The sequence below is a fragment of the Asterias rubens genome, chromosome 22, assembly GCF_902459465.1.
Source record: "Asterias rubens chromosome 22, eAstRub1.3, whole genome shotgun sequence".
NCBI classification, from domain to species: Eukaryota; Metazoa; Echinodermata; class Asteroidea; order Forcipulatida; family Asteriidae; genus Asterias; species Asterias rubens.
Window position 1 is genome coordinate 6154625 of NC_047083.1, and position 114360 is coordinate 6268984.

The 114360-nt window shown below is 37.8% G+C and overlaps 1 protein-coding gene across 10 annotated transcripts; it reads right to left on the bottom strand.

Moving 5' to 3' along the window:
* Window positions 1-18830: 18830 nt before the first annotated feature.
* LOC117305120 (MAP kinase-activating death domain protein-like) lies at window positions 18831-109672 on the bottom strand. Of its 10 annotated transcripts, none has more exons than XM_033789881.1 (32): window positions 109405-109671; window positions 103022-103792; window positions 101943-102234; window positions 100727-100858; window positions 99830-99943; window positions 99310-99390; window positions 96916-97248; window positions 95745-95885; window positions 94358-94547; window positions 93901-94064; window positions 93340-93381; window positions 87908-88241; window positions 80818-80970; window positions 79940-80048; window positions 78528-78557; window positions 73215-73395; window positions 71095-71428; window positions 69690-69692; window positions 65178-65243; window positions 62391-62528; window positions 60899-61338; window positions 59014-59176; window positions 58057-58177; window positions 46373-46437; window positions 45048-45199; window positions 44288-44395; window positions 41720-41884; window positions 39431-39506; window positions 38568-38674; window positions 36984-36992; window positions 21090-21159; window positions 18831-19487 (listed from the first exon to the last, which is right to left on the bottom strand). In XM_033789881.1, the coding sequence occupies exons 2-32, from the start codon at window positions 103651-103653 to the stop codon at window positions 19306-19308; spliced, it is 5127 nt and encodes a 1708-aa protein (XP_033645772.1). In that variant the 5' UTR covers window positions 103654-103792; window positions 109405-109671; the 3' UTR covers window positions 18831-19305. The 10 variants fall into 10 exon arrangements, with proteins under 10 accessions (XP_033645772.1, XP_033645770.1, XP_033645768.1 ...); XM_033789879.1 differs by having other exon boundaries at window positions 59020-59176; window positions 60899-61347; XM_033789877.1 differs by having other exon boundaries at window positions 60899-61347.
* Window positions 109673-114360: the final 4688 nt, after the last annotated feature.

Genomic DNA, 114360 nt, shown 5'->3' on the forward strand with positions numbered 1-114360 from the left:
TTGAATTGCAGCATGATGTGAGAAGAATTTTTTTTAAATTGTTCAGATCGAGCTTAGATTAGTTTTGTACGAAGAAACATGGGAGTCCTGAAGCGCATGGCTGAATCGCATCATGGTCTGAGATGAGTTTTAAATTGTTCAGATCGAGCTTAGATTAGTTTTGTACGAAGAAACATGGGTGTGCTGAAGCGACTGGTTGAATTGCAGCATGATCTGAGAAGAATTTTTTTTAAATTTGCTCAGTTCGTGCTTAGATTAGTTTTGTACGAAGAAACAGGGGTGTGCTGAAGCGACTTGTTGAATTGCAGCATGATCTGAGAAGAATTTTTTTTAAAATTGTTCAGATCGAGCTTAGAGTAGTTTGTACCAAGAAACATGGATATTTTGAAGCAAATGGCTGATTCTCAGCGTGATTGGAGAACAAATATTTCAAAATTGCTCAGATCGAGCTTAGATTAATTTTCTACCAAGAAACATGGGTGTGCTGAAGCGACTTGTTGAATTGCAGCATGATCTGAGAAGAACTATTTTTAAATTGCTCTGATCGAGCTGAGATTAGTTTTTTACCAAAAAACATAGGTGTGCTGAAGCGACTAGTTGAATTGCAGCATGATCTGAGAAGATTTTTTTGAAATTGTTCAGATCGAGCTTAGATTAGTTTTCTACCAAGAAACATAGGTGTGCTGAAGTGACTGGTTGAATTGCAGCATGATCTGAGAAGAATTTTTGTTTAAATTGTTCAGATCGAGCTTAGATTAGTTTTGTACGAAGAAACATGGGTGTGCTGAAGCGACTGGTTGAATCGCAGCATGATCTGAGAAGAATTTTTTTTAAATTGTTCAGATCGAGCTTAGATTAGTTTTGTACGAAGAAACATGGGTGTGCTGAAGCGACTGGTTGAATCGCATCATGGTCTGAGAAGAATTTTTTTTAAATTGTTCAGATCGAGCTTAGATTAGTTTTCTACCAAGAAACATAGGTGTGCTGAAGCGACTTGTTGAATTGCAGCATTATCCGAGAAGAAATATTTTTAAATTCCTCAGATCGAGCTGAGATTAGTTTTTTACCAAGAAACATAGGTGTGCTGAAGCGACTTGTTGAATTGCAGCATGATGTGAGAAGAATTTTTTTTAAATTGATCAGATCGAGCTTAGATTAGTTTTGTACGAAGAAACATGGGAGTCCTGAAGCGCATGGTTGAATCGCATCATGGTCTGAGATGAGTTTTAAATTGTTCAGATCGAGCTTAGATTAGTTTTCTACCAAGAAACATAGGTGTGCTGAAGCGACTTGTTGAATTGCAGCATGATCTGAGAAGATTTTTGTTTAAATTGTTCAGATCGAGCTGAGATTAGTTTTTTACCAAGAAACATAGGTGTGCTGAAGCGACTTGTTGAATTGCAGCATGATGTGAGAAGAATTTTTTTTAAATTGTTCAGATCGAGCTTAGATTAGTTTTGTACGAAGAAACATGGGAGTCCTGAAGCGCATGGCTGAATCGCATCATGGTCTGAGATGAGTTTTAAATTGTTCAGATCGAGCTTAGATTAGTTTTGTACGAAGAAACATGGGTGTGCTGAAGCGACTGGTTGAATTGCAGCATGATCTGAGAAGAATTTTTTTTAAATTTGCTCAGTTCGTGCTTAGATTAGTTTTGTACGAAGAAACAGGGGTGTGCTGAAGCGACTTGTTGAATTGCAGCATGATCTGAGAAGAATTTTTTTTAAAATTGTTCAGATCGAGCTTAGAGTAGTTTGTACCAAGAAACATGGATATTTTGAAGCAAATGGCTGATTCTCAGCGTGATTGGAGAACAAATATTTCAAAATTGCTCAGATCGAGCTTAGATTAATTTTCTACCAAGAAACATGGGTGTGCTGAAGCGACTTGTTGAATTGCAGCATGATCTGAGAAGAACTATTTTTAAATTGCTCTGATCGAGCTGAGATTAGTTTTTTACCAAAAAACATAGGTGTGCTGAAGCGACTAGTTGAATTGCAGCATGATCTGAGAAGATTTTTTTAAATTGTTCAGATCGAGCTTAGATTAGTTTTCTACCAAGAAACATAGGTGTGCTGAAGTGACTTGTTGAATTGCAGCATGATCTGAGAAGAATTTTTGTTTAAATTGTTCAGATCGAGCTTAGATTAGTTTTGTACGAAGAAACATGGGTGTGCTGAAGCGACTGGTTGAATCGCAGCATGATCTGAGAAGAATTTTTTTTAAATTGTTCAGATCGAGCTTAGATTAGTTTTGTACGAAGAAACATGGGTGTGCTGAAGCGACTGGTTGAATCGCATCATGGTCTGAGAAGAATTTTTTTTAAATTGTTCAGATCGAGCTTAGATTAGTTTTCTACCAAGAAACATAGGTGTGCTGAAGCGACTTGTTGAATTGCAGCATTATCCGAGAAGAAATATTTTTAAATTCCTCAGATCGAGCTGAGATTAGTTTTTTACCAAGAAACATAGGTGTGCTGAAGCGACTTGTTGAATTGCAGCATGATGTGAGAAGAATTTTTTTTAAATTGGATCAGATCGAGCTTAGATTAGTTTTGTACGAAGAAACATGGGAGTCCTGAAGCGCATGGTTGAATCGCATCATGGTCTGAGATGAGTTTTAAATTGTTCAGATCGAGCTTAGATTAGTTTTCTACCAAGAAACATAGGTGTGCTGAAGCGACTTGTTGAATTGCAGCATGATCTGAGAAGATTTTTGTTTAAATTGTTCAGATCGAGCTGAGATTAGTTTTTTACCAAGAAACATAGGTGTGCTGAAGCGACTTGTTGAATTGCAGCATGATGTGAGAAGATTTTTTTTTAAATTGTTCAGATCGAGCTTAGATTAGTTTTGTACGAAGAAACATGGGAGTCCTGAAGCGCATGGCTGAATCGCATCATGGTCTGAGATGAGTTTTAAATTGTTCAGATCGAGCTTAGATTAGTTTTGTACGAAGAAACATGGGTGTGCTGAAGCGACTGGTTGAATTGCAGCATGATCTGAGAAGAATTTTTTTTAAATTTGCTCAGTTCGTGCTTAGATTAGTTTTGTACGAAGAAACATGGGTGTGCTGAAGCGACTTGTTGAATTGCAGCATGATCTGAGAAGAATTTTTTTTAAAATTGTTCAGATCGAGCTTAGAGTAGTTTGTACCAAGAAACATGGATATTTTGAAGCAAATGGCTGATTCTCAGCGTGATTGGAGAACAAATATTTCAAAATTGCTCAGATCGAGCTTAGATTAATTTTCTACCAAGAAACATGGGTGTGCTGAAGCGACTTGTTGAATTGCAGCATGATCTGAGAAGAACTATTTTTAAATTGTTCAGATCGAGCTTAGATTAGTTTTGTACGAAGAAACATGGGAGTCCTGAAGCGCATGGCTGAATCGCATCATGGTCTGAGATGAGTTTTAAATTGTTCAGATCGAGCTTAGATTAGTTTTGTACGAAGAAACATGGGTGTGCTGAAGCGACTGGTTGAATTGCAGCATGATCTGAGAAGAATTTTTTTTAAATTTGCTCAGTTCGTGCTTAGATTAGTTTTGTACGAAGAAACATGGGTGTGCTGAAGCGACTTGTTGAATTGCAGCATGATCTGAGAAGAATTTTTTTTAAAATTGTTCAGATCGAGCTTAGAGTAGTTTGTACCAAGAAACATGGATATTTTGAAGCAAATGGCTGATTCTCAGCGTGATTGGAGAACAAATATTTCAAAATTGCTCAGATCGAGCTTAGATTAATTTTCTACCAAGAAACATGGGTGTGCTGAAGCGACTTGTTGAATTGCAGCATGATCTGAGAAGAACTATTTTTAAATTGCTCTGATCGAGCTGAGATTAGTTTTTTACCAAAAAACATAGGTGTGCTGAAGCGACTAGTTGAATTGCAGCATGATCTGAGAAGATTTTTTTGAAATTGTTCAGATCGAGCTTAGATTAGTTTTCTACCAAGAAACATAGGTGTGCTGAAGTGACTGGTTGAATTGCAGCATGATCTGAGAAGAATTTTTGTTTAAATTGTTCAGATCGAGCTTAGATTAGTTTTGTACGAAGAAACATGGGTGTGCTGAAGCGACTGGTTGAATCGCAGCATGATCTGAGAAGAATTTTTTTTAAATTGTTCAGATCGAGCTTAGATTAGTTTTGTACGAAGAAACATGGGTGTGCTGAAGCGACTGGTTGAATCGCATCATGGTCTGAGAAGAATTTTTTTTAAATTGTTCAGATCGAGCTTAGATTAGTTTTCTACCAAGAAACATAGGTGTGCTGAAGTGACTGGTTGAATTGCAGCATGATCTGAGAAGAATTTTTTTTTGCTCAGTTCGTGCTTAGATTAGTTTTGTACGAAGAAACATGGGTGTGCTGAAGCGACTTGTTGAATTGCAGCATGATCTGAGAAGAATTTTTTTTAAAATTGTTCAGATCGAGCTTAGAGTAGTTTGTACCAAGAAACATGGATATTTTGAAGCAAATGGCTGATTCTCAGCGTGATTGGAGAACAAATATTTCAAAATTGCTCAGATCGAGCTTAGATTAATTTTCTACCAAGAAACATGGGTGTGCTGAAGCGACTTGTTGAATTGCAGCATGATCTGAGAAGAACTATTTTTAAATTGTTCAGATCGAGCTTAGATTAGTTTTGTACGAAGAAACATGGGAGTCCTGAAGCGCATGGCTGAATCGCATCATGGTCTGAGATGAGTTTTAAATTGTTCAGATCGAGCTTAGATTAGTTTTGTACGAAGAAACATGGGTGTGCTGAAGCGACTGGTTGAATTGCAGCATGATCTGAGAAGAATTTTTTTTAAATTTGCTCAGTTCGTGCTTAGATTAGTTTTGTACGAAGAAACATGGGTGTGCTGAAGCGACTTGTTGAATTGCAGCATGATCTGAGAAGAATTTTTTTTTAAATTGTTCAGATCGAGCTTAGAGTAGTTTTGTACCAAGAAACATGGATATTTTGAAGCAAATGGCTGATTCTCAGCGTGATTGGAGAAGAAATATTTCAAAATTGCTCAGATCGAGCTTAGATTAATTTTCTACCAAGAAACATGGGTGTGCTGAAGCGACTTGTTGAATTGCAGCATGATCTGAGAAGAACTATTTTTAAATTGCTCTGATCGAGCTGAGATTAGTTTTTTACCAAAAAACATAGGTGTGCTGAAGCGACTAGTTGAATTGCAGCATGATCTGAGAAGATTTTTTTGAAATTGTTCAGATCGAGCTTAGATTAGTTTTCTACCAAGAAACATAGGTGTGCTGAAGTGACTGGTTGAATTGCAGCATGATCTGAGAAGAATTTTTGTTTAAATTGTTCAGATCGAGCTTAGATTAGTTTTGTACGAAGAAACATGGGTGTGCTGAAGCGACTGGTTGAATCGCAGCATGATCTGAGAAGAATTTTTTTTAAATTGTTCAGATCGAGCTTAGATTAGTTTTGTACGAAGAAACATGGGTGTGCTGAAGCGACTGGTTGAATCGCATCATGGTCTGAGAAGAATTTTTTTTAAATTGTTCAGATCGAGCTTAGATTAGTTTTCTACCAAGAAACATAGGTGTGCTGAAGTGACTGGTTGAATTGCAGCATGATCTGAGAAGAATTTTTTTTTGCTCAGTTCGTGCTTAGATTAGTTTTGTACGAAGAAACATGGGTGTGCTGAAGCGACTTGTTGAATTGCAGCATGATCTGAGAAGAATTTTTTTTTTAAATTGTTCAGATCGAGCTTAGAGTAGTTTTGTACCAAGAAACATGGATATTTTGAAGCAAATGGCTGATTCTCAGCGTGATCGGAGAACAAATATTTCAAAATTGCTCAGATCGAGCTTAGATTAATTTTCTACCAAGAAACATGGGTGTGCTGAAGCGACTTGTTGAATTGCAGCATGATCTGAGAAGAACTATTTTTAAATTGCTCTGATCGAGCTGAGATTAGTTTTTTACCAAAAAACATAGGTGTGCTGAAGCGACTAGTTGAATTGCAGCATGATCTGAGAAGATTTTTTTGAAATTGTTCAGATCGAGCTTAGATTAGTTTTCTACCAAGAAACATTGGTGTTCTGAAACGACTGGTTGAATCGCAGCGTGATCTGTGAAGAAATATTTTAAATTTGCTCAGTTCGTGCTTAGATTAGTTTTGTACCAAGAATTATGGAGATTTTGAAGCAAATGGCTGATTCTCAGCGTGATCGGAGAAGAAATATTTCAAAATTGCTCAGATCGAGCTTAAGTTAGTTTTCTACAAAGAAACATTGGTGTTCTGAAGCGACTGGTTGAATCGCAGCGTGATCTGAGAAGAAATATTTTAAATTTGCTCAGTTCGTGCTTAGATTAGTTTTGTACCAAGAAACATGGATATTTTGAAGCAAATGGCTGATTCTCAGCGTGATCGGAGAAGAAATATTTCAAAATTGCTCAGATCGAGCTGAGATTAGTTTTTTACCAAGAAACATAGGTGTGCTGAAGTGACTGGTTGAATTGCAGCAGTATCTGAGAAGAATTTTTTTTTAAATTGTTCAGATCGAGCTTAGAGTAGTTTTGTACCAAGAAACATGGATATTTTGAAGCAAATGCCTGATTCTCAGCGTGATCGGAGAATAAATATTTCAAAATTGCTCAGATCGAGCTTAGATTAACTTCTACCAAGAAACATGGGTGTGCTGAAGCGACTGGTTGAATCGCATCGTGGTCTGAGAAGAATTCTTTTTAAATTGTTCAGATCGAGATTAGATTAATTTTCTACCAAGAAACATGGGTGTGCTGAAGCGACTGGTTGAATCGCAGCGTGATCTGTGAAGAAATATTTTAAATTTGCTCAGTTCGTGCTTAGATTAGTTTTGTACCAAGAAACATGGGTGTCCTGAAGCGACTGGTTGAATCGCATCATGGTCTGAGAAGATTTATTTTTAAATTGTTCAGATCGAGCTTAGATTAGTTTTCTACCAAGAAACATTGGTGTTCTGAAGCGAATGGTTGCATCGCAGCGTGATCGGAGAAGAAATATTTCAAAATTGCTCAGATCGAGCTGAGATTAGTTTTCTACCAAGAAACATAGGTGTGCTGAAGCGACTTGTTGAATTGCAGCATGATCTGAGAAGAATTTTTTTTATATTGTTCAGATCGAAGCGACTGGTTGAATCGCAGCGTGATCTGTGAAGAAATAGTTCAAATTTGCTCAGTTCGTGCTTAGATTAGTTTTGTACGAAGAAACATGGGTGTGCTTGAAGCGACTGGTTGAATCGCATCATGGTCTGAGAAGAATTTTTTTTAAATTGTTCAGATCGAGCTTAGATTAGTTTTGTACGAAGAAACATGGGTGTCCTGAAGCGAGTGGTTGAATCGCATCATGGTCTGAGAAGATTTTTTTTAAAATTGTTCAGATCGAGCTTAGATTAGTTTTCTACCAAGAAACATGGGTGTTCTGAAGCGACTGGTTGAATCGCAGCGTGATCTGAGAAGAAATATTTTAAATTTGCTCAGTTCGTGCTTAGATTAGTTTTGTACCAAGAAACATGGATATTTTGAAGCAAATGGCTGATTCTCAGCGTGATCGGAGAAGAAATATTTCAAAATTGCTCAGATCGAGCTGAGATTAGTTTTTTACCAAGAAACATAGGTGTGCTGAAGTGACTGGTTGAATTGCAGCATGATCTGAGAAGGTCAAACTCTGCCTTTGTGTTTTGTGTGTTTTTTTGTAAAAAAAGACAATTTGTTGTCATAACTCAAGATTGATATGGAATTTAACATTGAAACTCATCAGACAATTGAACCTTAATAATAAGACCACACAAACGTAATGATGTCATGATGACGTCATCAGGTTTTGAATTACAACAAATCAAAGTTAAATATTATAAAGAAATCATAACTCCTGAACCACATGGTGGATTTTGACAATCTACATATCATCGGACAGGTCGATCAAACTTCAAAAAACGCTACACACAAAATGACCCCATTTGACCTTGACTTCCGGTTCAAACCAAAAGTTGAACAATTTTTCAAATTTTGATCTCTAAAACTACGTAACATTTCAACATAAATTTTGCATCCCGTTATAGATGAGTGATCCTGCTCAAACTTTCCCACAAAGATGATACCAATTTGACCTGAAACTCTGGTCGAAATCGGACGATAAAGCCCACGGATGTGTTGACCCGCGTGATAACTGCGTACACTGCAAAAGCGCTTTGGCTGGCCGTTCCGCTCCATTGATCACACCTTTATCAGTCCACGAGGCCTGTGTGTTCTGCTCGGAATAGTGCATCGTTTGACTGTACGCGTGATTTCCATTCATGTTTTGACAAGTCTCTGGTCATTGTACTTACAGCGTAGTGCTAGTTTAATGGTGTACCAACATTTTACAATTGAAGTCCGCTCATATTCGGCGTCAAATTGTTCCCCTGTTCGCCCTTCTCATGGCTTAATTATCAAAACGGAATTAAAGACGAAGCTTCGCTGAGATGGCCACCTACTTCAGTGATTCGTATGACTTTTAATTATGTGAGAAAATGAAACCAGAAAAAGACGAACATTGGTTATGTTTGATCAAACACCGGGAAGTGGATTCGTGACATCGACTCGTGAAGGGTGTTTCTAACCGGCACTCACGGCAGTGTTTAGCGCGCTACACGGTAAAGCTTTGTGTGAAAATCATTGCTTTTCAAAATAAGTGTTTATTTAATGCCTAACAAAATCTAACGTGCATCCCAGTTATCGTAGTTGTATCTGTACCCGTGTCGTACACTTGCGAAACCTCTGTAATACTTAATAAATAAGTCTTTTACAGTTATTTACTTCACAAGTCTAAAATTAGTAAACTGTTGTTTCGTATAAAGTTTCCCCAAATCCAGTTAACCTTTTAAGAAGTTTACTCTTGAGTTAAACATCACAAGGATCACAAAACCTTCAAACTTTGCACATAGTTAGCTCTTTACTAATAAAATACATCGCTTTAATAAGTATTAACCTTAGCATTTATTTTCTCTGCAAAGAAAGGTATAAATGTAATAGATTTACACTTTTACTTTCTGTGAAAATTAAAAAGCTATCAACAATCTGTTCATAGATTTAATTTTCCTCGTGTTCTTCTTTCCCTCTGAACCTTCCCAAGCAATTTTAAACAAAAGTAAACCTTGTACAAACTTAAAACTTACTGTGTACATAGGCAATAGTGAGTAGATGAAACCGCCACTTTTTTGGAATGATGACGTCATTAATGACGTCATGACAAGGTTTTTAATGTTGAAAAAATACCATTTGCTTGTTGCTGTATCTCAACGAATATAAAAGCTATGATGTTCATACTTAGGCATCGAATAGATAAAGACTTGGACAACATTTGAACAAAAGTAAAGCTTGTACAAAATTAAAACTTACTATGTTCATAGGCAATAGTGAGTGGAATAAACCGCCACTTTTTTGGAATGATGACGTCATTGATGACGTCATGACAGGGTTTTTAATTTTGAAAAATGACCATTTGCTTGTTGCTGTATCTCAACGAATAGAAAAGCTATGATGTTCATATTTCAGCATCGGATAGATAAAGACTTGGACAATATTTGAAAAGTTAACGCCAAAATCGTACGACCTTAACTTCCGGGTCGTTACCCTGGGTCAAATTTCGCCTTCGTGTATTTTACATTAAAAAAAACAACTTTTGAGCTTTTAAACAAAAGTAAAGCTTGTACAAACTTAAAACTTACTATGTTCATAGGCAATAGTGAGTGGAAGAAACCGCCATATTTTGGGAATGATGGCGTCATTGATGACGTCATGACAGGGTTTTTAATTTTGAAAAATGACCATTTGCTTATTGCTGTATCTCAACGAATAAAAAAGCTATGATGTTCATATTTCAGCATCGGATAGATAAAGACTTGGACAATATTTGAAAAGTTAACGCCAAAATCGTACGACCTTAACTTCCGGGTCGTTACCCTGGGTCAAAGTTCGCCTTCGTGTATTTTACATGAAAAAAACAACTTTTGAGCTTTTAAACAAAAGTAAAGCTTGTACAAAACTAAAAACAACTTTTGAGCTTAACTACGGCATAACTCAAGATTGAACCTTGAAACTCAACAGATAGTTGTACCTTCAAAATGACGTTATCGGGTATTAAATAACAATAAAACAACGTTTAAAATTTGTAAAAATCATATGGCGCGAAAGTTTTTGGGGGAATTCCCAACAGCGCTCTCTTTTTGCACACCAAAGAGGGCGCTGTTGATTATCAAATCTGTGTACAGCATCAAGTGCAGGGGTGAGCTAGATTTTTAAAGGGCTTTCATAAGTTGCAAACAAAAAAACTGATGCCAATCTCACACAAACATATTGCATTTGTGAAGAAACAAGGCGTTCAAAAGTGTGATACAACTTTAACTATAAAATAACGACACATTGTATAAAAAACATCTTTATGGTTCAATGTTTTTGAACTACGTCATCACGTAACGTCCAACCGAACACCGTGTTTTTGTAATTAACAAAAAAACACTATGTCTAGCTCTTCTCCATCTTCTTCTTCTTCTTCACCATCAACTCTTATCTACAGCATAACTCAAGATTCAAGCCAAACTGAACCTTGAAACTCACCAGACGATTGAACCTCAATACGAAGACGGCACAGTTTTCAAATTGCAAGGTTTTTAAAGTTGAAAAGGGACCATTTTCGTTTTGCTGTATCTCAACGAATATGAAAGCTATGATGTTCAAAGTTTTCGCATCTGATAGACCTAGACTGGGGCAACATTTGAAAAGTTAACGCCAAAATCGTACGACCTTAGCATCCGGGTCGTTACCCTGGGTCGAAGTTCACCTTCGGGTTTTTTTCGTCAAAAAACAACTTTCGAGCTTTTCTACGGAATAACTCAAGATTGAGATTGAATGGAATATTGAAACTCAACAGATAGTTGAACCTCAGTATCAAGACAACACATACTTAATTACGTCATTATGACGTCATCGGGAATTGAATTACGTTAGATCAAAGTTTAATATTTATAAAAATCATAACTCAAAAACTATGATTCGGATTTTGACAATCTACACATCATCGGATAGATCATTAAAAGTTGGACAAATGCTTCACAGAACACGTAAAATAGTTTTAATACTTCAAGTGCAAAACAAAATTTGAAAATTTCATAAAATCTTATCGTATTCATGTTTTTAAAACTACTGATCATTTCAACGTAATTTTTATTTCAGATTGTAAAACAGCAATCCCGCTCAATCTTTTGCACAGAAATAACAAAATTTTGACCTTTACATCAGTCGAAAAGGGACGTCAAAGCACCTGTTGACCCACGCGTTTACCCCATTTTGATCAACAACGCACGCTATGTACGCTATCCAGTGCAAGCGCGGGAATTCCCAAAAGTGCTCTCTTTAGTCCAGCGAAAGAGGGCGCTGTAACGTTTTTAGTAACATCGAGCGCTGAGTGAATCGCGGTGAATCGCAATAGTTGAGTAATAATGAACAACGTCTCGCACCAAAACTACAAGTAGGAATACATTTGCATTGATGTTATAAGATACATTATACACCTTCAGATAGTCCATCACATAATTATAAAATGTTTACAAGTCATACATCAGCTGAAAGGTTTTAATGAACTAGTCAGGATGTACACAAATGAAATCAGTTTAAACTTGGCTTCTTGTTCAAACAAGAGGTTGAAAATAATTGGTCAAAGAAAAATAATTTCACAACCACACATTTGATTTTTTATATGTTTATACGTCATTGGGTAGGTATGTAACAACTTAAGAAACGATACACAACATTGACTATTAAACCTTGACCTCCAGTTAAACAGGAAGATGCAGTTAATCATTTGAAAAAATATTACTCCAGAACCAGAAATTAGTTGTTTATTATCTGAACGTCGTCAGATAAGGCTTTGAAAAACATTACTAACGCTATAATTTGTGACCTGACAAAATTGTCTTCCGGTTAAAACCGGATGTTTAATATTTGAAAAAAATCATAACATCTGAACCATACATTGGATTTTTTCAATCTATGCATCATCTGAAAGGTCTTAATAGACTTATCACGTGCTATACAATATGCGACCCTGTTTGACCTTGACCTCCAGTTAAAGTTGGAAACTGATATATAATGTTTGAAAAATAAAAAAATCCTAAACCACATGATTTGATTTTTATCATCTATACGTCAAAAGAAAAAACTCAAAAGACATCACCAACGCTACCAAGTGTGACCTCATTTGACAGTACCTTCCGGTTCAAAACGGAAGTTGAAACTTTATATTTGAAAAAATCATAACTTCTAAACCAAATATTGGATTTTTACAACCCATCCATCATTTAAAAGGTCTTAATAAACTTATCACGCACTACATAAAAAGTAACCCCTATTTGACCTTTTATCCGATGCAAACCGGAAGTTGGTGTTTAATTTGTAAACAAATCATAACTCCTTAACCAGTCATTGGATTGATGAGGTAAATGTTGTCACCATTTCATTCACTCACTCACCACGAACACCTTGTTTTTGTAGTAAACAAAAACTGTACATGTACCTCTAGTTTTACTTAAAAATCATTGATAAACGCCAAAATATAACAGTTGCTGAGTTAAATTTTGCAAAGACACACTGGGGTGGGGTATCCGCAAGAAGTTATTACGCAAATTCGGCTTTTAGGGGTGGCTCAACAATTTAAAAGTTTATTCCCTGGGCAGGGAAAAGGGAAGAGCGGCCTTCTTGTTTTTCTAATAGTCCAATCTGGAAATTGCGTTTTGACGGTGCAAATTGACCAAGTTGAGCATCTTGAATAACTTTTCTGTGTGGAGGCATGCAAAATATGCAAAACCTTGGAAATTACAACTTTTTGGTGCAAAAGTGACATCATAATTAGATCAAAATTCGTTGATAAATGCTAAAATATAACAGTGGTGAAGTTTATTTTTGCACCGGCACACTCGGGTTGGTTATCCGCAAGAAGTAATCACGCTAATTCGGCTTTTCAGGGTGGCGCGAAAATGAAAAAGTTGATTCCCCTTGCAGGGAAAAGGGAAGAGCTGCCATCTTGTTTTTCAAAAGTCAACTCTAGAAATCACATATTGACAGTGCAAATCGACCAAGTTGAGCATCCTGAACAACTTTCCTGTGTGGAGGCATGCAAAATTCGCAAAACCATGGAAATTACAACTTTTTGGTGCAAAAGTGACATCATAATTTTACTTAAAAATCATTGATAAACGCCAAAATATAACAGTTGCTGAGTTAAATTTTGCAAAGGCACACTGGGGTGGGGTAACCGCAAGAAGTTATCACGCAAATTCGGCTTTTAGGGGTGGCTCAACAGTTTAAATGTTTATTCCCTAGGCAGGGAAAAGGGAAGAGCGGCCTTCTTGTTTTTCTAATAGTCCAATCTGGAAATTGCGTTTTGACGGTGCAAATTGACCAAGTTGAGCATCCTGAACAACTTTCCTGTGTGGAGGCATGCAAACTTCGCAAAACCTTGGGAACTACAACTTTTTGGTGCAAAAGTGACGTCATAATTTTACCATAATCGTTGATTACTGCCAAGTGTTACAGTGGCGGAGTTCAAATTTGCACCAGCACACTCGCGTGGGGTATTTGCAAGAAGTAATCACGCTCATTCGGCTTTTCGGGGTGGCTCGAAAATTAAAAAGTTTATTACCCGGGCAGGGAACATGGACGAGCGGCCATCTTGTTTTTCAAAAAGTCAACTCTGGAAATCGCATTTTGACGGTGCAAATCGACCAAGTTGAGCATCCTGAACAACTTTCCTGTGTGGAGGCATGCAAACTTCGCAAAACCTTGGGAATTACAACTTTTTGGTGCAAAAGAGACGTCAAAAGCTCAAAATCAAGTTCGTCGAAAATTACTTCTTTCTCGAAAACTACGTCACTTCAGAGGGAGCTGTTTCTCACATTTGTTTATGCTACCAACCTCTCCCCATTACCTGCAATCAAGAAAAGTTTTAAGATATTAATTATTTTGAGTAATTACCAATAGTGTCCACTGCCTTTAAAGGAACACGTTGCCTTGCATCGGACCAGTTGGTCTATAAAAAGCGTTTATAACCGTTTGTTATAAAATGCATATGGTTGGAAAGATGTTTTAAAAGTAGAATACAAGGATCCACACAAATTTGCCTCGAAAAGGTTTTCCTTTTACTTTGGGAACTAACACGGCTGGGCATTTATCCACAAATGGCCGACCGTGTTAGTCGACGAGGTAAAAGGACAACGGTGCAATTTCAAGGCATATCTGTGTGGATCTTTGTATTCTACTTTTACAACATCTTTTTACCCATATGCAATAAAAACGGTTACAAACGCTTTTCAAAGACCAACTCGACCGATCCAAGGCAACGTGTTCCTTTAAATGAAATCCAGCAAAGGTCACGACTTGACATTTTCGTTCAAGCAGGGGCCAATTTCATAGAGCTGCTTAAGCAGAAAATTTGCTTAAGCACGAAAATAGCTCGCTTATTTTCCACATGCTACTGGCAAAAATGTCATGCCATATACATTGCTTGTGACTGGTATTTATTAGCATAACAATTGAGTGGAGTCTTGGCTGGTAATCTGATTTTACTAAGCAAGGATTTTGTTGCGTAAGCAAAATTTTATGCTTAAGCAGCTTTATGAAATTGGGCCCACAGGTCTATTCATAAATGTATATTTGGTTAAAAGGCATATTTAAAGGCAGTGGACACTATTGGTAATTACTCAAACTATTTATTAGCAAAAACCTTTCTTGGTGACAGGTAACGGGGAGAGGTTGATGGTATAAAACATTGTGAGAAACGGCTCCTCTGAAGTGCCATAGTTTTCGAGAAAGAAGTAATTTTCCACGAATTTGATTTTGAGACCTCAGGTTTAGAACTTGAGGTCTCGAAATCAACCATACAACTTCGTGTGACAAAGGTGTTTTTTCCTTTCATTATTATCTCGCAACTTTGATGATCGATTGAGCTCAAATTTTCACAGGTTTGTTATTTTATGCACATGTTGAGATACACCAACTGTGAAGGCTAGTCTTTGACAATTACCAATAGTGTCCACTGCCTTTAAGTATGAAACTCTGTTAAACCATGGCTAGTTTATTGCTCCATGGTTAAACCATGGTGGAAGGAAGAGAAGGAGCTCAATCGAAGGGACTTCAAAAGTCGAACCCGTGGTACCGCGGTCGTTTAGCAACACCTCGTAATCACCCACATACCTTATACAGACAATGGGCGACCTGGCGTATGTGAGTTTGCGCGTGCGCACTTGGTTCTTCACTCAACTAAGGTGTTGTATGTCGTATGGATATAATACAGAAAAACAACAGAATTGAATACCAACCACCCTCGTGTGCTACTACCCACATTTTGAACCACTGCTAGTGACAGGAAAGTCACATAAAATGTAAAAATATGCCATGATATTTCCGTGAAACACCACAAACGGTAAATAAGAACGTGTTTAGTCACAATTCTTGTCTCCAGTAATTCAACTTTACACGTAGGCAACGGCGCTGACTGGCGGTACCACACCTTCTGTACAAAGAGATCTAATCCTGCTTGTTAATCGGCCGTCCAGCTGGAGTTCTCCTATCTTTGTCCACTGGTCAGACAGGGGCATTGTCAGAGTATTCTTTTATTACTCTGCGGTTTTGCGGATCGTTTGAGCTCCTTCTCTTCCATGGTTAAACTTATTAGTTTTCCGAAGTAATTGAGCTTTGTTTCAATGTTTCAATGACTGGTACAGTTTTTGGATATGTACTCTAGGCTAAAACGGCATGGCGAGATCGATCACCGCTGGGAGCGAGGTTGTTGGCTAACAAAAAACAAACCTAAACCAAAAGCAAGTCTGCACACTGTTCTCACATTAAATCATCTTGTTTTGACGTTTTTATTACATAAACTAGAACAATTTTAAACCCAGGACAAAGGAATTTCTTAGTACTATTTTTATACACGAATATGTTAATACTGATTACATTGCACATATGTAAACAACGAACTTGCTTCATGTTAAATAAAAAGTTAACTGCCCTGCAGCCCCTCCCGACCAGACACTGTGAATACAAAAAGTAGTTGGCTTGCTTATTATATTATTGCAAGTGCTTAAGTTTAGTGCTTTTCTAAAGGGAAATTAGGGGGAAATGCATCTACTTCTTGACTACAAATTGTTGATAGTTATGTCAACAATTGAATAATTCCCTGAAACAGTTTCGTTTATCGAAGGACAAATATAGGCCATTAGATACATATCAAGTTTGATGTACATGCACAACATCATTTACTAGTTGTCTAGTTGTGGGTGCAAAACTCAACAGATGAATACAACCGTATGGTTAAATAAAGATGGTTTCGTGAATGATTAATAAACAGTGATCACAAAACTACATATAATATGAATGTCGTTTTACAACAGAGAACATAGAATCAGCTGTTGCTAACTGGATCTATGGTATAAATGCAAAAACAAAGGTTAATAGCCTGAGGTTTCGACCCTAGCAGAGTCTTTCTCAAATACTAATACAGGGAAATCATTACCCACATTACACATTAACAATGAAAACTACCTTAAAAACTGTCCCAATACATCCAGGTACTCCTAGAACTATCTCGGTTTGGTCTCCCGCTACGGGAGACGATGTAACGGGAGATGATAGCGGAAAACTAAACCGTAATAGTTCTAGGTGATAACATCCAGGAAGCTTTTATTGAGTCAACGGGACATGGAATACATGAAGCGATCTGCTGCACTGCATGATTTCACGAAATTGAATTACACCTGTGTAATATATTTAGTATTTGAGTCGTTATATCTAACCATAAAACAAAAGCAAAATTTGTTTGAAATGTTTAGATTATCTGAAGGGACCTACATAATACACTAATCCACTACAGCACTTAAAGTTATGGTACAATTAATTGGATAATTACACCTGCTATTATAAGAAAACATAACAGAATCCAGAACTTTGATAACAATACTCGTTGTTGCCACAAAGAAAGGAATGCTTTTAGTCTAAATAATCTTTTTTAACATTGGGATACAAAAAGCCTTGGGGCCTGTATAGAGGTTTATTAAAGAAACAAAGCATGATTGGGAACAGTATAATCTTCAATTAGTATAAAAGAAAAATAATTTATAACTAGATCCTAGAAAGTTGTCCCAATAAGAGCATTCCAACATTGTTAACTAAATTTATATATGGTGAAGTAAAGATTCAACATAATAATAATAATAATAATATCAAAGTCTTATCTAGCGCACGTACATTGTATCTACCAAACAAGGTACTCAAGGCGCATATATAAACTTTCAGAAAGATAGGTAATTGCAGTGATGAATTGTGAGACCCAATTATTTAGCACCTTATAAGGGTTTACAAGGTGCTACGGCGCATACAACAACCACAGCCAGGAACCCCGGGGCGAACCCCTTCTCTTTTTGAAAAGTGCACTGGGTTCTTTTACATGCATTACACAACACATGGGACCAACGGCTTTACGTCCCATCCGAAGGACGAAGCAATGGTCAAGTGTCTTGCTTAAGGACACAAATGTCACAGCTAGGGATTCGAACCCACACTCTACTCAGAAACAATAGAGTTTGAATTTGGTGCTCTTAACCACTCGACCACGACACTTTAAAAGCCTTCAATGACAAGACTCTATTTGCAGGTCCAGAAGGTCAGAAAGTCAGAAAGTCGTGGTGGGAAATAAAATAGCTTTACTAATAAATCTTATATATCCTACACATTTAAATTAATTTCAACTACTGTTATCTTTTAGCATTAACACCATTTGAAGATGACTCCTACCATGCTATAGCATACCATCATTTGTTAAACTTGGCATTGTAGGTGTAGTTGATGTACGTGTATCAACAATTCTAACAATAAAAGGATGGTATAAGAAAACGGGTTTGTTTGAATTCATCAATGGATCTATGACAACATCATCCAACGAACACTTGAGCTTTCCTAACAGGCATTAGACGCAGGAAAAGTTTGGGTTTAAAATATCCAAGTTGAAAAAAATTAACTCTACCTTGATTCATGTGCAAAATGAAAAACTACAACCTTCAATATCATGTGAAGGGTCTTTCAGTACAAACCACTATTTGTTGAATAGAAATAAATGATCCATTAATAAACTGCATGGGAAAATCACTGCAGCCTCTGAATCAATGTGCTGGTGTCGCATGCAATTATATCATCTATGCAATACATATCCAAGGACGTTATTGCGTGCATATGCAAAACCGTCCGCCGGCTGGTTTTGAATAAGGGAATAAAAGGGTAGCGCAATTTCTTAAACTGTTGTTTAAAACTGCCAGAGCCGTGGCTTTGCGTTAAGGCCCGAGCTGACAGCCACGACCCTGCAAGGTTTTAACCGACAGTTTAAGAATGTGTCACTATTTTTTTGACAGCCGTGAAATCAAGCAAAGAATTTTGCAATGTGAATCTCCATGCTGCATGTGCACACATCAGTCAGTGCATGCAGGTTCGGTAGCTTATGCACACACATGTACATTGACACACATACATGTATACAGGTACGTCCTACGGTTTTGCATAGCCACGGACACGATTGCATACTATGCAAAAGTGTCTGGAGCGGACAGCATCGCCTGGTGGACACGATTGCATCTGACACCAGCGCTCTACCAACTTATTAGCAGATCTTTGTTCGGGTGGTGTTTTCATGCAGTGTGTTTTAAAGTGCAATTATCAAGTTCCAAATGCTGGAGTCATCATAGTCTTGAAGTCAAGACGGTAATTGTTAAGCGCGGTGTGTAGTAACGACTGTTGCATGTGTAACATCGCACTGTGACTGTTGCATGAACGGCAGACAAATAGGCAGTGCCTAACTACTTGTAGGCAGCGCCTAACGACTTGTCATCCAGTTTAGAGTCATCATAGCTTATATTGTAAACATCTTTAGAGCAAGCCTTGTGTGAGTGTTGGCTTAAACACCAATCCAGGATGCGTCGTAATAAAAACTGCTTAGATACAAAGACAAAATTGGGCAACAATATGTAATGACCACTAGCGATGAAAAGACATTGATTCTGCCACCCTCCTTCCATGCTCCTACTCACTGACCTATCAGTACTATTCACATTAATAGATATACAATACAGGCAGGAGTAATGCTATAATGGGCTCATGTATTCTACACAATGTCACCAATGCACAGTTTGGAAACATACAAGGGCTTATCAAACGAAAACAAACAAAGTTTTTGTTTTTCTAAAGATATTGATCTATTTGTAGATTCTCCAATATTGTGTTTTCTTTCTTAAGGAGAGTGGAGAAATTGGCGCCTTCTGCCAGCCATTCTTGCTTCTAACTCTTTGCGTGTGTAGCTGTCGGCACTCTTGGCAGCTGCTATGTAGGAAAACACACACAGCATAGCGTAACCAATGTCATGCGCCATGTTAGACTGGAACTTGTGGCGAACAGTGCTCTTCTGCTTTGGGTCTGTGATACAAAACAAAAAGGGAGAGAATTAAACACAAACCTCAGAATTTATTAACCAACAAAAATTAATAAACCAACACATCAGTGAGCGCTAACTGCTTACATCAATGTAAAGCGCATTGATACGATTATTGTAAAATGGGCTATATAAGAATTGGTTATTATTATTATTATTATTATTATTATTATTATTATTATTATTATTATTATTATGATGCAGAATCAAACCCAATGTTTTACTCCAAGACAATCATGCCTTTATTTCTTCACTTAAAGGATTGGGGTACTTGTTGTATCCCAAACACAATGTCCACAGATTTACATTAAACTTACACAGTATGAAGATAATGATAGTCGAAAGCTTCCCTGAAAAAATTAGTTGCTGAAGTGCTGTAGTTTTTGAGAAATGAGTAAAACAATGTCATGCAAATATGTTTTTACATGCTAAAATAAATTTTTCGTCTCATGATCACTGAGACGAAAATTATATTCATGACATTGTTTAACTCATTTATCAAAAACTACAGCACCTCAGCAACTAATATTATCAGGGAAGTTTTCTACTATCATTATCTTCAAACTGTGTAAGTTGAGTGTAAATCTGTAGACATTGTGTTTTTTGTCACAAAAAGTACAGAGACCCTTTAACATCCACAATGAAAACAAGAATTCTCCCCAACTCTACACAGACCTTTTATTCTATTCAAAAGAAAATCATTGTACAGCTTTTTCTCCTAACCAGGTAAGATAATTGCAAATGGATGTGAACTTCATGTGACACTCCTAACCAGGTAAGATAATTGCAAATGGATGTGAACTTCATGTGACACTCCTAACCAGGTAAGATAATTGCAAATGGATGTGAACTTCATGTGACACTCCTAACCAGGTAAGATAGTTGCAAATGGATGTGAACTTCATGTGACACTCCTAACCAGGTAAGATAATTGCAAATGGATGTGAACTTCATGTGACACTCCTAACCAGGTAAGATAATTGCAAATGGATGTGAACTTCATGTGACAGTAAAGATTTGTTGACAAGAATAACAAAAATGTGACCCGCTCTGTAATAATTGGGTGTATCGCGTTGCTGAGTTACTCCCGTTTGAAATTAGCCAATAACGATTTTTTTGTTTAACAAATTAAAAGTAAGTGCTGTTTTAAACTACCATTTCGCAACAAAGGGATACAAATAAGACATACATGTAAGTATGATCACAAAACTACTGTATTCATAGCTTTATTGCCTTAAAATAAGTGTTCTGAAAGTTTACCATGCAAACAAGTGGGGGGGGGGAATAATTATATTTTCCACATTGAACTGTCCCTTAATCTCGGACTCATTTTCACAGAGTGGGTCACAATACGGAAAGGTTTTCCGATAATAGTATGCTCTGATTACTTCTGGAGACAAAAGTTACAAAGATATCAAAGCCTGATCAGAGCATTATGATGCTGTCTTCAGGTGGACATCTTCTTTTGACTGCCGAGGATGAAATGTCCTAAGATGAAACAAAATCCAACACGAGGCTGACAAGAACGGATAAGGTTATCATATCCGTATCTTTATCTGCGAAACCTCTCTATTGCCTGTACTTACCATATTCAGCCAACATGAAGATATCTTTCTTCGTCTTGTACTCTTTGATATCCTTCAGCTCAATAAACCACTAAAGAGAATCAAAGAAAAACAACAACTTAGTTTTCCATCAGTAAGACCACATGGTATGATTCCATGAGAACTTGCGCTCAGTGAAAGAGTTGGTTTCAGGGTTTGCCTGGCAGCAAAAGATGTGTTGTTTATGATAACTTGCATCTTTCTATATCAATATAAGGCGTATTGCAAGGGGTTTATGGAGTAGATCAGTCCCATCATTAGCATTGTACAAACAACTGGAAATTAAAAAAGCTGCTTTGGATGAACTTGTGTTGAATTTATTTCCTAAACAATCATGTTTACATTGATAATGGACTAGACTTGCTGGCCCACTCATTTGCTACTAAAAGCTAATAAGATTGGAAAGGTATCATGCTCTTTAGCATCGTTTATCTGCAAGAGAGATAGAAGATACAAAAATAGCTGAGGACCACTTGCTTTAGAAACTTCTTCCCTGGCAAAATCTCGTGAAGCATTTTAGCATAAAATCTATTGCAAACACAACTACATTTGGCAAACCAAATATGTATCCTAAGTAAACAAGGTAATTGCATTGTTTCACCCGTCTGCTAGCAAGAACATGTTGCAAGTTAGCATATGCCCTTTGCAAAATGCGCTGTAAGCTGCAACTAGAAATATAGACCTGCTGCTACTGGGAGCTACCTATGTACAACTTTCTGTTCATCTTGGATCATAAATTCACAATCTAGAAATGATGAGCCAAATGGTATCCAAGTAAAAGAGACTAACAAGAGCACCCTGTGTGAATCGATCAGAAAATGACACCAGCATTTAAAGTAAGAATAGTGGGTAAACTACAAGGTATTCATGCATAACCTCATACACTGGTCAGTATTCCTTCACAACCAACAGACTGACCTAATACAGTGGTCAGTATTCCTTTGCAACAACCAACAGACTGACCTAATACAGTGGTCAGTATTCCTTTGCAACAACCAACAGACTGACCTAATACAGTGGTCAGTATTCCTTTGCAACAACCAACAGACTGACCTAATACATTGGTCAGTATTCCTTTACATCAACCTACAGACTGACCTAATACAGTGGTCAGTATTCCTTTGCAACAACCAACAGACTGACCTGATACAGTGGTCAGTATTCCTTCACAACAACCAACAGACTGACCTAATACAGTGGTCAGTATTCCTTCACAACAACCAACAGACTGACCTAATACAGTGGTCAGTATTCCTTTGCAACAACCAACAGACTGACCTAATACACTGGTCAGTATTCCTTCACAACCAACAGACTGACCTAATACAGTGGTCAGTATTCCTTTGCAACAACCAACAGACTGACCTAATACAGTGGTCAGTATTCCTTTGCAACAACCAACAGACTGACCTAATACAGTGGTCAGTATTCCTTTGCAACAACCAACAGACTGACCTAATACATTGGTCAGTATTCCTTTACATCAACCTACAGACTGACCTAATACAGTGGTCAGTATTCCTTTGCAACAACCAACAGACTGACCTGATACAGTGGTCAGTATTCCTTCACAACAACCAACAGACTGACCTAATACAGTGGTCAGTATTCCTTTGCAACAACCAACAGACTGACCTAATACAGTGATCAGTATTCCTTTGCAACAACCAACATACTGACCTAATACAGTGGTCAGTATTCCTTTGCAACACCACTACAGACTGACCAAATACAGTGGTCAGTATTCCTTCACAACACCACTACAGACTGACCTAATACAGTGGTCAGTATTCCTTCACAACAACCTACAGACTGACTTAATACAGTGGTCAGTATTCCTTCACAACAACCAACCGACTAACCTAACACAGTGATCAGTATTCCTTCACAACAACCTACAGACTGACCTAAACAGTGGTCAGTATTCCTTTGCAACAACCAACAGACTGACCTAATACAGTGGTCAGTATTCCTTCACAACAACCAACAGACTGACCTAATACAGTGGTCAGTAGTCCTTTGCAACAACCAACAGACTGACCTAATAGAGTGGTCAGTATTCCTTTGCAACAACCAACAGACTGACCCAATACAGTGGTCAGTATTCCTTTGCAACAACCAACAAACTGACCTAATACAGTGGTCAGTATTCCTTTGCAACAACCAACAGACTGACCTAATACAGTGGTCAGTATTCCTTTGCAACAACCAACAGACTGACCTAATACAGTGGTCAGTATTCCTTTGCAACAACCAACAGACTGACCTAATACAGTGGTCAGTATTCCTTTGCAACAACCAACAGACTGACCTAATACAGTGATCAGTATTCCTTTGCAACAACCACCAGACTGACCTAATACAGTGGTCAGTATTCCTTAACAACAACATACAGACTGACCTAAAACAGTGGTCAGTATTCCTTTACATCAACCTACAGACTGACCTAATACAGTGGTCAGTATTCCTTCACAACAACCTACAGACTGACCTAATACAGTGGTCAGTATTCCTTCACATCAACCTACAGACTGACCTAATACAGTGGTCAGTATTCCTTCACAACACCACTACAGACTTTCCTTGTTGTTAATTCACTCAGTATTGGCACCCTTTGGGTTCATACAAGTGTTCAGGACTTCTCTGTCATGTAACAGTGGTCAGTATTCCTTTGCAACACCACTACAGACTGACCAAATACAGTGGTCAGTATTCCTTCACAAAACCACTACAGACTGACCTAATACAGTGGTCAGTATTCCTTCACAACAACCTACAGACTGACCTAATACAGTGGTCAGTATTCCTTTGCAACAACCAACAGACTGACCTAATACAGTGGTCAGTATGCCTTCACAACAACATACAGACTGACCTAATACAGTGGTCAGTATTCCTTCACAACAACATACAGACTGACCTAATACAGTGGTAAGTATTTCTTTGCAACAACCTACAGACTGACCAAATACAGTGGTCGGTATTCCTTCACAACAACATACAGACTGACCTAATACAGTGGTCAGTATTCCTTTGCAACAACCAACAGACTGACCTAATACAGTGGTCAGTATTCCTTAACAACAACATACAGACTGACCTAAAACAGTGGTCAGTATTCCTTTACATCAACCTACAGACTGACCTAATACAGTGGTCAGTATTCCTTCACAACAACCTACAGACTGACCAAATACAGTGGTCAGTATTCCTTCGCAACAACCTACAGACTGACCTAATACAGTGGTCAGTATTCCTTCACATCAACCTACAGACTGACCTAATACAGTGGTCAGTATTCCTTCACAACACCACTACAGACTTTCCTTGTTGTTAATTCACTCAGTATTGGCACCCTTTGGGTTCATACAAGTGTTCAGGACTTCTCTGTCTGTAAGTGGAGCTATGTTTTGAATAGTGAGACCCATTTCTTCGGCACCTTTTAACGGTTTACAATGTGCTGTGGCGGATTCAACAAACACTGCAAGGAAACCTATCCCTTGTGCATTAACTCCATATTATGGCTTACATCTGAAGGACAAAACAATAATGGAAGTGTCTTGCTTAATTTCATAGAGCTCCAGTCAATTTGTGTTAAACGGGGGATAGCAATTTTTTTTATTTCATAGCCTTTGCTTGCTTAAGCAAGGTTTTTTGCTTAAGGCCATTGGACACTTTCGGTACAGAAAAAAAAGTTCACAGATTAGAAGGTAATGGTGAAAGACTTCTCTAAAAATATTCTTCCATGAAATGCTTTACTTTTTGAGAAAACATTAAAACAATATAAATTCTCTATATCAAGAATTCCGGATTTACATGTATTCTAAACACATGTCATGACACAGCGAAACGTGCGGAAACAAGGGTGGGTTTTCTCAGTATTTTCTCCAGACTTAGATGACCGATTGAGCCTAAATTTTCACAGGTTTGTTTCTTAATTATAGAAGTTGTGAATTACGAAGTGTGGGCCTTGGACAATACTGTTTACCCAAAGTGTCCAATGGCTTTAAAGCGGTAAGCAAGCAAAGCCTCTATTTTCTGCTGAACACCCTGTTTAAGCACAGCGCATAGTGCAATACGTTGTTTGTGTGGCGGAGCAGCTGCATGTATTTTACGTATGTGTCTCGGTAGGTGCAACAGAGTAAATAGTGTCTCAAATGTTTCAGAAATGCTGTACAATGTGTATTCTGCTTGTTTACTCTCAAGTTAGTGTGAAATTTCACTATATTCTTTGTACATTATTTGAAGTTCAAAATCTAAAAAAACAACTTCTGATGACAAAGATGTGTGACGAGTCACACTTTATCAATATGTTATCAATTTGTATACAGATAAATCTATCTTAAATAACAGAGCATTAATGTGGTGAGCAGCAGTAAAAATTATAAAAAATGTTTCGAAGGTTGGGTTATACATCTGTTTTGTCAATATTACTAAGGGAATAACAGTGCGAGTACCCGGTCTTCACTGCGTGGTAATGACCAGGTCCTCGCCTCCGGCTCGGTCTGTTAACAGCGCCAGCCACCAACCAAGGTCATTACCACGCAGTGAAGACCGGGTACGAACACTGTTATTCCCATTAATAAATACCTTTTTAGCGAATTAAACGGCTAAAATTGTCCAAATTTTGAGAATTTTCTCTCGGCGGTACTTCCAGACATGTTCAGGGGCCATATTTGAGCTTTTCATGGTTCCCATCTCTTTCGTGCGTTAATCACATTACTGATCTTTGAGACCAGTGACTCTTTTAAATAATGATCTGTTCAGCGCCTTCACTGGGTTCAAAGGAGGCAAATAATTGGACGGTAGCTGTTCCTTGTGCATTAAAACGCACGCATGAGCTCGGCGTCAGTTTATACGTGCGCACTTGTTACACGCATGCACTCAAAATTGATACATTTTCAGCGCGCGTACGCATAAGTGCGCAGTTGCAATGAAACTAACAGGGATATAAATAAGCGTGCAATACAGTGCAACGCGCAAGGTTTACACAATGTATGCTGATTTGGTGGCCACTTATTCGCTATTTTCCAAAGCCGGTCTTTATACCACCGCTAACACTCCCACATGTGACCGGGTTTTGACCAATCAGAGACTTGAAACCGTCCAAGGTATTTATTAATATGATTTATAGGCAACATGATTGAGAAACATGCAATAAAAGTCACCAATGAAAGTTTAAACTGAGTACTGATAATTTCATCAAGACAATTGAATATGAATGTTTAGCATGTGGGAGTGACAGTAGGTACAAATCGCATCTCAGAGGCCACCGTATTCACAAATGGACCCTACAGAAAGTTGAATCTCCCAATTTAGTCTTGAGGTGAGTTTTGAAGATTCAAACTTTGTGACATGATTGATTTCTAATTAACAGGGCGTTATAGTGAGCAGGATGCTTAAAGGCACTGGACACTTTGGTAATTGTCAAAGACCAGTATTCTCACTCGGTGTATCCTAATATATGCAGCATTACTAGGGTAAATGTTTAGGGGGGGGGGCACAACTTTTTCCGGGGGGGGGGGGGGGGGCACTTCAGAAAAAGGCCAAACAAGAGGCAGGGCCGATCCAGACCAAAATTTCAGGGGGGCCAGATGTGTCACAAATGGAGCATGCAAGCGCGTAGCCTTTGCAGGGAGAGGTCCTGGCCCGCTGAAAGGCCCTGGAAAAGTTTGCATTCTCATGCTCTATGGTGCAAGCTAAGGCCATTTAGAGGCATTATTGATAAAGGACACAGAACACAAATCCTTCAAAATTTAAGCTGTAGAAGGTAGGCCTTTTGTGTTTGGGGAATACTTATTTTCTTAATACTTATTTAAAACATAGTCAGGGCAGTATCAGATCATCAAAATGCTTGTATTACACAAGGACAAAAGTTGAGTTTCCGGTTACATCTTAAAGCAATTAAGGGTTGGTCTGTTTGGTATGTTGTTTGAGGTTTAAAGATTGGAAATACTACCAGCCAACATTTCTAATGTAACAAGTGTGATGACACACCTGTGCCTTCAAGTGCTCCAATCAGGTGAAATGGTAAAGCAATGAAACAACTAGCATGTCTACCATCGCGGGAGGGTAACTTGGTGCTATGGCAAACACTACTGGTACAACATAACAGAAACACTGAGCCCAATCTCTCAAATGTAACATACATCAGAGTTTGGGGAAAGAACACATTAACTTCCAAACTCAAGTTTTCAATATACTTTTGGTGGAAAACCAGGGCTGATCTACATGTTAACAAGATGTAGGCTCTTAAAGGCAGTGGACACTATTGGTAACTAATCCCCCCCCAAAATTAGCATAAAAAATTACTTGGTTACAAGTAATGGAGAGCTGTTGATAGTATAAAACATTGTGAGAAACGGCTACTTCTGAAGTAACGTAGTTTTCGAGAAATAAGTTATTTTACATGAATTTGATTTTGAGACCTCAGATTTAGAATTTGAGGTCACGAAATCAAGCATCTGAATGCACACAACTTTGTGTAACATGGGTGTTTTTTCTTTCATTATTATCTCGCAACTTCGACAACCAATTGAGCTCAAATTTTTACAGGTTTGTTATTTTATGCATATGTTGAGATGCACCAAGTGATGAGACTGGTCTTTGAAAGTTACCAATAGTGTCCGGAGTCTGTAAAGACTTTTCAGGCCTTATTAATAAAACATAATTCTAATTTTTCCCAAGGGTAACAAAAATAAAAACTTGGACAAAAGTAAGAAGAGTATTATGCCTTTCCACGGTGAATGCCAAATCATGGTTGGTACCACACATAAAATCTTGTTACTTAATAAATGATCCTTGGTTGTCTTTCCACGGTGAATGCCAAATCATGGTTGGTACCACACATAAAATCTTGTTACTTAATATATGATCCTTGGTTGTCTTTCCACGGTGAATGCCAAATCATGGTTGGTACCACACATAAAATCTTGTTACTTAATAAATGATCCTTGGTTGTCTTTCCACGGTGAATGCCAAATCATGGTTGGTACCACACATAAAATCTTGTTACTTAATAAATGATCCTTGGTTGTCTTTCCACGGTGAATGCCAAATCATGGTTGGTACCACACATAAAATCTTGTTACTTAATAAATGATCCTTGGTTGTCTTTCCACGGTGAATGCCAAATCATGGTTGGTACCACACATAAAATCTTGTTACTTAATATATGATCCTTGGTTGTCTTTCCACGGTGAATGCCAAATCATGGTTGGTACCACACATGAAATCTTGTTACTTAATAAATGATCCTTGGTTGTCTTTCCACGGTGAATGCCAAATCATGGTTGGTACCACACATGAAATCTTGTTACTTAATAAATGATCCTTGGTTGTCTTTCCACGGTGAATGCCAAATCATGGTTGGTACCACACATAAAATCTTGTTACTTAATATATGATCCTTGGTTGTCTTTCCACGGTGAATGCCAAATCATGGTTGGTACCACACATAAAATCTTGTTACTTAATATATGATCCTTGGTTGTCTTTCCACGGTGAATGCCAAATCATGGTTGGTACCACACATAAAATCTTGTTACTTAATAAATGATCCTTGGTTGTCTTTCCACGGTGAATGCCAAATCATGGTAGGTACCACCCATAAAATCTTGTTACTTTATATAATATGATCCTTGGTTGTCTTTCCACGGTGAATGCCAAATCATGGTTGGTACCACACATAAAATCTTGTTACTTAATAAATGATCCTTGGTTGTCTTTCCACGGTGAATGCCAAATCATGGTTGGTACCACACATAAAATCTTGTTACTTAATATATGATCCTTGGTTGTCTTTCCACGGTGAATGCCAAATCATGGTTGGTACCACACATAAAATCTTGTTACTTTATATATGATTCTTGGTTGTCTTTCCACGGTGAATGCCAAATCATGGTTGGTACCACACATAAAATCTTGTTACTTAATAAATGATCCTTGGTTGTCTTTCCACGGTGAATGCCAAATCATGGTTGGTACCACACATAAAATCTTGTTACTTAATATATGATCCTTGGTTGTCTTTCCACGGTGAATGCCAAATCATGGTTGGTACCACACATAAAATCTTGTTACTTAATATATGATCCTTGGTTGTCTTTCCACGGTGAATGCCAAATCATGGTTGGTACCACACATAAAATCTTGTTACTTAATAAATGATCCTTGGTTGTCTTTCCACGGTGAATGCCAAATCATGGTTGGTACCACACATAAAATCTTGTTACTTAATAAATGATCCTTGGTTGTCTTTCCACGGTGAATGCCAAATCATGGTTGGTACCACACATGAAATCTTGTTACTTAATATATGATTCTTGGTTGTCTTTCCTTTGTCAAGTAAGGGTTTCATTGTGGTAGCAATAGGAACACAGTAACTCAAGATGCTCCAATCAAATTATACCAAGGCTGGGCAATGAAATTTTGTTTAAAGACACTAGATAATATTGGTAAGTGTCAAAGACCAATCTTCTCACTTGGTGTATCTCAACATATACATAAAATAACCAACCTGTGAAAATTTGAGCTCAATCGGTCGTCGAAGTTGCGAGATAGTAATGAAAGAAAAAAACACCTTTTTGTATGCTTGATTTCGAGACCTCAAATTCTAAACTTGAAGTCTCGAAATTAAATTTGTGGAAAATTACTTCTTTCTTGAAAACTACGTCCATTCAGAGGGAGCCGTTTCTCACAATGTTTTATACTATCAACCTCTCCCCATTACTCGTCACCAAGTAAGGTTTCATGCTAATAATTATTTTGAGTAATTACCAATAGTGTCCACTGCCTAAAACCGAACACTGCCTAAAACCGACATGAAGTTGAAAATATAGGGTGATGGGTTGTATGTTATAATGGAGTAATTTGCAGAGTATGTATTGAGTAGTTGCTACCATTTTTGCCACCAGTTACCATCCTTGTTTTGTACAAATGGCAAATATTGACCCAATTCACCTGACATCATCATCAGAATAATCTTGGTTGGCCACTTTGGTGGGCAATGTCACTGTGCGTTATTCAGTGAAGTGCGCTTTTAGGCAATGCAGCGTTTACATGTCAACCTACATGTATTGCCCACCAAAATGGTGAGCCTGGCACAGTCATCATGTGTGATATGCGTGCAAGGGGTCAATAGGTAATTCCTACAAACGGGTTACTTAACCAACTCCCAAGTAAGATTTGCATGATGTAGCAAGGTTATCTGTTTAAAGATTATTTTCAAATGGCTGCTACTTGCTTACTACTTATTCTCTGCCTAAATCCAAATCAACCAATTTCCTTTAGTTCTTTTGTAATGAGCACTCAACTTGTTACAAGTCATCAGTCCTCATTACAACATATCTAAAGGATTATAACTTGTTATCATGCAATTTGATGAAAATAAAAACAAAAACATCACCACTTTCAACATGTATGCACATAAACACAATACTCATCCAAATAAAACTAAAGAATAAAGCAACATAAAGAAGCACAAGGGAGATAGGGTGTGAGCAGTTCATATATGATTAAAGACATGGGTTGGGTTTTAATGTGGATTCAAGTCATTTCAAAACATTGCTCTAATCAGTTGGAGTAACCTTCCCAGTTTGTCATTAAGGGCTAGATCAATGCAATTTATTATGGTTAGTAGATAACTTAACTGATACTTAATATATCTGGCAGACAGACAACCATACACCATATGTGATTCTTTACTGCTCATCAAAAGCCAGTACAGTGAGGTAATATAACAACATCCTCAGGGTTAACACGTTGGCATTTTTTAAGGGAAGTTACAATTCTTTCTTAACTGAATTTTTGAGCTAAATGCTTACATTTTGGGTATAAATCTTTAATAACAGCATAGTCTTACGGACAATAGTTGAATTGTTCAGTGTGTTCAGAGACTCCCACATTAACACATGTCACTGTCAATACAAAACTAACAATTCTCCGAACCCAAACGCCTTCTTCATAATTCTTGATGGGGAATGGGTATCAAGATTTACAGCAAGGTTGTATCCTAGGGAAGCAAATTTGCCCAAAAGGCAATTGTATGTAGCATACGTTCATAATAAAAGGAAATCTCTTTTGTAACTAGCCCCTAGCACCATGCACTTTGGATACTACTATGGTCTGGCCAATCAAAGGCAAGCAGCACTGCAATTCAAACAAACAATTTAACTTAATGCAAAAATACACCACAATATGTGCACACAACAAAAACAAGTTTGATTCAAATATATCGCTGATAAAAAGTTGTAATGAACAAACCCTGATGGGGCACTAGAACTTGTCATTTGCTTAAACAGCTACTTGAGCGGAATGTTTATACTATGTTTATGCTGTTTTACCTTGGTTATAATGAGTTTGTTTGCCATTTAAATGTAATTTTGATTTGTCTACACTTCTGAATTTTTCAGAATTGTTGATTAAAAAATCAGGCCCGCATCAAAATGGCCTGCGTCAAAATTGTTCAGAATTATCGATTAAAAAATCAGGCCCGGGTCAAAATGACAACGCTTTGACGTCATGTCCGGGAGTTTGCTTTGTTATACCTCCACGCTGCAATAAAGCGACTATACAAATTGGAGCTCCCAACTATGATGTAACATGAGTGATTACGTATTAACGCAGTTTTTCACGATTAAAATTAAAATCTGATCATAGTCATATGACTTGATTTCCTTATTGACTGAAAATATTTTAAATGAAACTCAGCAAAGTTCATGATTTGACACTTTCCTTCAAGCAGGTCTTTAAAAGTCATTAATATAAGTAAAAAGACCATAAATGGAGTAACTATAATGAATGGCCTTCGACTAACCATGACTTTAATTTATAAGGGTTGATTTGTGTGCAGAATGGGTTATAACTCATCTAAATAATGATGGGAAATATAATCTGATGTGATCAATTATGATTAATCAAAATATCAGATGAAGAAGACAAACTTGGGACCTTGAATATGTTTGAACCTTGGGCAGGCCCCTTAAACCCAAAGTTTTGAAAGGACATAAATTATTGTGCTATTTTTGAAAAGCACCAATGAATAAATCCTAGATATTTGTTGAATGGAAGCACATGTATTGTCAAATCATCATGTACACATGTACCGTGTTGGCACTGCTATACACTAGTGTACATGAGTTATAAACAACAACAATTTACTATCTGATAACCAAATTGTTAATAGAAAAAAAGAAAAAGTGTGCAAAGAAAATAATCGTCAAATCGCAGAGATCTTATTCCATTGATGTGCATGAATGAGTAAAAGCAGTGTCCACATGACATACATGTAGAAGTCTTAGGCCTATCTGAGTCGAATTTTAGAGGATTCTTCATCCCATGTTTATGTAATGTTCATTTGATTTTTGTAGTGATAATTATTGAGTGAAGGAAACAAGTTATGTTCACATTCTATATCTTTCCATAATAAAAGGCAAGTGTTTATGTACTCAAAGTATCATTGGGTTTGTATTGGAATTTTTTTGATGATAAACTTAATAAGACTGGGTTCTTATAAAAGTAGAGCGCTTTGTCACACCCCTTTTTTTTCTGCAAGAAATGTGAAGCTACGTTTTGAAGTATGATATATATTCCTCTATAGCACCTACAAGATGCTGTGGCGCAATATAATGTATCAGACCAGGAACACCGGGCCAAACCCTTTCTCTTCACAATAAGTGCTCTGGGTTATTTTACATGTACATGTACGTGCATTACATAACACACAGGACCTATACCTTTACATCCCATCCAAAGAATAAAGCAATAATGGTTAAGTGTCTTGCTTAAGGACACAAGTGTCATGACTTGGAGTCAAACCAAAACTCTGCTGATCAGAAACACCAGAGCTTGAGTCCGGTATTCTTATCCACTCGACCATGACACGCCAATATGTAACATTATTTGTTACATTACCACTATGAAATTTAAAAAGACTGTAAAAAATACACCAATGACAAAATTGTTTAAGAGAACTTGGTTTGATAAAGATAAACAGGTGAATCATGTCAATAGTTTAACTCCTTAATGAGAGGTGAATCATGTCAATAGTTTAACTCCTTAATGAGAGGTGAATCATGTCAATGGTTTAACTCCTTAATGAGAGGTGAATCATGTCAATAGTTTAACTCCTTAATGAGAGGTGAATCATGTCAATGGTTTAACTCCTTAATGAGAGGTGAATCATGTCAATGGTTTAACTCCTTAATGAGAGGTGAATCATGTCAATGGTTTAACTCCTTAATGAGAGGTGAATCATGTCAATGGTTTAACTCCTTAATGAGAGGTGAATCATGTCAATGGTTTAACTCCTTAATGAGAGGTGAATCATGTCAATGGTTTAACTCCTTAATGAGAGGTGAATCATGTCAATAGTTTAACTCCTTAATGAGAGGTGAATCATGTCAATGGTTTAACTCCTTAATGAGAGGTGAATCATGTCAATAGTTTAACTCCTTAATGAGAGGTGAATCATGTCAATAGTTTAACTCCTTAATGAGAGGTGAATCATGTCAATGGTTTAACTCCTTAATGAGAGGTGAATCATGTCAATGGTTTAACTCCTTAATGAGAGGTGAATCATGTCAATGGTTTAACTCCTTAATGAGAGGTGAATCATGTCAATGGTTTAACTCCTTAATGAGAGGTGAATCATGTCAATGGTTTAACTCCTTAATGAGAGGTGAATCATGTCAATAGTTTAACTCCTTAATGAGAGGTGAATCATGTCAATAGTTTAACTCCTTAATGAGAGGTGAATCATGTCAATAGTTTAACTCCTTAATGAGAGGTGAATCATGTCAATGGTTTAACTCCTTAATTAGAGGTGAATCATGTCAATGGTTTAACTCCTTAATTAGAGGTGAATCATGTCAATAGTTTAACTCCTTAATTAGAGGTGAATCATGTCAATAGTTTAACTCCTTAATGAGAGGTGAATCATGTCAATGGTTTAACTCCTTAATGAGAGGTGAATCATGTCAATGGTTTAACTCCTTAATGAGAGGTGAATCATGTCAATGGTTTAACTCCTTAATGAGAGGTGAATCATGTCAATGGTTTAACTCCTTAATGAGAGGTGAATCATGTCAATAGTTTAACTCCTTAATGAGAGGTGAATCATGTCAATAGTTTAACTCCTTAATGAGAGGTGAATCATGTCAATGGTTTAACTCCTTAATGAGAGGTGAATCATGTCAATAGTTTAACTCCTTAATGAGAGGTGAATCATGTCAATAGTTTAACTCCTTAATGAGAGGTGAATCATGTCAATGGTTTAACTCCTTAATGAGAGGTGAATCATGTCAATGGTTTAACTCCTTAATGAGAGGTGAATCATGTCAATGGTTTAACTCCTTAATGAGAGGTGAATCATGTCAATGGTTTAACTCCTTAATGAGAGGTGAATCATGTCAATAGTTTAACTCCTTAATGAGAGGTGAATCATGTCAATAGTTTAACTCCTTAATGAGAGGTGAATCATGTCAATAGTTTAACTCCTTAATGAGAGGTGAATCATGTCAATGGTTTAACTCCTTAATGAGAGGTGAATCATGTCAATGGTTTAACTCCTTAATGAGAGGTGAATCATGTCAATGGTTTAACTCCTTAATGAGAGGTGAATCATGTCAATAGTTTAACTCCTTAATGAGAGGTGAATCATGTCAATGGTTTAACTCCTTAATGAGAGGTGAATCATGTCAATAGTTTAACTCCTTAATGAGAGGTGAATCATGTCAATAGTTTAACTCCTTAATGAGAGGTGAATCATGTCAATGGTTTAACTCCTTAATGAGAGGTGAATCATGTCAATGGTTTAACTCCTTAATGAGAGGTGAATCATGTCAATGGTTTAACTCCTTAATGAGAGGTGAATCATGTCAATAGTTTAACTCCTTAATGAGAGGTGAATCATGTCAATAGTTTAACTCCTTAATGAGAGGTGAATCATGTCAATGGTTTAACTCCTTAATGAGAGGTGAATCATGTCAATAGTTTAACTCCTTAATGAGAGGTGAATCATGTCAATAGTTTAACTCCTTAATGAGAGGTGAATCATGTCAATAGTTTAACTCCTTAATGAGAGGTGAATCATGTCAATGGTTTAACTCCTTAATGAGAGGTGAATCATGTCAATGGTTTAACTCCTTAATGAGAGGTGAATCATGTCAATGGTTTAACTCCTTAATGAGAGGTGAATCATGTCAATAGTTTAACTCCTTAATGAGAGGTGAATCATGTCAATGGTTTAACTCCTTAATGAGAGGTGAATCATGTCAATGGTTTAACTCCTTAATGAGAGGTGAATCATGTCAATGGTTTAACTCCTTAATGAGAGGTGAATCATGTCAATGGTTTAACTCCTTAATGAGAGGTGAATCATGTCAATGGTTTAACTCCTTAATGAGAGGTGAATCATGTCAATGGTTTACTCCTTAATGAGACCAAACATTGAAATGTATTGATATGAATACCTCTCCTACCTCAGAGAACTATAATTCAATTGTAAATAATTCTAGTTGGATGTCATCGCTAAAGCCGGTTCATAAGGTTGATGTCACAAATTCACAACAAATAATTTGAAGCAGTTGAGTTGTGCTTAACTCTCTTGCAAATATCGCAGCGAAAACAGAGTTGTGACGTCAAATTCACGTACCATTCGCATGAAGTATGAACCGGGCTTACTCCGGGTAAATGCCTTGGATTTACAGCGCTAAAATGAAGGGTAAATATTACTTCAGACATATGGAACTACTGTAAAGACACTTCTTGACCACACAATCAAACCGCATCTATGCTTCTACATTCTAATACAGAAATCTAGAGGTCAAATGGAAAGACACTAATTACTGTTAGAGTACTGGCTGCAAAGTGGTAAGTAACATACTTGGACTCAAAACTATTCTTGAAGACATCATAGTACCGAGTAAAAACCAAAATAAATTGCATCTCATATCCTTCAGTCTTGATTTGGGAATAAAAATGTTGCCTCTTTGTACAACAAATGTTGTGATTGTCATTAGCACATGAGCAAGTATTAGACCAAACAAGGGGTTAGATTCAAGAGCAATGATATTGAAATGTCTTTGAAGGTTTGTGGGGAACATGGTTATATCACATCACATAACAATACCAGTCTACACGTACCATTCTACAGACACTGCCTGGTGTAAATCAACCAACACACCACGCTGCCACTACGCATTGACTAAATACCTTCATTTCAGTATTTATTACAGTTTGCCTTTCAAGATGTATCACCAGTCTTTGTGAGGGACATGTATTTTAGTTGATTATTTAATCTTAAATGGACTGTACACAAAGAGATCACAAAAAATGTCAACTTCAAGATAATCACGACCAATGAATTATTAACATAACTCCCAAATCAATACAGAAAACATAACCAACTACACACAAGAGAATGATTATAGTTGTCCCCCCAAAAATAATAAATAAACCCAAACACACATCCTCTGACCCCCCCCCCCCCCCACACAAAAAAACTCTGAACAAACGAACGAACGAACTAACGAACGAACGAACGAACGAACAAACACACACACACACACACACACACACTAACAAACAAAGAAACGAACAAACAAACAAACAAACAAACATACAAACAAACAAAACAATGTACAAACAAACAAATGCAGGAAATAACTGGTGAGGGTGAGAGTAACTGGTAATACATCTGTGTGTTCCCTTTTCACAGAAAGCCTAAAAGTGAAACTTGTCTATAAAATGTAAAGCAAGCTCTTTGAATATTCCCATAAACAGCAAAGGGTAATACAGGTTAATAAACCAAACTACATGTAAGTGGTGTGTCAGTTGGTAGGTAGGAGACGATTAATAAGAATAAGATCAATATACCTCTAGCTCCTGGTGACCAGGTAAGCACAAAGAAGTAAAAACACAACAGGGTTAAACTAAGCACTATCAAACGCCAAGGTTTCTACAGAATATCAACTTATTGTCAACATTCATTTCTATAACAACTTGGAATGTATTGAATATTCTGGATGTTGAAATGATGTTTGGTTGCTTTCTTCATAGTGCTGTCTGATGATGGTGGCAATGATTGTAGTATACATCATAGAATTATTAATACAGCTAGGGGGAAAATAATCCGCTCATTACCCCACACTTACATCATAATAACAGTAATCAAATATTAATAATTAACAAAATGAATCTTGAAAATGCATTTCCAAACATTTCTTAAACAGGTTTACATCAGTAAATGTCAATAAAGCACTTGTCCTTAAAGTTTGTGATCTCAATTGGCTACCATTGTACTGATAAATGATCAATGAGTGGCAACTGATGTGAAGCTTTATGGGTACTAAAGTCATCACTCATCGTACTACAGATGCAGCAAGAATGATCTCTGTCATTTATGTCATTAATAAATATAAAAGCTGACATTTGACTCAACAATTAGGGTTTCAATCTGACGTTTGGTGTGCATGTTGGTCACTCTTGTGAACAGTCAGTTTGCAGTCAGTTTGCTTTATCACAACTGAACATTCCATTGTAAGATTAAGAAACTTATGTGTATTTGTGAAGAAAACAAAAATTGTAACAACTACCTATGCCGAATTTAATTTTATTTTGTAAGAAAATGCATTAAAACTACTCCTTTAGACAAATAAATTACCTTCAACCAATGTCATGTGGCACATTTGATTCCCTTCCTTACGTTATGCAACAATCATAGCAATTGTGCAGACCATTTTAGGCAAAAATATTGCTTTGTTAAATGGAACATCAAACAGCTTGAGTTACACCGGTGTCAACTTGCAGCCTGTCATTTATTGATGGTTTTGCACTATCAAAAACAATTTCGGAAAACACCTGGACATTCTTCATGAAAGTACTAAACCACTGTGGGTATAAATGCTTTGACATATACAGAGTGTTTAAAAAAAAAGTATACATTCAAAAAATGTATCCCAAATGAATTTCTTATAAGTTTACAAAAATCTGGCACTTAGTATTGGTGGACCAAGGTCATAGCATTTTAATTTCTAACAAGTCGATCCAGAGCTGTTCTGCGTGAGTGAACACATGATATTTTAATTGGCGTACCCCTTAACTCATATATCAGAGGCAGCCAAGCATAGAACACGACTCTGAAATGTGGCTTTGAATATTAACAGTAGACTCATTAACCAAGTATGCATCAGGGGGAAAGTACTATACCACTAAAAAACATATCCTTAAAAGATGGCAAATCTCACATCTGAATATTCGTAGATGTTATTTAGTTGCCATTGTTTCAATCAAGTTTAGAAAGTAAACCAATAAGTTTCATGCGTCTATTGGTGTTTGATTATGCAAGGTTCTCCATCCTCATGACACATACAGATCCAAATGCGATAACAACCGATATATACAAATTGAAGTTTGAGTTTCTATACACAGAAGTCAGTTATAATTGTTTTGAGTACATACCTTAGACTGTGAAAACTTAAGTCCCACACCTTCCATGGTAACCTGCAGCAGGCCACCCTGTCCACTCTTAACATCTTGGATGGGAAACTCTCCCCCTAACTCTGGCTCTACAACATTACAAAAACATTCTCATTATAGAACCTCATATAAATGTTCAACAGTTTAAAGTGTGTATATTGTAAACACAAATATATATGATATGGACCCAATGCAATCAGCTGCAGTGATAAAAACATCCGTACTAAAGTCATACCAGTCAAATGCTCACATTCTCTGTCAATCATTGTGCAAGACAGCTGTTGGTGATTTGATTACATTGAAATAAGATGTATCAAATGTTGGAAAAGTGTGTGTCTATCAAATGGGGACAATTCACTCCTAGACCAGGTCAAAGGAACCAATGTCATGCAGGGCCCAATTTCATAGAGCTGCTTAAGCAAAAAATGTTGCTTAACCCCAAAAAACTTGCTTAGTAAAATCAGATTACCGGCTAAGACTCCACTCAATTGTTATGCTTAGTAAACAACAGCTAAATACCAGTCACAAGCAATGTATATGGCATGAAATTTTTGCCAGTAACATGTGTAAAATAAGCAAGCTATTTTCGTGCTTAAGCAAATTTTTTGCTTAAGCAGCTCTTTGAAATTGGCCCCAGGTCATAGCCTACATGTACATGTACTTCACCATTATGGTTTTATGAAGCACAAATGTTACACACAAAAATAAAATAATTATTTTTTCAATATAACATTTGTGATCGCAAAACAAATGAATTGCTTTGGCAAAATTACAAGTGCTATAAAAGCCCTAGGTTGGTTTAATGAAAAGCTCTCCCCAATTGATAGATTTATCTCCTGACTTACCTCCGGTGATGCCATTCTTTTGACGAGTGGCTGCCTTTTCCATGCTCTCTTTAATGCAGAAATACAGTTCGCGACACTAGAACGTATTCAAACAAACGAATAAGACATTAATTGAAGATTGAAAACAGTGACACACAAACACACAGTTAAAGGCAGTGGACAGTATTGGTAATTACTCACAATAATGATTCGCGAAAAAACCTTAGACTTTGAGGTTTCGAAATTAAGCATCGTGAAAGCACATCTTCATGTGTCAAGGGTGTTTTTTCCTTTCACTATTATCTCGCAACTTTGACAACCAATTGAGCTCAAATTTTCACAGGTTTGTTATTCTATGCATATGTTGAGATACATTGTACATCAAGTGAGAAGACTGTTCTTTGACAATTACCAATAGTGTCCAGTGTCTATAACACACACATACTGTAAGGCAAATTCAACTAAAATCATCTATAACTACTGAAATTTGATGAAGTATTTTTCAAATTTTATGCTAGAAAGGTGAATTAAGTCTTGTTTCCCAACAAATTCACACAAAAACAAATGTACAATGTACTATGGTCTAAAAGTTTGTTAGTATTTTTTAGTTCCCTTCTAATAAAAACTAATAATTACAAAGCAACAGTTTAGCATTAATTATTTGGACATACAAAAACAATAACTCAACTGAATAATTTCTTATAAAAACAAATAACCTATCAAGTCATCAGTCAACCGTGCGCTGGTTCAACGGGCTTATACCATCTGTGATCCGGATAGCCTCCAGCAGGAGTTGCAGCACATCACCACTTCTCTACAGCGGAATGGATACAACGCCAAGCAAGTCAAGACAAGCAAGCCTGTCCCCCCCGACCAAAGGGTCTCCTATACCCAAGGTCAAACACACACACCCACAGTTAGTTTACCATACCTAGGTCCCCCCTCTCATCGCCTCCAACGCATCTTCAAGGAAGCAGGAATCAAGGTGTACCACTCCGCCCCGAAGAAACTCCATGGCTCTCTCCAATCGCACAAGGACAAGAAGGACCCCTCCACCCGTGCCGGAGTCTATCGCATTCCATGCGAATGTGGTAAAGTTTATGTCGGGGAAACCGGGCGTAACCTTCCCACTAGACTTAAGGAACACCAAACACACGTAAGGAGGGGGGACTTCGATAAATCCGCCATCGTCAAGCATTCCCACATCACTGACCACCGAGTGAACTGGGAAGCAGCAGAAATCATCGCTCCAATCCAGGAGTGGCACCCTAGATGCATCAGAGAGGCCATAGAGATCCACAAGCATGACACCGTACCCCAAGACATCGGCTTCCACATCAGCGACATCTGGCTCCCCCTTCTCCCGACCAATGGATCTTCTATATCCACGGTCACCCCCTAGGCCCCAACCATTAGACTGCTTTGGGTCATCTATACCCTCAGTCACCTAGGCCCCACACCCTCACTATCCCCTGTGCTTGTTCCTACTGACACGGTTCAGTGAGCACACACCCCCCACACACCACCCAAGGCTCCACACTAGGTTTCACCACGCATCATCGAGTTCACTTCCCGCCTCTATTTCCCGCCTTCATGCATCACCGCTGATCCACCGCCCAGTATTTAAGCAGCATGCAGCATCAGAGTCCAGCATTCTCCAGAAGACGATCAGAGCATACTGATCGAAACGTCGAGTTAATCCAACAGTTCTTTTCAGAACCACCCCAACTCATTTAGAGATTGTTATTACATGGTGTTACCGCAAACTTTTTTCTATAAATAAATAAAATACGCACTATAACACAGCTATAGAACAGTGGTAAACCAAAGCTTGTATTAACACCACACCATTGAATATTAATTTTTTGGCCATGACATGAATTCTTATCATACTGCGCATGAAGATGTATGTAATATAATTTATCTACATTAGTGTAGAAATTTCAGCTTCATTAATCATAAAGCTTTTGAGAAAAAAAGGGAAAATCATAGAGCATTGAGAGTTTCGTAAATCCGCTGTACATGGTAAAGTCAATTTCGTCTCACTGAGATGAAAAATATTTTTGTAAAATAGCTTTTCTTATTTCTCAAAAACTACAGCACCTCAGCAAGTAATATCTTAAGTGAAGTGTTCTACCATCATTATCTTTAAACCAGGTAAGTTTAATGTAAATCTGTGGGCATCTCTGTTTTGTGTTGTACAAAAAGTACCCAAACCCTTTAAGAGACAAACATAAAACAACACAACAACTTAGACAAACGAGAATGTTGCTTAATAACTATGTAAGAAGAGTAATCAATTGTATGTACCTTCTTGGTATAGAATTTATCAAGTCTTGTAGTATTTGCTAGTCTCCTCCACAAGCAAAGAACCTTTGTTTTAGGGCAGTACGTCATGTTGATCAATCTCTCATACCAACATCGATCACAAACTGCTCCACTCCCACTGCGTATGATTACACAGTCATCACAAACCTGTATTACACAATCAATACGATAAGACATGCAGTTAGGATAAAGAATAGGAGATTGTGTTGACCTTTACACCAAGTGTGATGAGATGCCAGTAACAATCCTGCCATTAGCAGTCAGCACTCAGAACAATGTTTAAATTAGGTCATAGTTGTGCACAAGTGGGGTTTGGCCAGGATTTGTCACTGGCAACCCTCTGTGGTTTACAGCATTAACAGCGACCAGCCAACAACCAAAGTCATTACAACATGGTAAAAAACGGGGTTTCACACTATTGTTCCCATTAATAAATACCTTGTCATGAAAAACAAATGGTTCAAACAGTCAGAATGTCAAACTTTTGCTTTGTAATTCTGTTGTACTTATGTCCAAGAGCCACATTTTACTATCAACAGTGAGCTCTGCTAAATGTTACCAATGTTTTTTTTACACGCTCTTGTTACATTAAAAATTATACATGTGCGCAGAGTGCCGATGAAACTAAGATGGATAAATTTGCCATACAATGCAAGGCTCAAACCCTAGTTGTATGCTGGTTTAAGGGCCATTTATTAGCTAGCGCCGGTCTATATCGCCACGTGATCAGGGCCCAATTTCATAGAGCTGCTTATGCACAAAATTTTGCTTAAGCAAAAAAATCCTTGCTTCGTAAAATCAGATTACCGGTCAAAACTCCACTCAATTGTTATGCTAAGTGAACAACAGCTAAATACCAGCCACAAGCAATGTACGTGGCATGAAATTTTTGCCAGTAACATGCGTAAAATAAGCAAGCTATTTTCGTGCTTAAGCAATTTTTTGGCTTAAGCAGCTCTATGAAATTGGCCCCAGGTTTTGACCAATCAAAGTCTGCAAACTGTCCAAGGTATTTATTAATCTGCTACAGACCATTGGGATGATTGGTTGGAGTGATAACCCAAGCAGCTTCTGACACTTTGGCCAACCAGTAACAAGAAACACCCCCAAACCAAACCAACTAACACCAGAATCAAATTCTGAATTAAGTACATGAAAAGTTTGATGTCTGAAACAGTTAGGAGCGACAGGGCGCTAGAAGTCGAAAGTTTGACTGTTGCAGTCGTTCGTAATGACTCTTGAGCGCCTTGGTTTCAGATGTCGAACTTGTCATGAGCCAAGCCATTGTTAATAAAATGTTAAGTTCGCCTGTGTGAAACAAAAAGCTATTTGGATTGACCTAGAGTAGCTCCTAATCTATTTGGTTCGGCGTGACTCTGGAGCGCCTGTGTGAAACGGGTGTAACATACTGTACATGTACACATCAATTAATCAACACAATGTTTTTGCATTCAACCATGCCACTTTGACTGCAAACACACATGTCAAATATTATCTGTGGCAAATAACATAAAATTTTCGTACGTTTACTACATTAAAGTCACTGGACTATTACTCAAATTAATTACTAGCATAAAAACTTTCTTGGTAACAAGCAATGAAGAGCTGTTGATACATGTAGTATGAAACAGTGAAAAATGGCTCTTCTGAAGTAACTTAGGTTTTTTTTTTTTAAGGATAAAAAGCCATTGGTGAATTATATTTGAATACTGTCTGGTACAATGACGTGCTTGATCACAAGTTACCACTTAAATTTGAATTCCTCATACTAGAGACAGTTGATACATGTATGTCACATGATTAGGGGGCAAACTTTTGCGTAGTTATTAAAGAGACAGTGAACACCCGAACACAATTCTGAATGAATGTGTATGGCACAATGGTGCAAGGGTTTGCTCAACTGGAGGTTGCTATACAAAAGCTTGCCCAGAATCATGTGCCTTAGCAACTGTTTCTATAGTCTGAGGGATTCAAAAGTAAGTGGTGCATTGTGACTAAGCAGGTCATTGTACCAAAACTAACTTGCAAATGGTTTATATCTTACTCAAATGTTAAAAGACTTCCAAGCCTGAAGCCTTTTATTAGGCATCTGAAAGCATACAAATTTGTGCAGCAAAGGTAATTCTTTTCTTTCATTATTCTCTCTTGCAACTTCGTTGACCAATAAAGTCCATATTTTTACAGATTTGTTTTACAGATACACCTGGTGCATCCCAACAAATGCATAAAATAACAAACCTGTGAAAATTTGAGCTCAATTGGTTGTTGAAGTTGCGAGATAATAAGAAAAAACACTCTTGTCACACGAAGTTGTGTGCTTTCAGATGCTTGATTTCGGGGGTCTCGAAATCAAATTTGTAGAAAATTACTTTTTCTTTAAAACTCTGTTACTTCATGGGGAGCCGCTTCTCACAATGTTTTATACTATCAACCTCTCCCCATTACTCGTTACCAAGTAAGGTTTTATGCAAATAATTATTTTGAGTAGTTGCCAATAGTGTCCACTGCCTTTAAATATGGCTCAAGAAAGACAATTTGAGACAAACATACCTCCATAAATAAGACATCTCCTTTAGTGTCACTGCCTGCATGTACCACAAATGAATGTTTACGCATTCGTCTACTGCCTGAAGGTTTCAGATCAATGTCATTACCATGCTACATATAACAAACCGATCCAGGCATACAATATTAATAATAGTAATAATCGGTTTTCATATAGAGCTTTATAGAGCTTTATATACACCCGAAGGGCGTCTCAAAGCACTTCCAACATTATTACCCTGTTTACTGGGCTTTAATTCATTCCTTAAACCATCTCGGCTCCCTGTCAACAAAAATGAGCTACTAAGCTTAATGAATCAAAGAGCCATCTCTGCCCTCATACATGTACAATGTAGGTACCCATTTACATTACCCCAGGGTGGAGAGAAACAATTATAGTTAATTGTCTCGCTCAAGTGTCACGACCGGGATTCAAACCCACACTTTGCCAAACAAAAACACCAGAGCTCGAGTTTGGTGCTCTTATCCGCTAGGCCTAACACCTCACAAATAATGTTTGATGTGTTTGTGTGTCAGTCTTACCTTACTTATGCATTATAATTATTGGCAAACAGGTTACATAGAAAAAATTCGCCACAAGGAATAAGATTTCAACATCACTTGAAAAAAAAAATATATATATATCATTTTTTTTTTTTTTTTTTTAAATGTTTCATAGTACTACCGAGTCAGACAAGTAAAAAATAAATTTCAAAAGTCAATTAGAAATTGAGGTCATCAGTACATGAATATAAAATCTGTTTACCAAGTTGTTGATTTGATCCAGTAAGTCATTGACTTCTTGGCTGCAGATTAATCCAATATGGGACCTTCCAAGCAAGCGACGTACTTTACGCTTTACTTCAGGCTTAGGAACCTTCATCATGACCATAAATGCAATAGCATTGGATAAAATATCTGCACAATAGAACAAAAATACACAAAGAAATTGGTAAGTGTCATTTTATGATTGCAAAATGCACAAGACCATAACAATTATAAAACATCTAACTTCTCTTTGAAAATGAAAGAAAGAAACCAAATAAATCTAAAATAAATTCAAATTCAAATTGGTTGATCTCATAGCAGTTTGTGTCCTTCTTGTCACATGATCTATAATATAAACCTGAAACAAGGATGTTTCCCTGATGTAATTCATGATGAATACAACATTTCTTATACAAACATTGATAGCAGTTTGCTATACGTGCAACCTACCCATAACAAACTAATTTTCTGCAATAAGTTACACCATTACTCAAGTTTTATAATGAGTAGAGAGGTTTGAAAAGAATAACACTAAGTAACAATTAAGGAAAAACCTGAGAAGCCACAGGTATAACTGCAACTTGGGAAAAATTGCAGGAGTTTTCAGGATAGTATACGTGTACCTTTTGAATGGTAAAGGACTATATTGAGTTGCTAATATTAAATTTGCATGGGGGGTAAAGAATATTAATTTTGGTTTACCTTTACATCAATGTGTTTAAGCACTGTATACTCAGTACTTTCTTAAGTCCTTTATCTCGGGTGGGATTCGAACCAACAACCCTTGCAATTCTAGAGCATTGTATTACCAACTCTTGCCGTAATAGAGCAGAGTCTTACATGTACCCCTAAGTCTAGTTGGTAAGACATTGCTCTACAATTGCAAGGGTCATGGGTTCTATATCCCAAATGCCTGGGATTTTTTTTTCATGGCAGCCTCTCTAGGTCTCTTCCAGCCAGGAGATGGTGCTAGGCCTCCCCTGGAGTTAATGGCGATGCTTAGAGCTTTTTCAGCTCGGATGTTGTCAACTAGGGGAGCGACATGACTGAAGAAGGCAGAGCGGCAGCGTTGAATTAGCTGGTTGATGGGGGGCAGACATGTTCTTTGGGTGACCTCGTTGTTGACGAGGTGGAACCACTGGATGCCGAGAATTGATCATTGACACCTCATGTGGAACGATTCTAGTCGATTGAGGTCAGATTTGAGGAAGGACTAAACCCTCACACACAGTGGTGTAAGGGTAAACTAAAATTAATACGTCTATATAATGATATTAACATTGTGCTAGTTTGATAATAGCTGAATGGAGTGACTCAACTAACCTGCTAGAAGCTTATCTTCATCTTCCTCAAGACGCTTCTTCTCACTTGGTGTAAGGGAATCATATCTGAAACGAATTACAAACATCTTTTAACACACTGATCACAATTTCTTTCAAAGTTGAATTAAATCCATCAAACAAAGCTGTAAACTATTTCACTCAGCTATATTGTGATAATTGTTTACCTGTTCATATCATTGCACATACCAACAATGACCAATAGCAAGCAAGTGATTTCCTCCTCAATCAAGACATTAAACAAGTGACTGTAACAAATGGGTTTTAGTCCCAGTCATGACACTTGTGTCCTTAAGCAAGACACTTAACCATTGCTTGGTCCTTCGGATGGGACATAAAGCCATACATATACATGTAGGTCTCATGTGTTGTGTAACGCATGTCAAAGAACCCAGTGCGCTTATCGAAAAGAGAAGGGGTTCGCACCATTGTTACTGGCTGTGGCTGCTGTATGCGCCATGCACCTTGTAAACCCTTTTAAGGTGCTAAATAATTGGGTCTCACAATTCATCACTGCAATTACCTATCTTTCTGAAAGTTTGTATATATTCAGCATCTTACAGCACCGATTGAAAATAACTAGACGCCGTGCGCTAAATTTAGCGTGATAGAAATGCCTTGGTGCGATAGACTGTTGCGCCGCCTAACGCGTGGGTTTTATCGCGCCAGACAACAAAATGCATAAACAGCCGTCGGCAATTAGTCGCACGTAGGCGGTACTCTTTCGCGACAATCTCCACGCGACAATCTCCACGCGAAAAATGCTGGACCATTTTTCTTGCATGGTTGCGTGAATGCTTGAGATGTGATTCATTGTTGTTCCCAGCTGAAAGCAACCACAGTTTACAGCCTATTACAGCTTTATTTGGAAGGAAAAAGCCGGTTTGATTTGAAGAACTATTTACTGAAAAGAAGTTTGAAACTCTTGCGGCGTCACAAAGGAATTGTTGCTTATAGACAGCCCATTCCAAATGAACCAATGCACGAAAGTTCTATACAGTCACTTTTGTATAAACCTACCGCCTAAAAATAACCCAATAGGCAAGACTACGTCTTTATTTGGAAGGAGACAGCCGGTTTTATTGGATGAGCTAGTTTCAGAAACAAGTATAAAAAGCTAGCGGCATCACATAGGAAGTGTAGGTGTCCTCTTTTGCCACTGTCCCCAGTGGATTAAATTCCCATCAATGGGAAAGTCGGATCCCCCAAAAACCACACTTTTTAAGCAAAGCTTCTTAAATGTTTTACCAGCGGCATCTCAAAGGAACCGTTGAACAATGGAGCTGTCACTCATCTTATTGAAGGGTGTGCATTTTTTTGGTCGGGATAAATTTATAGTGGGGGGTTTGGCCCTGTGAGTTTTTTCAATTATGTGCTATAAAAAGGAAACATAAACTTGCTTTAACATAGTTCTTCAAAAGTAGGATGTCGTCTTACAGAAATAATTTATGATTACAAAGTCGACAGCCTGATAGAAGGATATTGCCTCCTTGATACGCTTTATCTTCTTGCTCTGATGCTGCAAAACGTATACGTAAGATGACATCATGAGACCAATTATGTCGGGATAAAAAACTCCTTGAAGTAGAATGTCATTTTCCAGATGCTGTTCAAATTAAATTCATGTTTAGTAAGATTGGACTCATATAATCTAGTCAAGGTAGTCGAACCAGTACAAAACTTTTATAACATCAACATAATTAGAATTTAAGTAGGATTTTAAACTTGTGCATGGTGGAAAAACGATATAGAAAGGTTTGCGGTAACACCATGTGATGAGTTTGAGGTGGTTCTGAAAAGAACCGTTGGTTTTCAACTTTGAATTTAAATGTAACTCTTGTTACCATAAGTAAAACAAAAAATCATCAAACAAATGCCAATAAAAAAATTATGAAAAGTAACTAAATTCAGGAAAAAACCCATTGTTCTAGAGAGGCAGGCAAAAATGTTCAACCACGTGATTCTTTCAACAGCAAGGTAAATAACAACCCGTACACACGTATAGAAATAGGTGGAGTAAAACCTTGGCTGTCAAATTGAAAAGAAAGCAAGTTGACGGTCGGTCACTACTCCTTAAAGTGGCCGTGCTCATGCACCATCCTCTGACCATGGCAACACTGTTGGTAAGAAACTTTCCAATGCTTATGGGCCTTGCCGCGGGAATTATTTCAGCAAGCAAGCGCGTAACCCCAAAGGACAGAATTCAGAACCACAGAATCAATCAAATACGTCGTTTATCTTTTCGGAATGTGCAGATTTACTTGAAGGCTTAACAATCAAGAAATTCCAACTGCAGCGGCATCACACAGGAATAAGTTTTCTTTGAAGACTAAGCTTTTTCAAGACGTTCTTTGGGGATTAATTTTTAGAAAAATTGAAAAGTTAATGGAGAACAATTTCCTAAAAGGCCCTAATTCAAATATCAAAATAATCCCAATTCCCATAGGTCTTAGCATTTAAACGACAAATTATTGAAACGAAAGTTCTATTTAAGTTATGTCATTTGAATACAATACCGAAACAGTGTTCGAAACGCTAAGACTGGCGTAGACTATTAAACTCTCAACTCTTATTATTTGCGGAATAAATTCAATTGCCATGATTAAAGATTAAATTTTAATTAAATAATTAATTTAACTTTCGAACGAGTTTCATTGAAGGTTTCCTGGTTCATCAATAAAAACAATTCTGAAAAATACTTATGTTTGAATTATCATTGTTTTAGAGCTTACGGATACGGAGGAGCATGGAAAAAACCTCACAAATTCGGCCTTAGGCATGAGGCATGGACAATATGTTGAATAAAAAACCCCAGATATGTCCTCGGATTATTTAATAATTATTTATGCTACACGAAAATCAGTTTTGGGTTAAAAAGTTGAAGCTGCTAAGAAGAAAAAAAACACCATCAAATTTGTTCCAGCCTGCAATATTCTTGAAAAATTATGGTAGAATGATCATTTAAAACACAAAGGTAATTTTAACAATACAACCTCATGCGTCACATCAAATTTTTCGCAGCAACGGAATCACTAAGGTAAGTTAAACAATATCTGAGTTCCACATACACGTTAAGCCAGGGTAAAAACTAACCTGTCAAATTGTTTTCGATCCGCACATACTTGAACAAAACAGTATGCAATGAAACGAAAGCCAGTCGGTAAGAGACTATTGCAGAGTGGCCGTGCTCTTGTAGGCACTGACCACTGACCATGACAGCACTGTTGCTAGGCGGCGTAAGAACCTTTATAAAGCTTTTGGGCCTTGCCGCGGCAATTATTTCATAAAGAAAGCGGTAGGCCCCAAATGACAGAAGTCCGATCAACAGAATCAACCAATTACGTCTTTATTTTGACGGAATCGGCAGATTTGTTTGAAGGCTAACAATGAAGAAATGCTGAACTCCAGCGGCATCACAAAGGAATCGTGTTTCTCTGAAGATGGACCTTGTTACCCACCCCCAGGTTTGAACGCGGTGAACATCAGAAAAAGTGTCAATCACTTGGGAAACATATAGAGGGGACTTTTTTAAGACCTACCAACCATTCTTTGGGGATTAATTTCGGGGGAAACTGGCAAGTTAATGGAGAATAATTTCCTGAAAGGCCCTAATTCAATTATCAAAATAATCTCAATTCCTATATAGCTCTTAGCATTTAGGAGAAAAATTATTGAAACGAAAGTTCGATTGAAGTTATGTCAGTTGAAGACAATACCGAAACAATGTTCGAAACGCTCAGACTGGTGGAGACTATTAATCTCTCAACTCTTTTTACTGTTTGTGGAATAAATTATTGTCTCTGCTTTTTTCAATGGCCCTGATTAAAGAAGATATTTATATTAAAGGGTTTACTTGTTTCTCAATCGAGTTTCATTGAAGGTTCCCTGGTTCATAAATTAATCAAAATAATCCCAGTTCAAATATAGCTCGTAGCATTTAAAATAAAAATTATTGAAAGGAAAGTTTGATTTAAGTTATGTCAATTGTACACAATGAAACAGTGTTCGCAACGCTCAGACTTGCTTAATCTCTCAACTCTTCTTATTATTTGTGGCATAAAACCGCTCTGCTTTTTTTCAATGACCCTGATTAAAGATGACATTTTAATCTAATAATTTATTTAACTTTCGAACGAGTTTCATTGGAGGTTTCCTGGAAGTTATCAATAAAAACAATTTGGAGGAACGTCCACTGTTTTGCGGAAAAATACTAATGTTTGGATTCTTTTTGTAGAGCATATGGATAAGGAGGAGCTGGGAAAAAACATCACATATTCAGCTTTAGACACGAGGCATTCACAACATGTTGAATAAGAAACATATTTCCTCGGATTGTTTTATAATTGTTTATACTGTATCAAAAATAACTTTTGGGTTTAAAAGTTGAAACTGCCAAGAGGCGGAAAAAACACAATCACAAATTGCAACCTGCGCTATTCTTGAAAAGTTATGTAGATTGATCAGTTACAATACAAAGGTTTTTGTAACAATACAATCGCATGCGTCACAGCAAAATGTAAGCGGCAACGCTCCGATCCGTAGCAGCACTGTTGCTGGAATCGGTTAATACAAAAATACCGAACATAGTGTGCAGGGTAAAACCGTTACCTGCCAAATTGTTTTCGAGCCGCACATTTGAACAAAATAGTAATGCATTAAAAAAAACAGTCAGTCAGAGACTCTTGCAGAGTGGCCGTGCTCTTGTAGGCACCTTCCTCTGACCATGGCAACACTGTTGCTAGGTGGCGTAAGAACCTTTCCAAAGCTTATTGACCTTGCCGCGGCAATTATTTCATAGAGAAAGCGGCGTAGGCCCCAAAATGACACAAGTCCGATCCACAGCGTCAACAAACTACGTCTTTATTTTGACGGAATCGGCAGATTTATCTGAAGGCTTTACAATAAAGAAACTCCAAACTAGAGCAACATCACAAAGGAATCGTGTTTCTTTGATGATGAACCTCGTTACCCCCCCCCCACACTTTGAACGCGGTTCAAAGTGTCAATCACTTCAGGAAAATCTACCATCGCGGACATTAATAGACAGAAATATTTTTAAGGGGTAAAAATATACATGTGGATCTACTTCGGGGAAACCAGACCAGGTAACAGAGATTAGTTTCCTAAAAGGCACTTTTTAATAAGTTATAAAAAGTCCGATCGACAACAGTTTCTAAAGAAAACGTAATATTTATTGTAATAGCTGTATACATGTAAGCAACTTAGGATAGGATGTGTAACGTATTCTGTGCCGTTCATGAGAAATATGAACAGGTTATGATCAAGCCTTTGACTTGAAATAAACGCAACTTATAATAAACGCAACGGACAATACACATATTACATGACCCGGCCGAGTTCTATAACCTTAAGCTAAGCAAAACAAAAACTGCGCTTACAGGGTGCTTCGCCTAGCGTCTATAATAGCGTATTTTCACGAATTGGTTTTAGCATAGCTCTAAGGTTTATAGCAACAGTGTTTTGCTTGTGTGCTTGCGTTCTCCAAGTTTTTACTAGGCATTATTTGCCTACATAAAACGAGGACCAAAAGTGGACAACCCTTTTCTCGAAATCTGATAGAGTTAACAGAAATGGGGCGCTTGTACAAAAGGCGGAGAATGGTGATGCAAGTTTTGCCGGCGGTAAGCAGAGCCATAAAATTTGGCATGGACTCTGCGTTGAGGAGTTCACCCACACAAGACCAAATTCCTTATTAAAACGGAAAATACTGGGTATGAAATAAACTCAAGAAGCCTGTACTAAGAAACATTGGTTGAATCTAAGCAAGATCTGAGATGATTATTATTTTTTTATTTATTATTATAAGCATCAGTTTCTGCTGAACAGCGATTAATTAATTAATTTCGATAGAGTTGAACGCAACAACAATAGAAAACACATAGTTACGGGAGCAGTAAATGTTTAATTGCGTCAAAAAAGGTCATGACATAACATTGTGGTTTGAGAATTGTCGGACTTGGCTACGATCCAGTGATAATTTTGTAATGTATCTGTTTTTATTAATAGTACAGAACCTTATTCCCCCCACGCGATAATTCCCAATTGATCTTAATGATAAGCATTAGCGCTAAATTAATGGATTACACGCGCTAAATTAATTATTCCACATGAGATGGAAGAGCGAGTTGCGGGCGATTTTTATTACTCACCGCCACTAACCCCCCCCCCAGTAATGTGTAGGCAATACGAACTGTTTGCAGTCAAACTATGTACCCTTGGCTTACACTTTGGGGTTCTACATACACCGATCTATACTGGTGCACCCCCCCCCCCCCCCCCGGCAAAAACATAAATAACTGAGGTGTGTATCTTATACGAAAGTTAAAGTCGCCGGTGATGATGATTTCCGATGGATGAAGCAGATATTCCAAAATCAAAGGAATCTGCTGTTTTATGTGTAGGCTTATAAAATAAAGAAACTCCAAACCACAGCGGCATCACAGAGGTTGTTGTGACTGGTGCCCACTAAATTCTAACTCAGCAAAGAATGTGTCAAGCATTAGTTTCTTGATGAAAAAAGGCGTTTTGATTCAACACTAGCTGGCAGATTCGAATACGCCGTCATTATTTACTGCACAGACCTTTACTGCACAGACTGCATACGAACATTGTGCACACGTATTATCCACACATTATACACACACAACTAGATTTCATTATCGATTTTTTTGAAATGAAAATAACCCTATACATTGTGTGTGTAGGAAAACATCCATTTTGTTATGTTAGATCAGTAGCACTTTTTTACTGCGCTACGTACGTGCAAACTGTTGTACAATCTAGACGTAGATTCTCAAAACACAATCTCGTATGAGTGGAAATCAGAATGCTTTAGGGACGGACATCAATGGACACACCTATACATTTTCAAATATTTTATTGAAATTTGAAGTAACTATTCTCATATAAATTATTAACAATGAACAGCAACGGTTTGCATGAATTGTCAAAAATTTCAACTTGTTAATACACTCTGAAAAAGGAAGCAAACTCGTCAAAAGTATGTGGTAAGGGGTTTGTTTGAGACGTATAGGTGAGGGACCCTCACTTTATACATCCCATCCGAGGGAGAAAATAAAATCGTCCTTAATCATGTTCAACATTTTATATACATAATAGGATGTTTGTATTACCATTTCACGTTCAAAACTTATAGGTATTTTATGTTCCTTTTGCCAATCCCTCGCGCTTTCATGACGTGCTTTCAATTTCAGCGATTTGTGGCTAATGGCTCGGTATGGTGTGGTTTTTAAATGTTTTAAATGTGCAACTATAATCTAATAATGGAAGCTAGTTATTCTTCTTCAAAGAGGGTTCAAATTCATAATATAATAATCACAGAAATATGCTAAGCACAGAAAAACAATTGCTTAGCAGACACAGTGTACCAGCCAAAATTCCATAAAATTGACATCGTTGCAACTTGTGCCCACTCATTTTTTGCTTTTATACAGCAAAGAATTTAGCTAAGCAGTGTTTTCTCGCCTAACAGCTTTACTTAATTGTGTCCGTTTTTTTAATTATACATATATACCTTTTGAACGATAGATGGGTACATTATGGGGTGCTGGCTTGGTTGTTTGTATGGGTTTTAAAAATGTATATATTAATGTTTTTGCCTATTTTCATAGTACTTTTGCCCGAGTTGCTCAACAGTAACTGCTCGTTGGTTTAATAATTTAAAACAATGTTTTGATGTTGCTATTTTGATTGAATTTTTGTTTTTGTAGATTCGAGTAAAAAGCAAAAAACCCTTGAATTTTTCTTGAGTATAGCACGAGAAATCGTTGTAATAAGAGTCTAAAAGTTGTTGCCCATCAGCCGTGTCAATTTTTTTCTTTCTTTTGGTAAGCGCTTTGCCTATTCGCCTGCAATGCGAAATTTGTGTAGGTTTATAGATCGGGCCATGGAAATTAAAATACACACAGTGATCCCCCACATAGAGAGAGCTACACTGAGGATTTAACTTTAAACAGAGCGTTTGCGTATGACACGCTGGCTGTGGTTTGTTACAATGTATTACTTCACCTGGCAGATTCTGTTTTAAAACTTGACAGTCTTTTAAACATGCGCGTATTATATTATCCACACAGTACAGTCAGCTTTCATTATCGATTATTTTGCTCTCCTCTTTGTTTAGAGAGCAAACTAATTCTACGAGCAGTGTGCATATCCGCATAGTGTATACGTTTGGTATATGACTTTTAAAAACGGCAATACTAAACTTACGTTGTAATGGTAGCAGGAACCTTTGTCGGAGACTAAATCAAAAATACGACTTTGATTTTTTTTTACTTGTTAATATTTACGGTCAAGCTTTAATCCACGGAACTGAAGAGGGAGAGTTACGGATGTACGATCGCTAGCCTGGGTAATTTTTAAACCAAATTTGAAACGATCTTTGGATAGTTTTAGTCCTTCAGTAACCAAAGACAAAACAGGAGCGTCAAATATATCCATTTTGACCAAAATAAACAGCAATGGTTAAAAAAAAAAAAAATCACATTGATTGTCATAATTAATCTATTGAAAGGGTTGTATTGGGTACGATCGCTACAGTAATGTTATCATCCTCAAACGGATATCATTATAAATTTAATATACATGGGAGATTCACATTAATCCGTTTGGCTTTACTTAAATAAAAATGAGGTCAACATCATCAAAAGTTCAACCCTTATTCGTATATTATCCATAGCTGAAAATTTGTATTTTGGTAAACAGGGGGTGTGGATATAAGAAAACAAAATCGACTTCAATTATTCATAATGTTAAGATAACTTGACCAAAAGTGTAAATTATTATTATTCGTCGCCGGGCGGGCGGACACGAAAAATATGGATTGCGATTTGTTTCAATATTATTTTAGTGTGGTTTTAAAACCAAAGACGGCACCAGAACAAAATTATGTTAAATAAATCTTTAATGAAAAAATATCGCCCGAGGTTAATTATAATACACTTAACTTTAAAGACTTACTTTGAACAAAATCAATTTACGGTCAGATGTTGATCCACGCGGTTCCGAAGAGGGAGACATACGGTCGCTAGAGTATTTTCAGAATCAAATTGACAACGATCTTTGGATAGTTTTCTAGTCCTTCATTAACCAAAGACATGAACGCAAAAAATTCCTTTGTGATACGTACATTTTTATCAATAAACGGCGATGGTTATTAAAAACAAGTATCTTTAAAACCGACTCAAAAACAAATTGTTAATATGATTGTCATGTGTATTAATCTACCGTACCGAAGAGGAAGGGTTGGGTACGACACTCTAGAGTAATTTTATCATCCACAAACGTAGCCGTATTTTACTTCTTCAATACACTTTATGGGAGATTCACAGCAATCCGTTTGCCTTCACCTAAATATGAGGTAAACGTATATCCATACCTTAAAATTGTTTACGTTGCCGGGAGGGGGGGGGGGGGGGGGGAGCGGGTGTGATGAAACAAAATTGAATTAAATTATATATTATTGTAAACTAAAAATGTTGTATGTTCGCCACCGGGCGAACACAACTACAATTTGTGTGGATTTTGATTGGTTTTTTTTCCAAGAAAAAAACAACGCCGCGATCCGCAATAAAATTAACCAACTAATAAAAATGTCCTGATGCTTGAAAAACGTCACCGCAAAGTCACTTACAGTTGCCCATTTGAATATGTATACGCTTGCCTGTGCCGAACTAAATGTTAATATTTTAACAGTTTAATAGTTGGGCAATAACTTGTGATGGCGTTCCGCTTTTTGTTGGCATTAATATTATTACTCAAAAATAACAAGTTGGACACAGATCAGATTTTCAGTAACAAAAGACAAACAACATTTCAAGCGTCAAATAATTTCCTTTGTGAAAAGTACATTTTGTTATGCTCAAAATAAACATCCATTGTTAATTAAAAACAGGTACTTTTAAAACCGACTCTTAAACAAATTGTTAATATTGATAATATTGATAATATTGATAATATTGATAATATTGATAACATTGATAATATTGTATTAATATTGTATTAGTCTACCGTACTAATCTACCGTACCGAAGAGGAAGGGTTGGGTACCATCACTAAAGTAGTTTTATCGTCAACAAACGTAGTCTAAGTCATTACTGGAGGCGATACCTATACACAAATCAAGACTGGTCATATTGCAAAACACAATTTTCCAATTGGCTGTTAAATTTCCAATGTCATTTCAACTGGCATTAATTTGGCCAGGGGACCACCGAACCCAAAGAAAACCACAGAGACACCGCGCAACCCAGCGGCTTGTCTTTTGAGGGAAAAAAAATGTATAACAAACTGGGGGGGGGGGGGGTTAAGATAAGACATGATTGGATCTCGATAAGAGTGTCAATCATACTCACAGAAAATACGGACGCAAACTTCTTAACAGTTGAACCGTGGCTGAAATTGCCCAGGCGTATATCACGTCATCACACCTCAATCGAATGAATTCCGATCACATACACAACTAGTTGCCGACACCGACTGGCATTTAATTTTACAACAAATAATACTACAGCCAGGATACACCTGCCTGGAGTATATGTTTTTTTTATATAATGACAATCGTGGCGCTCCATGCGTGGGCCACGTCGTTGGTGGTCTTGGACCAAAGAAAATGGGGACCCAGACTTCTAAAAGGTTTAAGAACATTGTCTGGACTTTAACCAACTGGACACAACTCAAGCAAAATAATGCAAACTTCCAATCACAGACACAAGTTGCCGAAACCTAATCACAGACACAAGATGCCGACACCTAATCACAGACCCAAGATGCCGACGTTACAAAGTAATCAACTATGTACATGTACATGTATGGCGCCGGTAAATCAGGCATAATCAAAGAACGTACATTCTCGGGAAATCACGCAAAATGTCGGTAGGGTACTGCCAGTTTAGCGCATGGCGCTCCACGCGTGGGCTTCGCGCAGATGGTATTTGACCAAAGAAAATATGGCGACGACGCAGACTTCTCAAAGGTGAACCAAGTTGAACATTGTCTTGGCTTATAACCAATCACAACTCAAGCAATACCAACTTCCAATCACAGACACAAGTTGCCGACACCTAATCACAGACACAAGATGCCGACACCTAATTACAGACACAAGATGCCGTCAGCGACTGGCATTTAATTTCACAACAATGAAAATACACATTGAGTCTATTTTTTTCATAATCAGACCGCCAAATTCATTTTAAAAGACCATTATTTAAACACCCAAAATAATCAACTACACATGTATGGCGCCGGTGAATCACGCAACATCAAAGCATCCTTCAATCTCAGTAATAACGGTGAATTACACTCCAGCAAAGCAACCTTCATTATGGGGATAATCATGGGAATTGAGCGACATCAAAGCACTATTCATTCTCTCGTAATCACGCAAAATGTCGCGTGGGTGTTGCAAGTTTAGCGCGTGGCACTCCACGCGTGAGTCACGCGTTAATATACCGACGGCTATTTGACTTTTTTTCAAGACATGTTATCGCGCCAACCTCCACGCCCGTTTGCGCGTGGGATTTATCGCACGGCGTCTAGTTATTTTCAATCGGTACTGTAAGTACCTTGTTTGGTAGATACGTGCCCTATATAAGACTTTGATATTATTATTCTTATTATTGTTACCTATGAATCATCTCAGCTGGCCCTTGGTCCATACCAACTGCATCTCTCTCAGCGGCTACAGCATCAAGAAAAGCATCCTCCCAGAACTGAACCTCATCCCAAATTGGAGATCTGTCCTTAGCTAAAAAGAAGACAACAAATATTGCCTGTTAACATTTGTTTCACTACCAATCATGGATAACACACTATACATTTGATTAATTAAAGGAACATTACAGAATTTTTTTTACTAACAAAACGGTTGCTGGCAGTGCAAGCACTTTATGTAATCCATCATATATATAAACTGACAAACCTGTAGAAGTTCAAGATCGATCAGCCATCTGGGTCACGAATGTACATCGATGCCAAACCAACAGGGAATACAACGCTCACTGAGCAATATATTCCAAACGCGATTATTTACTTCTCATCAAATATGACCATTCAGACAGAAATATTTCAATGGATGTTTTCTTCTATCATCATCGTTAGGCCGTGTAAGTTTTATGTAAATCTGTGATTTTCACGATTTTTGTTTCTTACCAATTCTGTAACGTTCCTTTAAACCTGATGGATGTTTTGATGTAAAAAAAAAAAAAAAAATATAAACATAAATTTTAAAATTATCTTCACTTTATTGTTCAAATGCTTAGAGCTTGGATAGAAGATTATCCAATAGAATTTGAAATGTTGATATCATGCACACTTGCATCTAGACTGCATCAAGTTTTGCAACTTCCGGCTCAAAATATGCCAAAGCTAGCATGTGATAATGTGTAATATCACAAAAACACAACTCCATCAATCATCTAGGCACTTCTAACCAAAAATACAAATTCTGAAGAATCAAAAACATAAATCTTTGCGAATCAAAAAGCTTGTTCTTCGTACAATAATCCTATAAGAAGAAAAGAACCTAAGAATTGGTTGTAGAAAATGCGATAGAGAGTCAAGGTTTGTTAAAATTGTGCATACATGTACCAATTAGTGCTTCAAACACATAGTGTCGCAAGATGAGTTCTGAGGTATCTGTATCGGTAGCAATCATGTTTCCTCCATGGTAACGGAAGCCAGCACTCACACAGCTTTTACAACTCCATGTGATGGGAGATCGTCGCCTTCCACCAATGGATGATAGCTACAAACAAAACAAGTTACTTCACTTTACTTTCAGAGAATTAACTTACTTGCAGACTAGTCTCAAACTGAACAGCCAGTTCATTTCGTGAAAATAAATATGTCCTTTACACATGGCTAGTCATCAATATTATATGACACATTTAACTCTAAAAAAGAGTGGCAAAGAATGGCAAAGGTCGTGGGTTCGATTCACACCTACGGTGTAGTAACATGCCTGTGGATTCTTTAAAGGATTTGGGTACTTTTTGTAACACAAAACACAATGTCCACAGATTTGCATCAAACTTACACCATTTGAAGATAATGATAGTAGAAAGCGTACCTTGAAATATTAGTTGCTGAGGTGATGCATTTTTTGAGAAATGAGTAAAACAATGTCATGAAAATACGTTTTAGATGCTAAAATAATTTCTCGTCTCATGATCACTGAGCAAGTAATATTTTGAGGGAAGCTTTCAACCATCATTATCCTCAAACTGTGTAAGTTTAGTGTAAATCTGTGGACATTGTGTTTTTTGTCCTACAAAAGTTACATACACCCTTTAACAGAACTCAGGAAAAGAACCAAATTTACACACTTTGGGTGAAACCAAATAAAAAATTCTTAATCTCTGTTGCAAATTTAACATCTATTAAACTCTATAATAATCTCTATTCACAATGTTATGAGATTACATGTTTTGCATCTTTCATTGAACAAGTCTCAAAGATAATTTATGCTATTAGTATTATAACACCCCTAACAAGAATTATGCATTTTAATTGGTTTAGAGCACATCACATGATGTGTTTATTGACTAGAAAGCTTTGTTACACACTAAACATCCAGCAATCAATGTACTATACCCATAGTAACCAGTGAACTAGACCCATAGCAACAGCAGATTTCTATAGATCTAGGCACAACATATGTTTGGGGTGTTATAAAACAATAGATGGATTGCAGACAGCGTCATGGACTGCCATATTTGATGATAAACAATGGGAAAGTGCATGTGTGTACGTACTCAGCACAACTCTCAGCCAATGACGCATGTGCAATCAATCTATTAATGACTGCTTATTGACTGCTTTTACCCGTGCTGTGGTTTAAACTATGACTCCCTCGGTGTTCTGTGGAACATTCTTTTTTTCCCTAGGTTTCACCACAGGATTACTAGGAGAGTTGTCTTTTTAAACTAGCACTTAAAGCAGTCAATATTTGTTTCACAAGGTTTCACAAGACTGCAGATACAGATCACATATGATAACCGTATCCGTTCACATCAGCCGCGTGTTGGATTTTGTTACGCAAAATATAGGTATGTGTCACTTGATGAGAGAGCTCGCATTCATCACAAGTGTTTTTTTGACACATGACCGATATAGACCTTGTGTTTTACACCTTGTATTTTTCATCGTTTTGCTTGCAAATTACTAACAATTGTCTATCTATATTGAGCATGTGAAAGCAATTCCCTGGGAAATGTTTTTGATCTGGGACAAAAAGACAACTAAAAGTCTGCAAAACAGTATTCGTTTTTCTACAACGCGTATCAGCTCCTGCTAACGTGTGTGCAAAATAGGATAGTGGCGGATACGCGTCACGTAAACACACAAAGTGTCAACGAATAGGTATCTGTATGTGTATCCGTAGACTTGCGAAACCTCTCTAATGTATTAGGTACTACAAGGGGCTCAGAGATAATTTGACAAGATGAAGTGTGAGTAATTTACTTACCCCATTAAGTTCTACTTCACTGTCTGACATTACAGATCTTATTGACTGATGTGTAATACGTGACCGGCGCAGACGTCCTTCACCACATGTTGAACTGCTATCACTCTCATTGCCAAGCGTGTCTGTGCTGTTGTAACTTACTAACGTGCTGGCTTCAGATACCTCAGAATCAAGACTGCAGATCTTTTCAGAGAACTTCTCTCGACGTACAATGATTTCTTTAGGCTGTATGGAGTTGCTGATATCTGTGTGGGACTCAATAGTGTCTTTTCTGGCTTGAAACGTAATCCCTTCATCATTAACATTCCCAGTGTTGTTATTTTCAATGTCGTTAACTGACTGTTTATATATATCTTGTTGTATTGCATCAGTGTCATTCTCCAGTTGATCTGTACCATCACTATTACTTCCTGGCTGTGTTGTCATTTCCAAATTGGAACCTATTGCACCTGAGTTCAACATTTTATATAACATGGGAAAGTTAGTCAAAATGCAATCTGAGAGCCTTCCTTATAAATCTTGATACAAAAACAAAATCATTCAATATTTAGAAAATTTGTCTGAAATTTGGCCGCGTGTGAAAAAATGTCCCTTACATGTATTACTAAATCGTATTGTGATTTCTTGCAAATGATATGTATCTTTATTTGAAAATGTACCATACCCCAAAACATTGATTAATCAAATCTTAATCATACTTGTTCTTATTTTACATATGTAAATTTTCACATAATATTTAATTAAAATTGTCCGTAATAAATGACAGACTATGAGATAATAAAGTGCTTACTAATGTAAGGGGTCTTTCACAATTATCATCATTTTCACAAGCGTACAAGTGCACACTTTGTCCATATCCCCTCCCTCCCCTAAAGTGTACGAAGAAAACTGGGGCGTTTTCCACATTGTTCTACAAACCCTATAGATTTATTATGAGCACGGTTATAAGAAATATATAAAGAATGACACGTATTAAACAGACACCATAGTTTGTTGCATAGAAGACGCAGCTTATCCTACTTTTAAAAGGTAAAACAGATACACACAAAACCAGCGTCAAAGGCCCATGAAGGTATAAAATGTACAGCAGGCATTCACCCCTGCCCTCTCGGCCTACAGTTTGAATGCTTGTGAACATGTTAATAATTGGGATGAATGACCCCTGATTCCATACAATTTTTAATGATGCCATGCCATACCTGAGTTGTCTACAAAATAAAACAAAGACAAATTTTACGATGTGCAACCAAATGTTTAAGCAGAAGAAAAAAATTCCAACAAACCTCAATGGACAGCAAGAATAACCAAGCAATGGTTTATTATTGAAGAGCACAAAATGGAAGAACATCAAGTGACCGGTAGAGTAGAAGAGAAATGAAATAGTTTTAGCAGAAAGGCAATTAATACAAATCACAACAATAGAACAATAGCCAAACTATTAATGTGCAAGAGGCATTCTTTGAAGGTGCATAGAGATTACTAATAGTCTTACCTGTAACAGCTACTCCTGCCGCTATACTGACTGCTCCATGTACTCCAGCACCAGTACTTCCACCAACACTTACTTCAGACATATCAATCAACTCATAAGCACTGTCATTACGATTCCCTTCCATCATTGGAGAGTTTACTAAAAAAAACAATTTCACACCAACACACTCATTATATCAATGAATATTCATAGGGAAACCCTCATGTCTGATTTGTAATGCATATTCATTGAAAATGAATGTGACCAGTACATGTAGTTCATACATTACATAGCTTGAATAGTGCACCTGGCCTAAGATTGGATTGTCAGTTTCACTCCAGATGCAGTATCTAAATGATTAATCTTCTATTCATAAATACCTCAAGACAGTTTCGCTATTCCTATTGGTGGAGAGTGCGTCACGTGGGGTAGTTATAAGAAAACCACGGTTTTCATGGCACAATTAGCATTTTTTGGTCATCACATCGGTTCATGAAGTCCAGGACTACTCAACCAGATCCCGTAATAACCTGTTTCTTCCTTTCACCCGCACCCTGTACTCTAGCAACACCCTTCGATTCACTTGTCCATGTCTTTGGAATGCTATCTCTTGCAGTTTAAGAACAATGCCGTCCGTGGGTCGATTTAAGATCTCTTACAAAAGAGTCCTCCTCTCTCACTATGTAACATAGCTTTTCTCTCCACTTATCTATTTTCTTTTGTCGTCTTCAGTAAGCCTGGTCTAACATTCTTTGTGTTTTTGCATTTGTCGTCAGCATTTTGTATTGTCATTGCGTAATTGTCGTGCCCTTGTTTCATCTTCGATGTTTATTTGTTTGTTTGTTTGTTTGTTTGTTTGTGTGTTTTCTTGTCTGTAGAAAGGCTATTGTCTACAAGCCACGGCTTATCTAACAGCCTCATGCTCTCGCTCCTGTCTTGTACATAGTTAATTCCTAGTTTGTTAATTTATTATTTGCTTTTAGATTATATTGTTTTTCTGTAAAATTTAATACACTTTAGATTTGTTAAACTTCTACGTACTGTTTAATTCTCACTTTTTTTTTTCCAACGAGAGTATGGAATAAACGTTTATTGAATTGAATTGAATTGAATTGAATTGAATTATGAATATAGTAGAACAACATTGGAAAACAGATAAGTTTTCAGTTTATTCAGAGTTTCCTATATTACGCTGTGTCTATTTTGTACATGAATGAAATGGGACGACACTTGGTTCAGGTGAATGTTGTGAATGTGTGTTGGCACATGGCAACGTGGAGTGGTGCACTGTTGTGAATGTGTGTTGGCACATGGCAAAGTGGATTGGTGCACTGTAGTGAATGTGTGTTGGCACATGGCAAAGTGGAGTGGTGCACTATAGTGAATGTGTGTTGGCACATGGCAAAGGGGAGTGGTGCACTGTTGTGAATGTGTGTTGGCACATGGCAAAGTGGAGTGGTGCACTGTTGTGAATGTGTGTTGGCACATGGCAAAGTGGAGTGGTGCACTGTTGTGAATGTGTGTTGGCACATGGCAAAGTGGAGTGGTGCACTGTTGTGAATGTGTGTTGGCACATGGCAAAGGGGAGTGGTGCACTGTTGTGAATGTGTGTTGGCACATGGCAAAGTGGAGTGGTGCACTGTTGTGAATGTGTGTTGGCACATGGCAAAGTGGAGTGGTGCACTGTTGTGAATGTGTGTTGGCACATGGCAAAGTGGAGTGGTGCACTGTAGTGAATGTGTGTTGGTACATGGCAAAGTGGAGTGGTGCACTGTAGTGAATGTGTGTTGGCACATGGCAAAGTGGAGTGGTGCACTGTAGTGAATGTGTGTTGGCACATGGCAAAGGGGAGTGGTGCACTGTAGTGAATGTGTGTTGGCACATGGCAAAGGGGAGTGGTGCACTGTAGTGAATTTGTGTTGGCACATGGCAAAGTGGAGTGGTGCACTGTAGTGAATGTGTGTTGGCACATGGCAAAGGGGAGTGGTGCACTGTAGTGAATGTGTGTTGGCACATGGCAAAGGGGAGTGGTGCACTATAGTGAATGTGTGTTGGCACATGGCAAAGTGGAGTGGTGCACTGTAGTGAAAGTGTGTTGGCACATGGCAAAGGGGAGTGGTGCACTATAGTGAATGTGTGTTGGCACATGGCAAAGTGGAGTGGTGCACTGTAGTGAATGTGTGTTGGCACATGGCAAAGGGGAGTGGTGCACTGTAGTGAATGTGTGTTGGCACATGGCAAAGTGGAGTGGTGCACTGTAGTGAATGTGTGTTGGCACATGGCAAAGTGGAGTGGTGCACTGTAGTGAAAGTGTGTTGGCACATGGCAAAGGGGAGTGGTGCACTGTAGTGAATGTGTGTTGGCACATGGCAAAGTGGAGTGGTGCACTGTAGTGAATGTGTGTTGGCACATGGCAAAGTGGAGTGGTGCACTGTAGTGAATGTGTGTTGGCACATGGCAAAGGGGAGTGGTGCACTGTAGTGATTGTGTGTTGGCACATGGCAAAGGGGAGTGGTGCACTATAGTGAATGTGTGTTGGCACATGGCAAAGGGGAGTGGTGCACTGTTGTGAATGTGTGTTGGCACATGGCAAAGGGGAGTGGTGCACTATAGTGAATGTGTGTTGGCACATGGCAAAGTGGAGTGGTGCACTGTAGTGAATGTGTGTTGGCACATGGCAAAGTGGAGTGGTGCACTGTTGTGAATGTGTGTTGGCACATGGCAAAGTGGAGTGGTGCACTGTTGTGAATGTGTGTTGGCACATGGCAAAGTGGAGTGGTGCACTGTAGTGATGCATTAATGACATACCTCTTATGGCTCCTTCCTCTGTGCTAGTGCTACTGCTGCTCACAACAGATCCACGTTTCTCCCAACCTATAGAGTCAAATAAGCATCAATTGATCATTACACCTTGTGCCTTATTACTTCATCAAATATATTCTCAATATTATTAGCTGTTTTTGTGTTTTGCACCTTTGGAACCAGACAGCTATTGGAGCAATTTGATTGTGTTGTGACCTACTGGGCCCAATTTCATGGCTCTGCTTACCCTAAGCAAGGAATCGGCGCTTAGTTACAGAAGCAGGGAATTCTGTGCTTAGGCCAAACGTATTTCACAATGGCTTTGCAAGGAATTTAGGCACTTTACGCTTACAGAGCTAGCGCAGACATTCTGTGCTTGCACGTAAGCGAAGAATGGTGATCTTAGGCACAGAATTTGGCTGTTAGCAGAGCCATGAAATTGGGCCCAGGTCTCAATGTAATGGCTCTGCTTACAGCACAATTCTGCCCTTACAGCATCTAAACTTGTGCGCTTTTACAGGGCACCATAAGCGCATGGTGGTTAGCACTGCCATGACATTAGGCCAAGGACATAAAGATGTAGACCTTTATCACAGTGTGGCCATCTTGATTTTACTCCATTCAAACTCATTGCAACCAAACTGAGGCTGGATGAAATAATAGTCTGGCGCCATGTTTGCGCATTGAATGTTAGCATTTGTTACAGTGGAAACAGGGAACATGACCAAGGTGGTGATAGCGTGAAAAAGGTCTTTATTAAAATGATTTTAAAGGTATGTACGTAAGAAATTTCTTTAAAATGTCTGTTGTTTATGATTTCTCTAACAGTTTTAAGCAATGACAGGTGAGTAGTGAGTATTTTCCATTGAACTAGACTGGTTTAGGAAGGGAGGGAGGGTGTAATGTACAGAAACATGGCTTAACATCTAATTCAAATACAATGACTGGATTACATTCGTACATGTAAGGAAACTTGTGAAAATGTGGAGTTTCATCTTATTAAATGACACACATTGCATTCAAATTGTCATGTGGGTACATAAATTAAGTTTCTTTTAAACTGGGAAAAAAAGTAGCTGCCTATTGTAGGTATTTAGTTGTCCATGATTTGTACATTTTCAAAAAATTTTGAACATATTCATGTGTTACATTTTTGGGTGACTTTATTAAAATAGTTGCAACAATTGAATGAATTTGAGCAAAGAAGAACAAAGAGAGATGACCCATGGTAAGATAATCATAAACAAGAATAAAAAAACATGTACACACATTCATCATACATTTTATGCAATCCTTCATTCCTAAACATTAAACTAAAAGTTGGTATGAAAAATATGTACATCGCTAAACAGATCAATCCTAAACTGTGCATGTATTGCAGGTTTTAAGATGGTGTGGATAATATGTACATCGCTAAACAAATCAATCCTAAACTGTGCATGTATTGCAGGTTTTAAGTTGGTGTGGATATGTACATCGCTAAACAAATCAATCCTAAACTGTGCGTGTATTGCAGGTTTTAAGTTGGTATGGATATGTACATCGCTAAACAAATCAATCCTAAACTGTGCATGTATTGCAGGTTTTAAGATGGTATGGATATGTACATCGCTAAACAGATCAATCCTAAACTGTGCGTGTATTGCAGGTTTTGAGATGGTATGGATATGTACATCGCTAAACAGATCAATCCTAAACTGTGCGTGTATTGCAGGTTTTAAGATGGTATGGATATGTACATCGCTAAACAAATCAATCCTAAACTGTGCGTGTATTGCAGGTTTTAAGATGGTGTGGATAATATGTACATCGCTAAACAAATCAATCCTAAACTGTGCGTGTATTGCAGGTTTTAAGATGGTATGGATATGTACATCGCTAAACAAATCAATCCTAAACTGTGCGTGTATTGCAGGTTTTAAGATGGTATGGATATGTACATCGCTAAACAAATCAATCCTAAACTGTGCGTGTATTGCAGGTTTTAAGTTGGTATGGATATGTACATCGCTAAACAAATCAATCCTAAACTGTGCGTGTATTGCAGGTTTTAAGATGGTATGGATATGTACATCGCTAAACAAATCAATCCTAAACTGTGCGTGTATTGCAGGTTTTAAGTTGGTATGGATATGTACATCGCTAAACAAATCAATCCTAAACTGTGCGTGTATTGCAGGTTTTAAGTTGGTATGGATATGTACATCGCTAAACAAATCAATCCTAAACTGTGCATGTATTGCAGGTTTTAAGATGGTATGGATATGTACATCGCTAAACAAATCAATCCTAAACTGTGCATGTATTGCAGGTTTTAAGTTGGTATGGATATGTACATCGCTAAACAAATCAATCCTAAACTGTGCGTGTATTGCAGGTTTTAAGTTGGTATGGATATGTACATCGCTAAACAAATCAATTCTAAACTGTGCATGTATTGCAGGTTTTAAGATGGTATGGATATGTACATCGCTAAACAAATCAATCCTAAACTGTGCATGTATTGCAGGTTTTAAGTTGGTATGGATATGTACATCGCTAAACAAATCAATCCTAAACTGTGCGTGTATTGCAGGTTTTAAGTTGGTATGGATATGTACATCGCTAAACAAATCAATCCTAAACTGTGCATGTATTGCAGGTTTTAAGTTGGTATGGATATGTACATCGCTAAACAAATCAATCCTAAACTGTGCATGTATTGCAGGTTTTAAGATGGTATGGATATGTACATCGCTAAACAAATCAATCCTAAACTGTGCGTGTATTGCAGGTTTTAAGATGGTATGGATATGTACATCGCTAAACAAATCAATCCTAAACTGTGCGTGTATTGCAGGTTTTAAGATGGTATGGATATGTACATCGCTAAACAAATCAATCCTAAACTGTGCATGTATTGCAGGTTTTAAGTTGGAGTGGATAATACGTACATCGCTAAACAAATCAATCCTAAACTGTGCGTGTATTGCAGGTTTTAAGTTGGTATGGATATGTACATCGCTAAACAAATCAATCCTAAACTGTGCGTGTATTGCAGGTTTTAAGTTGGTATGGATATGTACATCGCTAAACAAATCAATCCTAAACTGTGCGTGTATTGCAGGTTTTAAGTTGGTATGGATATGTACATCGCTAAACAAATCAATCCTAAACTGTGCGTGTATTGCAGGTTTTAAGTTGGAGTGGATAATATGTACATCGCTAAACAAATCAATCCTAAACTGTGCATGTATTGCAGGTTTTAAGTTGGTATGGATATGTACATCGCTAAACAAATCAATCCTAAACTGTGCATGTATTGCAGGTTTTAAGTTGGTATGGATATGTACATCGCTAAACAAATCAATCCTAAACTGTGCGTGTATTGCAGGTTTTAAGTTGGTATGGATATATACATCGCTAAACAAATCAATCCTAAACTGTGCATGTATTGCAGGTTTTAAGATGGTATGGATATGTACATCGCTAAACAAATCAATCCTAAACTGTGCGTGTATTGCAGGTTTTAAGATGGTATGGATATGTACATCGCTAAACAAATCAATCCTAAACTGTGCATGTATTGCAGGTTTTAAGTTGGTATGGATATGTACATCGCTAAACAAATCAATCCTAAACTGTGCGTGTATTGCAGGTTTTAAGTTGGTATGGATATGTACATCGCTAAACAAATCAATCCTAAACTGTGCGTGTATTGCAGGTTTTAAGTTGGTATGGATATGTACATCGCTAAACAAATCAATCCTAAACTGTGCGTGTATTGCAGGTTTTAAGTTGGTATGGATATGTACATCGCTAAACAAATCAATCCTAAACTGTGCATGTATTGCAGGTTTTAAGTTGGTATGGATATGTACATCGCTAAACAAATCAATCCTAAACTGTGCATGTATTGCAGGTTTTAAGTTGGTATGGATATGTACATCGCTAAACAAATCAATCCTAAACTGTGCATGTATTGCAGGTTTTAAGATGGTATGGATATCATCTATTTCAATCTCACACTACACAGAAAACTCACAGGGAATCAGACTGGTTAAATGATGCAAGCCACGATTCTTGCATTGGGTTAAACCCTTAGTTTGTAAGTTACCAGAGTCACTTATAAAACTAGGGCTATGCCAATGATATTATCAACTCAATAATGTCCCCCTTGTACATCACCTCTATTCACACATTTTCAAGCTAACATTAACTAAATCCCACATTCGCTTCAAATTAAAACACCCTTGCTTTGATTTCTCACTATATACATGGACATGTTTGTTGTGCATTTTGGAGTCAACCTACATGTACAGGTATAGCAACACTAGAATTAACATGAAGTTATATAGTCACAACAAAAACTCAGAAACATTACAGAACAAGTGGTGAGCTGGTTCCATTGAATGGTAGGCATTTACAGTACAGTAGCAGTTTAAGGTAATGAGTTAGGGGTAAAACACACACACACACACACACACATACATGTACACCACATTACAGCCAGAAATGCCAGCAAACTGTATGCCTTACTCTCTTTCCCATGCAATATTAGGCCAGCGTGTTCAGACAAAAGTATGAAAAAAAGAGCAAGAAACAACAAGCCAAAGCCTATTAGTCATATGCATCATGGATAAATCACTATAAATTATTGTTAACATTCACAAATATCATGGAGTTTCAAGAGATTTGGTAACAATATTAGTGAATTAACATTGCTGTGGAATTTATCTAGCCATTGACAAATGAATCAAGTGCACATTATAATGCATACTGTGAAATAAATGTATCAGTCTTAGGTGTACATGTACACTATCATGACACTATCACACAACAAAGTCACTACATGGTTTGAACAAAGCCAGTCAAATATAACATTCTAGAACCCTGTTATGATGCAACTGTTGTTTATTTAGTCAAACTAAAAGACAAACTACTCAGGACAGAATATTTAGAACAACATTATTGTGGAAGCAACAAACAGGAAATAAAGAAAATGCAGCTAAACGTATTGATTTTGAGTTGTCTGACCATTTCATCACATCCCATAAAAGAATAAAAAAAGTAGGAGTTGATGCAAACTGAACAGCCTGTACTGCCAAATATGCAGCGCACTAAGCTAAATCAATCACAAGAACCATCTCTGCCCTCACAGGTACCCATTTACCCCTGGGTGATGAGAAGCAATGAGAGTGAAGTATCTTGCTCAGAGACACAAGTGTTATGACAGGGATTCGAACCTACATCATGTGGACTTATTCATCAGAACATGAGTGCACCAAACCACTTGTCTACAACACGCCATTACCTTGATCTGTACTAATATTTGTTTAAGGGCGTTTAACGTCATTGGCGAGATCAAAGTGAGAAGGGCACAACAAAAAATCTCTGTGTTTGTTATAACCTATTCCTGTGTTCAATTAAAACAACTAATTAGAAAAAGCTGAAAACCCGACCAACTGCTAGCTTCAGTGCTACTACACCAACATTTATTACTTCACTCACACTGTTATTATATTACTGTATATTCAACAGATGTCACATAGGTTGACTTTTGGGTCGGAAAAAATTCCCAAAACCACTTATTTCCTGTTAAAAAAAAACACAAATAGACACATCCATGCCGACCGTTTGGCAAATTATTAGTCACAGACACATTGGGCATTGGATTTAGGGAGCCTGGAATTGTGACAAAGAAGCACACTTCTAAAAGAAATGAAAACATGCAACTAAGAACCAAGTCAAGAAAATGAAATAAAACAATGTGTACTGTACAAAATTCCTTCCTGTAATGGTACTGACTTGTCCTAGCAGTGTGAGGAACATCATAACAGGGTTCCCAAAGGACGTCATGGACAACAAAATAAAAATTACAACTCTTCACTGATTTGGGGGACAAATATGACAACGAACAAAATTGTAAAATATGACACCTCACCTATAGCAGCAATAAAATTATCCTCATTGAGACTATGTGTTTCTGGTATAGCACCCATGCTCTCACTAACTTGCACACCATCTGATGGTACAACCAATGATCCCTCAATGTCAAATGCACTCTCACTTCTTATCCCTCCACCTTGCATAACACCCTTCTTCTTATTCTTGCCTGGGTTTGGCTCCTTGCCAAAGTAGTGTGTATGTGCAATTTCAAGGACAGCGAATGCACTTGCAAACCCTCCAACAGGTTGGTTATAGAAGGAATGCTCCAGACCAGCTACCACTGCCTTCAATACAGACACAATCCCCTTGTACACGGCTTTGCTCACTTGCTGTTAGACAAATCAAAATACATGTAACATCAACCATCAATTTGTTCAATGCCAAAATTGAAAGTATTTGGACTCCTCCTTAAAGACAGTGGACACTATTGATAATGGTCAAAGACCAGTCTCCTCACTTGGTGTATGTCAACATATGCATAAAACAACAAACCTGTGAAAATTTGAGCTCGACTGGTAGTCGGAGTTGCGAGATAACTATGAAGGAAAAAAACATCATTGTCACACGAAGTTGTGTGCGTTAAGATGGTTGATTTCGAGGCCTCAAATTCTAAACTTGAGGTCTCGAAATCAAATTCGTTGAAAAATACTTCTTTTTTTGAAAACCATGTCACTTTAGAGGGAGCCGTTTCTCACATTGTTTTATACTATCAACCTCTCCCCATTACTCGTTACCAAGTGAGGTTTTATGCTTTTTATGCCTTTAAAGACACTAGACACTATTGGTAATTACTCAAAATATTTGTTAGCATAAAAACTTACTTGGTAACAAGCAATGGAGAGCTGTTGATAGTAAACACATTGTGAGAGAACGGCTCCCTCTCAAGTAACATAGTTTTTGCAAAAGAATTAATTTGCCAAGAATTTGATTTTGATAAATTTGATAAATGTTCATAAATAGCAAATGGTTTGGATTGAAAAAAAAGAAATATTTCATATGTAAAATAGCAACACACATAAATGACAACCTTCCATTGATCAACCAAGCTGATTGCAAAGATAAATTGTGACCTGCTACCATGTACGTGAAAATGAGTCAGATGTCGCCCAGTACTTTTTAAGAACCATATTTGCATGGTTAACCTTTAGAACACTTACTTTTAGGCAATAAAGCTATGAATACAGTAATTTTGAAATAATTATTTTGGAATAAGATGATTGCAAGTTGTAAGAGACATGACCCATAGCATCACATTGCAGTCACAGTCTTACAAAGTGCACATGGAGTCCCCATTTGAAAGACTGTATGCCCCAGTTGTAAGACTGTATGCCCCGGTTGTAAGACTGTATGCCCCGGTTGTAAGACTGTATGCCCCGGTTGTAAGACTGTATGCCCCGGTTGTAAGACTGTATGCCCCGGTTGTAAGACTGTATGCCCCGGTTGTAATGTCAATACATAACTGGTGATGGTAGGCTATTCCAGATCTTCAAAGCACCAGGGGACAACATCAACATGCTCAAACATGCTCCAAGTTAGGCACTCGCTGCACTGCACTCCAAACAAGAGTTTGCTGCAACATATCTTTGAGTGGACAAACTGAAAAGATTATGCTTTATTCGCTCTTGCTGGCTTGATGTAACCCTATTAGGAGGCATGCTGTGCTCCCATCCAGGCTAGAGGTACATACTCAATCTTGCTTTGGATTAATGCAAGTCTTGTAGATAACAATACCCACCTTGCTAAAGCAGCATTGATGTATGCTGACCAGCAATGTGAGTGATATTCTCAGTTTGCAAGAGAAAACCTAATAAAGTTTCATCTCCTTGGGTCGATTTCACATAGAGTTTGGACTAGTCCTAACTTAGGACTAATCCGAGGTCCGAGGAGATATTAAAAAAGGTATAGGTAGTCCTAAGTTAGGACGAGTAACTCGTCCTTAGTCGAGATAAGACTAGCCTTAACTCTTAATGAAATCTGCCCCAGCTCATTAATATTCTGGAAACCTACGTAAACACCAAGGTCTCACAAGCCTTGTCAACATTGTTTTCATTGAAAATCTAGCACAACAAAAGAAATAAAACAAAGAATTAAAGATAAAAGGGTGTAATGTCTTACCGCATCTTCAATGTAATCATCAAGTACGGTAGTATTTTCTTGAGGTGATAGCTGACTAATAACCTGAGCTCTCATGTTCTCACTCTGCATTAACTTCTTGAGACGAGACCAGTTCAGCCATCCCACATTGTTACCTTCTAGCACTCCTCGGGTGATCTCTTTAAGAAACAGCTGATCATCACTGAAAGGTTAACGATACAGTTGTCAAGAGTGAAGAATCTCACAGTCAATAGTCATCAGTCATCACTGGCAAATATAAAATGACTTCATTCCTGATTGTATGTATAGGCATGTTATTCATGAAAACCAATTGTAACAACTTCCAGACCATGGAGACATTATTATTCACCAGTCTCAAGTGCAACTTTGTATTTAAACAAAAATAAAATCAATTTTTCTTTGAAAAAGATTTGCCACAGATAAATTTGAAGTACATGTAGGGTGCATGATCACAGAAAAAATCAATAAGTACGTTTTGAATATGAGTTCGTTTCATAACAAGTTTTGTTTGACATGATTATACATAACACAAGGTAAAACATACATAAATACAATGATTCATCTAATTTGGTGAGAATAATGTAGGTCAGTTGTATTTGAATGCACATTTCAATAATCACTGATGTATCCCAGATCTTAGAGGAAAATGATAATTGACATACAGTAACAAGAATTAGCTCATGACAAATAGAGAAATTGAAATAGAGTTTAACCAATGTTTCCATGCTGAATAACAATGATAGATTATGAATAATATGGGAGCCACATGTACATGTATGACCAATGCATACAAATTAAACATGCTAATTTTTATGTACAACAATAGAAACATCTTTTCAAACTAACATCTTGCAAGAAAAAAACATATGCCACTTTCAAACAACAACCACAAGCATGACGATGGCAATGTCCTAAAGTACTTGTATGTTCACTGTATTCATTATCTTGCCCACATGATTGATATTATTATACAGAAACTTATCATTATTCTGCGTTCAATGAGACAAAAGGACGGCAACTTATCATATCCTAGCAAAGTGAAATGTTGGAATCTGATTGGTCAACAGTCATTGGATATATCCCTAATGTACTGTACACCTACATGTAAATACTACATTTTCTGCATAAGAATTAAATAGCTGTAAAATAAAGAATTTAGCTGACAATGTTAATCAGCACGGCAGTCAAACCACTTGATGCCAGGTGACATTAAACCCCAAAATGATCACAAACACAGACATGAAGGCCTGATGATAAACACCCTTTCATTAATGTCCATTGGTAGCTATTACATGTATAAGACCTGTGTGCAATGTCCATGCAGGAACAGGTTTGTTTGGTACGAGATCAACTGCAGGTTTTATGCCAATACGCCTGTTTATTCCATTGTTTAGCAGCACTGTGCATAAACTTATGGTGAAATAATAATAATAATATTAATAATATTAATAATAATAACAAAGAACACTTAGTATAAGCGCCGGTATCCGCCTAAAGAAAGCGCTCATGGCGCTTGAGTAGAGAAAGACAAATTAGGACACTTTAGTTGTCCCATACAAAGAGTTATTAAAGAAACTGGAATTCATGCTCAAAATCTCCCTTTTGTGTACTCCCCGATTCCAAACCTCTGTAGTTTTGTCTGACAAGCCAGGGTTTGAGAGCTCTATAGGCTGCATCCCTACCTAGTTTGTCTGCATCCAATATGCAACAGAGTATGCACTACCGCTTTACAATATTCCACAAGCCGGCGTGGGTTCAAAAAATAATCTATCAAAAGAAAAGTATCAAGGTTCTGAAGGTATGCAGTAACAGCAATAGTTTAAACTGTTACAACATGGTAGTACATGTAGATTGTGAATTGTATTGATCAAGAACTAATCACTGCTACAAAGATGTATAACATGACTGAGGGGAACATGGGTGATGTACCCCACTGGGTATACCTTGATTATGCCCACCTTCATGAGTGCGATTTCCAGCGCCTTGTGCAATGAGTTTATGAAGTTCTAATTATGCTAATATATTACTAGGGACATTGATTAATGTTCATGGGCAATAAACAACGAGATGCAATAATCAATATCAAATTAATCAAGAAATATAAAATATTTGACTTGATGTTTGCTTCCTCCTGCAGTAATTACCATGTAACAAAACAATTTGTTACCACAATGCATTGTACTCCCGTTGTTATAATTCCGTATTTTCTTATGTTTTAGTTTGTCTATTTTTCCATGTTCAGCACCCTAGAGCATGTTTACACATGATTAGGGCGCTATATAAGTTTTGGTATTATTATTATTATTATTAAAGACAGTAGACACTATTGGTAATTTTCAAAGACCAGTCTTTTCACTTGCTGTATCTCATCATTTGCATGAAATAATAAACCTGTAAAAAATTTGAGCTCAATCGGTCATTGAAGTTGCGAGATAATAATGAAAGAAAAAAACACCCTTGTCACGCGAAGTTGTGTACTTTCAGATGCTTGATTTTGAGACCTCAATTTCTAAATCTTAGGTCACGAAATCAAATTCGTGGAAAATTACTTCTTTCTCAAAAACTAGGTTACTTCAGAGGGAGCCGTTTCTCACAATGTATTATACTATCAACCTCTCCCCATTACTCGTTACCAAGTGAGGTTTTATGCTAATAATTATTTTGAGCAATTACCAATAGTGTCCCCTGCCTTTAACGATTGCATAATGACTATATGGTTCTCAGAATACTTTATTATTCTGCAAGTTAGTCTTGAAGACTGCTGTGTAGTTCATTAACAGTCAAGTCCTTGATTTTACATTGCAATTATACATGCATGTGCATATTATTAAGGGAATCAATGTGTGGTGAAGAGGTTTTCAACTAGTGGTTTAAACCCGCGCCCAGGCCTGGACTTGATTCGTCGAGGTAAATTATCAAGAACCAGGCCTCGGCGGGTTTAAACCACTAATTGAAAACTGATTCAACACACTTTGATTCCCATTCATAAATACATTTTCGGTAAAAAAACATCAACTCTTCTTGGTCAAAAGATAAAATAAATGCAAAAATTGTAATTCTTCAAATGATTTCTTTCAACACAACACCCCTCCAGCTATGAAATGGTAAGGCCCATGGGTAAACAACTCCTTATAAGGAGATGACGTGCGCGTCGCGCATATTCTGTGATGTGGCACAACTGTTTTAGCTGTTGCTCTCGACCAATAGGAACAAGCACAGGTGCAAGCGGGCGTGTCATGTTATAACACTTTTAACTGGTGTTACATGTATATCATCCATTCAGACAACCCCTCGTGTGCCCTCTCGAACAATCAGAATGGATAAACTGTCTAAGGTATTTACGTGTGTGTTCAATGTACACAATGTAAAGGATGCAAATACAGAGTTTGACAGAGGGATATTACAATACATCTTAGCTGTTGACCAATCCAAACCAAGTATTCCAAAGCTACAGCCCAACTGCCTGCATGATACTTAGATCATAATTGGAGGTGGGTTGTCTGCATGGTACTCAAAGTGCATGAGAGAAATTAGCTTTAAGATAACCTCATCTAAGGACCCAGCAATACGATATTTTATGTGATTGTTTTTGATGTAGGAGAGAGTGTCATGCCATATTCGGTTTGGATTGATGGTGTTTTTTGAAAAGCCTGAATGTGTTTGAACTAGTCTGGTTAAACATTTCTGATCACATGAATGACATATAGCATGTAATGGCTAAGTGTGATGCACAAGGGACTCAAGCTGTGGTGGCTGAATCCAAATAAGTGTTGCTTCCAAGTGACACATAAACCAGGTTTTCTCATAACCAGGAGTAAATGAATCTACAGGGCCAGTCAAAAAGAAGTTGATAGGGATTGGTGATGTTTTTCAAAACAAACAAATGACACTCAACAGCACTTTCTCCTGCTTATAAGAAAAAAAGAATGAAAGAAATTATCGTTCTTTTTCAAGAGTTTTTTTCATCAAGTGACTCATTTTGCAAGCTGTCAACGGAATACTTGACAAAACAAATTAATGAGTAACTTTTTCATACCTGTTGCTTCTTACTTAGATGTTTAGATTTACTCAAACATTCACACATCATGCACAGCTACAAACATGAGTGCTTTCAGTAAAATAGGCAAAACTTCTCTCAGAAATGATCAATTTGTTTCATTCTTTATCTCAGATAAGCAGGAAAGAATGCTTGTAAATATGTGCTTGACTGGGGTTTTTGAGTGTCAGTTGGTGTTTTTAATTCATAAATCTCTGTGCACTTCTTTTTGACTGACCCTGCACAAAGGATGAGGTTATTAATATGAACGATTGGTAACTACACTGTAAACGACACTTTGCTCTCTAAGGAAGTGAGATGGTTTCAGGAATGCTCAAGTCTCAATCAACAGTTTTAACAGCGTAATGTTTAAAAGCATCCCCCCCCCTTAATAAACGCATTTATTATTGTTTCACCTCAGTGTATCACTCTTACATGTTCATGGGTGCATTCGGTTAGCTTCCCTGGGTCAACCCCGGTCTGCCTCCGGTATGTTCAAACACATGTTTGTAGCTTCGACGTCATTCCAGGGGCTCACCCGGGTCAGCCCCCAGTGCCCTGCTTGTGAAGTGAGTCACTTGGGGGCTGGCCCCAGGTGCATGACGTCACCAAGAGAGGGCGAGTGGTCATTCAATTAGCTTATGGCAGGGGCTCACCCGAGTGAGCACAGGGGGGTAGACACTTGGAAACTAAACGAACGCACCACACGTTAGTTCAAGGGATATAACCACAGTAAGGAACATTTCTCTAAATTACATAGAAAATGAAAACAGAGCATTTGATTTCCAGATTCGTTCGACGGACACAATTCTGCAAACTGACAAACCAATTACAGAGCAATGTGGGTGTTTCATGTGTCATCTTGAGACACTGAGTGAGTTCAGTCTTTTTCAGAAACTGATGACTTTTGTCATTGCAATTACTTGGGCATGTTGGGTAGGTTATGAGAAGTTAAATGTAGAGAGTGCCCTAGCTGCCAGTGTATAATTAAGCAATCCTTAACATGCCACAGATTACTTTTTGTTAAAATAAAACAACACATTTTTGTGTACATCAAGTCCATGTTGGACGGCATTCAATAGTTTGTGCACATCTTTAGCGAATAGAATATAACTGAGGTGACCAAATGATTGCCATTAAAAAGCCAATCAAAGAAAAGCAAACTGCAATACATCCACACAATGAGAGTGAAGCTATTAATGAAGTAACTTCTCATGCAATGATATGTAATGTTATGTGAAGGAAAGATTTGGATATCTGTCACGGTAAATGCTCACATTAATGTCTTCAATGATCGATCATTCTTGCTGCAAAACAAACACAATTCATTGGTCATTAATCAAGGTGTATATAACCACCTAGCGTTATACATGACTGTTATTGATGTGATAACAGCTGGCTAAAAACTCTCTCTAATTGCATTTAAGCTACAGATATGTAGAGACAGTAGAAGCATCTCAGATGTTTTAGGATTTGTAAATTTTTGCCAAATTATCATAAAAGCTATAGACGGTTCCAAGCACCTAAGTGCTGCGCGCTGCCTGTGGCCGCGCCGTCATTGCTGTGTCGCAGCAGTGCAAAGTTTGTACATGAGGTCATGGCAAAATCACAGTCTTTTTAGCTTTTTATGCGATTTCATAGTCCTGAATTCTATGTGAACTTGTTTATTATTTGAATGAGTTGCCTGAACTTGTTTGTATGTAAACATCTATTGCATGAAGTCTTAATGGCTATTGGGACACACTGTAGAGTATGACTGTAGGATCACTCAAAAGTCTCACTTTACTGTTTGTAGAAATGTTGTCACTAAACAATGGTTTGAATTAAACATGTGTACAATGAACGTTATGTGTGGCTAAATAAATTGAAGTATTCAATTTGAAGACTGTGGTCAATATTGTTGTGTAGGTCCATGTTATAAAACTGCATGTCAGGAATCCAATTATTGGGAGGTCCAGAAGCTTGCAGTGCAATCAGGTAGTGAGAGTCCATTAAGATGTCCAATACTGCACTGTACTGGCAAACCTATTGGGTTCATGCAAACAGTCCATGGAGAAATAATGTGATGGGGAACGATCAAATCACAAAGTAAACCTAGCATTCTTATAACACTGAGCAACCACAAGTCTACATGTATGAATGAGGGTTAGATTTCTACAAATAAATGAACAAATATTGCCCTGACAGAGGATTCAGTTTGAAGAGAAATTCATGTACTTTGGTAAAAAAACACACCAAAACACTTGATAGTTGTCAGGAATTTTGTTCACTTTTAAATTGAGGTTGTAGAAAGTGACTAACAGGGTGTTGAACTGATATTTCCTCAACACTTAGTGAACATGTTAATAGCGATGAATGTTTGAAGAGTTTGAAGAAAATAAACACTAAAAAACAAACATATTTTTACAAATGTTTGTGATTTTGGACTGATTTTGCCACTTAATTCAAAATTATGAGTTAATGAAAGACCTCCAAAAACATTATTTAAACATGTCACATGAACCAGGAATCACAAACTTAATAAAAACAAACTGTGAATAGACTATAAAGACTATAACCAATATTTGTAATTCATCTACTACTGGTCATGCTCACGGTAAAACGGATTAAATAACTAATGAATTGGAAGGTGGTTAGATTAACAGATTTAAACTCTACTAATAAGCCACACTTCCCAATAGTAACCTACCTGTTGGGTCTGTCATCTGAGATAGACAGTCTTTTGCGATCTTTTTCAGGTTTCTTGGTTGAGCTGTGCCTGATGAGTGAAGAACGCTCCACTAATGAACGGCGAGTATCTAAATTCAGTCAAACAACAATATGTGTGAAAAAAGGACATTAACTGTAGCAAGTTCAAACGCTTTGATTCTGCAGCATATGCAAACCTATGAACCTGATTTATTCGTACAATACTCTTTAGTTCTAAAGGATGTAACAATTTCCAGTATTCAAATAATAAACCACAAGAAAAACTGACTAGATAAATTTTAAATAATTTGGGGTTGAACAAAGAATAATTGACTAGAGCAGGATTTGAACCAAAACGAGCTCTGGCATGTTAACCAAGAGGATGTTTGGTTGAGAACCAGAAAATTGGGGTTGTCAGCGATCAATAGTTTCCATGAAATAAACCAAGACTTTTAATGAAACTTGATGCTAAACCTCTCACATCTTACTGAACAATGGATGAACACAGGCCTGATACTTCACAGAGGCAACGAACGTGATTGCCTCCATGCGCCTAGTCATTGCCTTGGTGCCCTTGAAATGCTCCAGTAGAAATTCACAATTTCCTCAGAATAGGGTGCCCTTTACCAAAAAGAAAATGCCTTGGTGCCCTTGCCCTTTCAAAAAACAAAGCATACAGGCCTGTAGAACAGATGGCTGAAAATTGGCATAAAGTCTCACTCTGCCTAGTAGCTCAGTAGTATTAACCTATAAAATGTTTAACTGGTATTTGTGTAATTTCTTTTGGCATAAAATCTTTCCTGAAAATGTAGCAAATAATTTGGGACAAATATTCAATTTTCTTTTGTAAATTGATATGTATTTGTGTTAAGAGCTTACCTCTTGGGAATGGAGAAGATGGTTTTTTCTTTCTTAGTGGTAATCCCATGGCATTAGTTGTTGTTCTACTACTGCCTCTATAAGGTCCAGGGTCTGACCTGACACTTGGACTATACTCATCAGGATCAGCACTAGTCACAGATGTAGGTGAACCTGTACATTACAATGCATCATTAGAGGTTGTACAAACAACTACTAAAGCCCTGTTCATGAATACATCCAGCCAATGCCAATGCGATACAAACTTTGAAGTCACAAAATCACAACAAATAATTCAGGAGAAATGACTTGCACTCAACTCCTGCGAAATATTTGCAGCAAAAATGGAAGCTGCAACGTCAAAATTTTGATGGCACAAATTCCAAATGAATAGTTCAGAAAAGTTGACCTGTTCTCAACTCCTGCAAAGTATTCGCAGGAAAATGGAGCTGTGATGTCAAAATTTGTATCGCATTCGCATTCACATTCGCATTCGCAGGAAGTATGAAGGGAGCTTTAGTGTTTGCTAGAAAACATAAGTGTCACACAATGCACAGCAATGATCATCCAGGTATTCCATTTTACTTGTTATGGTAGCAATCTAAGAAAAAAGATCAGATCAATAGTACTGTTTTGAGATGATACAGGTTGTCCCATCAAACAGGACATTTTCCATTGTTCCCAGCAACAAGAGATATGAAAAGGTCCAGTTAGTGGGACCCTTGCTACAGTTTTAAAAGTCTCTGAATGAAATCAAAAACAAGTCATTAAGAGACTTTATTTACACCCAGAAACATGTAGTTGGCTGCCGTTGGTAGTGTGCACGTCAGGTCACTCAATGTTTAGAAACATGTAGTTGGCTGCCATTGGTAGTGTGCGCGTCAGGTCACTCAATGTTTAGAAACATGTAGTTGGCTGCCGTTGGTAGTGTGCACGTCAGGTCACTCAATGTTTAGAAACATGAAGTTGGCTGCACTTGGTAGTGTGCGCGTCAGGTCACTCAATGTTTAGAAACATGTAGTTGGCTGCACTTGGTAGTGTGCGCGTCAGGTCACTCAATGTTTTGAAACATGTAGTTGGCTGCCGTTGGTAGTGTGCACGTCAGGTCACTCAATGTTTAGAAACATGTAGTTGGCTGCACTTGGTAGTGTGCGCGTCAGGTCACTCAATGTTTAGAAACATGTAGTTGGCTGCAGTTGGTAGTGTGCGCGTCAGGTCACTCAATGTTTAGAAACATGTATTTGGCTGCCGTTGGTAGTGTGCGCGTCAGGTCACTCAATGTTTAGAAACATGTAGTTGGCTGCCGTTGGTAGTGTGCATGTCAGGTCACTCAATGTTTAGAAACATGTAGTTGGCTGCTGTTGGTAGTGTGCACGTCAGGTCACTCAATGTTTAGAAACATGTAGTTGGCTGCCGTTGGTAGTGTGCACGTCAGGTCACTCAATGTTCAGAAACATGTAGTTGGCTGCCGTTGGTAGTGTGTGCGTCAGGTCACTCAATGTTTAGAAACATGTAGTTGGCTGCCGTTGGTAGTGTGCACGTCAGGTCACTCAATGTTCAGAAACATGTAGTTGGCTGCCGTTGGTAGTGTGCGCGTCAGGTCACTCAATGTTTAGAAACATGTAGTTGGCTGCACTTGGTAGTGTGCACGTCAGGTCACTCAATGTTTAGAAACATGTAGTTGGTTGCCGTTGGTAGTGTGCAAGTCAGGTCACTCAATGTTTAGAAGCATGTAGTTGGCTGCCGTTGGTAGTGTGCGCGTCAGGTCACTCAATGTTTAGAAACATGTAGTTGGCTGCCGTTGGTAGTGTGCACGTCAGGTCACTCAATGTTTAGAAACATGTAGTTGGCTGCCGTTGGTAGTGTGCACGTCAGGTCACTCAATGTTTAGAAACATGTAGTTGGCTGCCATTGGTAGTGTGCACGTCAGGTCACTCAATGTTTAGAAACATGTAGTTGGCTGCAGTTGGTAGTGTGCACGTCAGGTCACTCAATGTTTAGAAACATGTAGTTGGCTGCAGTTAGTAGTGTGCGCATCAGGTCACTCAATGTTTAGAAACATGTAGTTGGCTGCCATTGGTAGTGTGCGCGTCAGGTCACTCAATGTTTAGAATTATGTAGTTGGCTGCCATTGGTAGTGTGCACGTCAGGTCACTCAATGTTCAGAAACATGTAGTTGGCTGCCGTTGGTAGTGTGCGCGTCAGGTCACTCAATGTTTAGAAACATGTAGTTGGCTGCCGTTGGTAGTGTGCACGTCAGGTCACTCAATGTTTAGAAACATGTAGTTGGCTGCCGTTGGTAGTGTGCACGTCAGGTCACTCAATGTTTAGAAACATGTAGTTGGCTGCCATTGGTAGTGTGCACGTCAGGTCACTCAATGTTTAGAAGCATGTAGTTGGCTGCACTTGGTAGTGTGCGCATCAGGTCACTCAATGTTTAGAAACATGTAGTTGGCTGCCATTGGTAGTGTGCGCGTCAGGTCACTCAATGTTTAGAAACATGTAGATGGCTGCACTTTGTAGTGTGGACGTCAGGTCACTCAATGTTTTGAAACATGTAGTTGGCTGCCATTGGTAGTGTGCAAGTCAGGTCACTCAATGTTTAGAAACATGTAGTTGGCTGTAGTTGGTAGTGTGCACGTCAGGTCACTCAATGTTTAGAAGCATGTAGTTGGCTGCCGTTGGTAGTGTGCGCGTCAGGTCACTCAATGTTTAGAAACATGTAGTTGGCTGCAGTTGGTAGTGTGTACGTCAGGTCACTCAATGTTTAGAAGCATGCAGTTGGCTGCCGTTGGTAGTGTGCGCGTCAGGTCACTCAATGTTTAGAAACATGTAGTTGGCTGCCGTTGGTAGTGTGCACGTCAGGTCACTCAATGTTTAGAAACATGTAGTTGGCTGCCGTTGGTAGTGTGCACGTCAGGTCACTCAATGTTTAGAAACATGTAGTTGGCTGCCATTGGTAGTGTGCGCGTCAGGTCACTCAATGTTTAGAAACATGTAGTTGGCTGCCGTTGGTAGTGTGCACGTCAGGTCACTCAATGTTTAGAAACATGTAGTTGGCTGCCGTTGGTAGTGTGCGCGTCAGGTCACTCAATGTTTAGAAACATGTAGTTGGCTGCCGTTGGTAGTGTGCACGTCAGGTCACTCAATGTTTAGAAACATGTAGTTGGCTGCCGTTGGTAGTGTGCGCGTCAGGTCACTCAATGTTTAGAAGCATGTAGTTGGCTGCACTTTGTAGTGTGCACGTCAGGTCACTCAATGTTTAGAAACATGTAGTTGGCTGCAGTTAGTAGTGTGCGCATCAGGTCACTCAATGTTTAGAAACATGTAGTTGGCTGCCATTGGTAGTGTGCGCGTCAGGTCACTCAATGTTTAGAATTATGTAGTTGGCTGCCATTGGTAGTGTGCGCGTCAGGTCACTCAATGTTTAGAAACATGTAGTTGGCTGCACTTGGTAGTGTGCGCATCAGGTCACTCAATGTTTGTAAAATCATGTTTGCTGATAATACTAAGCGTATTATAAACAAATACCAAGTCTGCTCCTACCTACTTTAATTACTCAAAGGTCTGGGGCCGATTTCACAAAGAATTCAGATTGATGTGAAATGTGTATCAATCTTAATTGTTTTAAAAGCAATGTGTGGTGTCACAATTTCAATCACTGACATTATTGACAAGCCATCTTAAGATGACTATTACTTGACTTGGTGCTTTGTGAAATCGACCCCTGGCCTTTTATTGCACTTGTAAGTCAGTTGCCTGGAAGTATTCAAAGGTCGGGCCATTTGTAACACAGCGTATGGATATTACAAATTGAAGTAGTTTTTAGAGTGTTAATGATGCATGGCATGTTGTTTTCTCTTCTTGAAGTGTTTGCAGCAATGTTAAACACAATCAGTGAGTCACTAGCATTAACTAGCCAAAGCTTCAAATGGTATAAAGACCAGTGCCCAATTTCACAGAGCTTCTAAGCAAACAAATATGCTTAGCATGAAATTTCTTCTTTGATAAAAACAGGATTACCAACCAAATTTCCAAGTGATTTTCAGGATAAGCAAACAACAACTGAATATTAGTAACCATGGTAACAAGCAAAATGCAACAAGCGGAAATTTGGTTGGTAAACCTGTTTTTATCAAGGAAGAAATTTCATGCTAAGCAAATTTTCGTGCTTAGCAGCTCTATGAAATTGAGCCCAGGTTGTGCCAATTTCAACATCTTGGCACTATAGGCTATAATTTCCCAAAACACTTAAACACGCTTTTGTCTTGATTTTGAAAACAGTAACATTGTATAACTGTGATGAATGCATGCTTATTATTCACATACCTGTGCCAAGGGATTATTGCTTAGTTTATTGGAGTGTTTAAAGACATTGGACACTATCAATGGTAATTGTCAAAGACTAGTCTACTCACTTGCTGTATCTCATCATATGCATGAAATAACAAACCTGTGAAAATTTTAGCTCGATCGGTCAACGAAGTTGCGAGAAAATGATGAAAGAAAAAAAAACACTTGTCACACGAAGTTGTGTGATTTCTGATGCTTGATTTCGGGACCTCAAATTCTAAATCTGAGGTCTCAAAATCAAATTCGTGGAAAATTACTTCTTTCTCGAAAACTACATCACTTCAGAGGGAGCCGTTTCTCACAATGTTTTATACTATCAACAGCTCCCCATTACTTGTAACGAAGTAAGGTTTTATGCTAACAATTATTTTGAGTAATTACCAATAGTGTCCACTGCTTTTAAGCGAGTTCACAGTTCTGTAAGAATACTGAATGCATCACATGGTAAGTCTACTACCACATTATGCCCTGAAAAGTCTCTCACTCAATGTGTATGGTCACTCCAACATTATTCTTCAGGCACGGTATTGGTCCTTGGAAAGTCTCTCACTCAATGTGTATGGTCACTGCAACATTATTCTTCAGGCACGGTATTGGTCCCTGGAAAGTCTCTCGCTCAATGTGTATGGTCACTCCAACATTATTCTTCAGGCATGGTATTGGTCCTTGGAAAGTCTCTCACTCAATGTGTATGGTCACTGCAACATTATTCTTCAGGCATGGTATTGGTCCTTGGAAAGTCTCTCACTCAATGTGTATGGTCACTGCAACATTATTCTTCAGGCACGGTATTTGTCCTTGGAAAGTCTCTCACTCAATGTGTATGGTCACTCCAACATTATTCTTCAGGCATGGTATTGGTCCTTGGAAAGTCTCTCACTCAATGTGTATGGTCACTCCAACATTATTCTTCAGGCACGGTATTGGTCCTTGGAAAGTCTCTCACTCAATGTGTATGGTCACTGCAACATTATTCTTCAGGCACGGTATTGGTCCTTGGAAAGTGTCTCACTCAATGTGTATGGTCACTCCAACATCATTCTTCAGGCACGGTATTGGTCCCTGGAAAGTCTCTCACTCAATGTGTATGGTCACTGCAACATTATTCTTCAGGCACGGTATTGGTCCTTGGAAAGTCTCTCACTCAATGTGTATGGTCACTGCAACATTATTCTTCAGGCATGGTATTGGAATATCTGATTGAGTACTAGGGCTGACCAAGTACACTATGGTGTACGCTGTAATTGATACACTTTTTTAAAATCAGATTTTTCCAAAGGCAAACAAATCAGAAGTCGGACTCAAGTAGGAAGAATATCATACTTGATTCTTTCAATTATGTAACCGTTGAAATCTAAATACAGATTAGTTAAAAAACAATCCATTGTCATATGCCATTAATTAGAACTAAAGTTTCAACATAAAGTTAACTGTTAAATGATATGTCCATGCAAATGACATAATATATGTTATTGCACATGATAATTGTGATTGAATGCAACCTCACATGCAGATAATACTTGCCCAGTGTAACACATCGCCATCATCACTGTGCCCCTACAGTACGCCATTAACATCACCAAACTTCAATTATGTACACAAAACACAAGTTTGAACTTTAGATGGATTAACATCAAATTCGACTACAAATCGTTCATTAAAACATAGGATTGATCTGACAATAAAGGATACAAATACTATTGAGCATACTATTTAGCATGCTCCTTGTATGGATACAGTCAGACACAATCAGCTTTATGATCATTGCAACTTCAGTAGGAATGATGAAGCTACTGCATGCTGGAATCTTTGCTACACCCATGGGATTTACTGTCAATGACTTTGCCGGCAGTAAGCCTAATAGACCGATCCATTAAGCTCCGCCCCATTGCGTATCGACCAATTACAACGCAACAAAGGTCTGACACTAAGGTCCGACATGCGTGCGCCTATCTTGGCGCGCGTGGCAAAGTTGTTCAGAAAGGCATTGGAGAGCCCCACGTGTTCTTGCTCACGCGGGCAGAGCCTACTGGATCGGTCTATTAGACAAAAGTCTCCAATAACAACTCTTTGTTTTTATTGATTGAAGACAAAATACACATGTACCCAATAGACACTTTACATTACATGATTTTCCCGCGAGTCAAAAAGGTAGACTTCAAACACCAGTAAGTAGTTGTAAAATAAACAATCTGCCCAGTTCACTTATAAAGCTGTGCCTTGAAGCTCAACTTGATTTTTCACCTTCTTTCTTGTAAATTCTAATGATTCTAATTTCTTTCATGAACAGATTATATGACTTGTGCAGTCCTTTAGGATGTGAACAAGAACATCTTCAACATGTACATGTAGATGTTGTGGTGACTTTTGTAGATTTTAAGGCAAATGTCAGTTGACAACCCATTTTCAGAAGTTAGTACTTGAAGCAGAGATCTTGCCATGCTCCATTGGCTCATTTAATGGCCGACTATTTAGCTGACAAAACTCTTTTCTCAAACAGGACTTTACACTGTTTTCTTGTTCCCGTAGCATTGTGCACACTTCAATCAGGGCTTTTGGATTTCCCTTGAAATAAAAACACTGTAACAATGTTCATAATAGCGAGAGTCAACTAGTTATTTATCTCTAGTTTCAACATTTATACGTACACTAGCACTACACAGACATTCTATGATGGTCATCTGCAATTTTGAACATGTAGAGAAAAGTCAGAATGGAGCATTTTGAAACTAAGAAATTGATTAGAGTTTAAACTTACCTATTGGTTCCTTACTGGCTGTTGTATCGAGGGCAAGATCCATTATATTCTTCAATAACGATGGTTTTTTTCGTGTTGGTGTCGGTGGGGTGGATGAATCTGAGGAATCAGATCTGAATAATGCATTGACTTTCTCCAAGAATGTTGGTGAGGAATGGCCATCTTTGGTGCTACCTCTTCTAGGAGAATCTGGTTGTATAGGTGTTGATGAATCACTACTGATAGATGTTTTATATTTACTGTAGCTTGGCCTTTGGGTAGGAGTATCTGAATCATACTGAAGGCTGTCTACATCAGCATCACTGTCTCCTTCCAGGTCTACCCCTGGTTTACTCTGTCAACAAAAAAGACACAACTTAATGCATGTTGTATCATTACCATCATCATACAAAGCCCATAAGGACAAACACAAGTCTTGCCTACCTAAAATTCAACTTCTATAACTGTGCAACATTTGCTCTGCAGTACTTACATTGTTCAAAACCAAGTGATCTTTTTACTCCTGACTCCACCACCTTGCCCCAGTAAGGGCTGATAACTACTGGTTATTCACTTCACTAGGATAGGGTCTAGACTCAATTAATTATAACCAAATGCTACATGAAAGCAACAACAAGTACCCCAAAAAAAATATATATATATATATTTATATATATAAAAATACATAAAAATATATATATATAAAAAAAAAATAAATAAATAAATAAAAAAAAAAAAAAAAAAAAAATAAATAAATAAATAAATAAATAAATAAATAAATAAATAAATAAATAAATAAATAAATAAATAAATAAATAAATAAATAAATAAATAGGTCACGCCAAAATGTATATATAAATATTTATGTGTCTTGTTGTTCTTGTTTGTATGTTATCAATTTAATTTCTATGTCTTACAACCCGTAGCTCATTTAATCTGTTATATAATAGCAGTATGTATTGGACACTTGTTGTATTGATGTATGTTGTTGCTGATAATTGTTGTTGAATAAACGAAGTAGTATAACTCCACATCAAGAGAAAAAAAAATACACAAACAAATAACAAACATAAACATATTAAAACTTACAAAAAAACAATAAACATATCCCAAACATATAATGATATGAAGTAAACAACAAATCTCAGGAAAAAACCAAAAACCAAAAACTAAACACTTAGGCAGTGGACACTATTGGTAATTACTCAAAATAATTATTAGCATACAACCTTACTTGGCAAAGGGTAATGGGGAGAGGTTGGCAGTATAAAACATTGTGAGAAACATAAGAGAATTGGAGTGGAGTAGTTTTCGAGATAGAAGTTATTTTCCACAAATTCGATTTTGAGACCTCAAGTTTAGAGTTCGAGGTCTCAAAATCAACCATCTAAATGCACACAACTTTGTGTGACAAGGGTGTTTTTTTCTTTCATTATTATCTTGCAACTACGATGACCGATTGAGCTCAAATTTTCACAGGTTAGTTATTTCTTGCATATGTTGAGATACGCCAACTGTGAAGACTAGTCTTTGACAATTACCGATAGTGTCCACTGCCTTTAAACGAGCAAACAAAACCCACAAACAATAGTATTGGTTCTTCACCCTACCAGAGAAGTTTCAATGAAACCTTTTTTTTTTTTCTTCTTTTTTAAGCTAACTGAACTTGACATGTACTTCACTCTCATTTACTTCTCCTCCCTGACCATGCCTGCAACAACAACAAACAAATGCCCCTACACCCCAACAAAAAGCATAAAGTGAGTTTCTTATAAGTTTAAGTTCAACCCCTCAACAATTATCTAAATTAGTTCATTTAGTTAAATTTTCATTTAGTTTAAGTTCAATCATCTGAATTAGTTCAAAAAGCATAAAGTTGCATTGTGACTAAGTTTTACAGCATCATAAATTATTAATGGTGAAATAATGAAAAACAAGCTACAAACGGTTGTTGAAATTTAAGTACATGTGGCAATGTTTTACCGAGACCGTGTTTTTTTTATCCAGAAGGTGATTACCCAGATAGCGTTCACACTGAATTTTTTGGCTCATTTAAACTGATCTGATCAATTTAACCGGGAAGGCGTGGGTCGGTTTTGAACCTACCCCTTCAGATCGGGTAATCAGTCTAATTAGTCTTATTATATCTAGAGATTGATCTGTGCTATTCACTCTTCATTGTAGTTCAGGGAGCAGTTTCAGGTTGATTAACACTTTCAAATAAAAACCTACTGCAATTGGTTCTTAATGGACATCTATAATATGTTATCTTTGGGCCAATCAATAGACCTACTATTTCTAACGATATCAGTTTTATGCAGAAATTTTTACCTTTATGAATGTTTTACTCGGGAAGCTGAAGGACATGACATTTGGAACAAACCTGTCCCAGCATAAATGTACAAATATTTACACATGAAGCGAATGTAATAAACTAAAATATTAAATACACCATGTAAAAGCTTAATCAAAAGTTAGTACATGTACTGTATGTACCAGAAAAATTATCTTATTTTTGTTTTACCTGATAAAAAAACATATAAAAGGTACAAAAGAATCAATATTGTATGTTTACGTGTAAGGACTGCTTTTACACACACAGATTCTATCTAGATTTTAAGGGATTCTCTACAATAGTAAGAAAACTCACCAATTTATTACCTACAAATCTACTGAAGCACTGAGCCACTTATGATGTAGCCTAAACTCTACATTGTCCCAGCAGGAAATAGAACCCTTAGTTTGCCACCTTTTCCTCTCACAAATTAGCGAGGAAGGAGTGAGTTGTTAAAGAAGGTAAATAGCAAATAAAAACTTTTTAACAAACAACTTTTTGACAAATTGACAGTTTGCATACAGGCAAGCCGGCATGGGTTTGAGTGCATGCATACAAAGCAAGAAACCCTCATGTATGTATGTGCAAACGAAGTAACGGTTTCCATACAGGCAACCAGGGATGTGTGTGCTAACGAACTAACAGTTTACATACGGGCAACCCGGGGATGTGTGTGCAAACGAAGTAACAGTTTGCACACAAAAAAACAGCATGTTTGGGTATGATGAGGGCTTACGCATTAAAGGCAAATTGACCCTCTGACACTTTTAGTTTTTATGAGGTGACAGTTTTGATACCGACCTTGCACAATGCCCGCTGTGTGTTTGTAAGTTTTCAAGAAGTACCTTTTCTGTGCTCAGGCCGTTTCACCGAAGGTTGTGCACACAAATAGATATATGGAGAGTACCGTATGTGCAATTGAATGCATATGATATAAGCGTACTTAAGCTTGTCGAATGCCAAATGCACTTAAGCCAAATGGTCTTAAAAAACATGAACTAGGGATGCGTTCTTCTGGCTGTAACCAATAACCGCTATGGTTATGGTCATTGGCCAGTGATTGACCAATGGCCAATTCAACCAAAAAGTTATTGGATACCACTAACGTCCGTCGATATATCGAAAATACTCAAAAACTCGATATTTTTTTGACATCGAAATCGCCGATGTCACTTTTATAATCATATCGTAATATCGGATTTTCGATATATATCGAAAATTTCGATGTTTTGAAAATATTTCGATGTTCCTAAATGATATCGAAAATACCAAAAGAGTGTCCGATTATTTAAAAGAAATCTGTGTTTGAGTATTAGAAAAGCCGTCGTCGTTATGTAGTTTCATCATTTTGAGTTGCCCTATTAAATAAAATACGTTTTACAACCAAGTATGGCTGCATGTTCTTTGTGTTTTCGCCATCAGCCGCCGGCCCGCCGCAGAAGTTCACGACCCCGCGGCGAGCGCACGGTAAAACCTCAAAAGAAACCGCCGCTGCTGCCCTAGCCCATAGAGTATGCCTAGCCTATCGGCTGTTTAAGATGCAACTTCCCATTGTGCATGTGATCAAAATCAATGCGTCTTCATCACAGCATTATTGACTTTGCAAAAATACCCCGCAAAAACTTCCCCGAATCAACAAGACAAAACAAAACAAGGAAGAAAACAATCTTACGTTATACAGTAAAATAATCTTTCTATCAATCCAAGGTATCGTAATGGCGTCATTTTGGTCAAATAAAGCCTGCACGTTGTGTTGTTTTCGGTAAACAAGCTAACATTTCCGAGGAACTATATGCTTCGCAGACCACGCTGTCGGCGGCTATTGCGTGCGTACACCAGCGAAGACTATGCTGTTGTACGGTTTAAGCGTGCACACCAGCGTGTATGGTTATTGCAATTCGGGGGGAAAACCCGTTTGCCCAAGTATGCGCAGACACATGCAGTCTTTGGTCAAGGCGGTATCGCGTGATGCACTGCGTTATTTCGACAATAGAGGGCGTTCTAGCATTCAATGTTTCTTGCCTTTGTTATAGAATGCAAAGTAAAAAGACTACGAGCCTTTATTGGCGACTATGTGACTGCATGCTGCGTGCGTTGTATTGTGATCGCTGAGTGGTAGGTCTGTGTTTTGCGGGACTTTCTAGTGATTTTTTTTTCGATGATTATCTCAACCATTTTCAACCGTAAAGGTAGTCTGCGCGCCCGTCGGACAACTTGATTGACACTTCTATACGTCAATGCATCGGCAACTGACACCTTAATGTCGGCGAGTCACGCAACTCACAAAGGCTCTGTGTCATTTTGAGACGGCCAATCATGGCCAATCACGAATCGAGAATTGTGGTGAGCGTTCACCAATTGGCCAAGCCAGCGGTAGCGGCGATCATACTTTGTTGTAAAACCAGAAATAATCGGGGCGGGACTACGCAATCTGAAATTGTTTGGACAACAAACAAGTTCGGGGGATCAGACAAAAACAGGTTGAAATGTAACCCTGTTAAACTGTCAGTCTATGGTATATATATTTCTACCTCCATGAGTATACCAAGTGCTGTTTTTAGGCTTCCATCTTGCGCGCGGGAAATACTCGATATATCGAGTATACTCGATGTTAAATTTTCGATATATCGGTTATGGGAAAAAACCGATATCGACGGACGTTAGATACCACTGCAAAAATGCATTGTATGTCTTCTTTAGCAGTATAATACCAAGCAAACATATAATAGTCATGTGACACCTTTAGACCAAACTGTTTGGGGTATTATGAACAAGAATTTTAAACATTATAAGGTTGTTAAAATACAAAACTACTGTTACTCTTCATCCAGGTTTCTAAATGAGTACAAGTTGTTTCTATTTGATGTTTTGTAGGTTTAGTGTTTAGTTCTAACAACAAGCTAGGATTGTCAATACCTCATTAAGAAAAAGTTGACTCAACCACAGCTAAGTAACAAACAGATTGAATACATAATATGTTTGGTAAAAACAAAACAAAATCAGTCTTAGACTTAAATTTAAATGTTTCTGGATTAGTTAAATTGAATACAGTTTTCTTTAAGATGAGATTATATGTCTAGATATATGTTACTGATGATAAACACAAACCAATGCATACCCTCCATCCCGCTGTTAACTCTAGCTCTTCACCATCTGATGACTGTAGTAGCAGCATATCATGGGATACACAAAGTGGGATAACGTAGGAGGTAGGACAGGCATGATAGGAATCAGGTGGTAAAGGGGTATGACATATTGAGACAAGCAGTATTAATATACATGTACCATTACATTCAATTCTTGTACAGTTTGTATAACGTAATATTCAGATTCAATCAGCGTGATATTAAAATAGTGTTCAGAATACGCTTCTCTTAATAGTCATGCATGATGACATAATTCTTACCCAAAATGAGGCTATATGTGCACGTTCACCACCACTTGTAGTGGCTGCGCCTTTAGCCTCGTTTTGGGCTAGAATTGTGGCGTACATGTACCATGTGTACTCATGCATAAAATAATATTAGGGGGTGTATAATAACAAATGTACATGGTATCCTGTATTGAACTAAAACCTTAAAAATACTGAGAGATTGTCACGGCTGTTTTTTTGTTTCATTCCAATTAATAATTACTGTGATGATGGACGGATGCAACTCTACATGCTAGTGTGGCTTACCTCTGGTGATGTAGATGTGTCTTGACTACTAGATGAATCTGTTTCAGGGAATGAGTAAGCTGAATCACTCTGTGACATGTCTGTAGGGATCTGTAGTGTATCTGGTGGATGGTAGATAGCTGTCTCATCTACTTGACTCTTGGCTCCTGCATTCTCTTCATTATCTGTAGTCACAATTACATTTTTGTGAAATTTGAACAAAATCAACCAAATTAAACAGAAGTTTTTCTCTCCCCCGTCCCTCGACCCCCCGCTCAATGTTGACTGTAATGCAGAAGACCGTGCAATCAGAATCATCATTGAAAGGGGGCAGGGGAGCCCAGCGAGATATGGCCGGGATTGTAGCATAAAGGGCTATTTGTTTCAGCGATCATGTAGAAACCAAAAAATTTATCTAATTTGTGAACATTGGATATAACTTGCCCCATCCATACACAACCTTGAAGATACTACATACCTAATACATCTCCCTGGATATCACTATTCATCATATCAGTCACAAAGTCATTAAGAGATGAATAAGATGAGCTACTACTGCTTCCAGCATCAGACTCTTCACCACTTTCATCGGTAGGATTAGATGAATCTGACCATGCCTCACTGCCACTACTCGATGGGATACCTAAAGTACAGTTCTCAAAAAACACCTGTCAATAAAGACAGGGTTAGCCAGTCAGGAAACTCATGCCTAAATAATGTGCAAACAAAGCAAGTGAGTTCAATACTGATGCCTTTATGCAGTACAATGTCATCCAATATATATCAAAACATAATACAGTCCAACCTTCATAGTTTTAGTTTACACAGCATTTTCAAAATAAGTATTAAGTTGTCCTTTTCAGATTAAATACACATGGGAATACGTCTGAGCTAAACATCACACTTTTCCTATGTCAAACTCAAATGTTTTGAATGGCAAAAGTGCAGCAACTAAAATGGTTGTGTGTGAATTGTCATTTTAGACTTGGAGAAAGACTCTGCTAGGGTCGAAACAACAGGCCATTAACAAGTTTTCGCATAAACCATAGGTCCATTTGGTTGGTAAGCAGTTTGCAACAGCTAATTCTATTTTCTTAATTAAAATCAATCATTGACAAACATTGAACATAATCAAATGGTTCCCAACCATAAATGTTGTCCTTGTTATACCCAACTATACATGTAGTTATTTCCCAGGAATTTATGGGAATTTTTGGTCGTTCTTTTCACACTACAAAAACTCTCGTGAATTTCCCGGGAAATAACTTATTCCCAGGAAATAATTAACCCTGCTAAGGGGTAGGGTAAAGGGAGTTAACCATGGGGTAAAACAAAACGAGCAGGCATATTCCCGGGAAATAGTACTCCTGGGAGTTACCAAATTGGGATAGCTGGGGTGGAAGTCGGGTTAAAAACTCCCAGGATTTTCCCAAGAGTTTATTTCCCGGGAAATGGCTCTAGTGTGAAAAGGGCTATTGTTGAGTGGTGCTCGTCGTCTTTTTATTTTAAAATAGAGTCAAACGTATGCATTTATCTCAATTCTAAAATCTACAGAATATAATCGCTCTCGTCAGAAATTGTTTTTATCTTATCCCAGAAAATTCCAAGCTAGAATATTATCAGAAAAAAATTGTTTTTAAACATTAATACACATATCTGTCGGCCTTTTTCAGGCATCTGAAAGCACACAATTTTGTGCAAACATGTACTTTTTTCTTTGTTATTCTCCAAATTTTCACAGATTTGTTTTTCTGCATATGTTGGAATACACTGAGTGGGAATACTGGTCTTTGGCAAGTACCAAACATGTCCAGTGCCTTTAAATAGCACTTTCTTGCAATAACAATTTGCTTGAGTTAACAAACCTTGAAATTGACTGGTTGCAGCTGCTCCATATACCACCTTGACTTATCACCAATGAGTTGAGGGTCAAACACTCCAGTTTGGATTCGCAAAAAGGTCACATTGACTGGGTTCAAACAAAACTCACCAAAGAACTCAACAGCCTGTAAAATCAATCAATCAATAAATCAATCAGTCAATAACAATAGTCATATTTATGTCCCGCCTTTTTCCAAAGGATGCAAATCGCCAAGTATTTGATGCAAGGTGATTGGGACGAAGTTTGAATTATGAGACCTATAATCCTTAGCACCATGTAATAATTTACATGGTGCTGTGATGCAATATCAATCAGTCAATGAAACAATCAATCAATGAATCAGTCAGTCAATGAATGAATGAATGAATCAATCAATCAGTCAATCAATCAATCAATCAATCAATCAGTCAATCAATCAATCAAACAATCAGTTTCAGTTTATTAGCATGCTGTACATGTAGTTTAATATAAAAGCTAGTCTCTTGGTTTGATAACACTTGTTCCCATTGCTCATGCACACCCACTGTAACACTAAATCTCTTCTAAATAGCATTTTCATTTGATAAGATGATTAGCGTCTTTGTTTGAATGATCTTTATGTGGGTGTGCAAATGTTTTTGCTCAATGGTGACTGTGAGCAAAAAGTGACCATACTGTTTTGATTGGTAAGCCTTTCTGAAACGGCATGTTTGTTTTTATCTTGCTGTTATACATGTACCAAATGAGAGTGATACTCTTTCCTATGACCTTTCTTGGTAGAAGAGCCACAAGGTAGATTGGTACATGTGGGGCATATATCATTGATTGCCTTTCATTCCAGCAGATTATAAATGATGGAATTTAGACTCAAGATCAATACAAATTAATGTCAACCCCTCACAATGTGAACAGTGATGAGAGGCAGGTGATAAACATGTATGTAGCCCTATGTTGGCAGTCTCCCTTTTTGTCAATATAGATTTTTTTTAAGAATTAGAATGAACCAATGGGAAATCTACTTCGCGGTAGTAGAATATAAAGCAAGGCAAGTTCTCAAAGGAACATTATCTACCAAGCAAGCAGATACACACACGGTGTTACCACAAACCAAATATACGCGATAGACAGAACTAGCTTTACAATTACCTGAAAGAGTTTAAAGGATATTAACATACCTGAGTTTTGGCAAGTTGTTCCACATACTTGGATATAACAACTCTTGACTGTACAAAGCTATGTACTTGGAATGCGACCACTGGCCTTGGATGTAACCGCAGAGTACGTGTGTGCTCATTATGGTGCGCTAACACATTAGGCGAGTTAAAAAACTTGACCATAGCTACTCGTGTGGCAACATCAACAGAGTCAACATCATTGCCATAAATAAATGGGTTAAACCCTGTCTCATCAGTGAAGTTCTCTCTTCTTCTACTGATGGCTTCAACTTCACCTCGAGACTCTTCAAAATCTTTGATTGGTGGAGGGCTTAGGCTCATACTCGTCAGGGCCTGGATATAAATATCAAAATTAATACCAAATCAATTAACATAATATCACAATGTAAATTAGTGTACATTGACATTATACTGAATTTATGTAAAGACATCAGGTGTACTTCATGGAATTAATTGTAATCCAGTAAACATGGCCAACATCAATAATGCTGGATGTCCATAGTAATTATTGGCATGAATGTTACAGTAGCAGTGAAAGGTGATTGGAGCAATACTCCGTCAGAAGAAAGCAAAAAGGCAGTACACATGCAGTAAGGACATGAACGTTTAACTAATGTTGCATTGCTCTATTAAGAAAAACAAATAGCAACTAGACATTAAGTGTTGTTTTGCTTTGATAAAGCACTTCAAGGAGTTTTGAAGGGTCTGACTTTGAGATAAAAAGACCCTTTACCTTTGATATGCCTTCGTTTGTGATGACTTTGGAAGTAAACATTGCTATTTGTGAGCTGCTTTTGGCTTTTTAGCGATGACATATATACCTTTTATGGCTTGGGACCTTCATGCATCAGCTCACACACACAAAAACTGCTTAACACTATCTGTTCAATGTTTAGCCAAAATCTAGATATTCACTATCGCTTCACTAAGCAGCTGTAGAATTCCTAGGATATCTCTTTTTAAAAATACATAGTTTAAACTTGTTCAAGCGGAAAATAATAACTCAATTAATCAGCAAACACTTATCAGCAGGCTAACTTTGATTCCAACCTCGAGTTTACTTTATACTGTAGCTATACCAATATCCAAGTTGTTATGTTACACAGTTGGATCGTTTTTTCATATTGCTGTATTGTTCTTTGTTTTTGCTCTTGTTTGAGTGGGGTTTCTACTCGACAAGCTGATGCTTCTTGGGGACCATCCTTACACAATTATCTAGACTTGATTCAAGTCCCATTCTCGTGCATATTATGCCAACTTACTATAAAACAATTCCCGTAGCATACAGTACAATGCGCGCTCGCCGTCAAAAGGTGGACCCGAGAATGGGACTTGAAGAGGTCGTTTCTTACTCTGCACGTTGTTACAATGTACTATACCAATTGGAGCGTGGAAGCGCTGCCCCGCTGGTAAAATATTCATTACACTCGGTGGTGACATCAGAGTCTGAGTGCAAGACATAACATAGGCACGCGTCTAGGTGCAGCAGGCAAGGGGGTGTCAGTATCATAATTTGTTGAATTGCACTTCCCTAAATTCAAATTTTGCAAACAAAACCGACCCCAATGTATGTTACAACGTATTAACTTAAATTCAAATGAACATTTAGTGCTTTCTTTTTTATAATTAATTAGTTATTCACAAATTTATTTCATTCGTCATTTAAATACTTATTAATCCATAAATAACAAATGTACTAGTCTTCTTTTTGAGTGCGATTGATTGGTCAACATGTATCACGCAGCAATGTTACATATTCATAAGTGAATACATTTACATATCAGGTGACTGCAGCTTCGTCAAGTCCCTGTCCTCTGTGCAGAACAGGTTTGGAAATGCAGAGCATAACAAAACAGTAGTTTTCTGGGGACGGCACGGGATTGGGACTTGAGTCAAGTCTAACAATTATCCTAATGCCCTTATACTTTCTTAATTATTATAATATAATGTAAATTGTATCACTTATTCTTTGTGTTGGGAAAATTAAAAGAAATGAATGAATGAGTGAATGAATGAAAGTGGTCAGTGATATTCCTGTCTCTATGTCAGCAAATGATGACAGCACTAAAATGGCTGCATATCACTAGTGTTTATTCATACATGTATGTCACATTGTCAGTGATATTCCTGTCCCTATGTCAGCAAATGATGACAGCACTAAAATGGCTGCATATCACTAGTATTTATTCATATGTCACATTGCCAGTGATATTCATGTCTCTATGTCAGCAAATGATGACAGCACTAAAATGGCTGCATATCACTAGTATTTATTCATATGTCACATTGTCAGTGATATTCCTGTCTCTATGTCAGCAAATGATGACAGCACTAAAATGGCTGCATATCACTAGTATTTATTCATATGTCACATTATATATTAAAATTCTTTACCTGTTTAAAGTGTTTCTTCAGCACTGATCCTTCTGGCTCTGGTAACTCTGGAACTTCCTCAGCTTGACCACAAAATGTTATCTGTAACATAAAACAGAATACATGTACATAAAACAGAATACATGTACATAAAACAGAATACATGTACATAAAACAGAATACATGTACATAAAACAGAATACATGTACATAAAACAGAATACAAAAAATTGAAGAACAGCAGCGTGCAGAAACCTAACATCATTCTAAGTTAAAAACATGTATAAACATACTGTACCTAAATACTGTACCTAAATCTACATGTGCGCCATTTGCCTCTCATTACTACTTAACTCTCTCAGGAATCAATTTGGTCAAGTCCAAGTCAAGTTTTTAGTCAAATCCAAAGTCCAAAAATAGAGCGACTCAAGTCCAACTGTGGTTCAATCTAAGGCATACGATGCTAATTGTGGGATTTAACATTTAGGTTTATCAACAGAAACACAATTAAGGGTGCACAATCAAATCTTAAATTCACTTACTTTGTTTGTATCCAGATCAACAAACCATACATCTTCCGGAAGTTTGAAATAGGGTTTATATAGGAAGAAACTGGCAGGCACACCAATGATGAATGGCGTAGGTGCCAGAAGCAACTACAGGTAAGAAAATAGTCACACAGTTAAAAGCTAATATTTAAAAAAACAAAATGAGAGAGAAATATTTTTGTCTGGAGTGCTATCAAATTTTAAGGCCAACATTTGAAGTCTTTCAGTATCATTACTGAGCTAATGACAGGGTTTAACATAGGCAAACATAAACGATGGTTTGGTGGTGTGGAAATTTGTGAAAACTGGAGGATGCTTTTACTCTTCTAAAACCCAATGATATTGTCCCTGCATTGAGCCTGTAAAGGCCGAGTCACGAAAACGAAAACAATAACTATAATTACGCAAAGAGAATGCATTCTATTGGTTTTGCTCCACGCAGCGTACGCCCACTCTTCTTCAACCAATCGCAGGCGTGCATTTTTAACGTTCTCATTCTCATTGTCGAGGCCTGTGTGACCAGGCCTTTAATCAGGTAACCACTTCCAAATTTGTGGTCCGTTACCCGCTAAAACCCTTGCTTTCTCTGCGGTTGGTTGATTGATCGACCTGCTAAAAACCTTTTGCCATGCGTGTTGTCATAAAAAATCATAATAAATAAAATAGTTGTCTATTCTGGATAAGTGATTTGCAATTGCAAATGATTTGTAAACAAATTGCTTGTCCATAGACATCTTGGGATTTGTCTGTAAACACAGAATACATCAATTACAATGTACTTCTCCCACTTTGTAATAGTGTATCTTACAAAACAAAATGTTGTATAGTTCAATTGTTGAAAAGTTTTAAATTGCATATAAATTGGAAAGCTATCCTGTGTGAGTACCTTACCTGTTCTGCTGATCCCATACATGTTGGTAACAATGGAATAACAGGAAACATGTACTCCAACGGGTAGATCATAGCAACAAATGCCATCACACTCATTGACAAAGCATTGTAGTCTCGAGATTGTAGAACAACCTGCAACATTTCAAACAAATACCCACAATAATCAATCATGCACATCCAGCTTTACCAATTAGAAGTACATGTAACTCTAAAGTTATTCCCTTATTTACTGAGCGACTGTTGTACATACAGAACCCAAACCTTTTTTGCTCTATACATGTGAAGTGTTTTATTGCAATTGGTTCATTGAGCATCACTATTCACACAAAAGCTGAAGACCTTGAAATGGCTATAACACCAGCTAAATTAACTGTAAAATGTAAGAGCAGCCAGGGCTCAATTAAATCAAAACACTGTCATACAATAGTCACAAGCCAAGTTCAGACAAGGACCATTTTGTCAATTAGAGGTCAATATTGCCTGGTACACAACATCCATGTTTGAGCATGAGTACCAGTTGATATCAGCCACTACTCAACAGAATGGTACTCGAGTGAACTTGGCCAACAGTGCTGCAGGCTACTGTAACTTATTCCAAAGGTGGTAGTCCAGCAGGCTGGTGAAATCAGCTACTGATACAATACATGTAATGTCTGTATGACAAATGTCAACACGAGTACGCTACGTACACTCCACTGTACATTTTGACCACATTTGTAAAATGAGATGGTGTGTCAATCTACTATGAACCAAACATTTCCACACACTGTATGTTGTACTAATGTGCTACTACTACATGTAGGTTCTTAAAAAGTGCTTTATCACCACACCCCTATCAAAGCACTCAGTATTTTTTCATACAAGGTACAAAATGTATGTGGAGTTACTTTTTGAACTAATGAGACCTTTCCATTTGAAGTAACATCTATTACACCATGTAATGGTTTACAAGGTGCTGTGACGCACTATAGATGCTGCTGATCAAAACAGGAACACGGGAGGGGGCGGGGTTAATCCCCCTTCTTTTGGATAGTGCACTAGGTTTTTTTACAGCTTTTCGTCCCATCCAAAGCAGGAAGCATCGTGGTTAAGTGTCTTAAGGACACAGGTGTTAGGGAGACAAACCTACTCTCTGGTGATCAGAAACACCAAAGCTTGGATTCGGTGCCCTTAACCGCTAGGCCAAGACTCGCCACAACAACCCAATAATGCATACCTTATTTTCCAACATGATGAGTGTGAGTACTTTGAGACAAGTATCTACTCCCAGTAACTCCAATGGTAGATGTAGAGGGAAGTCTGCCAATGAGAAGCGTGTGTGATCTGGAAGTGCAAACACCATGGGTTGTTGTGTTTCAAGAAGCTGAATTTCTAGGCGTGTTTTTCCAGGTACAGGAACTGGTGCACTGAGGAAGCGCAATATCCATGTCTCTATCTGCCTCACATCATGTCTGACTAATGGAGGTATGTCACTACAGATACCAGTCAGAACACCCCATACACAATCTCTGTAAACAATCAATGATCATGCTTTCATTAATACCTCAGACAGTTTCGCTATTCCTATTGGTGGAGAGCGCGTCACGTGGGGGGTGTTTAAACGGTTGATAATGACCAGCTGAAGCTCTGTTTATAATTGGTTGTTTTCGGATACTACGCGCTAGTCTTGGTGCAAGAGGTTTCTTGTTACAGGCGATGCGGATGCCATCGGTGAGTTGGCCAGGGTTGGCCGGGCTGTGTTTGAAAGGAAAACAAGGACGTCTTGCACTAAGACTATATGTGCACAAACGGATCCGGAAACTGTCATCTCAGTCATAACAATGCAACACACGAACGTACAGAGCTCAAGCCCGTCGGAAATGGATAAGTTTTACAGAGTTGATTACTTGATTTCGCCTTTTAACCTGAAAGGCATTTATAAATGGGAATAAAAGAGTAGTGACTCTTAAACGGCCAGTTAAAACTTTGCAGGGTCGTTGCCGTGCGATAAATTCGGCTTGGGCCTTTATCACACGGCAACGACCCTGCTGTTTAAACGGCCATTTAAGAACTCGTCGCTACCCTTTTATTCCCTTAATTATAAACAGTTATTTTCATCATATTTCATACGAAGTGAAACTTTGAGACATGTCATCACACATGACACACTTTAAGTTATCACACAAGCGCGAGTGGAATACAGAAAAATACAGCGCTTCTGACTGTCTGATGGGTCACAGACACGCTATATTTGTATCTTGTGTCTTATTTTTTTAAGAATCAGACTTGTGTTATGACCCCATAATGCGTTCTTACCTTAATGATCCCTTGGATCCACCCACTTTACGGCTACAAGTCCTTTCATTACATGAATCAATGAGCCGCTTCAGAATAAATAAACACTCTCTGAATGTAGAGATGAATGGATGATGACTCAGAATACACAGCGATGTCAGGGAATTATTGCGAATCTTCTTTGCTTGCTTGAGTCTTCTGCGAGTTCTTGGTGATTTTCTCTGATCCACATCATCTGATGGCACATTCAATGTATCATTACTGCTTGAATTCTGTCTGTTATTGACTAGTGCCTTTTCACCTTGATTCTCAAGGGTTTTTCTTTTTGAAGATTTAAAGGGACGATAAAAGTTGACACAGATACCAAACCGTGCTCGACCACTGTCCTTGTCAGTCAGAGTAAAAACAAACGATGTATTTTCCCGAAGACTTAATTTTTTCCGTCCAACTGTGAGACATCCTTCTGGTTGACAAAAGAAGACAACATCTTTGGGCAAGGGGAAGTCAGTGTGATCTTCTTGTGGATATCGTCGAAGCAATTCCGGTGTCTTAGAGACACTATTATTGCCATTAGGATGACGGGTTCCTACGATGAGAACGTAATCTAAAAGACGGGGACAAAAGTGTTTTCTACCAGCTTGGAATGTGTCCATGGTTAAGATGTAGTGGACAACTTATAACTTCAATTGAGACTGTACTGTGACTGTTCAGCTACATGCTTGAAACTTTTATTGGAACGGTGGATGAAGAACTTGTAATGCAGGAGTCAAGTTAATTCTGTCAATTAATAATCTGGGGAAAAGAAGAAAAAAAGAAATAAACACATGATAAAAAAGGATTGATAATATTTGATGTCTCCGTATTAAGATCAGTGTTACAATTAGCAATCTGCACAGTATACAGTAGGCCTATAGGCCTAATAAATAAATAAATAATTAATTAAGAGTCTTTGCCTATAAAAAAAATCATCATTCACCATCAATGATTCATCATCATCATCATCATATTGAACTATTACAAAATAAAATGCGCCACACAAACTCCCTTTGGTTTTTGCTTTGTGTTGCTGAGAGCCCCCCCCCCCCCCCAAAAAAAAAAAAATGCAGACAGGTTAATGGGATCGTAGTGGTGTGATGATTCAAAATCATGTGAGTGTTACAAATGACCTTTGACCTTCATTATATTTGTGCCCAAAAAAAATCCCAATTGTTTTTTCATTTGAAATCTGTTTAGGAACATTAACATAAACCAAATACAAGAAAACATTGATGGGACCTTGATGGCCCAGGTCCATTAAAAATAGTTTATCATGCAAATAGTAGAGATCCCAAGATTCGTTTTTTATTTTCAGTTAGAGGAAAACTGTTCCTTCACAAGGGTTGGTTGTCATTAAAAATGTTTAATGTTCGCGCGAGGTATTGGAGAAGCTATAAGAAAATGCAAGAAGCGGTAAAATTTAACAAAATCACACCCGATTTTCACTTAAAATTGTTTTAGGGCTGTAACATGTGAACTTCTTTGTTTCATGGGATCTATGGGAGTTACAAATGTATGAGGCCGAGAAAAAGACATGAGGGCACTGTTTGCCAAGGTTAGGTCCTGAATAACATGCATGACATGACGCGCCAACAAGATCCCCCCATACACATAAAAAAGTACACATGAAAAAGTGGTGGCAATCCATGCTTTCCTGAGCTCAAAGATGCCAGACAAGAGAAGTACCCAGGTATACATTGTACATGTATGATGTAGGTCTATATTTGTATAAGTGTAGGTCTATGAGGGCGGGCCGACTTACATGTAGGTATAGTAAAATAAATTTTATGTGAACTTGCTAATTTTATGGGCTCTACAAAATGTATCACGAGATCAGAGGCGTTGAAAATGGCACAAGGGCGCTGTTCGTCAAAGGTTCACGTCAGCATAACAAGTCGCACCAATGCGATCATCCAAATGACTTTGTTTCACTTAGTATATAAGTGGAGGTTTAAACACATTCTTTACTTTGTTGGGACAAACTTTTTGCGTTTACAGGGAATGTATTATTTGATTTACAAGAGTCTTTTGCCTGAGATTTTGTTGATTACGCCCAAATCAAAAGAGTCAGCAAACTGATTTAAAAGATGATCTGAGAACCCATGAATAACCCGTACATGAACTCTTAAAGATTATCAGCAAAGCAGATGCTAAAGTCCCCCAGGGGAGTATACTTTGCCTCATGTTTATTAATGACCTGGCTTCATATCTTGAGCAGTGTTCACTTATAAACTCATCCATGATTCTACCCTCCTCGTCACTATCAAAAATCTAGATATAAATAAATCATGTGGAGGTAACCTGCAAAGAGACTTGGTCAATATTGAAGCATGGGCAATGTCACTTTCAATGCAAGAAGAGATGATCATCAGAAGGAAGAGAAATGAGAATCATCCTCCACTTCATCTATAAAGAGCTACAGTCTACTGATACAGTTAGCATTACTCAGCTGCTGGGTGTCAGCATTGCCAAAACATTGTCTTGGTCTCAACACATCACAAGAATTGCAGAAAACAACAACAGACGTTTGTAGCATCTACTTGTACATCTTGGGCAGTTAGAACTATCCTTCCTTGTCAAGCACAAATCACCATCTTATGTTCATGTACAAACAGGGCTTACATTTGCTCTCTTACATGTCTTATGGAATACGCTCAGTTTGTAATGGAGCAGGATCGAGTTTAATCTTTGAAGCTGCTGGAAAAGGTTGCAGAACAAAGCACTGCGCTTACTCAGGGTTTACTCTAAAAAGCATTGTTCCAAAGTATTTACTATTTAGCATCATTGTCAAAGCTGAAAGAAAAGAAAAAAAGGAGCAGTTTCGCAGTTTAAGAAAAGAGTACTAATCCTCACAAAAATGACATTTATCTTGTAACCTAGAAGAGCTTTTTCAAATGACAGTAAAGGCGATGTCATTAATATACAATGCACATCGCACACGCTATCCACAATGTATTGCCTTGACCATAATATACTGGGGTCACACAAATCAACATGTTTTAAAGGCACATTATGCTTTTTGCACAATCTGACAGGGTTCTTTCCAAGTTGACGTATCGAGTGTAAGCGTGAATTAAGTGCCGATACACAGATATTTCAGCCATATGCAAAAATGTGTACATTCAAATAGTTTTTTGTTTTAAATGAAATTTTTTACTAATTTCACAAAAATCATTGTAAACCATAAGTCCAGATTACACACTTTTTTTTCTGGAGAAATCGTTTACCTTTGCAATTATTAATACATGTACTTGTATAGTAGATGTTAAATTTGCAACGGCGATAAAGAACAATTCATTTTGGTTTTAATCCCAAACATGTGTTAGCACTGTATACGTACTCGATTCTTACTGAAACCAGACTTCTGTGAAAAAACACAGGCATATTACTCGCATGGGATTCAAACCCACAACCTTTGCAATTCTCGAGCAGTGTCATACCAACTAGACCACGAAGATAGAGGCAGTTCGTAACCTTTTTTTTAGCAGCGGGTACTGCAAATTATTTACATGTACGTAGTCTTAAATTTGCATCAGGATAAAGAGTTTTCACTTTGGTTTTTACCCCTGTACACCAATGTTTGTTAGCACACAAAAAACATACATTGACAACAGTGTTTAGTCACAATTAGCACTTTGATGATGATTTGAGAAAATATGAGTCCATCAGCACTCATTGAGTATAGCTAGCCATAAGCCATGCCTGATAATCTGCCATGGTATGCTGGAATCTAGGAATGGTCCGATTGTTAAAACACCTTCCATTGAGCCACAAGTATACAGCCTTTAACAACATAGCAAAGAATATTATAACATAGCAAAGGTTTCAGATTCAACAAAGGTTTCAGATTCAACAAACTGTACATAATAACCTCACAAAATCTGTGGATAATACGAGGCAAAATACACTACGTCTCTCTTTGTATGTGAAATCATAGAGGTGAAATGGAGCGAAGCACAATTAGGTGCTAGCCCACCTTGTTGAGATGTTTTCATGATGGCTCTATGGTTTAGTCTGATCATGGTCACCATTAGTGTAGAGCCATAATGGCCGAACAAGGTTCACAAGTGTAGCTCATAGGGTGTGCATGCCTGTGTACTTGACACATCAGGCATGTCCAGGTCAAGGTGTATGTCAGCCTTCATTGAAATCAAGTCAAAATGCAGTAAGTCCAGTTTAGCCAAAGACCCTGGACTTCCTACAGTAGGCCCCCTAATATGCATGGATTGGTTTGTACAATAATGGAAGCAGTGTGCTGGCCTGCCACATGAAGGAGTTAAGAAACCATTTTGTTTTTTCTCACACAAGTAGACTAGATACATAATTTACATCAAACAATGTAAATCTGTCAGTAGTGTCTCATGTTGTCAAATAACCACTTAAAAAGGGTGTTTTTTGGCGTTTTCACCGGCGGACCTACATGCATCAGACCAATGCAAATACCCATTTGTAGCCTGTGTGATTAGTGTCAGGTCATGTCATTCAAAATGCACAGTCTACTGTGTAAAATAAAAGCAATCCGACAGTCCATACAAACCTCTTGCCTTCCAGTACCAAAACGTGAATGAACCATTTATTTTACAGTTAATTTTAAAACATTAACGTGTCTGACAAGACGATAAACAATATGCCGGCGAAATAGTGCTTCAGATGTTGGTTTATTTTGCCAGTATTCAGGATTTCATCAAATGAATTATTGTATTACATTCTGTACAAAAAAATCTACTCACTAGTTAATAGTCCATGGTTAGTCATTACATTATTTAGTAATAGCATGGCTACGTCTAGTCATTGGTTCAATCCACTCCATCCTTGGCCCCAGCACCTTGGATATAAAATTCTTTTGTGTTTTGGGGGGGTCAGGTTCCAAAAACCTATTTACCAATAATAGTACGATCAATTGCTATTTTCCCATGCGCATTTCCGAAAACTAGCAAGTTGCCAAGATCGTTGAGAAAGCTTTTAGCCCAAAACGTGTCATGTTTTTTTCAAAACAAATCCAGCTGTAGGGCTATCTCCAACTTCAGAGCATTAGATTTTGTTTTTAAAGAGGAAAAGAATTTTATATCAAAGGTGCTGGGGCCAACGCTACAGAGTGGATTGGGCCAATTTATGAGGCTAGGCTACATGTACCTGTATCCTACATTTCGGGCTGGGCTATTAACTAGTTATTATACACCCCTTAGAATTATTCTGCACTGTGATTGGTTTAAAACCTGTCACATGATATGTCATAGTTTTACTAGAAAGGCACACCAACGGTAATGTATTGTACTCTGTCTCATTAGCAACCAGGGTACTATCCCATTAGCAACCAGGGTACTATACCAAGATGTACAGTACCAAGATGATGATAGCGTACAGCGAGGAATGACACGCTATAAACCCAATCTGTCCATGTAGGCTATCAGACGTGCTTGTAAGCGAACATACAATAGTTTGTCACCATCTACTTGGATGATATATTAAACAAATAAAGAATGTTTTTCACTCGTGCAAAAGTGCAAATATTTTCAATTGTTGAAAGGTTGAATGTTCCATTCAACCCGGCTCTGCCTCGTTGAATAGAACATTCCATCTTTCAACTCATGATCATTGTCATGAACATATTCGCACCATTGCACTCATAAACATTCATTACATTATTTCCTGTGAACTATTATTAGATTAGTACTGTGACAACACGGATGGAATGCAAAGCCATAAATTATATAACAATAAGATTTGTGAGATTAGAGCTTTATTTGATTAAGATAAGTTAGTGGTATGCTAGACCCAGTATAAAATTACAGTAACTGGGCGCTGTACTCCTTTTTTCAACATTTATTATCGATCGTAGTCTAACTCTACTGTACGACCAAAAACAAAGGAGTTTATAAATAATAATACAGCACCCCAGTTAATACTGGGTCTAGTGGTATGGAAGATTGTTTAAAAAAAGCTTTAGTAACCAACAAACCAATGTCCATGTTGAATGTTCACTTCTAATTAATCTAGCTCTGATCTGATCGAACCTAAAATAAATTATTCCAAAACCATTTAAGTTCCTATTTCTAACGTCCTTGCTTGCTCCATTTTTATTATATTCTTCTCTACTGAATGAAAGTAAAAGTAAGCCCCAACATGGAGTGTTTAATTTTATTTCATGCCTCCGTTTACAAAGTGATAAAAATGGCTATAACTATATTTGTTATTATTTTATCACGATCATGATGATGATTGTTCCATCTCCTCATCTATCCATGAGGTAGTTTCTACCTCCATGATCTATCTGTGTCGGGTAAAAAATAAACTGGCACTTGATTAAAAATATTAAACATTACGATTTCGTTTTTCTTTTACAGTTTTTAATTAATTTATTAAGTTACCTCTGGCTCTGTTGAAACCGACAATTTCTTGTCCTTATCTTCTGATGACAATGTACACGTTCCGATTAATGGCAGCTATTCCCAGCTTAATATAAAATGGTCATGATCAAAACAGCACAAACACACCGTATGTCAAATCGAAGCCAGTTCCTAAAATTAACGTACTGTACATACCAACATCACGCTATGTATGTACTATAGTATACATTCATGTACATGTATGACGACAAGATGGTAGGTGTGTGTAATGAATGTACGACAGTCGCACACGTACACACAGCACAGCGCCCTTCCCACTCGTATCTACGTCAAAGGGAAAATGCTAAGTGCGTTGTGCATGCGTAGATCGATAGTCAGTGAGTACCCGTATAATCAAGCTGCTGCATAATCAGTAACGAGGCAGTACATGAGTCTCTGAGTAGACTGTTAGAGAATACCAAATCATATTATTAATCCAATGATTAACCCAATCAAATAAAATAAAATGGTTTTTTTCGTCACTCATCATGGACAAGAAAAATCATTTTTTGATAAGGGACTTTCTTCATATTCCATCAACAAAAAATTAAGCACTGCATGCCAAAATAATTTTTATACTTTGGAAAAATATCCTCTCAATTTTATCAGATTAAAGGGAACATACACCTTTGTTTTTTTTACTTCTAACCTTTAATTGTTGTTTTATCAAATGTAGAGAATTTATGTAACAACCTGTGCAACATTTATGTTATGAGATTATCGAAGGAGCGAATTACTACGTGAACGCTGTATACACACCTCCTACTTCACAATCGGAGAGACTTTTCTGACAGTAACGGTTCTCAGATTCACATTTTATGACATTTTGGGGCATACAAACTGAAATGTTTCACGTTCAGTCACAAGAAATAATTTAAAAAGAAATAATTTAAAAAGGTCAAAAAAAAGGAACGCTATAGCTGTCGGCTACTACGCGAGTAATACTATTTTAAGAGCGATCATGCAGGCCCTTGAATTTCGGGAAATTTGTTTTGTTTTATTTTATTCATTTTAATTCTTCGGACAAAACAATAAAACAAGCACAGGCCTTCCAGGGAAGGGCAAAAGTAAAATAAAAAATATAACAATGTCATTAAAAAAAGATGTGCCATCCCAGACCTTTATATACTTTAATACTTCAGTGAAATTGCAGTAAAAGTTTTAAAAAGATGGCAAGTAAAAAGCAATACACAAACGATATGCACAAGAACTACCGTGTAAAACATACCACATTAAAGAACTACCGTGTAAAACATACCACATTAAAGAACTACCGTGTAAAACATACCACATTAAAGAACTACCGTGTAAAACATACCACATTAAAGAACTACCGTGTAAAACATACCACATTAAAGAACTACCGTATAAAACATACCACATTAAAACTTTAAAAATAAGCAGAAACACCAATGGGGCGGGGGGTAGTACAATAATAAATTAATGCAATAAAACGATGATAAAAACGTTTAGGCCTACATGTAAAATGAAACTGAAGGAAACATGACAAGAGACTAGAATCACAATGAGAACACTGTTTTATCACTGTTTGTATTTGAACAAAACTGGGTGGACGTGCCAGTTTCGCATAAGCAACCCCCCCCCCCCCCCCGCCCGGGTCGCAACTTTTGCATTATGTTGATTTTGTCACCCTCATTAAAAATGTCCCTGAGTTTTGTTTTAAGGATTCCTTTTTCCCTTTTTTGATTCGATATAGAAGAAATAAAACTTCACATGACTGAAAAGCACGACAGTGGCAATTTTGATGTATGAAACAATTTGGCCTTTTGAGAAACCCCTAATGTAGCCTGAACATCTGACGTCACATTTTGAGGCTCGTGTACGCCATCTGCCGTTGGGCCCACGTCCATAATCACCTTTGCTCGCATCATTTTAGATGGCCTAGCTGTCATGGTTCCGAGGTTCGCAGTTAAATCCGACGCACATAAATTGACATTATTTTGTTCTCATAACACGGGACCATATAAAGAGCTATATGTATTTCTGTTCCTTGCTCTATGGTATAGCTCTGTGCACGCCACTGTAGGGTTGTTACTTTTTGACTTGATGCCCATTTAGTGCGCATTACCCCTGGATCGGCCACATGCGTAATTAAAAGAACCAATTCCAGGGGTAATGAGCGAGCCAGGAATTTGCTGTGAAAAGTTGATGAACGTGTCGTGGCCGAGCGGTTTAGAGCACCGAATTCAAACCCTGGTGTTGGTGTGGGTTCGCTGAATCCCCAGCGGCCGTGACACTTGTTTCCTTAGAGGATGTGGCTACTTTTTGTATCCACAAAACACAATGTCCACAGTACAGATATACATTAAACTTACACCGTTTGAAGACAATGATAGTAGAAAGCGTCCTTAAAGTATTAGTACAAACACAAGATCGAAGATTAAGTGGTAGAGAGTTCCAGATGCGTGGCGCGGCTGAAGAAAAGGACCTGTCACCCCATGAGTGTCGAGACTTGGGTTCAATGAGGAGAAGCATGGAACTTGATCGAAGATTCCTTGATGGAGTGTAAACTTGAAGCAGTTCAGAAATATAGTGGGGAGCCTTGTCATTTAGAGCTTTGTGGACAATGAGCATCAGCTTAAAGATGATTCGTTGAGAGATAGGGAGCCAGTGTAGTTGTTTCAGAATGGGGGTGGTAGAACAGGATTTTCTAGACAGTGTCACGATGCGGGCAGCAGTATTTTGGAGCCGTTGAAGTCGGGAAATCTGGTTGTTAGGAAGACTGTAGAGAAGAGCATTGCCGTTGTCAAGACGAGAAGCAACAAATATGTGAATGACCTTTTCAGTGGCACTTTTGTCCAAGTGCTTGCGAATCTTACCTATATTCCTGATGTGATATGATGATAAACGAACAATTGATGTGTGGCTGAAGTGTCATCGATGAATCAAAAGTAACCCCCAAGTTCCGAGCTTTCAGCGAGGGAGCTATCCGAGCATCACCAATGGAGTTAACTGTTGACGTGACCCAAATAAAAGGAACTCTGTGTTATCATCATTTAACTTCAGGAAGTTTTGTTGTGTCCAACGTCGAATCTCTTGGATGCATTTCTTGGAATGTCCCCTATCTTTTGAAGGGTTGGAGACGCAATATAAAAAATGTCCCCCAATTTTGCCAGGCCTTAATCGGGCCCGCACCTCACGCCGTGAAGGCTTCTCACACGCAGCTCCCCCTTGAAAGAGTGGAAGGGACGTGTTTTCGAAGGGTGGCGAACACAATATCAAACGTTCCCCGTGTCTTTTGACCACCTTTATCATGTTTTGCACTGTGTAAGACCAAACCCTGTGCCCCAAACCCTTTGTCCCGTCATTGCCATCAACCCTGGGTTGGGGACACAATGTTCCCCAGTGTTGTTAACTCGTGTGTCATCCCAATTCAATTCAATTCAAACTTGTGTCATAGATCAGCACCTGAACTTGAACTCAAAAGGTTCTACTGCTGCTCAAATTTTGAAGGCTTGGTTCTGTTCCATTCTGCATGCCTCGTATTGTCCTAAGATTGCACCACAGAGCATCTAGAATGCAAAATTTTCCCGGGCCCGGACCCATGCCATATATAAAGGTTTCACACTCGTATGCTCACTCTTTTACAAATTTGCCCCCTAAAACTTGTGTCATAGATCCGCACCTGAAGATGCTTTTACCTCAAAGGGTTGTACTGCTGCTAACATTTTAAAGGCTTATGTTTTGTTCCATTCTTTTAGCCTCTTATTGGCCTAAGATTGCACCACAGAGCATCTAAACAACCGGACCTCAGGCCTTAAAGGCTCCGGTGGCGTTCCGCTTTATAGCAGGTGTAGAAAAGGCAATTATTAACTTGGACCATCTTGAACAATAATACAATGGGTTTTCTACTCCTACTACACAGGCTCCATCTTTAATAGATGTGCCACAACCACCACCCCCACACTCCCCTAAAATGTCTTGTCTTGATCCACCGGCCCTTGACGATGCTGGTGATGGATGAAACGCCGTCTGAGTATTATAATGCAGAAACAATATGGATACAACGAAGCTATAATTGAGTTGTTTTAAGGTACAATAACCATGATAGCAACAATAGGTGCATTATGGCTTGAAATAGGCATATGCACCCATTTTTTGCTATCAAAAAATTGTTGCTATCAAAAATGTGAGAGGTTGGCACATCACCTCTCAGACTCCCTAGATTGCACCAGAGAGCACCTACGTCCTAAAACTTTTTCTCGGGGCCGTAAAGCGGGCCCGGACCCCATGCCGTAAATGGTATGCCCCATCTTTTAAAACGGATTGACGCCCCTGAAAAGAACCCAGTGCACTTATCAAAAAGAGAAGGAGTGCGCCCCGGTGATCCTGGCTGTGGTTGCTCTGCGCCATAGCACCTATTGTAAAAGCAAATATTATAGGTTGCCACATAATCTCAGATCGAATGCATAACTTCAACAATCTATCTTTTTGTAAAACAAAAATGTATCTATAAGCTCCATGAGTACCTTGAAAGAGAAGCAATTGCTTTGAAATCAACATCCGTATCGCATTCGCAAGAAGGGTGTGACAGCATATTCTGTCCCCCGGAGATTCGGTCCCTCCATGGCGAACTGTGTAACAACCTCTGCTGGGTTTAGCGCCCTCTTGAATAATCATCTCAGCCCATGTTTAAGGGACAGAATATCCGGTTGACAGAATTCCCTGATGGGGACAACGGGCGCAACTTTGCTTGTATTTTATATCTCAATACAGAAGAGATCAATGATCAGACCAAACATGACCTCAAAAAGACTTTCTCAAGGGCCATCATTTTGTTTGTAATTTAGTGAGACAAAGGAGGATTGACTTAAACCAGCACGCGTCTGCAGGTGTTTAGTATTTTTTTTGTTCGAAGACACTTATTTCTGTTTGAACGTGTGCTATAATAAAATAATTGAATGCCATAAACAAAAG

Coding starts and splice junctions, on each gene's coding strand:
- LOC117305120 (XM_033789877.1), bottom strand. CDS start 103,653: ATGGACACATTCCAAGCTGGTAGAAAACACTTTTGTCCCCGTCTTTTA. Junction 93,382..93,900: donor ACACATCTACATCACCAGAG/GTAAGCCACACT, acceptor CTGCTACTACAG/TCATCAGATGGTGAAGAGCT. Junction 45,200..46,372: donor TGAAGATAAGCTTCTAGCAG/GTTAGTTGAGTC, acceptor TCTATTGTGCAG/ATATTTTATCCAATGCTATT.